The 124,982-nt window shown below is 43.7% G+C and overlaps 6 protein-coding genes and 1 long non-coding RNA gene across 9 annotated transcripts; 6 read left to right on the top strand and 1 right to left on the bottom strand.

The window, feature by feature from the left end:
* Positions 1-1,141: 1,141 nt before the first annotated feature.
* On the bottom strand, positions 1,142-26,984 carry gpsm2 (G protein signaling modulator 2). 3 transcript variants are annotated; one of them, XM_080779227.1, is made up of 16 exons: positions 26,763-26,984; positions 25,788-25,826; positions 20,598-20,950; positions 16,458-16,679; positions 15,673-15,808; positions 14,843-14,982; positions 14,218-14,341; positions 13,501-13,616; positions 11,841-11,996; positions 10,488-10,596; positions 9,881-10,007; positions 8,703-8,782; positions 7,553-7,744; positions 6,027-6,189; positions 4,303-4,511; positions 1,142-2,663 (listed from the first exon to the last, which is right to left on the bottom strand). In XM_080779227.1, the coding sequence occupies exons 3-16, from the start codon at positions 20,660-20,662 to the stop codon at positions 2,487-2,489; spliced, it is 2,016 nt and encodes a 671-aa protein (XP_080635353.1). In that variant the 5' UTR covers positions 20,663-20,950; positions 25,788-25,826; positions 26,763-26,984; the 3' UTR covers positions 1,142-2,486. The 3 variants fall into 3 exon arrangements, with proteins under 3 accessions (XP_080635353.1, XP_080635354.1, XP_080635352.1); XM_080779228.1 differs by lacking the exon at positions 20,598-20,950; XM_080779226.1 differs by lacking the exons at positions 20,598-20,950; positions 25,788-25,826; positions 26,763-26,984 and adding an exon at positions 17,678-17,872.
* A 2,035-nt stretch (positions 26,985-29,019) lies between these two features.
* On the top strand, positions 29,020-56,680 carry aknad1 (AKNA domain containing 1; the record flags this gene model as incomplete). The annotated part of the gene is made up of 21 exons (XM_080779019.1): positions 29,020-29,248; positions 30,236-31,446; positions 32,375-32,449; positions 32,533-32,638; positions 33,067-33,188; positions 33,326-33,385; positions 33,592-33,725; positions 34,324-34,498; positions 35,466-35,599; positions 40,918-41,094; positions 41,604-41,760; positions 42,796-42,893; positions 43,437-43,708; positions 44,158-44,287; positions 44,680-44,853; positions 53,053-53,156; positions 53,260-53,409; positions 53,516-53,605; positions 54,224-54,344; positions 55,160-55,340; positions 56,223-56,680. 21 exons carry the CDS (start codon positions 29,020-29,022, stop codon positions 56,391-56,393), a joined length of 4,071 nt encoding a protein of 1,356 aa, XP_080635145.1. The 3' UTR covers positions 56,394-56,680.
* Positions 36,110-39,961, top strand: LOC308325349 (kinase D-interacting substrate of 220 kDa B-like; the record flags this gene model as incomplete). Its single annotated transcript, XM_080777834.1, has 1 exon — positions 36,110-39,961. The coding sequence occupies exon 1, from the start codon at positions 36,176-36,178 to the stop codon at positions 39,959-39,961; it is 3,786 nt and encodes a 1,261-aa protein (XP_080633960.1). The 5' UTR covers positions 36,110-36,175.
* A 3,617-nt stretch (positions 56,681-60,297) lies between the features above and the next one.
* Positions 60,298-98,394, top strand: fndc7a (fibronectin type III domain containing 7a; the record flags this gene model as incomplete). The annotated part of the gene is made up of 14 exons (XM_080779020.1): positions 60,298-60,351; positions 60,450-60,521; positions 65,577-65,874; positions 66,728-66,988; positions 68,889-69,146; positions 69,623-69,880; positions 71,030-71,284; positions 71,643-71,900; positions 74,929-75,210; positions 75,801-76,055; positions 76,532-76,789; positions 92,975-93,083; positions 95,393-95,582; positions 98,371-98,394. The coding sequence occupies 14 exons, from the start codon at positions 60,298-60,300 to the stop codon at positions 98,392-98,394; spliced, it is 2,832 nt and encodes a 943-aa protein (XP_080635146.1).
* A 171-nt stretch (positions 98,395-98,565) lies between these two features.
* On the top strand, positions 98,566-99,714 carry LOC308326213 (ceramide synthase 2-like; the record flags this gene model as incomplete). The annotated part of the gene is made up of 1 exon (XM_080779021.1): positions 98,566-99,714. One exon carries the CDS (start codon positions 98,566-98,568, stop codon positions 99,712-99,714), a length of 1,149 nt encoding a protein of 382 aa, XP_080635147.1.
* A 5,711-nt stretch (positions 99,715-105,425) lies between these two features.
* Positions 105,426-112,967, top strand: LOC308326214 (fibronectin type III domain-containing protein 7-like; the record flags this gene model as incomplete). The annotated part of the gene is made up of 12 exons (XM_080779022.1): positions 105,426-105,618; positions 105,712-105,981; positions 106,581-106,841; positions 108,354-108,614; positions 108,761-109,018; positions 109,110-109,379; positions 110,272-110,532; positions 110,881-110,945; positions 111,063-111,138; positions 111,872-112,126; positions 112,457-112,512; positions 112,875-112,967. The coding sequence occupies 12 exons, from the start codon at positions 105,426-105,428 to the stop codon at positions 112,965-112,967; spliced, it is 2,319 nt and encodes a 772-aa protein (XP_080635148.1).
* Positions 112,968-114,607: 1,640 nt separating this feature from the next.
* Positions 114,608-115,801, top strand: LOC308325134. The gene is made up of 3 exons (XR_013965005.1): positions 114,608-114,791; positions 114,913-115,170; positions 115,541-115,801. It is a non-coding gene; the product is annotated as an uncharacterized lncRNA (long non-coding RNA).
* Positions 115,802-124,982: the final 9,181 nt, after the last annotated feature.

Below are 124,982 nucleotides of genomic sequence, written 5' to 3' on the forward strand. Positions count from 1 at the left end.
GGGACCATTATGACTGGCCCACCAATGAAAATCAAAAAAAAAGAAGAAAAAAAAATCTGGAAAATGAAATAAAAATAAATAAATCTGAATGAAGTTATCTTTAATTACATTATTATAAGTAATACTATTAGAGTGGACAATTGGACAGGCAGGAAGGCAGACAGCTACTCATAGACAGGCAGACAGACAGCTACTCATGGACAATTAGGCAGCCAGGCAGATACTCATAGACAGGCAGACAGACAGCTACTCATGGACAAATAGGCAGGCAGGCAGACAGCTACTCAGACAGGCAGACAGACAGCTACTCATGGACAATTGGACAGGCAGGCAGGCAGACAGACAGCTACTCATAGACAGGCAGGCAGACAGCTACTCATAGACAGGCAGACAGTAAGACAGCTACTCATTGACAGACAGACAAATAACTACTCATGGACAGACAGACAGACAGGCAGGCAGGCAAAGAGCTACTCATGTTATGTTATTATGTTATTATAACAGCTACTCATGTTATGTGCAATAATTTGTGCAGTTATGGAAACAGCTCTTTGTGTTTATGCAAGAAAATGTAACACATATATTTATTTACATATTGTGTGCATGCACATTGTACTTTGATACATTTTGCGAAAATAAAGCAATTGAAAGAGAGAAGTTATCAAGTATCATTAATGTCGTAATTTTATCTACTGGCCCCTGGCCCCTTGCCATTTTTGTAATGTGGCCCACAGGTAAATCTATTTGAGTATCCCTGGTCTAGAGTTCCTCAGACGAACCATCCATTGCCACACATCCAGTGGCAGTGTCCTGCTGGTCTCATTATCCTGGCTGCTATGTTCTGGCTCACCCTTGGCATTCCATCATACAGATTCTTGTTGGTATTGGCAATGTGTGTATTCTTGAAGTGTCATTGAACAAGGTACTGAACCCCCAAATGCTCCAGTGGGGCTGCTCTGTCAACAGTATAAGAAGACTCTGGTTGGTTGGGTGTCCCATCTAGGCTGGAATCGGGGGCAAGAGGGGTGAATTTCTCAGATCATACAGTAAACTTTGTAATGCTGTAAAGAGGTAAAATGCTTGATAAATACACATTAAAAACTACGACACACAAAGAGAAAGAGACAGGGCAACATTTTGTACACTAAATAAAAGAGGCTTTATTCCTGCATTTTCAATCAAAAAGGCATATAGTACAAAAGAGTACTGGGGTATGTACACTGGTGAAATACTTTATCTTATCAAACGGGTTTGTGTGAAAGAGCCTTTTAGAATGAATTGACCCGACTTAGGCCACTTCTAAATCAAACTGAAACCTCACGTACAATAAGTACATAGAACGAGTGCTGTACCTTTTCTCCTATCTACACTATCTCGTAACAAACCATCACAAGAAAAACCACATTGATACAGACAGACACAGGACGGCAATTTACAGAGGCATAAAACAAGTCATTACAAAAAAAGAAAAGTACAAACGTTAACTGCAGTCATGTATCTAAAGATACATTTTGGGGTGTTTCTGAAATTATAGGAATCGATATTCATAAAAATAAAAATAAACAACCAACAAAAAAACAAGTGTAGTGTCGTCCCTGATAGTATATACAACTACTCCTGATGATATGTGTCCGTAGTGATGTGCAAATCCAGTTTGTCGCTGAAACAAAAGATTCAATCCATTGAACCAAACCAAAGTTCATTTCCAAATGAGTGCTGTGCTTTTTCCCTAATAGATATTATGCTGTGCTTTTTCCCTAATAGATATTATACTGTGCTTTTTCCCTAATAGATAGTATACTACATAACGCTGGCAGTGCTTTGTCGTCTACAAGGACAAATAAAGAGAGAGTTGAAGTTCCCTTCTGCTTCCTACCTCTGACAGCTGTGATGCAACGCATTGTGAGTATAGAGCCCGACTTGATGGTCAGATTTTTGGAGGCCACTAGACCGCCGATTACCGAAGTTCTGATCCATATTTTGTCAAGAAAATATGTAACCACATGACGTGACACATTGTGAACTTGTCGACTGGCTATTTTCAACCGTTTTTCTTTAAACGTTTTGAAAATGTCCGCCTAAGATGACATGCCCAAAATAGGGACATGCCAGTTTTGAAAGTGGTTTTAGAAAATAGGCGCACATCTGCTTGCATAACTGCTGTTAATGACGAAATCCATTGAAGTTAAATGACGCCCGATATATCGGCCGAGCCGATATACTGTACGTACGGACGTATGTACTATGTACAGTACGTACGGGTCGGGCTCTACTACTTTAGCGCTTGTTGTTGTGAGATCTGCCATTTTCAGCGAGCGCTGTTGCCGTACGGGGTATAGTAGCCATTGCTGTGGAGAAGGAAGACAATGATGAACGTCCTCCAACACCTCCTCCAACAGATTAAAACCCCCGTCTCAGGGTCCGCGTGCGTGCGGGGCGCTGTGCCCGCTGTCGGTGGCCTCTCTCTCTGGGCAGCGCTGCAGCACTCAGTTTGGGCCGGGGGGGCTGGCGGAGGAGGAGGCGGAGGGCAGTGCGACGCGCTGCTCGTCCATCCGCTTGGCCTGCGAGCGCATGATGAGGCTGAAGAAGTCCTCGTCCGGGACGGTGGGCCCGCGGGCCGCGGGAGGAGGGGGGGCACAGCGCTGGTCATCCAGACGAGACCCCTGGCCGGGAAGAGGGAGGATAGAATTAGGTTAAAATGAACCATTGAAGAGTGGGGATAGAGTTAGGTTAAAATGAACCATTGAAGAGTGGGGATAGAGTTAGGTTAAAATGAACCATTGAAGAGTGGGGATAGAGTTAGGTTAAAATGAACCATTGCCGTTCAAATTATTTAAAACCCATCAAGACCTGAGGCCGATTTCTAAATGACAAAATGTCTTCTAAATCCTATGATTGCTATATCAGTGGTTCGCAAACAAAAAACACCACAAATTATTATTTTTAAATTAAATTAAATTAATTACAATTTTGGTCAAAACATCAGTAATTGTTTGTCTAGGTCGGACTCCACATCAGACCACAAATCTGGCATCTTTATTTCTTAGTCATAGAGGTGGCATGTCTAAAATGTTAAAGCCCTCTCTCTGTACTGTATCTGTGCAGCAGATTAGTTCCACACCACCACCCAGTGTTCTGACATCACTGGGAGGTGCCTGACCAACAGGAAGAAAGTAGAACCAGCTTATTTTGATACTCAACTTCCTCCAACTTTTCTTCTCAACGCACTTCAAAGGCACAACCCTCTCTCTCTCTGTCAAGCTTCAGAGCTATTTTCGAGAGTGCGGATTTATTGTCCCTTTGATGAGCGCGTTTGTTTAGAATTGGCACCCCAGCTTTGATCTTAAAGTTCCGTGGGTGGAGTACACTCCAGGCCTACTCCAGACTACTTCTACGGTCTAAGGTTCCACGGTCTACACAGCAGTGCTTCTCAAACCTTTTCATGTCAAGGACCCCCAAATTTATATTTATTTAGCCGCGGTCCAATATCTGAAAATAATCTGTAACAGCTACCTCCAGAAGAGAAGATTTATATTAACATTTATATATATATATATATATATACACACAAGCTATCAGCACGCACCGTTAAATGTTTGTTTTAGTCCAGTTGTAGTCAACAAAATCTAGTTGATTTTGATGGCGTCATAAATGGCATATTTTACACTTGGTTGCATGCTGAAAATAGCAGATACAGTATAATATTTTCAGAGCACACCCAATAATAGAATGACTTGTCCTTTAGTTCTACTGGATCTCTCCTCCACAAGACCTTCCCTAACATTTTCGTCTAGTTTGTAATTTGTTGACGATATCGTCTTAGTTTTAGACATCATTGCTTAGTTTTTATTTCGTTTTCACGAGTGGGGGGAAAAAAAGGTAGTCGACGAAGGTTTTTCGCCATGGTTTTAGTCAACGAAATGATCAACACTGGTGTCTTAACCCATTTTGGGCGGGAACACCTTTTGGTGTTTTAAGCATTCTGTTCTACTTTAGCTATTGAAAAATAGCAGATCTACAAGCTCATAGCCAAGCTTGTAGGTCTGCTATTTTTGAAAAGTTGTGAAAATGTGGCGCAAATCCTTGAATATATATTTCAGAGCGAACATTTTTAATTAAAATATTGGCTTCTGGGGGTTCCCTGGAACTATATATTTTCCGGGTCCGTGGCCCAATAGAGATAATTCTGGGGGTTATCTCTGGGTTGAGCAAAGGTTGAGCACCACTGACATAGAAACATGGGTTTTTGAAGCCGTTTTTTTCTTTTATCAACCTCAGTCCAAAATGGGTTAATTGGCTCACCTGGCACTTGACGAGCATGTCGAAGAAGTCGTCGTCGGGCTCTGAGTTGTCTGCGTTGGCCATCAGGTGGTTGAGGACCGCCTGGCTGTTGTGCTGGTTGAGCCTCAGGCCCGGCAGGCTGCCGCCCGGACCCCCCGACGACTCGTCTGCTCTCCGACCGCGAACAGCCGCCGAACTCGCAGCCGACACGTTCGCGGAATCCGACGACGCTGGAGTGAAGACGAGGAGGAGAGAGGAAGACAGGAGGAGGGAAGTAAATGGAAGTCCAAAGGGAGCTTCTCTGACTGATGCATTTGTTAAAATAAGTGTTAAATGTTGTGATGGCAATCAGTGATATAGATCTTTTGTTCAATAACACGGGTCTCCCTGTCTCTCCAGCTCTTTCATAAACAGAAGAATGCAATTTCAGGTCACCTTTTTTATGGACCAGGTCACGACTTTTCAAGTATTTCAACTTACTAATGTTCATAATAAAATACCACAAATTTTTACTACTTAGTCTGTGTCCCATATAGAGACCCGTCCACCAGTGGCATCATCGTTGGCATTTATTTAAAAAAGATTGAATAAAGATATATATTTAGATTTTTATTATCGTGAGAACGATGGCTTCCATTATCGCATTACAACTTTTCAGTAATAGAAAGCCTGCAGTTTCTATTAGATTGGGTTCCCCATCGATGATGTCACTGTTGGACTGGTTTCTGAACTTGCTCTCTCATGAGACACAGACCGAGTAGAAATTGTCTTTTTCTTGGGTATTTTATCATGAACATTAGTGAGGACCAATTATATGAAGGTAGGTTGAAAAGTGGTCCTTTAACGAATTTCATCCAATCAGGAGAGAGAACCCCACAAAGTCCATGTACCACATTTGTTGGATATAATTGACCTTTGAACCCTATTTTCTACTTACTTTTTACAATGTTGGGGTGCAGAAATATCACCGATCTACAATCCCACAACGTGTCGAGGGATTGTGAGCATAGTAGACTGTACTACCACCAGCCAGGTGGGTTGACCTGACTGACCAGCAGGGCCGGATTTACCACTGGGCTATGGTGGGCTATGGTGGGCTGCAGCCCAATTGTAAAGTATTTACAATTGTATTTATTTAGTTTAGTTATTGTATATTTAGTTTTATCATGGTTAATTTGGCAGTCCCCCCCCCAGAATTCGAACACCTGCATGAGGCTTGCCGTGTAAGGGCCTGGGAAGCCTCTAAAATGTATCTAGCCGAGGGGCTTCAACTCCTATAAATCCGGCTAGTGCTGCCAACAAATATTCCATATTCGAATGAATATTCAAATGTAAAAAATAAAATAATAATCGAATATTTTAAATTAAGATTCTAATTTTCTTTTTAAAAAACAATGAAATTGTGTGAGTTCTGGCGAGACTCTGTGCCACGTAAACTAAAACATTATACAAAAATTAGGCTATTAAGATAATTATGAATCATTCATTTGATCTCGCAAGACTCAAGAGAGGGCATTTCTCAGCACCAACCGCGGCCCATACAGGACCGGACCATATAGATAAAGAAAGAAAAAGTCTTACAGCATATTATTCTGCAATATTCATATCATATTCATATTAAAATCATATACATTTGACGTTCAAAATCATCCGAAAATTGTTCGAATACAAGGAATATTCGAATATCATTTTTGGCCAATTCTGGCAGCACTAAATCCGGCACTGTTGACCCAGTGACCACTCACATTTCCTCATGGTTCTGGGCGGTGACTGTGGAGCTGTGGCGTTCAGGGACATCCTGCTGCCCTTGTCCTGGATGGAGCAGCGCTGGTCGTCCATGCGGTTGCTCTGGAAGCGACTGAGCAGGTCGAAGAAGCCCTCGTCTCCCATCATGTCTGGACTGACTCGCTGAGGCAACGAACACACAGGAAAGAAAGAAGGTTTAGAAAGAGGACATAGGATAGGGATGGAATGACACACTGACTGGAACGCACAATTCATTTGATGCCATCCAAGAAGCTGGGTTCACTTCACATAAAAGTATAGTTTTGCAACTGCTTAGCCAACATAATTATTTTTATTTGGTTAATTATTTCCTTTTTTTTGCGGCGCTAACTGCTCCAACAAGTGACTTTGTTTTGTGCGTATGTTTATGTCAAACAATTCTGCCCCCAATTCCCATTTAAGTGAATGGCAAAATAAATTACTATGATTTACAGTTACCGGTATATACTGTTATGATGACCAATATAACAAAAAAAAAGGAGGAGAAAAAAAGACAGAATGTCATAAATAATCTGTGCAGTAAGCATACACGGTTGATCCGACCCAGCCTACTGGGTCTTTCATAAGTCTGTCTGTCTACATGTAGTCATTATGAAAGATTAACACGTCAACGAGTTCTGTTCTGGAATCAATCTATTGAGCGTAAGGTTCACTGCAGAGAACAGCTGCACGCATGCACGTGCACACGCACGCACACACACAGAGAGAGAGGGAGTCTGGTAGCTTGCCAGTCTACGGAAAACAGAGGCTGTAAACCTTCCACCATAAAACGTCTCTGAAGTAGCTCTCCACTTTGTTTACTTGACCATTTTCCTCCAGAAGTAATGCAGTTAGTTATGTCAGAGGAGCACAGCCTTCGTCTTTGTGTCCTCATCTGTGCGAAATGTCTCGCTTGGACACACACAGGTGCTTGTATCAGCTTACATGCAACTTTGTCATCGGCCCCTTGTTATATCCCAGACTTCATTATTTCGCAGACAAAAACGAGCCAATACTGTACTTGGTTTCTCGTATATTTTCTACATCAAATTAACCACTATGTACTTTATATACTTATAGCCTATACTATAAGCTCACAATTTGTCACATCGCAACACATTCATCGATATGAATTGTCATTTGCCACATACTTGTATCGTTAAATAGCACCCATGTCATTTTATATTTGAGATAATAAAGCATTATTTTATACTTTATACTGACATGAACAAGTTTGAGAACCACCGATATCGCAACATACGAATCAGCCTCAGGTTAACGGAATGGGTTAACCACCTGGAGATGGATTGTTACGTCCCTAGACGTTGACCCTCTGTCACTGCCTACCTTGTGGGGTCCCCGTGTGGGGGTCTGTCTGTCGCTGCCTATCTTTTGGGGCCCTTGCGCGGGGGTCTGTGCCTGCCTACCTTGTGGGGTCCCTGTGTGGGGGTCTGTCTGTCGCTGCCTATCTTTTGGGGCCCTTGCGCGGGGGTCTGTGCCTGCCTACCTTGTGGGGTCCCTGTGTGGGGGTCTGGCTGGTGTCCAGGGTGTTGCTGGTGTCCTGGAGGACCTTGGTGGAGCCCCCGGCGGTCTTGTGCTTCTTCCCCCGCAGGCGGTTGACGAAGAACAGCTTGGAGGAGGTCTTGGCCAGGGCGGGCACCGACTGTTTGACCAGAATGTCACCGTTCCACTTCTGGCCCTTCAACACACAGGAACAACGTTATACACACGCTAAACTAAACCAAAAAGGAGAAAAAAGAAGCATATGAGGCAAGGAGCTGATTGGAGGACGCTAGCGTGTGAAATATGAAATAGGGAGAAGATAAATGTTCAGATTATCCATGGTTGTTAAAAAAAAACAAGTACAGGGATTCCTGGCTAATGATGTAAAAAAAAAAAGTCTGGTTTTGCATTCAGAGGTCTGGAAGGAGTGATTTATGACTGAGGCACACTGTGGGAGCCGAGCATGAGCAACAGAATGTGTTGAATGTCAAGTAATATAATATATAATGTAGAATTATTACAATTGTAGCGTTACAACTATAACAATTGCCAAAACAGTACATATAATACAGCTACTAAATATTACTGACTCCTCCTGTAAGGTTAATTATTGTTCCAATAAAGTGGATTCAGTTCTGAAGAGGAGCTGGCTAAACTGTTTTTCTAAATACATAGTTCCAGTCCTTGAATTCCGCACAAAACCTACTACTACTTTCTTTTTCAAGTGAAACTGTGGGGAATTCACTACTATGATTTTCATTTTCGTTTTAGAAAAGCAATGATCCCAGAGAGGCCGTGGTTTACTGTGATTTCAGAGGGTGTCGTGCCTCACAATGCTTCTTAGCCGCTCTAAAACCCACGGTAAAACCTGAGTGGAATATTACGAGAGTGGCAACACTAGCGTTGACTCCCATTGTAAAAATGGAATGTGGAAGTGCTCATTCTATTGGAACTATAGCCCATAGGCACCCACTTTGCGACGAGATCAAACGTGTCGCCAAAGTAAAAATAAAAATATATATTAATACTAGGAGTAATTTATTACACTTCCAAGCCTACGGTAACTAGCCCAACAAACTTTTTATTCAGTTTTGAAAAAAGGTTGTCGACCAACATTTTCCGTCATAGTCGACGAAATCAACACTAATTCTTACATTTATCTTGCTGTCTGGAGTCAGTTTCATCAGCTCCAGATTCTCCATGCTGTGTCTACGACTCGTCCTCGGCCGGGCTCCTGAAACACACAAACACACACATTTGTATTATTATAGGCTACTTGTTGAGGACATCCACATTTTAGGACGGCATTGGAAAATAACTGAAAATGGCCAGAAAAAACGGTATTTCTTAAATTCAAGACCTATTTCTTCTTCACACTTGCTTTTAGTTGATTTTTTATTATCTGTGTTGTTATTCATGTCCTCAGATGCTATACAGATAAAGTTGTATTTATTATTATTATGGAGTAAAATAAATGGTAAATGGTGCATTTATATAGCTAGAGCCTTTATCCAAGGCACTTTACATAAAGGTTGTGCATTACATTCACCCATTCACACACACATTCATACACCGATGGCGGAGGAAACCATGCAAGGCACAAACCTACACACCGGGAGCAATTACGGTTTCAGAGTCTTGCTCAAGGGCACTTCGACATGGGAGCCCGGGATCGAACTGGGAACCTTGCGGTTTCCATGCGGCCACTGCCTCAGGGGTATTACAGTATATTATACATGGAGTATAATATAAAGTAAGGGGGTTGAGTATCGGTAAATGGTAATGTAAAGCGGCAGTTCCCAAACTTTTTTGGCCTTCTGACCTAGCTGACGCACCCCCCAATGTTCTATTCAGCCGAAAAAAGATACATTTATATATATTGTGCATTATTATTACACATTATGAGTGCACATAGCCCAAATGCAGTAACTGCACATCCTTTCAGTTTAATTTCAGGGAGAGAGCATCTCTCACTCGCACGCACGCACGTTACACACAGAGCGGCTGTGGCTCTATACATCTCCGTAAAACGGTGTTTTACCGATTTTGCTTTGTGTTAAATAACACCATAAATAAACCGTCCGCCATTACCCTTTTCATCTCACGCACCCCCCCCCCCCCCCCCCCCCCTAGAGAACGTTCACGCACCACAGTTTGGGAAAGCCTGATAAATAAGCCTGATGATAAAGTATAAAGTAAAGTATAATGTATAAGTAAAGTGTATACGTAAGTGAGTAAGTGTATAAGTGTATAAGTGTATGTTTAATTAAAGTGTAATGTACAATGTAAAGTATAAAGTAATGGGGGGTTAAGAAGGAGCGTGAGTGTGTACCGTTGTTATGGTCCAGGTCTTTGTTCTCTGACAGCGTGGACTGGTTGGTGCTGTAGCTCAGACCCAGAACCATCTGAAGGTCCGACACGTTCATACGAGCTGTGAGCTCCCCGCTCCTGTCTCCAGTCTGCAAGCACACACACACACACACACACACACACACACACACACACACACAGAGACAGATGTTGAGGTTCACTTCAGCTGGCACTGGGATTTATTAGCATTTCCACGATGTTGCTGGGAACAGAGGTTGAACCTTGAGACACTTCTGAACCATGTAATGAGTTCCATCCTGTGGAGTCTACAGTTCGTACATGCTTCTTATGGGCGAGCATCCACTAAAGACGTAAAAGTAGTAGTAGTGCAGTATGTTTTCTGCATCACAAAATAATGTATTCTATATATCAGACCTCTAAGCTTTTGCCTCAGTGATATTCTAAATATTGTACCTGGTGTCCCTATTATATGGGCAAGTCAGTAAAAGGCGAAAAAGCTCACAGCGTGTTGCGATGCGATGAGCTGCGAATGCTCAAATATTTCCGCACGCACGCTACAGTATTAAATCAGGGCTGTAGTGATTAAGCTCTCTGGGCTTAGTACGTACCTCTTTGGAGATCTCCAGGTGCTTCTCTGCAAAGTGCATGGCCTGATCGTGATTCCCCAGCGCTGTGTGAGCGTTGCCCAGACTCCAGCACGCCCGGCCCTCGCCGATCCTGCGAGAACAAACATCCACACCATCCAATTCAGAAATGCTACGGACAGAACAACCACACTGTCCTGCCAGGAGATGGCGTGGGCCGAGTTACTTTCAGAAGATTCTAGGGTAGAGGAGGAGGTAGGCTAAACCCACAACGGTATGATTATGAGCACACTGACACAAGTTGCGCTCTGAGTGGGCTGAATATTTGTAAACAATGATTCAGAGACACTCTCCGGCTCCATGCTACATACTTGCACCTTACTAATACTTACTTACTAATTAATAGTAACTAGAGCGGTGCCCGTGGGGCCTCTACAGCGGTAACTGAATCCAAAGGAAAGTATGCACATCTCTAAAAAACGTTCAGGTGCTGAACAAAAAGATACGTACAGGAGAAGGAGAAGTAGTCCGCACACTGTTTCGTAGCTCCCACGGGAATTTTATTCAATAAAGGATGACTTTGACACCTTATGGGTCTTCGTCACCCCATAAGGGGTCAAAACGTTGTCATCCTTTATTAAATAAAATTGCTGTGGGAGCTACGAAAAAGTGTGCAGACTACTTCTCCTTCTCCTCTACAGCGGTGCCCGTTGGGCACTGGCCTACAGTACTTGGTACGATGCAAGTTGGAAATGCATGCCCCACCCAGATATTATGTCTGTGTCCCTTTTATGCCCATATGGTATATGGAGTTCTTTGTCAGGAATGCCCAAATATGGAGACTATGCAGACGTCAGAATGATGTCAGAACAGGCCAGCTCCATATATGGACCCTGGGCAGGGGCCCTGTCCAGACCCGGGCAGAGGCCTTTTTGGGGCGGTTCTGGACAACTGTGGGTCCGACCGACCGACACAAATTTGAAGTCGGTGGGGCGAACTGCTCTCGAGCTATGTGGATTACACACATACGTACATACAGACAGACAGACAGAGACTTGGTACATTTATAGATAGATAGCAATACTGTCGTAAAATGGTAAATGCTAAATCCTGAGAATCAATGTCAAGCTTGATTCACTACTTCATTGTACGACTGAGTCACTCGGGAGTCACACGCTACAAGCACACATCACATCACATGGTGACGCGTTTTCAGATACACTGGCTATTTTTGGCAGACGACTGAGTATGCATTAAGCATAACTCCAGGAGTTTTCTGTTGTAGAAAATGCTTAGTAAATGCGCCCTGGTCTTCTGTGTACCCGTCATTGAGGTCCTGAGCTATGTACTGTATGATCAAGTGTAGTAGCCTGGTACCTGTCATTGAGGTCCTGGGCTATGATGAGATGTTTGAGGTGGTAGTCGATGGCTCTCTCGTAGTCCTGCAGCAGAGTGTAGGTGTTGCCCAGGCTGTAGCAGGCCTGGGCCTCCACGGCGCGGTCCTTCAGCTGCCTGGCCAGCTGTAAGCACCTCCTGAAAAACACCATCCACACTCCTTCAGAACACAGCGGACCTGACGTTTTGGCCCGATATTCCGATAAGGGGTCTTCAACAGGTCGGTCCGGGACGCCGGCCTGGGGGGGGGTCCTCAGAGTTACTACAGGGGGTCGGACAACTCACAACGAGCTGCGAGGCGTTGTGCGCCATTGCCATAATATACGTAAATTAATCAATGCTACCCATAACGCCATTGCCGTAGCCCAGGGGTTTTCAACTGATCGTGAACCAGGGACCACCACCCTGACTTAGAATCAACCTGGGGACCACTGTTGTGTTGGGTTTGGACATGGGGTAAGGGCTAAGATTAATGCTTTTGTAACACTTGCATCCCTTTTGTATACATTCCACTGTTTCTCAACCAATTGTCCACTGACTAAGACAGTATAATTTCCTAATAATAATGACTCAACCAAACAATCCGCTGCACTTCCCACTCTTGAGATGATAACTCCCTTTTTCTGTTGAATTTCTTGACCTCCAGTCCAGTCAGTAAATGAATACATGGACGGTCATCATAGGTCACCAGGTCATTCAGTTCACTGTTTCTCAACTATAGTGGAAAGACATTTTAAAAACATCAACAAATCCTACATTACTAAATGAATGGTCAGGGACCACATGCAATACTTCCAGGGACCACCAGTGATCCACGGACCATCTGTTGAAAACCCCTGCCGCGTTAGTGTCGGGTTGCTAGCTGTTGTCATAACACAGGATCGCGCATCTTGATCTGTCCTGCCCATACACACCCATTCTATCCGTTTCTTTCAATCGCCTGTGTCTCCTATTCCTTGCCACAGATGGCATTTTTGGTCAAAACAAGGTTTATTCCACGGCACAGAGCAGACTCTGTGTTGCCTTGTATCAGACTCGGTTAGCTCCGTTTGATAAACAGGACGTGACCACACATCGTCCAACTTCCTAGTACAAGATCAACACCGGAAGTCTAGAAATGTAGCTTTTCAAAATAAGAGCTGAACAGGGGAAAATGCTGGCTTGAATTATATCATAATTTGTCAATAAATGCTAGCGCTAAAAGTGTCAATGAAGCTATGAAAATCTATGCAATGAAAGAAGCTACTGTATGAAATCTATGAAAAGGTTTAGTTGCATTGGTGTGGACTGGATTGCTTTCACTACTGAAGGAGATTGGCACAAATTTAGTTCTAAACTTAGCAGAATAGGAAGGAAATATTAATGAAATAAGGCTCTCCTTAATCGCATCATCTTTGCCTGCTGGCCTTCCGGGTGGACGCTGTAATGTGTCCATGAGTTTAACGTCTGAGAAGGGCTGTGTTTGCCACGTCTGTCCAAACTAAGCTCTTTTTTAGGACTGCCAAGGACTGCGTTAGGACTCCAAAGAGAGACTGCTGTTGTTTCAGCTGGCGTTGGAGCAAGAGCCACTAAACTTCATTAACAGCAGATGCATCTCATCGTCTGGGGGGCGTGTGCCTGACAAGCAGGCGCGGCTCCTTACTTGTAATGCTCAGCCGCCACTTCGAATTCCCCCAGGAAGATGAAGGCGTTCCCCAGGTTGCAGTACGCCCGTCTCTCTGCCGAGCGGTCGCCGAACTCCTTGGCTATCTGCAGCCGCTGGGATGTGAAACGGGAAAAATAAAGTTAAAATAGCAGATCTAAAAAGTAGGGCTGTCACGATTATGACATTTTACATGACGATTAATTGTCCCAAATAATTGCGATTAACAATTTAATGTTGTTGAGCAATGGACCATATGAAGGGCTTTGGCTTTTAGGGTAGATATGACACAGGGTAGATATGACAAATAATTTACTTTCTTTCAAAAACCATAATACTTTCCAAAAAAACGTTGTGACGCGTTGTGAGCTTGTAGATCAGCTATTTCAACTGTTTTTGAAAATGTTTGAAAATATCTGAAAAACTTTTCCAACATGGAAACAATTATGACGATTATGCAAAGTAATTGCGATTAGGCGATTATGTAGTAATTGTGACACGCCAGTATCTACAAGCTCACAACATGCAAGCACAGCTGCTATTTCCGCCGCGCGACACCCATGTGTAACCAAGTATAAAATAAATCTGGAATTACTGCTGCACCTGCTGACCTTGACTGGGTTGAGCTTATCACATCTTTCCGTAGACTGAAATAGACCACACAGGCCTTGCAAACATTTTCTTTTTTTAGGCGGGGGAATGGGATTTGCATCAAACCTGTTCATGGGAGGCCACTGCGTTGCGAAAGCGTCCCAGCAGGTAGAATGTGTTGCCGAGGTTGCCGTAGGTTCGACCCTGGGCAGCCCGGTCTCCGAGTTCCTTCACTATGGACAGGTTGGCCCTAAATAAAACAACAACACATGAGACCAAATGGTCAGTCAACAGCTCTGTGACATGGTAGTTCTATCTACTGTATATAAAGTTATAAACCATCAACATTGTTTATTTACTCCCACGTACACACCACCATACAGTGCTACAGTTTGAGGGTCTACAGCCAGAAGTGAGTGAACTTGCAATGGCTTTATAGCCAGATCTTTAATGCTTTTTACCATAGGGTTTTCATTGTATGCAGAAAATAAGATCAGTGGTTAACATAAGCCTAAGAAATAAATTCCACCCGTGAGAAATTATCCCACTTTGTTCGTCAAGATAATCTCCATGAGAAAATCATAAACCTTTGTTCACTAGATTAATGGTAATTTGCTTACATTTATCCAAACCTAATTCTAGGTGGGAGAGCATGGCGGAGGTAACTTTCAGCCAGGCTGGCTAACTAAAAGGACGTCATCATAGCCGTGTAGCACTCTATAACAACACGAGTCACGACACGGTGACTTACTCATAATACTCTGCAGCTTTCTTTAGAGCTTCCATGACTTCCTCTGGAAACTCCCCGGGCTCTGCTCCGCTCCAGCAGATACTCTTGCCCTTAGCATGGTACACGTTTCCAAAATTGTACAGTGCTCTGGCCTGGCCCACCTGATAAGACACAAGACGAGGGACAGGCAGGCGAGGAACAAAATGTCAACTTGATGTCACAGAGCCCTAGACTAGAGCTTCACATAAAGCTAAGAGTTTTATCCCCTTCCCACCATCCCTCAACCTTAGCAGTTAAATGTCATGTCGTTGCTGTTGGGGCAACATCTCCATTATTTCAAGTGTCGTGCAAAGGTAGCGCAGATAGCCGATCTACAAGCTCAGAATGTGTTGCAAATGCGACATCTTGTGAGCTTGTAGATCTGCCATTTACGAGTGTGTCTCTCTGTGGGCTTTTATAAATAGAGCATCACAGTCCTGCCCCCTTTCAGAATGACAAGAAGAAAAACAAAAAAAGATTTGTTGCTGTACGCTTCCCCTTTTTCGCCTTTCTAATTATTTGTTCGGCCATGAGTTGTCACCTGCCGAGTTGGCTTTGACTGAGGCTTAAAAAGGTCTTTAAATACCGGTACATACTTTTTGAAACGTCTATGGAAAAATAAATGTGAAATTCTCTTCTGGTGCGCTCGAAGGGGACAGGACTGCGACGCTCTATAGGGTTTTTATTTTATAAATGTTTTAGCAACAGCTTGTGACCAAATAATAACTACATTGTATCCATTGGAACACAGTTTTCCTGAAAATGAACAGCTTTGGTTGGACACAAGGTTTCCACCAGGTGAGGTTCCTCACCTTGTCACTCATGTCCATGGCTATGTCTAAGTGCCTCTGGCAGCAGACCACAGCTTCTTCAAAGCGGCCCAGCACCTTCAGTGTGTTGCCAAGATTACCACTGGCCTTAGCTTCACCAAGCAGGTCCCCTATGGTCCTGTGTGGAGTTATTAAAAAAAACACAACAAAGTAGGGTTGTATCAATGCAGCACGAGACAGATTATCAATACTTAATATATGACGATTTAAATCAGTAAAGTGAAAACAGCTGAGTGCATAATAAGCTAATAACCTAGTTTTGCAGTCGCTTGTTCACTGCAAGCAATTATTTTTCCCGTTTTTTGCATCTGGTGGAATGGACTTCTGGGAGTCACAAGGCCAGGTCATACGCCTGCCCTTGTGACCTAAACTGAAACATAAAGCCTGGAAATAGCCAGTATATAAGCTCACTGTTCACCTAGGTCCTTTTTTGTGAAGAATGCCTTGGTCTGTGTTTGTGCCGCATTTTGTCAACAGTCATAATGTCCGTAATCTCTTTTTGTAAAAAAAAAGAAAAAAGAAAATCATGAACCCGATATCACGATTCATATCAAATCATGAGCTAGGCTAATCCTGCTAATCCTTGGAGTCAACTTCGGGCTGCTTTGTTGCTAGCAGGCCGTGGCTCGCAGCTCAGCAGACTTCCATACCTGTTGGCTCCCATTGTACATCGTTGCAGCCGGATTCCCTACAATAAACTAGTTCGCGTTGTCAGTTTATATGCTACTGTATATACAGTAGATGTGCGCTCCTTTGTGGGTACTGACCTGGTCAGAGTGAGGTCGTGGTGGTGGAACTCCAGCGCCTTGGCGTAGTCGTGCAGGTGGAAGTAGGCGTTGCCCAGCTGGCTGTAGATGGCGCTCAGCACCTGCAGGTCCTCCGTGCCCACCTGGATGGCGGCCTCGAAGAAGGACACGCCCGCCCGGTAGTCGCCCACCTTGCAGAGGCGCTCGCCCTCCAGGGCCAACTCCAGACAGGACGCCTCCATCCTGAAGCACAGCAGCACAGACCCAACATTAACACAAACCGTCTCCCACCTAGACCCGTCACAATTACAATTCGCAATTTATTTGAGATAATAGTCATCGTTTTTTGCACAATCGCCATGATCATTACCGTAATAACCGCAGATCTACAAGCACCAGTGTTTCCCCTAACCAGAAGCTGCGTGGAGGGGACCTTTCACACATACAGTACATGCTCCTGCAGTGCTCGACTGTGCGTGCATGCATGCATGCGTCTTTTGCGATAATTTGCCTTTTCCTGACCTATTTGCGGCCGCCTACTAAACATCATGCTGTGGTGGCTGGTCATGATTGCGTGGTGGCCCGCCACACAATAATGCATATAGGGGAAACACACTGAGCTCAAAACGTGTCGAAATGAGACACATTTTGAGCTTGTAGAGCGGCTAATTCCACCTGACTTGTGCAACTTTCGTTTGCAAAGCCTAAAAGCCAAAAATAAATACATTTTGTATTAAAAAATAATATTCTAATGTTCAACATCAAACACGTCAATTGCAATAATTTGTATGACAATCGTCAACTTAAAGGTTATCATGACAGCCTCATCTCCCACTCATATGTCAAGTAGCCTACAGACACAACTCCAGGCCCTGGTTGAGCATTTAGAACCCAAATTAACTGATTTTGGGATCCGACACATTTTGGATAGACGGCTGTATTGACCTATATCTGATCAAAAAGATACAAACATCTATACGAATCCATTTGAAAAACCTTTCCCATTTAAATAAATAAATAGCCTATCTACGTTAGTACGTTGTGAGCTTGTAGATCTGCAATGTTTTTTTTTTAAGTTTGACCATTCTTATCCATAATGACATGCCCAAAAGGGTTAGAATTTAGAATTTAGAGTCAGCAGCGTAACTGCCAATACTGATGTCATCGAAACCATCAAATAATAATGGCTGATATATTAGTCTGGCCTTAGTTACAGAGAATAAGAATAAGCTCATGCTCACTCGCTTGTCGAGAGGTTCCAAGGTTCCAAAATGCTTAAATCAAGGCTGAAGGGCTGAAGAAGTTGTGTTATCATCGAAAGTCCTTTAACCGAGAGAAGAATCCGACTGTTTTCCACCCAAACCCGAGGAACCGAATGATCTCTCTAATCTCTATCAAAGGAAAGCTTTTCAGCAAGGAATTCTGTTTAGCCACTTCCTTCCACCACCAACAATGAGAACAATGGTGCTGCTTTATCACAGTTTGTTTGTTATGGGTCGGGAGGCAGTGCGCTTCCTTCCTTCACGGGGCCAACGGCAGTGTGGTTGGGGGCTGTTGTTGCACAGACAGCAGCACCAGCGTTCAGCCTCTTTAATTGTGTTTTATTCAATAACACAGGTTTGCTGAGCAATTTGCTAACTCGATCCTCTAGCAGGATAAACCATTAACATTTTTCAGCTGTTGTTCCTAATTTGGTCATGTCATTTATAGGTGAAAAGTCTTAAAAAGCGTATGCTTATGTTATGTGCTTAGTTCATAGTTCATAGTTTGTATGCCGGTGTCATGCTGCTCGTGTGGCAAAAATAGCCAGTCTACAAGTTCACGTGAGTATGACAGGTTGTGAGCTTATTTCACCATCGCATGACAAAGTATATCATTAATAGTATAGTATAATATTCAGGATTAATATAAATTAATACTTCACCCCCGAAATCACCTTTTTTACCCCGTGCCTCGAGTCCCCCATTTTATTATGCATTCCTTCAGTGGATGAAGAATCCAAAAACAAAGAAAATACTTCAGAAACAAAAATTCTGAGTGAGTAATTGAATAATTTTCCCAAAAAAAAGTAATTTTCTGGGTTAAGTATTTCTCTAAATGGTTAATAGTATGTGAAATGAGGTTACACTGTGTTGGGGGTGGATAACATACCAGAGGGATTGTCTGATCCAGATCAAGCAGAATTGTTTTGCACACACAGCAACAATTGCTACAGTGTCTGCAAACTGATGTCGAAATGAAATCGCCTACTATTTTGTAACATTTGAGAATAGTTTCAAATCCTGCTGTGTCCTTTCATTTTGTTCACTATAACTTTCCCTCCCGTCCCGTGCACAGTGCACTGCACACCCAGTGTTTTGCAGTGACACATCGCAGAGACTGACAAAGGCTAATCCAGGCTGTTTTGCACAGGCTAATGGATTTTAAAAGCCAACTACGTTGTTATACAGACAATGACAAGGAGACACCCTGCAACCTCAACCACGCAGCTCGTTTCTTCATTCAGCGAAGCCTGTAATTTTGCAGGAAAACAACAGAATAGCTGGATGATCATTCTAAACTAGGCTGTGTGGACTTAAACTTAGAACAGCCTTCTTTTTTTGTTTATTACACAAGCAGCAACACGCCAGCACTCTGGGCTTCGGCAATTAACCAGCCTACCTGAAACAGCACCAGAGGCACATGGTGCATCTGAGAAGAGGCTTCTACAGTTAGTTAGTTAGATTATTTCGGTCATTTAAAAAAGAACAATATAGTTGTTGAGCATACAGCTTAGTTAGGCGACTATATTACAGCACATAAAGCAAAGCAAAGTTACTATGTTTACCCAGGGTAACTGGACTAAGCTCAAGAACTTGTTTACAGCCAGGCCCTACTCATAGAACATTTCATGGTAGGGGTTCAATGCCTTGCTCAAGGGCACTTCAGCGGTGGTAATTTTAACGTGCCGGTCCGGGGATACGAACTAGCGACCTTCCGGTATCAAGACCGCTCTGCAAACCGTTCGGCCACCGCTGCCCAAATTAAAGTTAATAGTTAATAAAGAAAATTCCAGGCACAGCCCCAGATCTGTCTCAGTCCGAGGCACTGACAGCTCAACTCTGAATGAAACTAGTTGAATGGAGATATTTGTTTGGCATTCATCTAAAATGAGTGGATCGTTTTTGTTCTGTGTAAAATATGTTTTTGGGGGAATTAACTGCACGATACAAAAGCCCCTGGTATTTAAAGACCTCGAATCATAGTATGAAGGTGAAGGCTGTGATATTACCATAGAGTAGACTGTAAAAATTAAAGGATATTACATGATATGCCCCGTTGGGGAACTCAAGGGAACTCTCACAAGTCAGCGTTTTATCGGCTAATCTACTCGTCTCTGCCTTGGAGAGCTCTCCTCCGAACCGGTTAGCGGTCACCTGAGATTACTGTAGCAGTGTGTGTGGACTGACCAGACAGGGGACACCGCACAGATTATAGAGGTGGACGGGCCATGTTAAGGAGATTAATTAGATAGGTCAGATACAAGTGGGCTGGTGGGACTGAGAAAGAAACTGAACACACCCGTGTGAACTAAAACAAAAGCCCTGCGTCAAATGAATGTTTCAGATGGCTGGTTAAATATTGATGCTGGCTGCTTGCGGTTTGCCAGGTCACACCTGTTGGCAGACAGACAGTGCTACCGTTTGAAACCACTCACCTGTTTGCCGTTAGACAACAAACGCACAGAAGTCATAAAACGGAACTCTTACTCACTCCGACCCCTGTAATTTAACTTGATCCCTGAGCCCGGATTACTCAGAAACGATAGCTTTAATTTCCTCAATGACACTAAGGAACCTGGAAAATATGATGTCATGCTTGTGCAAGAAACGTAAAGGGAAATTCTTCCTTCCAAAGCATTTAATAACAGTTAACCACTTAAGCCCTATTTTATACATAGGGGTATGGGCAAAGACAGCCGATCTGCAACCTCCCAAAACGTTGCATCGCTACGTGTTGTGAGCTTATAGATCGGCTATTCATTTATTTTATTTTTTTATGTGTGACAACTTTTAAAATGGTTAATGAAAAGGGAACACAATTGGAAAGGGTTCTAAATGTGCTTGTCTATCTTCTACTTAATACAAACTATAGTCTAGTTGAGAGATACGAGATGCCTACCTGTAGCGGACATGATAAGAAGACTCCTCTGCTCGCATGCTAACCCATGAGCCACTGTCTTCCATTGAAGTGCATAATATGAGGGAGAATCCCGGTATATATCCAGACAAAACACGTGCGTTTGAGAACTTCTTCTTTAGTCAAAACAAGGAATGTGTGCCACAGGCTGCCAACCCAAAAGCACGGAAAAACAAAATGAACAAATCCACTGTTGGATTTCAGACCCCTGGCTGGTACACAGTGCTGCAGGGCTCCGGACTGGAGCGTCACACACACACAGGCTGCGTTCCGTTCGTTTACTTTACGGGTTTTGCGTCACTGCCTCGCCGCGCTCTCCTCTCTCTGTGGCCCTTCTGTGAAGAGAACACAAGATGCTGTGTGTGAAGCCTCACTGTGGCCACGCGACGCCATGGCAACCACCAACCAAACAGCAGCGTGCCGGGCAAGCAGGGAGTGAGACTGTGAGAGGGTGGGTGATGCAAAACAAAAAAAAAGGGTGGGTGGGTGTGTCGAGGGTGGAGTGGAGGAGGAGGGGGTTTCTATCATATATGCAAGCTGTCAATCTATTCTAGACTCTTAGATTCTAGAGGCAGTGGCACGCATTACAGGCTCACACAGGTGTGATGAAATGAATGAGAGCTAAATGCTTTGGGATGTACTACGGTATGCAATGCATGTACGTTGATCTATAGCTAGCAGAGAGACACAGGGAACGGGGGTGGATGGATCTATTCCAGAGGGCATGAATGAATTACTAGAGCAGGGCTGTCCCCTCAGAGTGGATCAATCAATTAACCCGTTGGTCGCAGGGGAACAAGACATTGCTAGATGTAGGGCTGCAACAATCAATTCATTTTCCAATAATTGAGAAGCACATTTTTGAGGGTTATTTTTATAATCGACTATACCAATTATTCTGATTAACCACTTATTAGACACTTATTAACCACCCTTTTTTATACTTTGAATGTCTGCAAAAATACCAAAGCTATCCAATCTACAAGCTCACGACGCGTCACATCGTGACACATGTGAGCTAAATGAGCTTGTAGATCTGCTGTTTTCGGTATTTCGAATTGCTATCATTTATTTATGAAATCGATAGCATTAGATCATTCGTTTTTTATGATTTTTTTTATTGTACTCTTGTCAACACTAACTATAACCCCTAATTGTGATTGAGTAAATCAACATCACAATATTCAGTTATCAACAACTCAACATGAAAAGCTTGGTCTCTGCATGATTGTATGCAACAAACAGTATTTTACAGATTTGTTGATTAAATCAACTACAATTCCTACGACTATTAGTTTGACTAACAATTAATTTAGTCAAAGACAGCCCTACAAATTACCAACAATCAATGGGTCTATTATTCTGTAAAAGATTCATGAGGCAGAAGGGTGCTGATGGTGAAAGGTGAAGAGTGAAGACGATGTCCAGACACCACTTTGAAGAGCATAACAGAACTCACAGAGAGTACATGGGAAATGTTCCAGCAAAGCCAGGGACAGAGATAAGCAAAGATAGCCTTCACACACCAAAGACGACTGTTGGCCCTTTCCCACATGAGGTCATAGTGAACACGCCCACTTGCTCCCCTATTCTCTAGTACGTTGGTGACGTCATTTGCCAAGAAGAACAGATCTACAAGCTAATGGAAAGTGCACAGGCCACAACTAATCTCTAAAAAAACCATTTCAGAAGTTCTATGGAATTGAAGACATTATGCAGGACAGGTTAAGCATTTGGATTTTGTGATCACCAAATCATTACTGTGGAACGCCCTACCCCTATCAATTAAAAATGCAGAGTTTCAAGTCCAAGTTAAAAACTCATTTATTTAGGTTACATTTTATCTTGTAAACGTTTACTTTTAGTTTGACTATCACTGTTGTCAATTTATGTTTCTGCTCTTACTCTTTGTTGTGTTTGCTCCTTTGTGCCTGTTTTAACTTGATTGTTTATATTGTTGTTTTTACTGTACAGCACTTTGTAACTTTGTTTTGAAAAGTGCTCTATAAATAAAATTTACTTACATACTTATTCATGTTCTAAATCCAGAAATCTGCTTATAATAAACAACACCAGCCACTTCTCATAGTAGGCAGCCAAAGTGGGTTTTACTATTGTTTTGCTTAGATTTCTGCCCACAGCCCACATTATTAAAAAAAGACATACATCTGTGGTTGCAGTGCGCCACAGTGTGTATGTAAGCTTTTCACAGGCCTTGACGCTAGCCTCAGGGGGAGTATGTCGTTCTTCCAGAAATTTGAGTTTGAAATCTAGAATTAGTGATAAAGGTCACGTCACCATATCAGCTATAGCAGGGGTTCCCAAACTTTTCAGGTCGAGACACAAGAGATTATGGACGCAAACTAGTAAAAGTAGCAGATATACAAGCACACAACGCGTCGCTCTGCACCGCATTGCTGGCTTATAGATCGGCTATTTTCACTACTTAATTATATTTTTATGGAATTCCTTCCTAGGAATTCCTTAGTTTTTTTTTTTTTAAATCACACCCGTGTGAACTGAGTGGTGCAACTCCCCACTATTTTTATTTAGCAAGCTTTCGGTCTACTGACCTTCTTCAGACCTGAAGAAGGTCAGTAGACCGAAAGCTTGCTAAATAAATACATTGATTTCTGTTATTAGTTTAGTTTTTAGCGGATGAGTGGTGGTTCTTTTTACATTTTTGTCATAGTTGTTAAGTTGTAAAATTCATTAAAAAAAGGAAATAAAATTATATAGAAAAGGAAATGGGATTTTTACTCGAGTTGTGACCCCCAAATGGGTCCCGAGTCCCGACCCACTGCTTGGGAACCAGTGAGCTAGAGTACGACATCAAAAGAAAACGATATCAGATCAGCGTGCCAGCGTGTTCTAGGACTCTTCATGAAGGCAGACACTGTTCTGCTTAACAATCACCATGAACTTCTGCTTTACCAGGCAGAAAACTGATCAGGCGCGTGCGTCTTTCTCATAAGACATTACCAAAAGGTCAATGTTGAATAAATATACTGTTTATACGGCCTTGTGAGAAGAATAACCCTGATACGCTACGCTGTTATGCAACTACCGACGCCTGAACTCGATGACTGCGTTTGCTAGAAAACAATAACAGTTGCACTACCGACTCCGAGCATCCATCCCACCCTAGAAAGAACATCATATTCTTTCTCATTATGGCAAAGATCCAAACCACTGAATAGGCTTTGTGGTTTGCCTTGGACATTCCTCTGAGATTAACAGAGGATTTTGTTGATTTTTAACCTAAAAATCCTATAATTTTACTGTGAGGAGGACTTGTGAAAAATCTGTCTTACAGTAACAACACTTCTTAGAGTCTGACTCTGATTGATGTAATAAAATGGAGCACAAGCTACGGTGAACTTGAGTGAAGTGAACAGAATGCAGGAATGCACCTACAGGGAAGTATGAGTATGCCCAGGTCAAACACTACACAACCACTGAATGCTGAATATATATTTGGTCAACAGTGTCTGACACTTTTCTGACTGTAACTTTCCACTGAGTGAGTCTGTTTCAGAGGTTTCATTATCAACACCTCACACCTGACATACAGCCATTAGTCACGATTGCAAATCAACTGCAACCACTAGCCAAATGCTAGTAAATTCTGACTGTCACTCAGCCACCTTGTAATATAACCAAAAACAAATCTATGGAATTTATCAGCCACTGTGGCTCACTGCTGTCACCGGTCGATGAAAAGTTAGTTTTCTGGTTTCCTGCTCTGGCGTACACCTATTTTATATGTTGTTGTACTGTATAACCACTTCAAAGTTAAAACCATACTGTATAGTAGGAAATAGGAATAGTGAAAATAGCAGATCTGCAAGCTCACAACGAGTCGCAGACTAGTGCGTCATGTTTAGCTTGTACATAACATTAACTTTTTTCTTTCATTTTAGTCTATAATGACTTGAGTAATGAGTTGACATACATGTCCAAAATAGGGATGCCAGGTTGAAGTGGTTGACTCAAATTAAAAATAAAAACACTCTGATAAAAACAGAAAATAAATAATCCAAGTGCCCTGATGAAGGCCACTTTTGGGCCGAAAGCCCGAAACGTATTGGCCAGGACACCTGTTATTAATTCTTCACGAACACTTTTCTCAAATTATTTTAGAAATAAAATATGTTTTTGTTGTTGTTCAGCCTGTTACTCCTGCTGCTGCTAGCTAGGTGTCGGTGAATGTGAACTGTCATGATCCAAAGTGAAGCCCAAGGCTAGAACTAGATGTTCCCTGCATATGTTTATAATTAACAATCAACGTCTGCCAGTGTTCATGCAGCCTTTTCCAGTATTGTGTGCCAAATGGGTGTGTGAGTACGACAGCCCTCCAGTATGTATGAAGCAGTGGTTTAAAAGGATAAGTGATCCATGGCTAAGGCCAATGTGAAGGAAACTAAGTGCTGTCTTTAAGGCAGTGATACTTATTTCATTTCGAGGATTCCCAGTTTTCAATGCATTATTATGCCATGGAGTCATGGACCCCCCATAACTCTGAGAGTGTACGAATGGAACCAAATGGACCCTTAATTAAGGCTTGCACACACTCCAGTTTTTAGGTTAAGTGGCTAACCGTTCACCCCAGCACATCTTTCTGTTTTTACTAAACACAGGGGTGGTTAGGTTATCACCTAAAAACTGGAGTGTGCGTCCCGCTTTAGTTACCAATAGTTTAGCTGGCGACCCTCTGGAGCCACCCCAAGGACCCCTGGAGGTCCCTGCACCCCACTTTGAGAACGACTGCTTTAAAGGGCACTCATTGCCAGTAGTGAGATGGCAAACTGAGGGCAGAGAGGGAGAAGAATGTGCAACACAGCAGTTCTCAATCCGGAATCACATCGGGGACACTGTCTGGAGATTATGTGGTGTACCGGCACGCCCCAACTAAGGCGCTGTCTTTTTATAAAGATAGCTCTGTGGGAGGTAATGAGTGGCTACTTCATTGACAAACATGGCATGATGTCACCTCAAACACACCAGCGGTTTTCTTTGTATTTATAGCCCATTGATGTATTATAGTAGTGCAGCCTCCAAAAGCAAACATGGAAAACAGTGCAACCATTAGGACAGACAGACAGAAAGCAGCAGCAGCAGCCCCCCCAACAAAACAAAAGCAACAGCTGACTGTACCAAAATAATACTGACCGGTAACTCTTCAGTACAGGGACAGGGAATCTTGGTAACCTGCAATCAGAAGAAGAATCTCTTTTATTGGCCAAGTACAGTACAGATTGATTTGGCCGGTACTTATTTTCTTTTTTTGGCCGGTACTTCGAAGTTCAAACTAAAAGTAACATGATGCATCACACAACAATACTTTGATTAACTTGAAACCTAAGTTTCTGCATTACTTGGCTACCAGTCAAATAATAATAAAGGCACACTTAGTTGCATTTAATACTGTCTAATAATTGTGTTGTTTCGCTTTATTCAGGACAGGGATCCCCCAGCTCAGGGGTCATAGGGGTGGGGGGGTCCAGGAGGTCCCCAGCTCAATTATTGCACCATTAAAGCACCATTATTACATGTATGTAAAATAAATTCAACCAGAGAACGTACAAGAATAGCCAATTATTATACAGACAGAAAATGAATTCTGGACCAAATGACAGATCTTCATACCAAATAATTTCTAACAATGCAAAAATAGCCTAGAATCTCTGCTGCCTGTGTATGTCCTTGGCTTATACATGTATATGCAACAAGTAATAGGGAATGAGGACTTAAGCTACTTGATATTAATCAACCTGTATCAATATCAGGCTCAACTGCCAAGCAAAAAAAACAGACATTATTATTATGATATAAGTTAACACACCTCTAATTGATAATCACGATTTCATCCTGAAGTGAACTATTTACTGTACATAGTGTACTACTGACAAGGAGGACATGATGTCAAAATTATTCTAAACTCTTATTATTTAAAATAAAGTATCTCTTGTTTTGCTGAGCTCATCGTAAACGAACAACAGTCAGTCAGTGAACTGTCACATCCAGTACTGTGTCAGTGGGCGGACGGATGTAGCCCACAGGCTAACGTCCCAATAATACAAAGTAAACCCACCACCACACCAGGCTGTCCCGAGGCTGGCTAGCTGGTGGTTGCTGCTAACTTACGTTAGACGATCCAGTTCGAACAATGGAGGATTCTCTAATCTCTTCTTTTATATTCCTTCTTCTTCTCTTCGGGGAAACAATCCTGTTTTTGTTGTTCAACAACGACTTGTACAGCGGATAATATTGTCACGTTCTAGCCAGCCACACACTACACTGGCCATAACTATCCATTTTGGATCATCATAATGAAACTTTAGTTTTTTTCTTTCCTAAACTCCGACCGACACGGACCGAGGAGGAGATTTGAAGACTGTAGCAGTAGTAGTGAATGTTTTTACGCTAGAGACCAATCAGAAGAGCGGATTCAAAGATAGCCTTGCCCACACAACGGCCATTGGACCGAGAGATTTGAATAGGCTGGAGGGCGTGACGTCACGTCATTCTGCAGCGTGCACGTGTGCGTGTGTGTGTGCGTGTGTGTGTGCGTGTGTGTGTGTGTGCGTGTGTGCGTGTGTGTGTGTGTGTGTGTGTGTGTGTGTGTGTGTGTGTGTGTGTGTGTGTGTGTGTGTGTGTGTGTGTGTGTGTGTGTGTGCGCGTGGCCGCGTGTGTGTGTGTCACCTCTGTTGAAACTTGAATGTTGAAATTACAAAATACAGAATACACCTGTCACTGACAGCCAAATATAAAATACATAGTTTGGGGGAGCAACAATATACCATAATCTGACTGGTTGGAGTTTGGGGGGAGGGGGGAGGGACATAGGCCTACTGTATACCTTGCACAGTCAGTGACTGTGCAATAGTAGTAATAGTAACAGTAACTGTCAGTCACTGGAACAGTTACTATTCTTTTAGTCTTTTAGTGTTTGTTTGTGCATCTTGCAGTCAGAACTGACTCTTCCTGATGGAGGCTTAAATTCATCTTGGTTACCCAGCAACAAGCTCCTCCCCCGTGGCCCAGGGTCCAACAGCAGACGCTCAGCGTTGCACTGTATACATTATTAATAAACACAGAACACTATAGCCTGACTGCCCGTGTATCTCTATGTAGCGTAACACAGTCTAGAATGGGGTAATTGCAGAGTTATATCTGAAGCAAGAGAAGAGTTACAAGTATTTTAAACGCAGGCTGGCGGCAAAGATGCTGAAGCAGCTGTGAATGACAAAGGGTAAGTTACTTTACTACGTAGTATTCACTTATGACAGGCTAATAAGACTTTACTGTATGCCTTAATACATTATACTTGCCCTCTATAACAACTATAATTACAATTTTAAAACACCTTAAATATTATTTTTTTCTTAGAAATGGTTCATCTTTCACTCAGTAGGTAAAACTCCTGTCGCAAGTTTATGACATCATTTGCCCATGCATGTGTGGTCCAGCCCTATGGATTGTGCTAATAAAATGTGTCTATTAAAAAGTATATAAAATTTGTTTTGATATCAACCATAGGAAGTACCCCGGTATTACGGTTGTTTTTATTAGCACATGCATTCCATACATTCCATAGGGCTGGAGCACACATGGACATATGACATCATCAACTTGCGACAGCTGGAGCTGCCCCTATTGAGTGAAAAACATAGTATTTCTAAGATAAATATTTAAGGTGTTTTTCACTTCTAATTTTAGTTACATAGGGAATATGTACAATCATGTATTAAGGCATATAACTTATCTTATTAGCCAGGGATCCTTTAAAAGGGACAGTACAGAGTCAGGTCCAATCTGCACACAGCGTACAGTAAATTACAGCAGTACACGCAGTATTGTTCATGATCTGATCATCTGCACGCACACATGCCTTTAGTTCCAGAAATGCAGATGAGCTAGTTTGTCAACTCTACACTGTAGTACACACATGTGCATGGCAGTGATGATGATGACACATAACACAAAGGAAAATGGCAGAAAAAGACTCACTCTCTACTACATAAACGTTCAACGAAGACTCTTTGGACAGAGACTAAGAAAATAGTTTATATTTTTATTTTAACATGCTCATCATAAAGGGCTCTATACTGTGATGAAACACACGAACGGACGCACGCACAACAAAACTCTCAGGTGAGCTACCGCACTAAACATGATCACATCATGCAAATGCCAACAACACCCACACAATGCATTGATTGTTGAATAATTGAAGGCTTTAACACATTTTGATCCAATGTTGTCTGTTCCGCAAGCCTGCGTTGCTAAGGAATGAACAGGAGCCGCAAGACAGTACGTCGCAGGCCAGAGGACTGAGAGTCCTCTGCCACACACACACACACACACACACACATAGTGTCTCACACACACTTCAGTGTCCATGGAGGGACAGGAGGACGTCTCCTCGTCGGATGGCGGTGAGGAACAGGACGGGTCGTCGTCCTCACGCCGTTCTGCCGTGCTGTGGGAGCGCTGCATCCGGCAGAGCATCATGGTGGACCTGAGCGAGGATGAGAGCTTCCACCTGAGCGATCTGGAGAGATCCTTCGCAGTGCACGTGTCGTCCCCGCAGGCAGAGTCTGCCGCCGAGGGCAGCGTCCATCTCGCCGGTAAGAACCACAGGTGTGCTGCGTGTTCTATATAGCATTGTTGGCCAAAACAGTGGACCAGGACCCTTCTGTGGGTCACGGGACCATTACGTACATTTGAATAGGTCCCTTTATTTTTTGTTTTTTTCAAGACTTTTTCAAAAAGTATTGCCAAAAAAAGCTACAGATTTCATGAAATAATACCAAAACAGTAATTTCTTGAATAAATAAAAGAAAAATCTAACAAAATGTTTGAGTTGTAATGAAAATACTCCAATCTACAAGCTCATAACGCGGCATGAGCTTGTAGATCTGCTATTTTCACTAGTTTGGGTCCCGGACCATTTCTATTTTGGGTCACTGTTCCAAAGCAGATGTCATCTGGATTGAGAAACCCTATACTGCGTTATGTAGCCTATATAACCTTATACAATGACCCCAGCACTTCTTACTGATCCATTGTATCCATTCCTATATGAGTTAGCAGTTCTTTCTCGTTGTTAGTGGTGGTGGAGGCTGGGGCACTGGGGCAGGTAAACTACACCTACTGTGAAAACAACAGTGTATATATGTCATCCAACCATATGATTTGGCATCTCTTAACATTGGACTTTTGTTTTGCTTTGTACCATAAAATAGTTGATTTGTAGGTTGTTGTATAGGTATTCTTGTTGTGTGGGACGTCTTGTACATTGTAAAATGTATGAATGTTTTATTATGTGTGTGTGCGGCGTGCGCACACACACACCCACACACACACACACACACACACGGGAAATGCTCCCACTCACTCTCACACACATAGAAATAAGCTCTAAATCATTATTGTGTTTTATCCTTTTGAGAGAATATCTTTATTATAAATGGGCTTTTTCAAGATCAATCTATCGAAATAAGCAGCGACAAACAAATCTATGTCTGCATGGGAAGGTCCAACGTTCAAATACATGTGTAAGTGACACGCAGCAATTATGCCATTACATTGTTTACATTCTCTTTCACTTGCAGAGAATGAGGAGCTGTCAGCTACAGAGGGCTCTTCAGACTGCAGCAGCAGCGCCAGCAGTCCGAGCGAGAGGGTGGTGGAGGGTAAGACCAAGAGCAGTGTGACGCGCGTGTCCCCCCAGAGACACAACACGATGATGGATGACGCACCCTGGTCCCGGGCCTACGAGGACTCGGGGCAAAATACCAGCGACGAAGATCACGAGGACCTGCCCTATGACGGTGAGCCCCGTAGCCCCGAGTCGAACCACAGCATCAGCAGCACGGAGAGGACCTCGAGTTCTGAAAGAAGAGGAACTCTTCAGGCGAGCCCCGGTTCTCCTGATCCGCCTGAATTGACTGCTGCAGGTGAAGGCGTTAATAACGTCGCGCGGAGTTGCTCTCCCGTGGAGGTCAGTGTTATAGAACCATGTCTGCCGACGGAAGGTCGATGCAGTAGCCCGGCTGAGGAATCCCAGAAACCAGACATGACCCAGCTGCTGTTCCGTCACTTCTCCCAGGAGGACTTGCTGGGCTCGGGCAGGCTGATTGAAGCGGAAACCATGCCGGACGTGTCTCTCCTGGAGAGCATGGATGAGACTTTACTTAGCAGGACCCTAAGAGGAGGATGCACCACCGCAGAAATCCATAGAAACGTGGGTGATTCAGACCCGTCTTGCAAAAGAATTGAGAGCACAACAATTGGTAACAGTGAACATGATGTCTGTGAAGGAAATGGACACAGGGCTGGTGACGAAAGCAGCACCACTTCAGAAGTATCAACTCGTTTGAGGCAGGAGGTTGAAGGATCGTTCGTTAATGCCACCTCTTCTGCCACTGACAGTAGTGCCTCAAACTGTGAGATTGAAAGCGGCGGTTCCGAGCTATCCAGGACAGAACAGGACAATGAAGATGACACAGGCCAGAAAGTGAACCTAGTGCGGACCAGGTCTTTCAGTGAGCTGAAGTATGGCCAAGGTCAAGTGCATTTCCCCCTCCCTGACTTCTCCAAGGTTGCCCCTAAGGTCAAAATCCCCAAAACTCCTTGCAGTCCATCCAGACCCGTTGCCCAGTCCCCCAGCATTATGCATAGAACCCAGTCGTCACCAGGAATACTTGAGGTGATCAGCAGAGTACTGGAGGACTCAATTCAGCCCTCGGAGAAGCCCTATGTCTTTAAAGAGGAGAGCAGACAGACAGGCACTACTACGCCAGCACTTGTGGATCACCTTCAGGTGATACTCCTGGAACTCTTTTGACCTCTTTTATGTACCAGAGGCAGAGCAGTGTAAATCTTTGATCACATTTTGTTAAAGTGATATTAAACTTCAGTAAAACCTTGCGTTTTGTAACTACCTTTAACGTGGCCATGATAGTATGTCCATTCCATACAGTATATTGCCGACCATCTTCTATCTTCATCTGTTGCTTCTGTACTTTGTGGATTTTATTGTCTGGAGAAACAGGTCTGAAAACTACAATTTTGCACATAATGCAAACAAAGAATAAAGAATTACATTATATTATATCCTATCTCTTGCCTACTGGTGGTGGCACTCACGTTAAATTACACCATACATGGGCAACTGGCGGCCCGGGGGCTTCACTTAATGCAGCCCTCAGATTAATATCAGAATACTGATAAATTATGTTATTGATTTCAGCTGTTACAATTCCAAACATGCAAACATGACCCGCTTTAATTACTTACAGTCTAAATTAACAGCTTGCTGAGTAGTATTACAAATAATGCGATGCGACACGTTTTGAACTTGTAGATCAGCTATTTTTGCTACGACATGCATGCAATGAGGCCCCTCTGGAGAGAGTGTGGAACTATAATGGCCCGGCCTCCATCGTCAAAGTTGCCAACCCCTGAATTACACGCTATTACAGCTATTTCACCTTTCCATAAAATTCTGAACCATGATAATTAAACATTATTGTTAGAACCCATGCACTTTGTATGCGTTGATTTATTGACCTGTTTCTGCATACAATGAAAGTGAATGGATCGTTACTTCCAGTTCCTCGATCACAGAGCACAGAAGCAACTGATACAAATATTTGGACTCATGCCGAGGTAGCTAGTATTGCTACAACCCAGGCTTTAAGGAAATGCTTGAACTGCTTTATTATAACCTTTTGTCCTTCCAATTCTAGGCTGAATATGATAAATTACTGACCAAGTATGCCGAGGCAGAGAACCTCATTGATCAGATGCGACTGGGAACCAAAGTAAGGGATAATTTCTCTGACGTGTCTTACCAAACAAGATCTCAGCAAACTAAGCAACATAATTTATGAAACTCTTTTTATAGACTCAGGCTCCCTCAGACCTCCTTGAGATAGAGTACGGTTATCCACAGGACAACCAAGGTAACGGAGGCCATCTTGGATTGATGTCCTATTCCTTTCCTCCTGCAAGTAGGTCTTTGTCATTTGATATTTTGACAGCTACTGTCTCAGCCTCACTAACAATTAAGTAACAAATGACACAGAGGGCTCTTGGTTACCTTGGTGACGAATGGGGACACAGTTCTTGTTCAAATATATCAGCTCCTTCTGGAACACTTTATGTACTTTATATGTCTTTAAATGTTCTGATCAATTGAAAATGTTACAAGTAAACAAGTCTTAGTGCTTTTTTTGGTTTTATCCTCTTAGGAGATTTTGAATTGACCTGTACTCTCCTTGAACTGTACACATTTTACAAAGTGTTAATAACATTTTCCATCCATCCATCCATCAATCAATCAATCAATCAATATGAAAAATGATGATCACGTTAAGCAGTTCGGGACCATTTTATTATCTGTTTTACGAAACATGGTGTTTCATGGTTTTTTTTACAGCCAAGTTTGTCGAGGAGGCTGTGAATGCAATGTATTCTACCCAGCTCGAACCCCAGAGTCCCAGTGATGGGGAGAGATTGACTGATGAGCTAAGAGACGTCATCAGCCACTTCTTGCAGAAGGTTGCCCTTAACCATACTTCTCCGTACGATGGACTGTGCATGCACAAATTGCCGATCCACAAGGCGAGCTTGTAGATCAGCTATTTTAGCTATTTTTGCTATTTAGTCTTTTTAAACTCAGTAAACCTTCCTTTCAGGTGGAAGAATTCAAACTGTGTCTCAACAGCATGTCGATGAGCATCGCAGAGCAGCAAATGGCAAGTAGACCTATACTCGTTTTTTTAAAGTACCGGTTACTTGAGTAATTTAGCAAATAAGCACGTGTTGATTTGAGTTGACAGCATGCTTCCCAACAATGTGGTGCGCTGACCGTGACATGTTATTATTACATATGTCTCAACATCTGTCTGCATCTGTGTGTGGGTGTGTGTGTGTGGCGTGTGCTTGGTTCTTCATTCACCAGATGTTGAGGAGTCTGATGGAGGCCCAGGACCAGTTGCAGAGGAGCTACATCAGTAAGAAGGAGGAGCACAGATCTCTGGAGATGCAGAACTACATGGGCCTGTCCAGGAACACTGGCACCTTTGACCCCGACAGGTCAGACTTCACTCCGACCCTTTCAAGTCCCTGCATCGTGTGCTGTGTTTGTTTCGTTTGTCTGTTTAGCCTTTCTTTGAATGTAGCGTTTTAATGTTACGTAGCTGAGTGGACAGAGGGGCTGTCTGGTGGCCAGAAGGTCAATTATTAATTATTTGTTCACATTCAAGTTTTTATTTTTTGAGGGGTGCTGCCGCTAACCCCTCCAATGCATGGCTTTTGAAATTACGCCATATGGCAGGAGTTTGTTTAGGGCAATAATTGAGGATGTGTGAGACGTCATGTGGCCAATCTTGTGACTGGTTTCGTTTTATTTCATACAATAACACACACTGCATTCATGTCTCGTAACATAATAGTGGCAGTGAATCTGCAATCATGTGGCAGCCTCAGTGGGCCGCAGTGCGTGTGTGCATGCGCAAGTCCTTTTAGGTTCGCTTGTGTATGTGCATGCATCTCCTCATGTCGGGTGTGTGTCTTCATGTATGGATGTGTGTGTGTGTGTGTGTGTGTGTGTGTGTGTGTGTGTGTGTGTGTGTGTGTGTGTGTGTGTGTGTGTGTGTGTGTTTGTGTGTGCGTGCGTGTGTGCATTGTGCAGGCTTGTAGAGGGGGATATTTTCAGGCTAGGGATGCACCTGGAAGACATAAAGGAGACGATAGACAGGAATCTGTGTGAGCAACTGTCCCCTCCCCTGCACTCATCCACCCCATCCACACCCCTGTCACTGAGCACAGGCCTAATCACACCCTCCCTTACACCAACCCAGCATGAGGTAACTCACTCACTCACTCACTCACTCACTCAGTCACTCAGTCACTTAGTCACTCAGTCACTCAGTCACTCACTCAGTCACTCACTCTCTTTCATGTATCTCACGTAGGCAGATGATCTCTGACGATTTGCCCTTTCATTAATTTGCCCTTTCTGGATCTCAACGTATTTGTTTTGCCCCTTTGACCAACCTGTAGTTGCTAGTGCATGCAGTGATAACCTCCCTGGCTGTCCTCCCTCCCACAAACACGGCCAATTATGTTTGTTGGAACTCCTGGCCAAGCCAAATTCTCCAACCCCATAATTTCCGCAGTTGTGGGCACCAGGAACTTTGCTCCTGCGCCACCCGAGAGCGCCTCTTTCATTTCCTCTTTCTGTTTCTCATCCTCATAACAACTACTGCATGTTTTTTGTCAGTGGCGCTAGGGTGCTTGAGCACCCGTGAAGAAATAGGAACGCAAATTAGTCCCCCTGAGCTTCCCTCCCCCATGGCTGTCCTTCTGTCACGTTGTCACACCTTTACTGGGGTGGTGGGTGTTGCCTGTTCCCTTTTACCTCAGTTCGGGCATTAAAATGCTAATCTGGTGGCTTTTGTTTAATCTGGTACGAAAACAAAAACAACTTTTTCTCCCGCTGGGGCGGGAGGGGGCACCCGTGACAGTTATACAAACTCTTCGCCTCTGTTTGTTGTCACCCCTGACCCTGACTCAACTGCGCATGAACCCTAGTCCAAAAGAAGTGTCCCAATTTGTAACTGCATCCCTGCCTTGCTTCCTGTGTGTGTGTGTGTGTGTGTGTGTGTGTGTGTGTGTGTGTGTGTGTGTGTGTGTGTGTGTGTGTGTGTGTGTGTGTGTGTGTGTGCGCGCGCGCGAGCGCGTGTGTGGGTGTGGGTGTGAGATGACCGCAAATTATCTGGCTCTCATGTTCCGCACGGTTCAAACACATGTTTTTCCACTCTGGGTTCTGAGATGGTGATGAAGAGGAAGGAGGGTGGTGAAGAGGAAGAGGCAGCAGAGACCAGGGAGGACCTGGAAGGAGACCAATCAGAGCAAAGCAGTGAGATCATAACCACAGACTCTGGCCAGAGCAGCAGCCACCCACGGTAACGCACTGATCTTTGTCTTTTTTAATTTAATTAAAGTTTTATAGTTGTCTCCCTCCCCTCTTTTATGATGTTGATGCCCTGTAAGGCTTACAAGAATCACACTTGTGTGAAGTGAGCGGTGCCTGGTAATGTTTAACTGCTGTAAACAAATATTTAAAGTCCATAGACTTGCGCTGACATTGTGCATTTCCATATGCGGGCATGTGACATCAGAGACAACAGAAGCCGTGGCCTAACAACACCGATTCAGGGCTGTGTAACAGCAGCTCGGGGGGGGGCATACAGTACACACAGAAGGTAACTCTGATGGCCGTTCAAAGTTCTGGATGTATTTTTCCCCTGAACTGGAACTCAGATATAGCGGCGTCAAGTGGTCCAACCTGGACAGGTGGAGGACTTCAGTGAATATCTCTGCACTTTAAAAAACAAGTGGCAACTATGCAGCTGGTCAGCAAGCAGCCACCCACCCCCCTGAAGATGACCACGCTGAAGATGACTTCTCTGGCCGCCGTGAGAGCCCACCTGGACGACAAAGCGGTGGACAGCAGGACCGACAACGGACAGACTCTCCTGATGGTGGCGGCGGACCAGGGCCACCTGGAGATCGTCCAGGAGCTCATTAGGAGGGGCGCCAACACCAACCTGGAGGACGTGGACTGCTGGACGGCGCTGATCTCGGCGGCCAAGGAGGGACACGTGGAGGTGCTGAAGACACTGCTGGACAACAACGCCAACCTGGAGCACAGGGACATGGGAGGCTGGACTGCCGTCATGTGGGCGGCCTATAAGGGCCGCGTGGCCGCGGTGCAGCTGCTGTTGGAGGGAGGAGCCAACCCCAATATCTTTGGCCAGCACAGTGTCTACCCCATTATCTGGGCGGCCGGTCGAGGCCACAGCAGGATCGTCCACCTCCTGCTGCAGCACGGAGCCAAGGTCAACTGCTCGGACAAGTACGGCACCACCCCCTTGATCTGGGCGGCCAGGAAGGGCCACTACGACTGTGTCACGCACCTGTTGGCCAACGGAGCCTACGTGGACCAGGTGGGAGCCAACGGGATGACCGCCCTGATCATGGCGGTGAAGGGCGGCTTCACCGAGGTGGTCAAGGAGCTGCTGAAGGCCAACCCCAATGTCAACATCACGGACAAGGATGGAAACACGGCACTGGCTATTGCCGCCAAGGAGGGACACGGCAAGATCGTCCATGACCTTCTGGACGCTGGCACCTACATCAACATCCCAGACAGAAATGGGGACACAGTGCTGATCAGAGCGGTGAGGAAAGGTCACGTGGAGATAGTCCGAGCCCTGTTGAACAGATATGCCGATATTAACGTCAGAGACAAGGATGGAAAGACTGCCCTCTACTGGGCTGTTGAGAAAGGCAACGCGGCCATGGTGAGGGACATCCTGCAGTGCAACCCAGACACCGAGAGTTGCACCAAGGATGGAGAAACGCCCCTTATCAAAGCCACCAGGATGAAGAACATAGAGGTAGTGGAGCTGCTGCTGGATAAAGGAGCCAAGGTGTCCGCCGTGGACAAGAAAGGAGACACCGCCCTCCACATAGCCATCCGGGGAAGCTGCAAGCTGGCTGAGCTGCTTCTGAGGAACCCCAACGATGGCCGCCTGCTGTACCTTCCCAACAAGGCTGGAGAGACACCGTACAACATCGACTGCAGCCACCAGAGGAGCATCCTCACACAGATATTTGGAGCCAAGCACCTGTCTCCCTCCGAGTCAGATAGGGACATGTTGGATTATGACCTGTACAGTAGTGCCCTTGCAGACATCCTGAGTGAGCCCACCATGCAGCCCCCCATCTGTGTGGGTCTGTATGCCCAGTGGGGCAGCGGCAAGTCCTTCCTGCTGCAGAAACTGGAGGATGAGATGAAGACGTTTGCGGTGCAGCAGTTCCAACCATTGTTCCAGTTCTCCTGGCTGGTGGTCTTCCTCTCACTGCTGCTGTGCGGCTCTGTGGCACTGGCGCTGGGCTTTGCCATGGCCCCTCATCTGGCCATCACTGTCTCTCTCAGCCTCCTGGCACTGCTCTACGTCTTCCTTGTGCTGGTGTACTTTGGAAGCCGCCGTGAGAGCTGGAGGTGGGCCTGGGTCATAAGCACCCGTCTGGCCCACCAGTTGGGCTACCTGGAACTGCTGCTCAAACTCGCTTTTGTCAATCCCCCTGAGCTGCCCGAACAGACCACCCGTGCCCTACCTGTCAGGTTTGTGTTCACAGACTACAGCCGCTTGTCCGGCATGGGAGGGGACACCTCCATGGCGGAGTTGATCGCCACCCTCTCAGATGCCTGCGAGAGGGAGTTTGGCTTCATGGCCACCCGGCTCTTCAGGGTTTTCAAGAACGGCGAGATCCAAGGTAACAAATGGAAGAAGACATGTTGTGTCCCATCCTTTGTGCCGTTTGCAATGACCTTGGGCTGCCTCATCACTGCAGTGGCCCTGCTGGCTATCTTCAAATTGGATCCGATGAACGACATTGTGAACGTAGTGCTAATAGCCATGGCCACTGTGGTGGGACTGGCTTTGTTGCTCAGCTGCAGGACCTGGTGGCGGATAGCATACTCTGTCCTCAACCCCCAGAAGAAACGTCTACGCAGTGCTGCCAACAACTTGCACAAACTGAAGAGCGAAGGATTCATGAAGGTACTGAAGCATGAGGTTGAGCTGATGTCCAAGATGGCCAAGACCATTGACAGCTTCACGCATAACCAGACGCGTATGGCGGTCATCATCGACGGCCTGGACACCTGTGAACCACACCGAGTGCTACAAATGCTGGACACGCTGAGGGTGTTGTTCTTCAGAGGTCCCTTCATCTCCATCTTTGCCAGCGACCCTCACATCATCATCAAGGCCATCAACCAGAACCTCAACAGCGTGCTGAGGGACTCCAAAATCAACGGCTACGACTACATGAGGACCTTTGTCCACTTGCCCGTCTACATCGGCACACGTGGCCTCAGCATGGCCAAGAAGCTCTGCATGGCAGCCCCCTCCAACGGAGACCCCGGAGCAGCTGAGGGGGGGCATGGGGACACGGACAGGAATAAAACCATGCGAGAGCGGACCAAGCTCGGAAGCAAAACGTCCCTCACACACCGGCAGCGTCACATCACCAGGCAGATGTCCTTTGACCTGACCAAGCTGTTGGTCACTGATGACTGGTTCAGTGACATAAGCCCGCAGAAGATGAGGAGGCTTCTCAGCATCATCTCTGTCACTGGACGTCTGCTGCGAGCCAATCAGGTTGTCTTTAACTGGGAATGCCTGGCATTGTGGATCAACCTGACAGAAGAGTGGCCCTACAGGACATCATGGCTCATCCTATTCCTGGAGGAGACCAGTGGAGTATCTGACCAGGTCACACTGAAGACCATCTATGAGAGAATCTCCAAGAACATCCCTACCAGCAAGGACGTGGAGCCCTTGCTGGAGATCGATGGTGACCACCGAAGTTTTGAAGTGTTCCTGTCCTCCAGGACGCCTGTCCTCACCACCCGGGACGTGGAGAAGTTCCTTCCCTGCACCGTCAACCTGGACCCCAAACTCAGGGAGATCATTGCAGACGTGCGTGCGGCCAGGGAGCAGATCACCACAGTAGGCATGCCCTATCCCATGCTGGCCCCGCAGGAGAATGTGTCTTGCTCCCCATTGGGCTATCGCCAGAACTCTTCCGCTTGCTCACCAACAGGCTCCTTTTCCAGCACGCTAGCCCCCCAGCAGCACAGCACCAACTTCGGTGGCACCCAGCACCCCTTCTACAACCAGCCCTATTTCCCCGAACACGTGTATCACCTGCCACGGCATTACTCCCACCATGTCCCCATGTCCAACTTCCCTCATTACATTACATCACAGGGCCAGCCTAGGGCCCCGGTGTCACTTCTCTGCTTCCTGAACACAGATGCGGTTTGTGAGCATCTCAAGCAGCTGGACGGCATCGACCCTAACATGCTGCCTCGGTACATGTCCACTATCAAGAAGGCCAACATGAATGGCAGAGTGCTGTCCCAGTGCAACCTGGATGAACTGAAGAATGAGATGAAAATGAACTTTGGAGACTGGCAGCTCTTCAGGACAATGGTGATGGAGCTGCGGCACGCTGAGAGCCAGGCTCTGCTTCAGGATGAGTCAAGACCTGCCAGTGAGCAAGGCAGCCATGGAGAGGCTGGCAGATACTCCAGGGCTGCCCAGCATGACAGAGGCCCCTTCAGCATCAACCTCAGCTTTGAGGAGCTCAAAGGAGCTGTTCCGGCCTCCGAGACAGAACAGCAATCCACACCGGCCGGTGACAAACAACAGAATGCCTACAGGGAGCAAAATACTCTTCTGACCTAGCTCGATCAGTGGCCAGGGAAAAAGGTCTGTCCAGCCCCACCCAGGGTCCAAGCCTTGATGACACTACAAATTTGACGTTGGGTTGTGGATGCCCTGCATGGACCCCATCAGTGAAGGTGATGGGCTCTATTCACACAGAATAACTCGTCTTACTTCCGGGCCGCTTCCCTACTTGCTTCACAGGTGTTACCGATGATGCTAATTAAGGCTCTGATCCATTTAGTGTGCAGTGGTTCTCAAACCTTTTCATTTCAAGGACCCCATAACTATTTGGTTCCATTTGTACACTTGCAGAGTTACACAACCGTACAGGCCCATTTGGAACCCACTCAAGGACACAGTGAGCCAACACACACAATAGCAGCACCCTGACTGACCAGAATGGAACAGAGCCTATCAGCGGTAACACCTTTGACAAGGAAGTAGGGAATGGGCCAAAGTTCTTTCCAAAATGGTGTGTGTGCATAGAGCCCATTGTATGGTTCCTAGTTCGACACTTAACCCCCCTAGCTGCTCCAGATGAGCGGATTGGTGCCATGCATGCAGGTTTCCTCTGAATGTGAAGCGCTTTTTGGATAAAAGTGACATAAATGCACCATTTACTATTTTGTTCTATCATTTGAAGAGGCTTAGAAGCAGGATAACAGCATCTCATCCAGGACCCCAGGATATTTGGGTGACATCATTATAGGCTATGAATGTAAAAACAGCAAGAATTGCAGAACTACAAGCTCACAATGCATGCCTCGCGTTGCATTGGAAATCGAGTATACAGTGCTTGTGCTTGCAAGCTTGTGCATGTACTGTCTGTTTTTGTTGCTCGAATGACAGGCCACGTTCCCTAGCCCTTCCTGAGGGCGCGTCGTGTTTCAGGTACAGTGTTGGTGTCAGATTCCCCAGGGGACAACAGCAAACGGTCTGTGTCAGTATATGTGTCTGTCTTCTCTCTTACTCAGACACGTAGAAGATTCCGCAGAGGGACCGGTGGACCTCAGTATAGGTGAGGAGGACGAGGATGAGGAAGAAGGGAGGAGCACAGTCTCGACCGAGAGAATATTCACCGACGATGACATCGTATCATATTTGACCGGATCGAAGTCACCCTCGACAGAGAGGCGGTGGACCCCTGAAAGGTCAGTGTTATAGTACATACGTTTAACTCTTAACCTCTGGACTGGTTTCTCTATAATGGATCACCATTGAATAATGAAGAGCCAGTGCAGACTTAATCTGTCCTGTAATCCTACCACAGCGTAAGTGAGATACTGTATAGAGATGGGTGCCTCAGTCAGTCTGGAAAACAGCGTTATGTTATGCTGCAAGGATGGGGCTCTGTCTTGCAATGCTGTTGACAAACTGTCCACTCACTAGCTGTTAACACACTCAAGAACAGCTCTTAATAAATGCTTGAGTCAATGTTTGCATATACTGTAGTCATCTGTACATGGAGGGAATATGGCATACTTAAATTATTTGTAGGTCAGGCGCTGTGTCAAAAACGATTGGGGGAAAAAGGCTTTCCTGCATATAGTTTAAAAAATAAACTCGCATTGGAAATCAAGCTTACAGTGTGATTGATTGATTGGTTGCTTTGCCGACAATTTATTTTCAGAACACAAAGTTGTTGATGTTTTGTTTGCAGTATCAGCACCCAGTGCAGCGCTGTCCTCCAGAGGCCAGACAGTGAATGTGATCTGGGTGCCAGTGTGAATCTGGCAGTGGCTGTCTCCTATTCCTCTGACACTTTGAAAGTCCACAGCCTCTCGGAACCCACTCTGACCACTGCATCCACATCACAGGTCAGTCCACAGCCTCTCGGAACCCACTCTGACCACTGCATCCATATCACAGTGTATACGTATACAGTATGAGTACCTGTCTATTGTGGAATGTTATGCTGCATACAGTACATGCAGTTTCATTAGACTGGCCTACTTGGACCCCATATACTGTTGTTGTTGTTGTGTGGAAACTGATCCTTGTTTTGCAACCGCTTTTCTATGTTCCACTTCCTGCAGTATTGTATAACATCATTGTTTGTATTTCTTTGTAACAGCTATTGTTTATTCACTTTCGATTAGTGTCACATAAGTGTGGAAAATAACCTATTTTTGTACTGAACAGAGTCTTGCGTCATCACTGTCATTGTATTGTGATTTGGTATTGTTGTTAATTAGGTTTGCTATTTGTATTTTCAGCACGCAACTTTGTGTATGGCATTTTTGTGGTCTTAGAATTATAACTGTACCTCTACTCTTTTGCAAACCGTTATTGATTGAAGTATTCAATCATCAGTTCACCGCGCCTGACAGCAAGGTGTTCATGTAAAAAGTAACGTATGTGGATGACGTAACCAATTTAAGTTTATAGTACTGTATATATTAACTATATATGTCAGATGTTTCAAAAACCTGATTAGGGTCTGCTTATAGCGCAGTAGTTGAAGGTGGAGAGCTGGGGTGCCAAACAGAACGGTCAAGCACTGTGCATAGGTTGCGCGCTCTGCTCGTAGGCCAAGTTGTGTGCAAAGCGCAATTAAGTTGACAGCTCGATTCTAGTTAAGTGTATGTACTCAACACAATGTTTAGGTACTTACTACTTTTACAATTCTTTATACTTTTACGGTACTTCTACTCCACTACTACATCTCAGAGACTAATATTGTACTTTTACTACACTGCAATTATTTGAAATTTTGAGTTACTAGTTACTTCGTGGATTTTGTGGATTATTACGAAACATACATTCAGCCCTATTTTCACTTTGGCTATTTGAAAATAGCCGATCTACAAGCATCTTAATAATCTGACGTTTCTCTGTTTTCCGGGATGCAGATGGACCTGAGCCCAGCAGAGACAGACAGTGGATTTGGAAGCACTTATTTGAGTCAACCTGCTTCAGGATCATACCAGCCACAACTACTCACCGACAGGTGGGTTAGCCGTAGGAAAAATAAACTACTGCTTTTTACTGTATCATCTTGTGCCTCTCTAGCAGTTAGAGCATAATACGCCTTTCATGTGGAAGGTTGTGGGTTGTGGGCTCTGCCTGGGGTCAACATCAGCAAGGGAATGCGATCGCAACAGGTGCGCTCCAAGATTTCCTATGCACTTGTGCAAATGGCGAATGAAGTCGATTCTATTCTAATCTATTCTATGATGCCACATCAAATGGGTTCAGACTCAGAGCTGAGCAAAAGTCTCCTGCAAGCAGGAGCGTCTGAAGCCTGTCCCGGACAGGAGTCTCTGGACGTGAACACAGATGTTGTGCTGTATCATTTCAATGTCAACGTGAGAGGTTCATTGCACCAGCTAGCAGCCATATTTCAAAATTAGTCTTTATTAGTCTTTAGTTACCAAGTTGAGTCTTTCACCAAATAGGTGGTTCAATATAGCTTGTGAGGTGGCACAGTGGCACATTTCTAATTGCTTTTTGAGTGCTCTGCAAGTAAGTTATGTGTAACCTTCTTCTACAGTGTGCAGCCCCACAGTGCTGGGCTAAGCGGCGGGTCCGACAGTGAGGGCTCCTGGTCCAACCTCCAGACAGCCATCCATCCGGCCCCGTCTCCAGGACCAGAACAGCGCCGAGGCAGCTTGCCGGCAGCGTCCTGCCCAGCCACCCCGACAGGCAGCCTGCTGGCAGCGTCCCGCCCAGCCACCCCCACAGGCCAGCGGAGGAGGGCCAGCTGTCACTCTGCTGTCCAAACAACACAGCTGTGGGTGGAGAGCACCGCCGCGGAGCTCCGGGGTAAGGATGAGACCCGGGTTTCTGTTTGTGGAAGAGAACAATGACGCAAAAAAAGGTATAGCACAGTGTGAATGAACTATAGGTCTCGCATTAAGCCCTATATACTGTACTTCGTATGATGAATCGCGGAAATAGTCGATCCACAAGCTCAAGCTTGTTGATCGGCTATATTTTAGCTATAAAAAAAAAAAGAAAGAAACATCTGTGTGTGTGTCTGTGTTTGTCCGGAGCTAATCTCACCAACCACACCGACCGATCAGCTGCAGATGTATTGTGCTCACTGTCAGTATAGGCCACAGAAGTGGGTTTTTTTTCCACTATATATATTTGATACTTTTTGCAATATTTAACATTTAAACTTGTGTAATGGAAGTCAATGTGGCTGTGATCATGGTCCAAATAGGGATGACAAGGTTAATGTGGTTACATAACAGATTGTTACCTCTCAGGTACAGACCTCCATCTGCCCGCCCATTTCCCTCAGCACTTAGAGAACAGCCAATCAGAGCCCAGACTCGGTGTCGCCATGCAGTCACCACAGAGAGACAGCGACCTACACACATGTTCATGTGTCAACAGGTCAGTGTACAGTACGTACAACAAGATGGCACAGAGCTTTAATTTTCACTATGTTAACTTTTCACATATACCTACCTATACTGCATGACTTTAATGTGTACTCAGTACACAGGTGTACAGTCTACTGTACTGATTTCCCTCTGTGTGTGTCTGTGTTGTTTCCAGCAGTGTTAATTTTGTTGAATAAAACTGACGAACAAATGTTCGCCGACTAGCTTTTCTCACTGACAAAAACAAAACAAAAGCTATGATGACAAAAACTATGGCTAAATACTGACAATTATTTTTTGTCAAGAGATAAAAACTAGACTAAAATGTTAGGGAGGGAGAAGAGATGGACTATGACTATAACTAAATAAAGATTTTCTGTCAAAATGTACACGGGTTTCAAGTGAGGCGATCCTAGCCCTGCAGTCAGAGGTTTCGAGACTGAAGAGGGACCTGGAAGATGGCCTCATTCAGCTGCCTCATCTGACCCAGAGGATGGACTACCTCACCTCCAAGTACAGGCACGACCGCAGGCCCAAAACCAAGTCCAAGAGCCACCACAGACCAACTTCCAACAGGTGAAGAGCCTGGTCCTGTTGGGTGGGTGGGTGGATATGGTACTGTAGGTAGATAGATACAGTAGGTATAAGTAAGTAGCCATGGGAACCAATGGTTACCCTAAATTTGACTGAGGGACTGCCATTTTTTTGAATTTTCGTTTTTTCATGTCATATGAAAGCAGGGAATCATAGCTTCAAATTGACATATTGGTTGTTCAGTTTGGCCCACCAGGTTTGGAGATATGACGCGAGGACAGCGGGGGAAGTCCAAGCCAGCCCGGGCGTGCTACGCTGTGAAGGCGACAGCGGGAGGCGGTAGCTGGCGGGGAAATGTTAGCTGGGATAGAGTAATGTCTTGCAGAAAACAGCGAGTTGATAAAACAGGCTTGTAAGGTTCACTTCTGTGGTGGCAGTCTCTCAGTCAAATCTGGTCACAATTAGGTCAGGAGTGTGAGGTGGCTTACAATTTACAATTACAATTTAGGCATTTAGCGTAACGTTAATCCAGAGCGATTTACAGTAAGCAAGATGGTAATACATCATAATTATAGCCCCCTCCGGTAGATATATACGTCACAAGGCGTTCTTTGTATGTACAGACATTTATTTAGCGTATGCTAAATGCCGTGAGAACTGAATAAAAACATAAAAGACAATAACATTCAGTACAATATTCTCATAGAGAACAATAATAAAGAAACAATACAGGTTACAATAAACAAACACAAATGTAACAAATATACCTCATTGGCCGCATCCACTTTGGGGGGAATAAACGGGGGAAATCTTTCAGTATCAGTACATTGGCTTTGACTGATATCATGGGCTGGAAAACAGCAGATCTACATGTGGCAGCAGCAATGCATTTTAGCTGTTGCACGCTGAAGCTCTCTCTCAGAATGAACTGGCTCTGCCCTGCTCTGCTAATTATGAGGATCCAAAACACCCTTGCTCAATCAGCAGATCAGGCTTCCACTGCTCAGAGGTTTAAGTGACCTTAGTCAATCAATCAAACATAAATTACCCCAAAACACATTGAAAACAAAGTAGAAACACATAGAAACATGAAATTGACATGAAACAAAAAACATTATGAACTTCTTAACTTATGTACTTTTTTATAAATGAACTTTTAATTCTGTAGGCAGCTTTTAATCTTGATGACAGCTACACTCCCACCGAAATCACCTGGATTTCTTTAATTAACTTTTACATTTTTATAATCATAATCATCCTTGAAGTGTCATGTAGTGTGTTATGAACACTAGTGTATGGAGTGCATGAGAGGTAGAGGTTGCTTAGTCTGCTTCGTCAGCTTCAAGCAGGGTAACCGTCTTATGGATAGGCCTCTCCAAGTAGACTGGCTTGTTGAGTCTCTTTCCTTGGCCATCCAGTGCTGAACTTCCAATCAGCAATTGTAGCTTCCTCACACATCCATCTTCACCAGGGTGCACATCCGTGACCTTGGCTAGTTTCCACTCATTTCGTGGTGCAGTGTCGTCTTTCACAATCACTATATCGTTGATCTTTGCATTTCTGCGGGTCTTGTGCCATTTCTGCCTCTGTTGCAGGTTCAACAGGTACTCTTTCTTCCACCTAGACCAAAACTCGTTGGCTAGATATTGCACTCTTCGCCATCTTTTGCGTAGATAAATGTCTTCCTTCACAAAGTCTCCTGGTGGAGGCAAGACTATTGAAGACTTCATCGTCAGGATGTGGTTAGGCGTAAGAGGCTGTGGCCCAGCCGGGTCACTGAGTAAGTGTGCTGTTAAAGGCCTGCTGTTGATGATTGCCATGACTTCGTACAGGTAAGTTCGCAAGGATGAACTGTCAAGTCTTTGGGGTGCCTTATCCAGGATGGATGTCAACACACTCCTTATTGTTCTGATTTGCCTTTCCCAGGCTCCACCCATATGGCTCGCAGATGGAGGGTTCATGACAAACTCACAGCCTAGTTGCTTTAAGGATTCTTGATCCATGTTCTTCACAGCTTCCAGAAACTCACGTCTTGCACCAACAAAGTTAGTACCTTGGTCTGATTTCAGTTGACGGACGTTTCCACGTAGGGCGATGAAGGAACGGAGTGCATTAATAAATGCATCGGTCGTCATGTCATCAAGGAGTTCAATGTGCACAGCACGAGAGCAAAGACAGGTGAACAGCAGCCCATAGCGCTTCAGCTCCTTCCTTCCATCCTTGACATGGAACGGCCCAAAGCAGTCCATACCACAATAGGTAAATGGAGGAGTTGCTTCCATTCGCTCACGGGGTAAATCCGCCATCTTTTGTTCCTCTGTACACCTCCTGAACTTCCTACACTTGACACACTTATAGATGTAAGAGGACACAGCTTGACTACATCCAAGGATCCAGATGCCATTTGATCTCAACTCATTCATTGTTATGCCTCGTCCTTGGTGTTCCACCCTTTGATGGTAGTGGTCGATCAGTAACATTGATACGTGGCTGGTCTTCGGCAAGATGACTGGATGCTTGATGTGCGGATGCAAATCAGCATGTTCTAGTCGTCCTCCCACCCTGAGGATACCTTGTTCGTCCATGAAGGGATTCAGACGGTGCAGTCTGCAGGTCTTATCCGTGCCGATCTCTGTCTTGAAGACTCTGGATTTCTTCAGAGAAGGTTGCTCTTTGGACAATACCTATGATGGTAAGTTCAGCATCCTTTCTCTCTTCGAGACTTGTGGCTTCATTGGTTCTTGACGTCAAACCTTTAAGCTCCTTGACACGACGCATGAGTCTTGCAATGGCTTTGACTAAACTTGTCCAGCTGGAGAACTTCAGGAAACGATCAGGCAGTGAAACGTCTGTTGCCAAGGTCTTATGTACGATGGTCTTACGAACTTCTGGGTCTTCAACTGCTATGTCTCCCACCTTAACATCTCTGCTGGGAAGCTCGTCACACCAGAGGAAATCTGGACCAGTAAACCAGTTGGAAGCAATGAGGTCCTTTGCCTTGAGGCCTCTTGACACGTGGTCTGCTGGATTTTCTTCAGAGCGTACATGTCTCCATTGACTTGGATTGGTACTTTCTTTGATTCGTGTAATGCGGTTTGCCACGAAAACATGAAATCGCCTGGCGTTATTGTTGACGTAACCCAGGACGACCTTTGAGTCGGTCCAGAAGAACTCCTGGACATCTTCTATATCCAACTCCTTTCTGAGCAGGTCACTTGTACGAACAGCAACAACCGCTGCTGACAGCTCAAGTCGTGGGATTGTGGTGATCTTCGTAGGTGCCACTCTGGACTTGCCCATGACTAGAGAACAATGGATTTGGCCTGATGCACTGACTGCTCTTAGGTAAGTGCATTCTCCATACCCTGTGACACTTGCGTCGGAGAAGTGATGGAGTTCATACTTCTTGACTTCTTTGAAACTTGCTGGCAGGTAACATCGCTGTATCTTGACATCAGCTAAGTTCTGCAGGTCCAAGAGCCAGGACTCCCATTTTGGACGTAGTTCTTCAGAGAGTGGCTCATCCCATCCAATCTTGTCTCTGCACATCTGTTGCAGTATTTGCTTCCCAACTAGGATGAAGGGTGCTACAAAGCCAAGTGGATCAAAGATGGACGCTACTGTCGACAGTACTCCTCTTCTAGACAGCGGGTGTTCATTTACTACCACTCTGAACTGAAACTGGTCTGAAACAAGACACCATCGTACACCTAGGGCTCTTTCAAGCTGCGGCTCACCCAAGGCTAGATCTAGATGTCTTACTGTTTCAGCACATTCTTCTTTAGGGATGGATGCAAGCACCTCCTGACTGTTGGAAATGAACTTGTGGATTCGCAGCTTGCCTGCGCTGCAGATCTGCCTTGCTTCACTGACCAACTGTATTGCTTCATCTGCAGTTGCCAGACTTATCAGACCGTCATCCACATAAAAGTTCCTTTCGATGAAAGCGATGGATGCTTCACTGAAGCGGCCTTGTCCTTGTGCAGCAACGTACTTGAGGCCATAGTTTGCACAGCCTGGCGACGAGGCTGCTCCGAACAGGTGCACTCTCATCCTATATACTGATGGTTCTGATTGAAAGTCTCCATCATCCCACCAGAGAAATCTCAGATAGTCTTGGTCTTCTGCTCTTACGTGGAATTGATGGAACATGCGTTCAATATCGCACATTATTGCTACTGGACCCTTGCGGAACCTACAGAGGACACCTACTAGTGAATTTGTCAGTTCTGGTCCGGTGAGCAGATGATCATTCAACGACATGCCCTGGAACTTCGCAGAGCAGTCGAACACAACCCTTATCTTTCCGGGTTTCTGAGGGTGATAAACCCCATGGTGAGGGATGTACCAGACAGGACCTTTGTTCATTTCTTCAGCTGGAACCTTTTCAGCATCTCCACGCGTGATTGTTCCACTCATGAAGTCAATGTAGTCTTTATGGTACTGCTTGTCTTTCTCGAATCTCCTTTTCAGACACTTGAGGCGGTGATTTGCACACACTCTATTGTCTGGTAGACTTGGTCTGTCTTCCTTAAACGGCAACGGCATTTCACAGTGACCGTTGGCCTTGATCTTGATTCCATCCTCCATCGTTGCGATGAAGCGCAGATCCTCTTGGGAAAAATGAGCATCCTCTGCAGTTCTCTCATTGAAGTCTGATTCAAGCACCCGTATCACGTCTGGTGGAGTGACAACTTCTCTGACTTGTGTTCGGCAGATGTATCGGACTTCACTTGTTTGATTAGCATGCGAGTGAAGATTTGGTGTCACTTCTTTGACAACAATCCTGTGGCTGCTTCCAATTACATCGCCATAGTCGACACAGGGATTGACACAGCCGACTATACTCCAGCCGAGGTCTGTTCTTTGGGCAAAAGGCTCATTGTCTTTGCCTGACACCACTTCTCTGGGTAGCAGGGCATGGGAACAATTATAGCCAATAAGCAGACCAATGTCGCAATCGATTAATGGTGCGATCTCTTCAGCAAGGTACTCCAGGTGAGACCATGCTCTGGCAGTCTTGGGTGTAGGAATATGACCGAGATTGGCAGGAATGAACTCTCTTGTATAGGTGACTGGGAGAGGGATTTTCTTAGATGAGTAAAACCCCCTGTCTTGTAGCCCAGTTAACTTCTGACTTGGAATGATCGTGTTCTTGGATGACAATGTAGACAGCTTTAGCTGCACCGGAACCTTCTGTGTGTCCAGAGTGTCAGCTTTCTCTTGCAAGATGAAGGTGGTATCACTTTGGTTGTCCAGAAGTGCATATACAAGAACTTCATTCTCTGGTCTACTTGTGGTGGATAACCATACTGGAACAACTGTGGAAGTGCAAGCATTGCTCCTATCCTGCACTACACGGTGTGATGTTGCTTCACTTGCCGTTTCATCTGTATTGTCCTTTGACCTTTCTTTGTCCTTTGAGTGCTTCTCACTCTCCTTTTGTTTGTCATCCTTCTGTGGTTTCTTTCCGTCGTCTTTGGTACGGTCTTCGTGTAAACAGGTAGGGTGCTTCCTTTTACATGTGTCACAGACACTCTTGTTGTCACAATTTTTAGACTGGTGACCTGATTTCATGCATCCAAAGCATAATCTGTTGGTCTGCACGAACTTGACTCGTTCTGCGACTGAATTGGCCATGAACTTTCGACATGTGTGAATGCCATGGTTTGACTTCTCACAAAAGACACACTCTTTAGCATCTGGTTTATCTTCAGATGTGCTTGTAGTTGCTAGTACCTTTGCACCAATACTTCGTGTCTTGGTGTCTTTGTCCTTTGGTGGTGTCCTTGACTTCTCGACATCACTCAACTTCAGAGCGTAAAGAGAGGTCACTGGATTACAGGCTATCTTGGCTTCCTTTGTGACAAATTTTACAAATTTCCCGAAGCTAGGGAATTCCTGCCACTCTTCCAGATTCTCAACGACCTTTCTGTTCCAACTGGCTGTCAGCCAATCAGGAAGCTTGGTAAGTATTCGTTGGTTTTCAGCACAGTCATTTAAGACTTCTAGGCCTTTAATCTGTGACATCGCTGATTGACAGCCTTGCAGGAAGTCTGCGAACTCTCTCAGTTCCATGCTGTCTCTGGGTCCTATCTTCGGCCACGCGGTAAGTTTATCTCTGAAGGCTTTGGCTATCACAAATGAGCTTCCATATCTCTCTTCAAGTATGTCCCATGCTGAATGATAGGCTGCTTCTGTGCCTAACAGAAAATAACCTTCTATGGCTTTCTTTGCCGGTCCGCCGACGTACTTGCGAAGATAGTATACTTTTTCATTTACTGGAATGTTCTTTCTGCCTATCAATGTTTGAAATGACATCTTCCAGTCTTTGTACCTTAGTGGGTCTCCACTGAAAACTGACGGCTCTGGTACAGGGAGTCGGCTTGCATTGATAGACTCGGCAATTGCTCTGGCGATTGCTGTAGCGCTATCCTCTTGCTGAGCACTAGCAGCAGGTTGGCTTGTGACTGCTTGTGTCATCTGCTGGGCATTAGTAGCAGGCTGGCCCCTTGTGGTTGCTTGGGTTATCATAGCCGATTGTGCTTGTGAGACATGTTGTGGTGATGCCACATATTGCACAGGCAGACGCTTTGACTTAAGTGTGGGTTTCAGTTTCATAGATTTGCTGTCTTCAAGCAACTCCGATATGTCGTCATCTGAGCCCACTTCTTGTTCATACACTTGTAGACGTGCCTTTGCAGCATTCATCTTTTTGACTGCATCTAAGCGCTCTAACTGCCTGCGCTTCTCTTCTAAAGCACTTTGCCTTGCAGCATTTTCCACTTCTTGCTGTGCAAGCCTTTGCCTGTTCTCAGCGTCAATGGTTGCAAGCCTTTGCCTGTTCTCAGCGTCAATGGTTGCAAGCCTTTGCCTGTTCTCAGCTTCAAGGGTTTCAAGCTGTTGCTTCTCATAGTCCATTACATTTAGGACATCTAAAGTGGCTTGATTTGCAGCTAGATCTGCTGCAGCTTCTTGTTTCTTTGCAGCGGACAGGTTTGAGTGCCTTGATCTTGTGGTTGGTCTACTTGTAGACACTGAAAGTTGGCTGGCACTGAATGTGAACTTCGAGCTAGACTCACTCAAAGCATCTTGATTTCTGTCCTTAAAAGCACGCGTCAGGATCTCTGACACCGCTACACAAGTGTCGACACGACGGCGGGTCTGGCTTTCAGGGGTAATGTGTCGGCGTAAGTCAACATAAGCTTGTGTTACATCTTTCTCAGCACAGCTGACCTTGGTCATAACGCTTTCCAATATGTCATTGGATAGAGCTTCATTGAATGCTTTCTTAGCCTCCTTGGCAAGAGCTTTCCATTTTTCATAGGAAGTTGTGAAGTGATGCTGAATATTTCTTATTTTGTCATCTTCAAGGTTTTGACCTTTTTCAGTAAGCTTTCGGGTTCTCCGGCTTCTTCGCGGTTTATCTGCATCATCTTCACTCTCTTCTGACACATTGTCGGCCCCTTTTAGTACCTCAATTCCCGATTGTGTGTTAGTGTCTAAAGGTGCATTATCAGTACTGGTAGACTGGTGCACTAACGCATCAACTGTAATGGTAACGTTTAAATCTGTTTTACTGGCTTCGTGCTCAGACATCTTTAGAATTGTTTAAATTGACTGTAAGCTATCCTAAATTAGTAGCTTTTAGCCTTTATAGCTTAAACAAAAACAAAAAACAACAGTTAAATTAACTGGCTTAACCTAAAATAATACTACGGTTTTGGAATGTAACACTTGCAAATTAACTTGGATTTTAGTTTGACACAGCTACAATAATAGAAATAGTCATCAAGGATCATAAGTAAGCTAAGAACCTAACATCCGTCTAACAGTAGAATGAATCACAGTGGCTTTGATGTGAAATAATAGCGTCATGTGCATTCCCGCGGACATGTATTTCACATGATGTACAAACTACACCCCCTAGACATCACGCTAGTATGTCGACGCAGGGACATACTAGCATACTAGGGAACTCCTTGCAACAAAACAGTTTTAAGGTAAACGGTAAACCGCACCAATGCAACTCCTTGCAACTGCCATTGGGGATAATTGTTGCAAGTGGTTGCAAGTTGCACGTTGCAAGGAGTTGCATGGCGATCATTAGTGCGGTTTGGGCTTTACCCCCAACCCAACCCTTGCTGCTGTGAGCCAAGCAGGTAGTACTAGGTAGTATAGGTACTAGGTAGTTTGGTAGGTACGTACATGGTGCCCTGATGCTGTTGCTGTGTGTTTTAGTCTGAGAAAGACATCAGTAAGCAGGTCTGAGAGAGACAGTGGGAGCTGCCCCAGTCCGGTCAAGATAGAAGACTGGATCTCCACAGACATCAGCAAAAGCAAAGGTACACCCACCACCATTATATAACTAACTAAAGTATGGAAATCTGATTAAATGTAAAGCCTGCTCACTCTGTACTCAACTCATTTTGATCCTTTGCTTCCCAGGTACAGACAGTGGAGGTGACACGGATACCTCTGCTGTCCTGCTGCAATTCCACAGCTCGCCAGTAGGGAGCAGGAGAGACAGCTTCGGTCTTTACTCAGCTTTCGAGTTTCCTGGGAAAACTCAGAGAAACAAGACGCTCTGTGACAGAGGTCCGAGCCATGCTCATGCCCTGCTCTATCCCAATTCAACGTGTAACAAATCTGTCCAAATTACACCACAGCTGAGATAATGTATTATCATGACTGTCCCCTCCAGGGCCAGAGGAAAACCACTCAGCCTTGGGCGTCACCCACTCGACTTTAAAGACAGGGAAGCAGGGTTTCGTAAACGCCGCTCCCAGAACAAGTAAGCAACTGTTTCTTAGTTCGCAGGCGTTGAATTGAAATTGAAAATTCCAATTCTTAAGATTATTGTGCCAGTTTAACCACTTTCAACCTTGAGTCCCTATTTTGGGCATGTCATATTAAATTGTCAAAGAAAGAAAGAAACTTTTGAACATTGTAGGCCCTATAGTGAATCTACAACATAATTTTGCCTTGAGATTTTGACTTGCCCACTGGTGTGCCTTTCTTTGGTACAAAGAGTTTGGAACCCACTGAAAACCTGCCAGTTTATGCAACCTTATAGACCTTTAACTCTTGACACTGTCAAATGAAATCAAATGGACCCTTGCAGGTCCATTTGGTTTCATTTTACACTCTCAAGAGTTCAATTAATTATAAACATCTGCATAACTTAATTTACACAATTAGAGAATGTAGAAGAATTGTTATTTTGATCAACGTTTGCCTGTTATCTCTCCTATGGTACCAGTGCCACATCAATAAAACATGGAATTGTGGGCAAAATCTTATCCAACAATATCAAAATATTCTTTAGTTTGGGTCTGAGAGTAATAATGGACATTGACATGAAAAAGGTTGAAAGCGCTGCTCTACCGTATGTTTCTGTGTGTGGCAGCAGCAGCAGGGGACATGGAGAGGGTTTCCACTCATGGCTGGTTCTCCGCTGTCGCCACCGCTCCCTCTTCCCAGAAGCCCCTGCTTCAGGTCAACTATGGCTCCTCCTGCAGCCTGCCTGCCAGGTGACTGCACTCATTTTCCCACTCAACAGTCAACACACACCCAGACTTCGTGAGACAACCTCATTGTTATCAACACTGACTCATAGAAATCAATTGAAAATGGGCGTCTCCTGATAAAAATTCACTTTCTTTCAATTCTTTGTTCACCAGGGGTTATTATCTTACACCGGGGCTCCCCGCCAGGGAATGTTCCCTTTTTAATCAATGAAGGGTGGCTCCACTGCCCACGTTGCGTTGCGTGACTGCATTAGAATTCCCCCGGTTCGTTCTTTGACGCACGCGACGGAGACTCAACGCGCCCGGTGGAGCCCCGCCATTATATATATTTTGTTTTTTTCACTCAAAGCATAAAAAGAGAGCTAAATAAAAACTATGATGAATGATGCAAAAATATAGTTTTTCCACCACCATATTATGTCATACATACATTCATTCATCCTACCTGTTTTCATCTTCTACAAATCAAGGCTTTCCTCTACGTGAAAGACTAAATCAAAACACTTTCAAACATTGTATAGTGAATCTACAAGATAATTTTGCCTCGTTATCAGCCAAGAAATGTGTTCGCTACACGGGTACTGTTGCCTTGAGATTTTGACTTGCCCGGCCACTGGTGTGCCTTTCTTTGGTACAAAAAGTTTGGAAACATCCTACCTACAAATCAAGGCTTTCCTAGTCTACGTGAAAGACTAATAATCAAAACCAAACTGGTAAAATTCCTAAAACTAAAACTATGCAAAACAATATAACTGAAACTGATGACCATTTCAAAACTATAACTGGTGCTCACACCAACTGTCATCATCCAACATCAGTTACAAGGTGCGGGAGCCGCCGTCGCAGTGCGGGCCCCACTCCCACTCCCACCAGAGGAAGAGATCCACCCAGTCAGACACAGCACTGCTGCCCAGCAACGTCTACTTCCAGCGGACACCTCCGCCGGCCTCGGCCCCTTTGAAGACAGGCAGCAGGACCAGAAGACACAGAGGTAGCAAGGTGAGATGTTCTGTGACAGAGTGGCAGGGACCTGCACAAAGGGGGCTTTGATTCAGCCCCTGCCCTTTTACCCGACTGTAAAACAACTGCCCTTTCCAGACCACGAATGTATAGCATTTACTATGGTGGTGGAAGAAATGCAACTTGCCACTCATTTCCATGCCATACCAGAAGGCAGCATTCAGGAGAATTGCTTTTTTCCCGAAGTCTCCTGAACTTGAACACAGTATTTTGCATTGAACGAATTTGTTTAGAAATCCATGTCGTACACCACATCTCCACTATAGCTAAAGAGTCCCGAAAATAGCTGATCTACAAGCTCTTGTGAGCTTGTAGATTTTAGGCATGTGTGCAACATGACAACATGACCACTGTTTAAAGTATATTGTGCAGTGACAACTAAAGTCTCTGTAATGTTGTACTATTACTAAAAAATGGTCTAAAATAAAGGGATTTAACATCATTAAAAAGCTAGGCTGTTGCCTGAGTCCAGTGCATTCTGCCAACTTCCGGTCCAGGACTTTGTCACACTTCGCCTCCACTTCGCCAATAGTAGAAGTCTATGTAGAAGAGCCACCATTGTACTGGCAATGTCAGCAGTGCCGGATTTATAGAAGTTGAGGCCCCTGAGCTACAGTAATGTTTTAGGCCCCCTGGGCCCTCACGGCCATGCGGCCAGCCATTGTCGGCGTTCATTTTGACCCTGGCACACTCTCATCCATTCTCATCTTGTGTTTCCGTGTGTGTTGAAAGGTTACAATTTGTCTTATAACATATGTTATAAGACTTATGCCTCACAATGTGATATAAGCACTATTTAAGCATTTATAACATGATCAAAATGAGACAATTTGTCTTTGTGTGTTTACCGCTATGTCCAAGGAGGAGGAGATGAACAGGACCCTGGACCGCGCCATCGAGGCCGCGCGCCACATGAAAAGGACCACGGACCACATGTCCAAGAGCCTGTCTGCTGACCTGGCCAAGGCTCAGCTCTGCAGAAAGCTGCACAGCATGTCGCCACTAGGGGGCAGACACCACAACACCTTATAACCAACACCCAGAGTAGAGATGTTCTTACCCAGCTGATATCATCAAGCATGATGAAGTCCCAATCAAACAACAAAAGGACTGTTTTATATAGTTTTTAAAACTGTCTATCAAACGAAAAAGGGAAAGTTATTATTCCATTTTCAAATTAATATAAAGAGATGTGTTTTATTTATGATTACATTATTTATTGTCATTGTTGTTTAATGTGTATAGATCATTTCACACTTGATGTTCCTGCAGTGTTTATGGATATCAGTAGCTGACAGGAGTCAGGACCCAAACTGTTCCCTAGCATTGCAATTACACTGACAAAGTAAAGTATATGAATTATTTGAAAACAAATTTGATTGATTGAATACTTTAACAGTTTGCAAAAAAGCACATGAGGAGTACAGTTCATACAAATACAATGCTAAAGGATTGAAGAAAGCACTTGTTTTCATTGGGGTCCTGTGTATTCAATTCATTGAAACATTTAGTGACAGACAAATGTACTTAGTTACTTTACACCATTGCCACTGAGGACTTTAGATAGGGGTCCCAGAGAATACGGTCCGTGGCCTAATGCAAAACACTGGGGGTTCTTTAAATTAAAAACGTTTCAGAATCACTGCACTAGGGGTCACCAGCATAGCACTGTGCTCAACACCGGCTCAGCATACTATACATTCAATACATCAGCAGCAGGTGCATTCTATTCTTTAGGATGATTACAATATAATAATGCCCCTGGTGGTAAGTGCACCTGTCACCCTAACCAACCGCTACTTGGCCACCAACTCATCCAACACACACACACGCACACATCAATCAACCACAGGGCAAAGGAGATTTAGTTAGATCAGTTAAAAACTAGGCCATCTATATAGCCAATATTACATTACAGGAAAATCCCTGTTGGTCCATTCTGAGTGCCGAGTATCACCTTTTGTCCTCTTGGCCAATTTGCACATTTGACGCCTCTCATGCCCACCCCCCGCCCCCTGCCCTGCCGGCCCTGTGGGTGTTCGTAACAAAACCCCCGCTGCTCGTTGAGTTTCTATCGGGTGCCATTGTGGCCCCCTGTCACCGTCCCTGTGACATCCCGCTGGTGGTGCCTCGCTCCCTGTGTTCTGGGGTGTTGGGTTGCGGCTGTTGTACTGCCAGCAGTGCTCAAACAAGGAGATGTTTCCAAGAGAACATTCCTGAACGCTTTCAGTCTGAAATTGTTGTTGGAGGAACAGGTGAAGGAACTATAGATGTTCACTCTTCACGTATAGCTCTGGGCTGATTAGAGGGACCGCACACACACACACACAGCACGGCACCTATACAGCTACTGTAGGCCAGTGGTTCCCAAAGTGGGGTCCGGGGACACCCAGGGGTACCTGAGGAAGTTCCAGGGGGTCCCCAGCTAAATGATAGTTTGGAACCAAATGGACCCTTATGGGTCTGTAACTCTGAGAGTGTACACACCAATTGTACACTCTCAGAGTACAATTAACATTGATTTTACAATATAAATTGGGGGTCCCAGAGATAGAAATGCCATTAAATGGGTGTCTGTAGATTAATATGCATGTCAACCTGGGGGTCCTTGAAATTTAGTCACTGCTAGAGCCGTAAAAACCTTCTCCTTTGGGGGTCCCTGGCGTATATATTTTCTAATGGGGGTCCGCTGGCTAATAATTAGTGTCAATTTGGAGGTCCCTGACGTGAAAAAGTTTGGGGACCTGCACTGCTGTATAGGCTACCAGGTCCTTTCAGACAACGAATGCACTCCCCCCTTTCTGCCTCTCTCTCTCTCTCTCTCTCTCTCTCTCTCTCTCCCTCCCTCCCTCCCCTGAAATATCCTATCGCGGTCCTGTAGGCCTACCCATTAACCACTTATAAGCTCTCATACAATGATTCAGCAAAGATAGCTGTGAGCTTGTAGAGTTTAACTTTAGCCTGTAATGATGACAAGCCCGAAATAAGGATGCCAGGTTGAAAGTGGTCGAATGAAGTCATCAATGACGAGCTGAGGTTTGTGCATAACTTCTCGCTGGATCGATGGAGCTTTCTCATTTGAGTCCAAATTCTTTATAAAGGCTGTTTCAACATAACTACCCTATAGTATACCCTTAACAACAGAAATCCCACAAATGTATTTGTAAAACCATTGGGCTATGTAAGTACATTAATAGCCTTTATCCCTGAACGTGAATGAAACCCATTTTAAACCCATTAACCCATCAATTTAGCATAAACATCTTTGAGAGCCACTGATCTCAAGCGTGCACTGTGGGCCTCCCCTCAGACAAAGCTTGGAAGAAGACAACGGGACAAACATGCAACATTCCCCCCAAAGCACCGAACTGTCTCTTTAACCAAATCACACACGTGTATGCTATTCTACGGGATCTCCTTTTGATAACTAATGTAATGCAATATATATTGTTTCTCTTCCATTCACTGAGCCTTCACTGAAACTATGCAGAGCCACCCCTGGGCAGCCGTCTTCCACAAAACATCTCATCTACATGACTGTTTAGGAACGAAAATATTTGTGAAAATGTGACTTGTAAACGTATAGGGTTATTTGACACTGTACTTAAACTTAAATGACTATATCAGCGTCAATGTCTATTCACGGATTCAAGCCTTTTCTTTTACATGTTGTAAACAGACCAGGTTACTGTTAATGGTTTTTTCTTAGAATGCCGCAAAATAATGTAACGTTGACAAGCCACCCAGCCAGGCACTCAGCCAGGCAGCCACACACATAGCTCTGTAAGGAGCACCACTCAATGACAATATAACTTAACATGGCAGAAGACCGGTGGTTATTGTAAGTAAGTTTGGGTAATTTATTTTGTAGGGGTAATTTATTTTAGTTCTAAACATCATAACTTCCACAAGGAACTATACACATTGTTTTTAATACTTTGAATTATTAAAGCAGCACTATGTAGTTTGGGGTATCAGTGGCCAGTTTGGACACAAATAACATGGCAGCCAACGTCTTTGCCTTCGGAAATGGCAAGCCTCGCCATCTCTGGTTTACTTCCCGTATCTGCATGCGGGCGCCTTTTAAGGAGATGGGAAGCAGGTTGGAGTCTGCTCATTTCAATGGAAGAGTGAACGTGAACACAGCTTCTCAATTTGTGTTGTGGGACATATATGCTATAGTTGTTAAAAGATGCCACTTTAACATACAAACTGCAAGAAGATGCCTTAGCAGAGACTAACACTATTGAACATTTCTAATAAAAAAATAAGACAAAAACAAATCAGCTCAGCCATGAGCCAGCAGTTATAAAACCAAGCTGGTTGGTGAGGTCTTAACCACGATCCCACATTGATACACACTGCGAAGGTGTGAACTGACTGTCATATAATCTTAGCTGTGGGCTTTGGGATTTTCGTCAACTCCTCTCTCTGTGTGTGTGTGTGTGTGTGTGTGTGTGTGTGTGTGTGTGTGTGTGTGTGTGTGTGTGTGTGTGTGTGTGTGTGTGTGTGTGTGTGTGTGTGTGTGTGTGTGTGTGTGTGTACAAGTACATGAGCAAGAGCCTATTGTAATATGAAGTTCTCTGGAGGGGGACCCGGCCATCACCTCACCACATTTGACAAGAGGTCAAAGCGGAAGTGCTAATAGCCTACAGCTGTGTGATTCCAACTGAAAGAATCCAACCCAGCCTCAAAAAGGCTTATTTAACCAATTTCTTTGACCTATTTTGGGCATGTCATATAAGCTTAAATAGTATAGGCCTATAGTTAGTTTGTTATACAACTACATTAAATCTGCACTATAAAAAGAACATTTGTATTGGTTTTTAATGCATGTAAGGTTCGATAAAAACTATGTGCAAGGGGATTTATAAAACATTTCCAAAATACTGGGGGACGACTGAGAGCTTGCTGACGAGCAGCTTCACCAGCTGGTATGGGAGCTGCACAGCCGAGCGCATCATGTCGGCTGCCCATCTTGGAGGAGCAGGTAGACCCAGCGCTGCCTCATATCAAGAAGTCCCTGAGGATTATCAGGGACCCCATGCACAGACCCCCATAACCGTCTTCTCATACTGTTGCCCTCAGGAAGAGGTTCCTGAAGCATCAGGGTGCGGCGGTGGCTCAGGGGTAGAGTGGCCGGATGTTAAACGCAAGGTTGTCAGTTCGAACCCGGGCTCCCCCAGAGTTAGTGTCGAAGTGTCCTTGAGCAAGACACTGAACCCCTGATTGCTCCTGATGTGCTGGTTGGTGCCTTGCATGGTTTCCGCCGCCATGTGTGTGTGAATGGGTGAATGTAATGCACAATCTATGTAAAGCGCCTTGGATGAAGGCACTATATAAATCCACCATTTACCATCAAAGCCAGCACAAGCACACTGAAGGACAGTTTTCTCCCCCAGGCTGTAACATGTACTGCTAAACAAGAAATTAACAATGAACCTTTCCATGATTGTACGGCCTTGTATACTGATCTGAGTTATTTAAAAACTTTTTAAACCTTTTAGATAAGTTTAGTATTGTTATTTTTTTTACTGTTTCTGAGGGGCCCAGCTCCCATAGCATTAGTGTAGATTTTAGTCACAAACATTAATTTCCCATTGACAATAAATGGAGAATTTGTCATATGTGGACGAGCAAATCGGCTATCCTACACAAAGCAAAGATAAGAGCGCCCCTCACTTCACATGGGTGTGATTTTTATTTATGTGTATTGTGGAGCACAATGCATGTACAGTACTTGTACATCTGTGTGACAATAAACCTCTTAAATCTTACTGAAAAGTACTGAAAATAGATCTACTATAGGCTATTCAGTGGATATTAATCATCATGTGACAGCACAAGTATAGGGCTTAAGCTCAAGTGGTTAGGGGGCCTATAGTGGCTCAAAACCTATAAAAGATGTTTCATGTGGATGGGTTTAGTGCCATTTGACTGCTGAAGAGGACCCTTTGCTCTTCTGTCTCTGGTCTTCAAACCGCACCCGGCAATTAACCGGAAGCGGAAGTCTGTTAATTGAGGTCGTCAAGGACAGCCTGACAGTAAAATCCTTAATTGAACTCTAATTAAGTACAAAAACTATAATGAACCCCGTTGTAGTCAATTTTGGTTCCATTTATACACTCAGAGTTACAAATGCCAGAGACAAGGAACTTGGCCTGTTTTCTTTATCGCTTTTATGTAGATTATGCGGTTGACATGCACTGACACTTTGCACGTGAATCGCACTTACAACGCACTGACTTTTGTCTTTTAACTGTAACTAATGTCCTTAAGAATATTATATAGTGTGTGACACCTACAACTGTGTGTGCACAATTGTTGTTTTGTTTTTATTTAATGTTGTGTATTTGTATTGAGAGAGGCCAATTCCAGTTGTGTTTTGTGTTCAAACTATATTAATAGTAGTTACTGAGTCACGCCACCAGGGGGAGATCGCCCTATGGTGAGCATGGTTTGTGTGGTATATGGACCACGGAGGCTTCCGTTCTTCAGACAGATTTGCATCCTGCTTTGACGAACGCAACATAAATCTATCTCAGGTACATGTGTAAAATATGTTATGTGGGAAGGAGGATGACTGAGTTAAGCAGTCACACCTGGCCTGAGTCAAACTAGAACTGGACTCAGAGCTGGGTGTGGTTGCGCACCTGTTGTGCATGGACTTGATCAAGGCACAACAGGATAAATCAGTCATCTCCTCAAACACTCAGGAGATAGCCTCTGTCCGGACAGTGGAGAGATCGCCTCTCCCATGTGTAAGGTGATATTATTGTGTATAATTCCCTGCACATGAAGGACTAAAAAGACAGATTCAAGGAAGCTGCCCTGTGTTGTATGTCCTTCCTTGCCCTGGGTAGTGACTACCCAGTGTTTGTGGAGATGACTGATTTATCCTGTTGTGCCTTGATCAAGTCCATGCACAACAGGTGCGCAGCCACACCCAGAGTCCAGTTCTAGTTTGACTCAGGCCAGGTGTGACTGCTTAACTCTCCCACATATGTTTTTTTTGGACCTTGTAAAAAATCAAGGAATTCAATTTCTGATGTTAGGAGAACTCCTTTGTACGTTGTGTAGCAAAGGCTTCAATATCTGATGTGAGGGGAACCTCTTTACTTTTTTTTTGCATGGTCTGGCCAACCATCCATTGTGAGCCCTGGCCTCTGGCTGGTAATGATTCATGTTTAGTCATCAGTGTCAGAATGTCCACTGGGCTTCGTCCTGTACAGCAACACAGCATCTAACGTTACATTACTGTAGATCTATGTATTCATGTGCCCTTGGTCCTTCCTGAAAGGAACTAAAGCTTATTCCTTATGGAAAACTTTAGGTGCAATAAATGGGGGCACAGGTGTTTACACAGTCCTTATGAGCATTGTAAAGCTTCCCCCCCTGTGCGTGCGAGCATGCGTGCGTGCACGTACAGGGGCACGTGCATGTTAGATTCTTTTTAAGGTCAATGCATACATTCAAGACAAGACAATACATAAATAGACACCACATTTTAAACACCAACAACAGACAATATAAACAACAAATACTACAATTCTATTCAAGGTATGTCTACTTGTAACTTTAGTAGGGTTTTTAAAGAAGAGCAATGTCCCTTAATTCTATGCTCATGGAACGCACGTGTGGTATAGGGTGGGTGACTTGTCACAATGCACAACGCGTCACGGTCTATATGACTTGGAGAACTGAACTGCGGCCGAAGTGTGCGCTCACAACTTACCGGCTCAAATGCATATAGAAACGCAATCTTTCCCGCCTGCATCTTACTCAGGTCTTTCCACCACTTACACAGCTCTGGCTAGGCCAGCCTGGCGTCGATAGGCCTCTTTCTATGTATCATTGATTATTTATTGGAAAAAGCAACAGCTTTTACACTAGACACGTTGCGAAATATGATTACAAAAGTGCATGAAGAATGGAACATGTTTGTACCTTGTTAACATACCTATATCTACAGTATTGTGCTGCCAGGCAAAGTGCTGTACAGAGTGTGATTATATAAGGACGGGATGGTCTGAGGTAGTTGCAGTGCCTTTTCAACTTGAATTTGATCAAATTTCTCGTCTTGGTTCTAACAATACATGTTTGTGTGACGGGGGGCCTCTGGGACACAACCGACCCATCGCTTATACAGGTGTGAGGGGGGCGACCATTCTCCAGTCACTGACTTTGAAACATAGGCTATGGTACCTTTGTTAGTTCTACCTAAACAACTGACTTTATTCTGTCGAATAGCATTCACTTCCCTGTGCACAGAATATATAAGGGTTACGGTTTTCGTACGGATGTTTCACACACGTTCAACAAGTATGTGCTTATGTAACTTTACAGTTGTCCATTGTCAAGTCGTGATGTAAATTCCATATTCAGGGGTATTTATTTTATTATTAGTTACTAAGGTGTGGTGAAAGTGAGCCAGGCTAGGGATAATAGGCTACACTTGGGTAAGAATGCAAGCATTAAGGTTGCAATTGATATAGCGTTGATGCCGGTAAAAGATACAGCTTACACATCCAACCCAACACATAATATAATGCGGGCTTACTGTACATACTAATTGCAGAGGCATTTTTGGTGATGTGATATATCTATTTGTATTTCTTCAAGTGGAGGCTATAGAATGAATGTATAAATGATTGAGTTAAAAGTAGTTTCAGCTATTTTCAATGGAGAAATAAAATATCAATGTGGGCACACCCTGCAGGCAGGGCATATAAAAGGTTGCTTCACTTCCAGACATAATAGAAATAGGTCATGCCAACAGTGGTATCAAGTAATGTCTTTTATTATGAGATGTGACGCTGCACATTTCTCCACTGAGATGCTGGTATAGCCTATAGGTTGTTTTAAGCTTATTCATTTATACTCTGTCGGGCGGTGAGGAGAACAAGTTATAGCCTTTAGTGGGAAAACAACCCTGGCTCAAAGGCTGGATTATATCAGGGGAATTCATTCTGTTTTGACCGGACAGGTGACTTTTGTGCATGTCATATGGATGGCTATGGGCAGGCCCCCACAAGGGTCCCCACTGTACACAGAACCATCCTATTAGCGAGGCAGTTTGTATAATGTCCTCTTTTAGCAGGACAAAACTTCTGCTAAAACAACCCTTTTTTAACTTCAAGGATCTGTATCTTTGTCCAGATGGCGTGAGGTCGACTGTTTATCCATAAAAACATAGAGCAAGCAGACACAAAGTTGTTACAATGGCAACAACTAAAATGTAAAAAAATATAATTAAGTTACTGTATGTTATTATTTACGAGCGGTAAAGCCAAATGCTTAATTTGTAATCCATGAACCTGCCTAGGGCCTAACTGCACCAATCAGTTCTGTACAGGTGAGACAAATTCATCCTCTTGCTCTGATTGGCTACTCAAATGCCCCCGGTGGGAGCCCCCCCTCTGTGGGGGAGGAGTTAAGCCTCTGGCCGCTTCTGGTATTCGCTGTAACAATAAAGGACCTGTCGATTCCCTTGAGGGAGAGGGAAAAAAAGTTTAATTTAAGCCTGAGCTGCTACCCTGAAGACATAGTTAACATAAACCTAGCCTCCAGGCAGCAGCTCTCCAGAAACAGAAAAAAAGATGCTACCAACACATTTAAATATGATAAAATTCCTGCTTTTACTGGGCTTGACACAGGTAAGCTGATAATTAATAAATGTATTCACTGTAACATTCTTTCTTTTCTTAAATCTTTAAAAACATGTTGTTTATATTGTTTGTAAGAAGTATAGTGGAAAGATATATGTATATATAAATGTATTATTATTATTATTAATAATAATTTACACATTTCCTATTGTCGGTATAGACAGTACTGAAAGAGGGCAGAATATAAACTTTGGTGATAATACACAGCCTCTTTTGAGTATCATTGCTTTCAACAAGTGCATGTGGCATGCCCAACCGTAGCTCAATAGGCAAATTCATTCCGACCTGAAAGAAATACCTGCACTGACCAGTGCTGAAATCTGTGTTGAGTGAGGCTAATGTGCCGCCTGCTGCCTCTTCATGCACAGAGAACATGATACCAGGGGATAATTTGCCCCAGGATATAATGTGAAATACCTACAGCCTGCATGCTGCCACACACTGGAATTACCGTATGTCCTTGTCTGGAAAACACCCCCCGGCCCCCCCCCCCCTTTTTTTTGTCCAATATTTGACTGCTTTCATTTGTTTTCTCTTTCCCCTGCAGATATACTGCTCAAGTATATCGGACTACCACTACTTTGATGGGCCCGCGGTGTACACGGTGACATCTAAGAGCATGACGGTGCAGTGGACCAAGTACGAGGCAGCCAGCTCCTACAAGGTCACGGCGACGCCCAAGAACTCTCCCGAAGCCAGCCAGGTGTTCGCTCTGTTCGGCGGCACCACGGTGATGGGCTCCGTCACCCACCTGGTCCCCGACACGGTGTACACCGTGCAGGTGGAGGCCATGGACGACTCCCTGAACGCCCTGAGCACTAGTGTCCAGATCGAGCACACCACAGGTCAGGACAGAGCTGACGCACCATTTCCTTATTAATCGGTTTGGTCTTGTTGATCCAAGGCTTTGTTAGTCTGTGGCCAGTTGTTAACATGTTTCTATAAACCCTAGATGTAATTATATAATTATGACTTGACTTTCAATAACCAGTATATCCATTGGATTGTGCTACTTTTTTTTTTTATCAGTCAACAAATTCGATCAAATCAATTCGATCAAATCAACTAATCGATCATCAGTCAACAAATTCCCATCAGTCAACAAATTCCCTTGTTGACCAAGAATTTCTTTACTTTGAAAAGCATGTTTAAAAACAATACAGTACAAAAATACAGTATAAGGACAAGGTCCTTAATATTAATGGCCCCGGGAGCGTTTCTTTTGTGGGATTAATTTAATTATTATAAGGCAACAATTAAAGCAATATGTTTGGAAATTTTTTATTCGCCACCTCTCAAATTGTGTACAGACAACTAGAAAATGCAAAGGAGAGTCGGTAGCAACTCTGCTGATGAATACTTAATTTATAGTCCGTTGTACGACGGTGTCACAATACTGAAATATTCCATTCACAAACACACAAGTAGGTAGAGGTGTGGAATTCTTCATCAGTCAATACATGCAGTCACAACATATTTTCTTTAGAAACTTCTGTGTCACTCTCCTGTCTCCTTGACATTAAATGCAATTAAATATATACAGTAAATGGTACAGGCTATAATCGATTGTGTCACGTTGATGCATCGATGCAGAATCGTGCACGGCCAAATAACGATGCATTGTTGAATCGACACCACTATACATCGGTCTTTATAGAAGAACCAGTCGATTGATCTGTCTCTGCTCTCTCCATATAGCTCCCGAGATCCCCACCATCGAGAAGGTCTATTCCAAGCAGAGCGAGAGCATCACCGTGGAGTTCACCGAGGAGTCGGGGGCGACCGGCTACATCCTGAGGGCGGAGAACGACGCGCTGGGCTTCTTCTCCGAGACCGCCGTGTCCGGCTCCCCGAGCACCGTGGAGCAGCTCCGGCCCTACACGGACTACACCCTCAGCGTCATGTCGGTCAACGCCGGCGGGCGCAGCCAGCCGTCGTACACCGTCGATGCCAGGACAGGTAAAGATGCTCAGCATTTTTCACTTCAAGCACATCCAGTTTGATATAAGCCATGGATCCCCCTTTTGATGGCACCCCAGTCTACAGTTATTCTAACTCTCAGAGTGTATACAAATGGAACCATTACTGACCCGTAAGGGTCCATTTAGAGCTCCTGGTCCAACATTGATACTAAAGTTCAGGGTGTCCAAACTTTTTTCAAAGGGGGCCATATTAGAAAATATTAAAACACCCAAAGGCCAACTATACATCTCCTAACATAATGTACCGTCGGACTATAACAAAGTCACATATACATATGCATCGCATTTAAACGATTCTATTTAACTATCGTCATCAATATTTAATATCAATGGTTTTTTTCAGCCATATGTCACATTACCAAAAAAACGAATACAAGGAACAAGGAACACTGGCAAATTATACTCTGGGAAATAGGGTAGCCGTTCATAATACAATTCAGGTATGAAGCTGTGGGCCAAAAATTCATCCCAGGGCCGCATTTGGCCCGCGGGCCGCACCCTTATACTAAAGTAAAGACTGCATTTCTTTGGTCACACTTCTGCACTCAAGGCTCTTCTATAAGTCAGTGGTTCTGGTTCTGGTTTCATGTCAGGGACCCTCAAATGAATGTGCAGACCCATTTGGTGCCAGGGACCTCTCCCAAACAAGATTTGCTTTGTTGAAATGAAAGCAGCAGATATACAAGCTGTGCTCGGCTATTTTCAAATGGACGATGTATATACTGTACGGTTAAAGTGATTTTGATGCTATAAAGATTAACGTTGCTGGGGATGACCTGGAACCCCCTCAAGGGCCCCACTTTGAGAGCCACTGGCCCAGTAAGTTACAGTAACATACACTGTACAAGAACATAGCTCCATCGCTGCGCCTTTCCAGTGTGCGGCTTGTACAGTAGGGCCTCTGAATGAAGCACTTCATGGGCGCAAACAATGGATATGAGGAAAACAACAAAGCTTTCAATCTGCGATGCAGAAGAAAGAATAAACACAATGGACCTCTCCCATCGTTTACAGCGGCTCAGACGATGAAAGATTAAAATGGTTTACTTAAGATGGCAATCTGTTTATGGCTGAGGCGGCAGTGTCCCTGTTGTTGTTGCCAGGGGGACAATAGCCTCCTGCGTAACTCCACCGGTCACACCGGAGTGTCATTTGACCATACCATTGTCACCAGTGTTGACTTTTAGTAGCGAAACAGGCTCGGTTGGAAACTGTATCCATCTCTCTGCGCTTTGCCATTCTCTGATTATGAAAGGGAAAACCATGAGAACTGGGTTGTCTCCTCTCCCGAAGGAGAAGTCGATGTAATGCAATCTCTTTCAAAAAAATAAAATCCATCATCATTTCACACTTGTTTAAAAAAAATAACAAAAAATGGAGAGGGGAGGGGGGGTCGATTATGGAAGGCAGAGAAGTGGATGTCTGTCAATTTAGAAAATGATTTGGCAAATCTTTCCATCACCCGCGGCATCTCCACAACAGCCACCTATACTGCAGTGATCCTCAACCTCCAGTTTGATTTAAATAAATGCATTATAGACCAGATAATGGCCAGATGGAACCACATGACTGATGACTAATAGATCATTTTAGTCCTTCTCAAGGACACCTGGGGGGTGCCAGCACCCCCTTTTTCCCGGGACCCAAACTAGTCAAAATAGCAGATCTACAAGGGCACAACGCCGCGTCACTTCGCATGGCGTTGCAAGCTTGTAGATCGGCTATTTTCTCTACTTCCTAATTATTATTATTATTTATTCATGGAATTTCTTAGATTTGTTTGCAAATGTATAAATTATGTAATTTTTAATCGAGTCGTGACCTGCACAAAAATGTATTCATTGCTCTCTTCTCGGTCTGCCTCCGTAACACCGTAGTGGTGGTGGCTCCGCGCGTGGTCACGTCCTCCCCGAGCAACGCCTCCATCGTGGTGAGCTGGTCGCCCGTGGATCACGCAGTCCAGTACACGCTCAACATCGTCCATGTCGGCACGGACAACCGCACCGTCCTCAACACCACGGAGCTGACCGTTCTGGTGGAGGAGCTGGAGGCCGGCGAGGTGTACTGCATCAAGCTCACGGCCTGGGACGCCGAGGGACGCACCGGAGACGACGTCACCGTGTGCCAGATCACACGTAAGCATGGCCTGCACGTTATGAGCTATATGGGTTTAGTTGTACGTTTTGTACATTGTAGCAAAGGCTTCGAGTTCTGATGTGGGGGGGGGGGGGTAACCCCTTTACTTGTACCTTTTGGAGCAAAGGTTTCTATCTGATGTCAGGGGAACCCCTTTACTTGTACCTTTTGGAGCAAAGGTTTCTATCTGATGTCAGGGGAACCCCTTTACTTGTACCTTTTGGAGCAAAGGCTTCTATCTGATGTGAGGGGAACCCCTTTACTTGTACCTTTTGGAGCAAAGGCTTCTATCTGATGTGAGGGGAACCCTCCTTGCCTCCCCCTCCCTTCTCTTCTTCCCTTTCTTTTTTATGCCACTATCGGAACTAATGTGCACAAAAACTAATTTCACCCACTTTGTTTTACTTGTGTAGCCTAACTGTGAAGTGACAATGAAGCTGATTCTAATTCTGATTCTGATTCATCCATGGTCCAGGTCCTCCACAGCCCGTTGGTCTGGAGGTCTTCTGGTCGTACGGCCCGGGCCGGGGTCATGAGATGTCCTTGTCCTGGAACACCTCCAATGGTGCCGACAGCTACGATGCCTTTTCCAACATCGGCGAGAACTGCTCCACCACAGAGACTTCCTGCATCATCTCCCATCTGGAGTGCGGACAGGTCCATTCTATCTCCGTGACCGCCGAGAACGAGGCCGGACCCAGTATCTCCTCTGAACCGAGGGACGTCGAGACATGTGAGTGCATTTCACTTTAGCGCACACTAAAGTGCATTTCACTTTAGCGCACACTAGGCAGCTTTAAACTAGAGTACAGTATACACTATAAAATGATATAGTAATTATCAAACGTTTTAATTTAAAGTAAGGACCCCTGGTTTGGTATGCATCCACTTAACTCTGAGGCTGTACAAATGGAACCAGATAGACCCGTAAGGGTTCATTTGGTTCTGTTTGTACATGCACACTCAATAGGTACAGACTAGTAAAGGGTCCCTTTGGCTCCTAACTATCAGTCATTTAGCTAGGGACCCCCTGGAACCCCCTCAAGAACCTCTAGGGGTCCCCGCCCGGACCCCATATACTCCATATAGGCACAAGCTCAGTTGAGAAGCTCTCAAACACACAATTACCATACAGTTAGAAAATAAATGTTATCTTGTTGCACCACATACAACAATGGCCAAATATGGGATGACATATTTTGAGAGGCCAGAATTATCTAAAATGTATTTATGGAAATGAATTTCCAGGGTGAAAAATCTCTCTCTTATATTTTCTTTCGTATGTGAAATGAATCTCAGTATAGACAGTTAAATCCTTACGGCTATCTCTTGCGCCACTAATAAGTAGCCGAACTACAAACTCACAACGTGTCAATGTAGATCGGCTATTGAACTATTTAAAAATGTGTTTCAAAATAGTTTAAAAAAAAAAGGCAAATAAGTTTAGGTATGGCACAAGATATATATCCCTTTGCATACTAGTGTACAGTACACTGCATATTATACATTTAACAGTGTACAAATGTAACTGATTATGTTGGATTTGTACACTCTTTGGAGTTAAATTATACTATACTATAGCTAATACTAGCTGCGGCAGTGGTGGCCGAACGGTTTGCGGAGCAGTCTTGATACCGGAAGGTCGCCAGTTCGAATCCCCACCGCTGAAGTGCTCTTGAGCAAGGCATTGAACCCCTACCATGAAATGTTCTATGAGCAGTGTGTGGCTGTAAACAAGAATCTCGAGCTTAGTCCACTTCCCTGGGAAAACAAAGAACTTTGCTTTGGATTCTACTGTAGAATTTATATGCTGCATGGATAGTATATTTCATGCCCCAAATCCCAATGTACTTATAGCTGCTTCTGAACCCCTCTCTTTCAGTCCCTTGCCCGGTGGTGGTCATCTGGGTGCAGGAGAACGAGACCGGCAGCTGCCACGTGGCGTGGAGCAACGTGTCGCTGGCCGACTTCTACGTGGCGTTCATCAAGCGTGACGACGGCGCCGAGTACCACTGCAACACCACCCGCGAGTCCTGCCAGTTCCCCTGCCTCTGCGGCTACACCTTCCTCACCACCATCTTCGCCTACAACGAGGCCGGCTCCAGCCCCCAGGGGAAAGTGCTCAACTACACCACCGGTAAGACATCTGTGTACAGTATACGCACGCACGCACGCACGCACGCACGCAAATAGCAGATCTACACATACAAGCTCACAACGCGTTTTGAGATGCGACTTTAAACATGATTTTTACAATAATAAAAGAGAGTGGTTTTGGATATACGTAGTTTCCACATGAACGTGACGATATCAAACATACCCGACAATACAACACATAGTTGTAAAATGAAATGCATGTATTTAAGTCAGTCTGACCAAAAGCAGGGATAAAAAATAAATAAAAATAGACGCGGGATGGATGTCAAAAGCAGAGACATGGATTCTCTGAAGCGTATAATCTCATCTCCCCCCCCCCCCCCCCTGCATGCCTGCAGTTCCCTGCTGTCCCGAGGACGTGGTGGTCATGCTGGCGTCCACCGAGACGCTGGAGATCACGTGGCAGCCGGTGCGTGGCGCCGAGCTGTACGAGACCACGGCGGCACAGACCGACGACGTCATCCACTGCAACGACACGGCGCCGGTGTGCGCGCTGTCCGACCTGCAATGCAACACCCTCTACTCCGTGGTGGTCACGCCCTGCAGCGAGCTGCGGGGCTGCAACCTCACCTGTACACCGCACACACAGGAGACAGGTACAAACAGCCTCACCTGTACACCGCACACACAGGAGACAGGTACAAACAGCCTCACCTGTACACCGCACACACAGGAGACAGGTACAAACAGCCTCACCTGTACACCACACACACAGGAGACAGGTACAAACCGCCTCACCTGTACACCACACACACACACACACACACACACACACAGGAGACAGGTAGGTCAACCTCACCTGTACACCACACACACAGGAGACAGGTAGGTCAACCTCACCTGTACACCGCACACACAGGAGACAGTAAGACGCGCGAACGCGGGAAGCGAACGCAGATCGTTAATTGCAATAACAATTAGAATAAATTACGAATTAGTGAGAACTGTGTAGTACTGTGAAATTAGTGATGTCACCATGACTCATGCGTTCGTGTGTCTGTGCCCTTTGTGCCCATATATGGAGCTGAGTGATTTGTTGATGCAACACACTCCATATTTGGACGTAGCTCCATATATGGGCACAAAAGGGCCAGGTCCACAACAAACAAATCACTCAGCTCCATATATGGGCACAAAAGGGGCAAGGTCCACATATACAGTAAGTGATGCAACACACTCCATATTTGGATAGCGGGACAGACACACGGACGGACGGACGGACACACGGACAGACATGATCTGCTAGGTCTCATAGTAAGTGCTCAGTGCATTCGCAACAAACAGCCTCACCTGTACACCGCACACACAGGAGACAGGTACAAACAGCCTCACCTGCACACCGCACACACAGGAGACAGGTACAAACCGCCTCACCTGTACACCACACACACACACACACACACACACACACACACACACACACACACACACAGGAGACAGGTAGGTCAACCTCACCTGTACACCACACACACAGGAGACAGGTAGGTCAACCTCATCTGTACACCACACACACACACACACACACACACACACACACACACACACACACACACAGGAGACAGGTACAAACATGTACACCACACACACACAGGAGACAGGTACTTCAACCTCACCTGTACACCACCCCCACACACACACACACACACAATTTACAATTTACAATTTAGGCATTTAGCAGACGCTCTTAATCCAGAGCGACTTACATTAAGCAAGAACAAAAAAGCATGGGAATACATCACATAAAGACATTTATCATGAAACATGCGTAAGCTAAGAAAGTAACAGTGGAATATCTATAATGAAGCTATACATATAAGCTATACATCTATACTACTATGCTACACATCTGTACTATGATGTGCTATGACTACATACAATGCACTTATGCTGTCTACATAACATGCTATAAGTCTGTATCAAATGCTATCTAAGTCTACAGAATTGCTATCTAAGGGGGTGGGGTAAGTGCTATGGGCCATGATGGAGTCTGAAAAGGTGGGTTTTCAGACTACGGCGGAAGATTGGGAGTGATGCTGCAGTTCTGACTGCAATGGGAAGTGCATTCCACAGTTTTGGAGCCAGAAGGGAGAAGAGTTTGGGACGTGTGGAGTGTTGTCCCGGCGTTTTTAGTGAGGGTACTTCCAGCTTCCCTGCGTTGGCTGATCTGAGTGAGCGGGAGGGTTTGTAGGGTTCGATCATACTTGCAAGATATGGGGGAGCCATACCTTTGGTTGCTTTAAATGCCAGCATCAGAGTTTTGTATTCTGTGCGGGCAGCGACCGGGAGCCAGTGGAGGGAGCGGAGCAGGGGGGAGACATGTGAGAATTTTGGCTGGTTGAAGACCAAGCGAGCTGCAGCATTTTGGATCAGCTAGAGAGGCTTAAGTGCACATCTGGTAGGCCAGTAAGGAGGGAGTTACAATAGTCAAGTTTTGACAAGACTGTTGTCTGGATTAGGAGCTGGGCTGATTCCTGGGTGAGGAACGGTCTAATTCGTCGTATGTTATAGAGTGTGAACCTACAGGATCGAGTGACAGCTGTGATGTGAGTTTTGAACGAGAGCTGACTGTCCAGGACAACACCAAGATTCCTGGCTGTTGGGACAGACGTTACCAGGGCGTTGTCTACGGAGATAGTTAGCTCCCGCATAGGGCAGGACTTAGCTGGGAAGAAGAGAAGCTCAGTCTTGTCTGGGTTCAGTTTGAGGTGGTTGGAGGACATCCACTGTGAGATGTCAGCCAGGCATGCGGTGATGCGCTCTTCCACCTGAGTGGCAGAGGGGGGGAACACACACACACACACACACACACACACACACACACAGGAGACAGGTACTTCAATAATTTATTTATTTTTTACCTTTATTTAACCGGTAAAAAAGTGTCAACTGGTCTGGCCAAGCGCGAAGAGGCAAATAATGTTGCACAGCTCTGCCAGTAATACACATGGACAACATTTAGGACAGACAAATAACATTTTTAAGCACAGTACCCAGTGCCCACTAACTACCCAGGAAACTCAAGGAAAGAACAGGAAGCTCTAATAAAAATGTTTGCTACTAAACTAATATAAGACTATAGAGCAACAACCTCACCTGAGGTACAACCTCACCTGTACACCACACTCACAGGAGACAGGTACAAACCACCTCACCTGTGTACCGCACAGGCGCGCACACAGGAGACCGGTACGAATGTTCATCTATATTATTATTCTTTATTTACCCAGGGAAGTAGCTGAGCACAGGTGCTCATTTTCAGCAACGCCCAATACATACGGTATACCTGCCTCCGCTCCCCACCATGATGGTGGTGGACCACAATGGTGGCTCTGCACCATGTGGGCGACCGGGCCTTCTGCTACACAGCCCGATGTCTGTGGAATTCCCTCCTCTTGCACTTGAGAGCACCACAGACAGCATATCTGCACATAACACACATAACACTGCCTGCCACAACTTGAACATTATATAGTAGATGTGTCAGTGTGCGTCCATGCACGTGCACGTGCCTGTCTGTGCTTGTGTGCGTGTGTAAGAATGAACTGCCGCAATACAGCATTTCTGACCCAATTATGTCTGCAGTTTGACAAGAACGTCACGTTCCGCGTGTTTGTGCTTCTGCAGCTCCATGCGCTCCGGAGATCATAAACGTCACCCAGACCAACCCGTTCTCGCACCGGACGGACCTGACCACCGTCAGGGTCCTCTTCACCAACCCCAACTCTGCGCCGACCAACTACACCGTCACCGCCACAGGACGCACCGACTCGCACTCCTGCCACGTCTCGCAGTCCACCTCCTGCGAGCTGACGGAGCTGCCCTGCGGCACAAAGTACGAGGTCATGGCGGTGGCGGTCACAGGCGTGGGCCACAGTCTGCCCAGTTTCACTCTGCCCTTAGAAACAGGTAACGAGGACGCCAGTATATCGCCGTGCTGTGCAGTGACATCGTGCATGTTTGCATCCATTTATTGTGTAGTTAATGCAGCTTTATTTATTTTCTCATTCACTGACATGACATGAGACTTATTGATGCGCTTCCTTTAAGCTCAGAAGTCTGTCCAATCATCCAATGGGATATAATCCCATAACTAAGAACCCAGACTGCAGTAACAGAAATAATAAAAGAATAGAATAGAAGTGGACAGTAATGTGTAATGGTCACACGTTAAAACGCAGGGTGAAGTTCCCATGCTCACTTTGATTGGTTAAATACTTTATTAAAAAAGCAAAGAAGAGCAGTTACCTAACCCTAACCCTAATACAAATACAATGCTAAAAGGATTGAACCCAAGAAAGCACCATATACCGGTAGCTTGTTTCCATTGAGGTCCTGTGTATTCAATTCATTGAAATATTAAGTGACAGACAAATATACAATACTAGTGTCACCAGCAGTGACAGACCCCATAAGGGAATTACTTGGGAAAAGTATTCATCAAAGTACATCAATTTGTCATTTGTACTCTCTGGTAACACTGTGTTCCGCCCCACAAGGCCCCTGCTGTCCCTCGGACGTCAACGTGGAGCAGATCACCCAGGCCATGACCAATGTCACGTGGTCGCCGAGCGACGGCGCTCGCTCCTACGTCACGTCCCTGACGTCCCGGCGAGGACATGCCAAGTGCCACACGCTGGAGACGCACTGCATGATGGGATGCATCACGTGCGGCACCAACTACAGTGTGAGCTTGGAGGCCATCAGCAGCACCGGACACAAGTCACAGTGCAACTACCAGGGCTTCCCGTCCAGTACGTTTTTATCTGTTTTGTGTCCCCGATCTATATATATATATATATATATATATATATATATATTTACACAGTTACATAAACATGCACACGTTTCTTTTTTATATATAAAAAATATATATTGAGCGATAAGGGAGAACATACTTGCGAAGGCAAGTTGTTTCCATTCTTTGTTTTTTTGCAATACATGCAATGTTCTAAATGTCTACCTCTACCTCTGCAGTTGTATTAACATTACATACTCTATCATACAGATAAAATACAATTCTACTCACCAAAAAAAAGTTCGGGATTGCAGTTTTATTTGAATATAAACTTAAACAACAAACTCTGATGAAATATTTCTTCACCCTGTGTTAGACTGCATGCATTTTGTCTGCATTAATCATGTATAATGCAACTGGGATTATAGGGAATACTTGCAATAAACGTATATATAAGTATATATTTAACTCTCCTCTCCGTATACGTTTCAGGTGCTTGTTGTCCGACAGGCATAAAGCTCTATAAGATGGACAACACGTCCCTGAGGATATACTGGCGCTCGTCTGGCCGCATGGAGACCCAGAACTACACGGTGGACCTGTCCGGCACAGGAGCCAACTACACCTGCAGCGGCAACAGCTTCTGCGACCTGGGAGAGGTGACGTGCGGCGACGTTTACACCGTGGTGGTGGCGCCGGTGGGACAGAACGGCAACACGGTCAGCTTCTGCCCGCGCAGGATGTATTCTGGTGAGTCAAATTAGAAAGAAAATACCTTCTATGTGAAAACCGTAAGTATAGACAGGCTATTTGCAACCTTAGGCTAAACAACACAAGAATCCCAAAGGTCATCGGTAGATATAAAGGACTGGAAAGAAGTCAGAGGATTTGTAACCTATGTAATGAAGCCAGAATTGGAGATGAGTATCATGTTTTGTTGGAATGTATATACGAATACTGCAGGCATTATGAATTTCAGGCAAAAATACCTGCCGATTTATTTTTTTACCCACCCTTCTATGTTTAAATTATTTGCATTACTAAAATCTGAAAAACAAAAAGGAATCTATAAATTGGGTGCTTTTCTGAAAAATGTTCTTCCACTGTACAAATAGGGAAAGCCTTCCGATATGTCTATGTATATCGTGTAATCTGTAATGTATTGTATACTTTCGATTGTATACTTTTATGAATCTGTGCTCCAAACCATGTGATCATGGTCGTGAGTTAAATGAATGATGATGATGATGATGATGATGATGAGCGATGAAAGCTGCTGTGTTGTGGTAGTGTGCTCTGTTTAGGCCTGTGGTTTTCAACCCTTTTTTTAACATCAAGGTCCATTATTTATTCTGCATTTTAGTTTTTGTCAATATAACATAAATCAATACCAAAAAAAATCTCAATTTATTCCTATCATATTCACAGTGTCCTGCTCAGGAGGAAATATTGGAATGGGTAAGTTGTCTCGTAACACAGAAGTGCACATTTTATGATTTGTTGTCTTTTTACTTTCCATATAGTTTCCAATCTAATTTGTTCCCTTCTCTTATGTCCATCAGTGATCTTTCAAGGAAAACCAAGTGTGGATTAAATACGGTGAGTTATTTGTTCCTTCTAACGCCAGATATGACACCGATGCGTGTCACAACCCACACACACACACACACACACACACACACACACACACACTCACACGACACGCACACGTTGAGGTTCTGTTGCGTAATATGCTGTCATCCGTACACCACTGTGCCGACTGTGATTTCAAAGTCATGTACGGTATTGTTGCACCATTCATGGGTGTCCTGTAACAGCGTCATGAGTGTCCATGGATTTGACCGAGACTATAGGATGATGGAAACAATAGAGAGTTGAATGTCTGGGTAGAAGAACAGAGAGAATGCAGACAGACGGGCATTCTGAGAGGCTGGTCTCTCTCTCTCTCTCTCTCTCTCTCTCTGTACCTCTGGGACCTCTCAGGTCAACACAATGTATGGATCATGACAGACCATGAATGAAGATGGACAGGTTCTGCAGGACCATAACTGTCTGACACAACTTATCGTATAGTTGTTGAGCACACAGTAAACAACATCCTGAGTATTAATCTAACATGTATGCGTCCATGTTCACATTATTTAATTAACTTAACACAGTATTTTGCAGTGGAGTCTATACGATAGATGCGTGGACCATTTTGACCCATGAGATAATCTGACAAACCTGTTCTGTTTTTTAGTTGTTGTTTTTTTGGTCCTGCAGTACTATTTAGTGGGAAGAGACAGGAAAAAAGCAGGTGATGTGATCTTTCATGAGCCAATTAAATTCTGCCTCAGTCAGGACTTTATGAGCCTGAACTGTAGTGTAGTAGCTGGTTAAGGGGGAACCAGCTAGGAGGGCACCCTAAAATCCGTTCTATTCCATTTTATTATACATTTTAACCACACAGAAGTAGGTTTTTTTTCTCTCTCTTTTTTAAATTTGATTTTTTATTGATTTTTAATCAAACATACATGTAAACGGAGACTATGACAAATTTGACAATACATACAACAAAAACCAAACAAAGCAAGACAATATACGTACAATACACACAAGGGGAGATATCTGCCTCTCTTCTCTATTGATGATCATAAGTAGCCTACCTCTAACAGGTGCATCTGCTTCTACAGATTAAACAGATTTAATTGAATTTAAACAAAGTCAGGTCTTATGGCAGAGACATGAGTAATTACGATCGTTTTTTTAATGAACATCCATTACTGAACTTATTTTCATACTACTGTATGAACTTTATTTTGAAACTATGAAGCAATGTGGCTCTCATTCTCATTTGTGAGTGAAAGCTATCAGTCCAATTATTTTTGTCTTCCAGAAACTACGTGCAGAAGGGATGGGTCCGTTAACAGGAACAGAGAAGATAGGACAACATATACAGTAGCCTGCTGAAAATAAAACAATTTGCTTTATAGGAATGCCTCAGCTCCAGATTGTAGTTAATAAACTGTGAATTGACAATAAGTTATACTGTGCAACAGCTGTGCAACTATAAATTCCTAATGAAACAAAGAGTGGAAATTATGTTACTGCTCTACAGTTACAGTATACTATAAAGTTAATGAATACAATAAGCTTGTATGAGGAACAGATCATGTATTCACTTGTAACAATTCTCCTTTTCTGTATCCACTGCATCTGAATAACCAGTATTACCAGAAGTCGCCTTTTTTATATATATATATATATATTTTTTACGCATTTGAACTCCAATACCCCAGGTCACGTTACTTAGAATATATTTTTCTGAATGAGTCCAAAACTAGATTTTTTTTCTGTCATTCAATGCCAGAATGGTGTGGCAAAAACGCTACACAATAATAGGCCTATACGCCCTGCGGCCAATCAAACAAAGAATTACAAGCAGAATCATTCCTATAATTGACCATTCAAAGACCAAAGAAAATCAAAGAATCACTATAGGAATTCCCCCAAGTAGGGAACCTCCATAGGGCATGTTATGTGTATATATGTATGTATTTAGGTTACAGTGGTGTAACCTAAAAGTAGGTCAGAGAGTAAAAGTGGAGCAATATAAGTAACCAACATGTTTGCGTGCGGCATGCCCTGTGGATGATACGTCTGATCAGATTGCTGGAGACAGGTTCAATGTTACCTGATGTCAGTGATGTGCATTCAATGGATTCATGCATGTCTCCCTAGTCGACTGATGACAATAAAGTCAGCCATTTCTTTCCATTACAACAAATGTGTGCTGACAGTTTATGTTGTGTGGTTGTGGGGGGGGGGGGGGGGGGTATGTTTCATATCGTCGCTGTTGGGAGGAAACCACCCAACTCCATAAATCAATGCTATTGAACACACTTTACGTCTGTGTGTTGATTATAAAAATGTGGAACCAATGAAAAGTATATTGGTGCTTCGGACAAAACCCATTGGACCCTCAAACTGTCTGCTACAGTAACTCCACCACCTTTCTCCCTCTCATGCAAGTAATTGACAATATATAAAGTCACATTACCAACTTTGATGAGGCAGTATTGCATTTAATTGTTTTAAAAATATAAGGTTTTCTTAAAATAAATGACATTTTGGAGTGGTTTCTTCCAGACAGCAGAGATATGTGACCTGAAGTCTAACATGAACCTTCACTGAACACTTTTAGCTTGCTAACATTTAAACACAGCTGTATGAGGCAATCTGTCATATGTCAAGCTAACGTGACGAGTTGTATACACCAACGTCACATATTTGCAATTAATTTCTATGTACTTACAGAAAGTCAGCATGCCATGCTATATATGGGTGTAGCTGCATTGTGTGTGTGTGTGTGTGTGTGTGTGTGTGTGTGTGTGTGTGTGTGTGTGTGTGTGTGTGTGTGATCCCAACACGACCTGCAGGGGTCAATAGGTCGTATTCTAAACTCGACTCCCTAACCAAACTTAAAACTAAACCAAAAGAATGGCTGAACTCAAGTGATCATATAACCCAGGGGTGGGCACTGGGCAGGATTATAAAATATAAGGATATCTTTCCAAAGGGCCATACTGACTTCGATAACGTTATGTGAGTGATACACTGCTGTTCAAAAAAAGAAACTCTATTATAAAGTAGTTTAAATCCAATAGTCCAGTGTGCCCCCCCCCCCCTCTGTCACAAATGTAACATTTGAGTACGGTGTACCAATGGAATATATAATGCAGGTATGTACTGTAATGGTACATATTAATTACTAATTATTAATTGGAGGGTTTTCTTTTGTTTGTTTTTAGGACTGGCAAACGCCTAATTTCTCTTTTGGGTCACGAGCTAAAAGGTTTGGGAATCATATAGGAATCGATCCAATTTCTTCTCTCTCCAGTTTCTACGTAGCTCACCTTCTTTATTCGGTTTAGCTATGTGTCTGAAGTTGAACAGTTGAACGGTTTCTACTCCTATAGGAGTAGGATGGTAAATCCTTTTGGAGTTTTTAATCTTGGTATCATAATCTGAGGGACCGTAAATTTGAGCCCATTATTCCGTTATTGAACAATTGTATTTTTTTTGTTAAATCTTAACTTGTTGGCATTCTTTCTGCGTGTTAAAAGTGGATATGTGCTTGACACTGTCGATTGCAGAACTCATAAGCTATAAATATCCCGCTAAGTGAAAATGTTAAAGATTTACTGATTATTATTTATTTGTATTACTGATTAGCTTTGTTCACCGATTTCCAAAATAAACATACCCGTGTTTATTGTTCATGAGAATGCCAAATTATACTGTTTTTTTCACCACGTTATTTAAATTGTTTAGAATGGTCTGTTGCCCCGTCTTCACATATTAGATTAAACACGCCGTAACACACCCTAACCCTAAATAAACTATTTGCAAATATCATCCATCCCGAAATTCATTAACAATTTAAAAAATAAATAACAAACAAACAAATCAAATCAACAAATACAAAAAGGTTGCACAACCAAAGTTGATGCAAAATTATTTGGGTTAATACGCCTCATGATGACTTCATCAGGGCTAATAATAATGGAACGCCTTGGTGTCAAGCAATTATCGCGTCTCCACTCTTCTGCGTTACGTCCACTAAATTGCTTCCTGGTTGCATGGTGCCCGCTTTCCAATTCAGAACACTGCAGGTGATGACCTGTGAGACAATCAAGGGCATGACTGATGGATATATTTCTGTAAAATATATGTATAGAGACTAACAAGGACTGTATAATTACTGTAGACTGATAAGGACTTCGATAGCTCGAGCTGCTGTGCTCCGGAGGACTCCGGTGCTAATACCGGAGCCGTCTAAATACTTATTTGGAAAGTACTCTAATTACAATATCTACCGGAGCTTAGACAGAATACTTTCCAAGTGAAATGTAATTTGTGGATAATGTTACTTTAAGAGTATAACCTGTTAAATACCAAAATGTTACCTTAGATGAATGCAAAGATTAAAAGAGGTTCCACCGGAAAGAAAGTAATGTCCAGAGCTGATGTGGTTTTAGTCATTTCATTTGTTTGATCGAGAGAGACAAGAAATTAGATTGAACATGCAGCAATAATTATTATTTACAATTAGATCGGACCGGTCCGGAGGTCCCTCCGTACCGGTCCTAAATGGTTCTCTCCCCCTGCCCCAAGATGGGCAAGGATATATATACAGTTACAAAATGGGGTAGCCAGTACGTGGCACACTGACAGTCGTGGTAACAAATCAATATGGGATATGTAGTCTAAGAATGATTTGTAGTTACTTAACTATATTCCGGAACGACACAGAGGCTTGAAGCTCTGGCTGGCTGGCGTTGCTAAGGCAACAATCTAGGTTACGAAGGTCAAATTCCTGTACCGTTCCTAAATCAAAACAAAGCTTACAGTATGGGGTTTTTTACCAGCTAGGGTTGGCAGGGCACAATTACAGTGAACTATGCCGATTTATCATATCGAGGAGCACATGACCTCTCCACCACCAAACAACAAATCAAAATTATCGATCAACTCCATCCCAATTGGTGGCGGAAGGGTCATGGGACACGATAATATCAAATCTCAGGGGAAAAACTTACTTATTACTATGGGCCGAAATGGAACAGAATGTCAACAGGAACAATAAAAATAAAAACACAATTGACTGGGTTAGGCACATAATCCTTATTTAGATGGTACGGTGGGCAAGAGAGAGAGATTATTTTTCTCTCTTGATGATGTCTTCGGGGTTCGATACCCAGCAACCGGGGCAGCCTCCAGGCCGGCAACAGTGTTCGTTAGAGCTCGTCTTCGGGGTCCCCTCGGGACCCAGCAACAAATGTTCATTCTCACAATCAGCTCGTGGTCGGAACTGCTGCGAGAGTTCTTTGGACAGTCAATCAGCTCATGGTCAGAGCGAACTGTCTGCTTTAGTTCTTCTTTGCTCGTGGTCGGAGCCTATTCTTCGCCCCTCCCCCCCCCTGTATAGGTGACCCGACATGAACTTAGTTTCTCAATGTACAGAAAACTGGCTGGGTGTCCTATCAGTATCATAGTTCTTGGAGAGGGGAAATAGGGTATTCTGATGATGAGGCGCTCCTGCGCGATGTCGCAACAATGTCTTTGGGGATGTCCCTTCGTACCATAAAAATGTCAAATATAGAATCAAGTGGATTCTGGTGAGATTTAATGCCTAATTCAATCAACATGATGGTAAAACCAAAATAATAAAATTTTCCTATATTAAACAATTTAAAATGAAAGTGGTGAACTGTTTTAAGGGAGGAATATTCCAAATTAGGAGAAATATGATTCAACTATGCAATTTAAAATAATCCAAATATGATGAGATCGGAAAATGAATCATAATGGAATGAAATTTAGATTGTCCAAAAATGGGATAATTCAGTTTAAACAATTTATGTAATGGGCTTTCAGATCTTATTATGAAATGGAATGGCTAAAACCTTTTTTATATATTTTTTATAAAACAAATGAAATCAAAAGTAATGTAATATTTGCAATTACTTAATTGGAGATGATTAAACATGGCTTGGTAAGCAGCAATTAGCAAACAGACTACAACATGAAAACATGAAAACAAAAAATGTCTGGTGAAATGTGAGTGGAATAACTTTGTTCCATCTGGAAAACTATGAGTTATTGTTCTGGGGTATTGGGCCTAATCTAATCTGTTCTGAGCGGGGAATCGCGGATCAAGTGTAAAACCTTTGGCAAGAATGGAATTTCGAAGTCCGCAACCATCAAACGTCAGACTCAATCTCCCCCGTATTTGTGGATTTTGAAATTCTGTGTGCTTGCCTCCTTGACCACTGATTCCCCCACAGAAGTCCGTATCTGGAGATCAAAGAGAAAAAACAAACAAGATCTCTGGTGAGTGAAATGAAACCAAATTATATATCTATTCATATTCAGTCTTAACCTGCCACAATCTATATCATCGAATTTTATTGGAGGGAGAGTATGTCTAGAACAACAGGTGTTGATCTTAATACGTATTTCGAGCGAGTAGCAGGATACTTAATATTGAATAAAATGATTCCAATCAAAAATAGTAACCATAGTTATCATGAAAAGGGATAGAGGGAGAAAAAGTATGCATATTTCAGATTCAACTTCAACAGACATGTGGAGATTAATTGGCCCTAATCAACGGATAAATTAGAGACTTGTTCCACATGGTACAGACAGTTAGAGAGAGTTGTCTTCTTTTTATAGTACACAAAGAGCCAAGGATCGAGAGAGACTATGATCCCTACACGGTTGGTCGGTAGACCCCTACATTTTTACTGCGGTTGATCTGTGGACCCCTATGCGGTTGATCAACCTATGTCTGTCCTTCCTTAAGTCTTGTGGGTTCAAAAAAACAGGTTCAGAGAGAGAGAGAGTAAGACAGAGGGGGGCTGTTGACCGTTTAACTAAAACACACATGTTACATAAAGAGATATTCCTTAACTGATCTAACCAACTGCAAAAGATGGCTGCCGTATCGCTAAATCAGCTTGCTGTATCTCCCCACATTACTATATGACCACGTGTGCTCCTGCTGGGACGACTACTCCCAGGGGATACTCCTGCACACAACTGAATCACTTCACAACCGGGACGCCCGAGACGTCAAAAGTCTTAGAACGGTGAGATTCACCAGAGCAGACTGTGAATTCTGGGTCGTTAATCCAGAACTAACCGTCGTATTATCTCCTCAGAGCCCCCCACGCGAACATTCGCGGAAGTCTCCAGGGAAAGTACATTGTCATGATACCATGATGTCAAAAGGGGAATGCCAAATTATAATAATATGATGACATGAAGGATGGAGGCTAGCCAATTTTTAGCATAGAGCAGACGTTCCACAATGGAAACCTCATATCAAGTTAAATTGGCCGTCACACTCTTCATGTTTTACCGGATATGCTCTAATCTGTTCATGCTCAACAACTGCTCTCTATCCTCGTGTCGACTCAAGGAAGAGAAGCGTTCTTGAAAAGGCCGTAAAATGATAAATTTATTGCTTTCTACTCACACACTTCAAAAAAGCTATGTTCTAGTAAAAATGCGGGCAAGATATCAGAAATGCGACCTCTATTATGAACATAATAGAAAACAATACTAACTAATTTAATTCTAATATTCCAAACACTCAGACACACATACGCAGACGTTCCACAATGGAAACCTCATAACACACACGCGCTCACACAGAGACATGCAGACAGAGACAGGAAGAATGTAAAAACCCGTATCTGGCATCGCTGCCCGACACACCGCACTACACACACTCAGGGACTGGGAGGGTGGGGTGGTGGGGGGGGAAACACACAGAGAGGAGGAATACAGAGAGTGAGACAGAGGCTGAGAGGAGAAGGCGTTCGCCCCCCCCTCCCCTTTCACACAGACAGAGCACTCCTCACGCATTCCACAGATAAGAACCCTCAAACTTCTGATAGTGGCCGAAATGAAAAAGAAATAAGACTTTTTGTGGTAAAAAGAATTCAAATAAATAGAATGAACGCCTGCAGGTATCAGGGACTCCTCTGGCGATCTCCTACTTTTTTGTAACTTTAAAACAATGTGATGAGACATGAACCAGAGTTAAGCCCTAGACATGAATTACAGATCAAATTATTAACAGATTAAACAAAATTGATGACTGGAGGATTTACTTAACTTTATGGAAAGAGCAGAAGACAGGGTCGCTTCGACCAGGCAGTGCAGAGCAGATCCTTTGATGTCGTGGAGGCGAAAGGCCAGACGTGGCTTCTCGTATCCACAGACTTGAAGCTGGCATGTCTCCAAAAGGACATTATCCAAGATCTTAGATCGAACAAATGACGACGACCAGACCCCGGTCCGAGTGGAACTTTATTGATAAATAATTGTGAGGGTTTGTCCCCCAAAATAGACAATGTAATTAATTAATGTCTAATAGCCTTATGGGCTCTTAATAAATCGTGGCGACTCCGGTGGAGGAGACGCTATCTAAAAATAGACCGCATGGTGCAGCTTTTTTGTTTGTCAGAGCAGCTATCATAAATTAGACTTAAACTCTTTAAAAAAGAACGGATCGAGGACCAATTGATGGATATATTTCTGTAAAATATATGTATAGAGACTAACAAGGACTGTATAATTACTGTAGACTGATAAGGACTTCGATAGCTCGAGCTGCTGTGCTCCGGAGGACTCCGGTGCTAATACCGGAGCCGTCTAAATACTTATTTGGAAAGTACTCTAATTACAATATCTACCGGAGCTTAGACAGAATACTTTCCAAGTGAAATGTAATTTGTGGATAATGTTACTTTAAGAGTATAACCTGTTAAATACCAAAATGTTACCTTAGATGAATGCAAAGATTAAAAGAGGTTCCACCGGAAAGAAAGTAATGTCCAGAGCTGATGTGGTTTTTAGTCATTTCATTTGTTTGATCGGGAGAGACAAGAAATTAGATTGAACATGCAGCAATAATTATTATTTACAATTAGATCGGACCGGTCCCGAGGTCCCTCGGGACCTGTCCTAAATGGTTCTCTCCCCCTCGCCCCAAGATGGACGAGAGTATTTATACCGTGTTACTCAAAATGGTGTACAGAGTATACGTGGCACTGACTGCAATGGAAATGATTCAATATGGGATATGTAGTCTAAGAATGATTTGTAGTTACTTAACTATATTCCGGGACGACACAGAGGCTTGTCATGAGAGACAGCTCTGCTGCTGGCGTTGCCATGACAACAATCTACTTTTCTAGAAGGTCAAATTCCTGTACCGTTCCTAAATCATAACAAAGCTTACAGTATGGGTTTTTTTTACAGCTAGGGTTGGCAGGGCCACAATTATAGTGAACTATGCCGATTTATCATATCGAGGAGCACATGACCTCTCCTCCACCAACAACAAATCAAAATTATCGATCAATGACACCACCTTATCTTCAGCACATAATCCACCTCCACACCCTTAGATCAGCTTGCTAACAGGAAGTCTGGTCCTACCTTCCCTAGAAGACCTGTCGCCAGTGCCAGATGGGAAATATTTATGCACTATATGTAGCACTATGGAGGCTTAAAATTATCATAATTCTAACCCTTTAAGACCTGACGCCGATTCTACAAATCCCGTCTAAATCAGTAGTTTAGTAGCCTACTTTGAAAGCCTTTTTTAAAAAGTTCCAAAATAGCAGATAAACTAGCTCGCAGTTAGCGCGCGGCACAAAGGGACACTCTGTGAGCTTGTATCTGCTGACTGTTGATAGGTCTCAGTCAGTAAGGCATGACTGTCCATCTAAAACTTTAACTTTTGATACAGTATATCACCCTCGCGCTCCATTCCTTGTATGACTTCATGTTTCCTCTTTTTTTTTATATCGATTTTAGATGTTTTTTCAATATGATGAATATGTATATTGGTGACTTAATTGTTCACCTGCAGAATGCTACACAGACTACACATAGGCAGACATAGGCAGTCAACACAAATGCAACTCCTTGCAACTGCCATTTGGGATAATGGTTGGTTGCAAGTAGGCTATAGTTGCATGTTGCAATTGTGCGACTATTGGGGTGATGGCATGCATGATTGGTTTCAAAAGCGATAGGTTTGTTACTGCATGTACGCTCACCGCTGTTCTAGTGACCACATTGAATTCAGATGATGTTTCAGATCATCTGACAACTGTAGTTAGTTATAGGTGCTGTTTGCAATACAAACTGTGAAATTCCAATACGTTTCACCCGTGTGACTGACTGTGAATTAATTAATTATGCGACTGTGTGAGGGACTCCCCCTTTCTTCTACCATGAATTTCATTTGTAAAAATGTTAGATTTCCTTCCTGGGGGGGGGGGGGGGCATGTTATGTGTAATAATATATGTATTTGGGTTACAGTGGTGGTCGTGTTCCTAAATGTAGGTCACAGTAAAGGTGGAGCAACAGGTGCAGTAACCAATGTTTGCGTGCATGCCCCCTGGATGATACGGAACTGTATATGATCATATTGCCAAGGATAGATTCAATGTTACCATGCAGCTGCATTCATCAGATGCATGGCTCCTAGCCAATTGATGACAACAATAAAGTGAGCCATATTTCTTCCATTACAACACTGTATCCTGCGAATTATGTCCTGTGGGTGTGTATCGGGCCTATACACACTGGGGGGGGGGGGGGGGGGTGGAGTGCGGGTACATTGACAAAGATGAATTCTATGACAACTTACAACGTTGGCAGACAACTCTTAGCAAGATCAGAGTAAATGCATACTGTAAATAGAGTGCAAACATAATTAAATGCTACAAAACTGTCTATGGGAGCTGAGGTATTCCTATAAGAAAAGGAGAGACAGCGAGCTCCATCCTCGACTGCGACGAGTAGTCTCGACCTTTGACCTTTGTCATAACCTGCCTCGACGTACGGAGCGTTCGCCTCGACCTGCGCGTGATTGGTTGATGTTTCAGCAGGATATGTCCTATCTTCACTGTTTCTGTTGTATCAGACACTAAAAACTCACCTTTTTTGCAAGCCTATGAAAACGTTTGATGTGGCTGCATGCATGGTGGCTTTCCCATTAGTTTATAGGCACGCATTTGCATTTTTCCAACGCGTATATACAGTAGCTGTTCAGTCCGTCATCACTTTCCCAGGCCTGTGCGTGCCCCGTCCCTCCCCAAGCCTGGCTGGTTTAGAAAAGCTGGCCTATATCCAGTCACTCTGTTCGAGTGTCAAACTGAAACGGTGTTGTGGGATTTAGTGACAAATGATCCGCACTGTACTGTACAGTACATAGCCTGCGAGTTGGTTCAGTCAGCATACACTCGAGAGGTTAACACGCCATGTGGGTGTATACAGTGTTCTGCATGTCCCATATGTCATACGTTGACTTTAAGCTCACCTAAGTCTGTGCTCTTTCTGCGTTCCTTGTTCCTTCTGCATATGCGCTGTTTGTTCCCACTGCCATAAAATGTGCTGAGCAGGAAGAAAAATGCAACAGAGACTGAATGCCAAGATAAAAATATATCCACATTTCAAATTATATCATAACATTTTGGTTCATTCTATTCGTGAGTTATCTGACTGATACAGGCAACATAGCATTTACAAGAAACAAAAATGCGATCAGTTCAGACCAAATCATTGGACTTATTGCTTGTATTTCAATTACAGCTGGTGGGTGCTGTATAATTGTATAGCTGCCGTGCTGACATCAATTCTCTGGATATTGAAATGATTTACGACTGATTTATCTAGAGGGAGAGTGAGAGCCATTGCTTTACTTTAAAAATAAAGTCCATAGTGGGAAAATAAGTTTGTTCATGGGTGACCATAGTATCTACACGGCCTAACTTCTGTTAGGTTCAAATGTGTATAAAACAGAAATCAAAAGATTATGGGGCCTCAATCAGTTACCGATATGTCCCCATAGTAATGCCTTCTAGTTTCTATTAGATAGTAGTATTGTAGGACTATATAACAGTTTGTCAGATTATCACATGGCCGGCTCACAATGGTCCATCAGTCATTTTACAGACGCCACAGCGAAATCCTTTGTTAATTTAACTTAAATAAACATGTAAACATGGACTCTTATGGTAATTTGTGTCAGACACAACAAATGTTCCTGCAGAACCTCTCCATCTTCATCCATGGCTGTCATGATCCTTATACATTCTGTTCCTACATGCAAATCCACACCTGAGACTAAAGTCCTAGACTAGAGGTAGAGAGTCTGACTGCATTCTCTGTTCTTAACTTCTTCTATACCCAGAACTCTATTGTTACCATCATCCTATAGAAACAGACATATTTATGGCTGTTATGAACACTCACAACGCCGTTACAGGATACCCATGAATAGTGCAACGATACTGTACATAACTTTGATAACATAAACAACACCGTGGTGTACAGGGGACTACAGTACAATATTTGACTCAGGTGGTGGTTGGGACATGCTGGTTATTGGGAAATCTGGGACAACTCACGAACGGCCAGTCCAGTGTGCGTGCATGCGTGCGTGCGTGCGTGCGTGCGTGCGTGCGTGCGTGTGTGTGTGTGTCTGTTGTTAAAAACAATGGCATTATGGCGAACAATTACCACACTTTAATCGATAGATCACTGATTGATTGATATATGAGAGGCGAATGAATTAGCAGAAACTAAATAGAAACTGACTAGAAATTGGAATTCCTTTATTAAGATTATTCTTTGGTAAAGTTGGATTGGATTCATGGGTCAACAGGGGTATACAACACAATTTGGTTTACAACGCAATTTGAAAACTGGGATATGACAACAATCAATTAATACATACATGAAATTACATTTAATGGTCTCTATAATAGGCTATTAAGTGTCTTTTAATCCTTGCTTCTTGCAAGAGGTTAGAAGCATGCTGGACCGCGGAGTGGATATTCTTTAGACTTTATTGTACCCAAGGGGAAATTCATACCAAAACACCTTATCTTGCATAGTTAGTAACAGTAATGTTTATAAAACGGGAGAAAAACTAGTTTTAGTCTCAGGTAGACTACTGCAGTACAGTTATGGTAATCTGACCCAGCTAATATGGCAGCCACAATGATGTACTGTATATGGCCCCATGCAGGCCAATGCGGCATCTGTATTTACTGTATGTCAATGATGACAAACAGCACTGCGGCCAGGCTTTTCCCAAAGCGAGCCAGTGGCAGTGGGGCATGGTCTAGGCGCCGCCTGTGAGCGGGGCAACCGAGATTGGCTCTGCATGCAAACTTATATCCGCAAACTTATATAAACTCCGGCAAGTCAGCCTGGTACAGTAATTAGGACATGGTAATTACGGGTGTGTTCTTAAGTGACACACTATCCTGTTGTTCTTTCTGTTACAGTGAGGCTGGGTCCTGACAAAGGGTCACACGCTGAGAGAGAGAGAGAGAGAGAGAGAGAGAGAGAGAGCTTGTTCATACATTGTGAGTTTCAGTGCGGAAAGCAAAGGTCTGTAGTCTCCTTACACACCAGGAGCGATTGACAGACAATCCTTCTGCTCGTGCTCGTGGAGATATACTTAGCAACACATGTCGCTTGCAGCATCCGTCCCAGGCATAGCAGACAGGCAGACAGACATGGTAACAAAAACTAGCCCTGGCCCAGTTTGTTCAGTTGTGATGACCACCAGCTCTCATCAAATTAGAAAAGTTTCTTCATTGCAACAGGTCTTTGCTGATGTGTTTTCCGACGTGTCATGCCTTACATAGTGCCATCTAGCATTGCCAATTAAAAATGTCAATCATGCACCTTTGCTATACCTTCAGGAAGGAGATATGGTGTACCAGCAGCATACAATAAGGTCAGACTAAAGAGGTCCTTTGTCCACTAGTCGACCTTAATCAGGAGTTGTAGTATCCACGGGGTAATCTAAGCGGTGGATATTGCTCTTGTCTTCATGTCTTTATGTACTTGTAAATTGTCTTGTTCTTTGTGTTATGTAAAATGTGTGTATATATGTTCTGCATACTTGGCTGCTGGGTCGCAAGACAAATTTCAGTGTGAACTGACAATAAAGTACTAGGCTATATCATATCATATCATATCACCTTATGTTTATTGGACTACATTTTAAGTGCCTTGCTGGTATTTGACTTTTTCCTTTCTTCTCTATTCTCTCATTCTTGTTAAGTCCTATTTATACGGCGGTTTTAGGTGATGAAAATTGGAGTATGAATAGGCCTTCATTTACTCTTCCTATGCAGATCCCACTGACTTTTTATCATGCTTTCTTCTTTTATTGTTGTTGTAATTTTGTTGTGAAACATTGTAGTAACTCTGCAACACTTTATTGGTCAACCTTTTGTGTTTTTAAATGTGCTTTATACATAAAATTGACTCGACTTGCAAAGTTGAGCAAAGACAATTTCACCCATACTGTTCACACCTGTAATCATGTGATGTGACAATAAAGATGATTCTAATGTGCAAGTCTGATGGGTCACTCTGCTATATGGTCCTGCGTGGACTATCACAAAGATAACCAGGTGTCTAAATGTGAGAAAATAAACATTCAAATTTCAAGGACCCCTCTAAGTTTTATATGCTATATGCATTACTTAATTAGGCCACGGACACCTGTAACGAACCACTTGCACTGCCTTGCATTTAAAATATAGAACTATGCGTAATTTCCCATAAGAATAAGGCCCAGCAGATGGCCCAATTAACATATTGCCAACAAAAACCAGCCAATGGATTTCCAAAGATAGGCTACTATAATGCACTGGACGTTTGCCTAATTTTATATTGCCATATTTGGGTCGTTTAACTGTTTTCAAACTGTACAGTGTTTTGCTTGAAAGCTTTGCATTTGAATTCGTCTTTTATAGTCTCTGCTTTTGTGAAGCTTTTATTTTGAAACTGAGAAACAGGAAGCAGGAAGCAGCACTCTATGCCATACTTTTAGCGTGTCTTCTGAAAAGTTGAGAGGAGCAAACTTCAAGAATGAATGAAAACAAAGCATGTCCATGTTCAAAGCAGGTACATTTCAACTTTGGTAAAGAGAAATACATAATACAAATAACTGTATTTGTTTGTTAAAGAGAGATTAACTACAATTACATTCCATTATTGTTGGTTTAAGAAGCTACAGTAAAATATATGTTCTTTGTGAATAAGATCTATTTCATGTTGCAGCTATAGTACTCATTGTCATTGGTTTAAAAATGCTGAGCATTGTAATTCACAGTTTCAAATGTTTCTTTATTTGTCACTTTGTATTCATACAGGTATACAGTATTTAGACTATTTCAGTATGGTTTTGCTATTGTGTTAGCCAGCAGCCATTTTTGTAATATTATCGTATTATTATTAATATTATCACTCCAAGAGTGTTCAAATGCATGGAACCAAATGGATTTCCATTGTTATTCCATTTGTACACCCTAAAACTATCAATCCTTTAGCTGGGGACCCCCAGGAATCCCATCAAGCCTGGACGTCCCCGGATCCCAGGGAGCTGACAGTCGGACTTAAAAGGCTCTACAACTCACAGGCGCACCTGCAGCAAATCAGGTAATAAGAGCAAGGTATAATTACTATAGGATGTATATTGTATTAGTGACCTAATCATGTTCGGTTGCAGTGAGGAAAAGTGTTACTTGGTGACGGCTTGGTGACGGTTTATATTTCCTCCATTTCCATGTTGCCCTATGGTGGACATGTCTGCCATTGGTCATACAAAATTAGATGAAATTGCTATTACCAGAAACACATAAAGAGACATCCCTGAATGATGATAACAGGCCTGTAACTCTGAGCAAATAAAACATTTGAGAACCTGCACTAGTACTCGTTGGACTCCTAGTATAGTAAATATAAGTATATCAGACATATTCTGAAAAAAACATGGAGACTGACATTCAGTAATTGCGTGTTATGATCAAAATAAGAAAATCTAAAATGTACCATGGACAAGACCAGGTCTTTGCCACGGACATGTTTGTCTGTATACGGACATATTGATATATTTCTTCCTTTTTTTGAGGGGCGCTATAGCCCCTATATTCAGCTATTAGTGTAGATTTTCGTCTTACACAAACATTAAATTCCCATTGACAATGAATGGAGAATGTACGTCATATGTATCTGAGCAAATAGACGTTACGTCATGATGTACGATGATAAGAGCGCCCCTCACTTCAGGTGTGATTTTTTTGAAACGCACAAACTATTTGCATCTTAATCCATGTCCTAGCACCGTCCTAGACTAATATGTATACTGCTGTATATAATGCATAATGCATATATATATAATACAGCGGCTGCTTTGCTCACGCACGTTTATATCTTATCTCAGTACTAATATATATATATATATATATATATATATATATATATATATATAGTGTGTGAAAATAGCTAAGAGACCCTTCGGCTGTACAGTTTCTACCAAAAGCTTGTAAATAGCTAAGAAACCTTTCGCTTGTACCGTTTGTAGCAAAAGTAAATATCTAAAGCCCAAACCACACCAAAGGGTCGGGTTGGGACAACACGGTTTTTAAGGTAAACCACAACAATGCAACTCATTGTGTTGCAAGGAGTTGCATTGGTGTGGTTTGCCTTAAAAACCGTTTTGTCCCAACACGACCCTTTGGTGTGGTTTGGGCTTAAGACCCACACAGAAGAAAACCCTTTACCTGTACTTTTTGTGGTAAAAGCGCTCAAACTCTATTTATTTTCCTGCCTGGATCTCCTTACCCTCTCTTCTTCCCTTTCTTAGTTTGTGACACAATGGAGACTGGTTTTGAGTCATCCTCGCTTGGCGTTCCAGCCTCATGTCACCCTGTTATGTAATCAGGCGGTCACAGAGGCCCTTTTCTGTACCTGTGCCTGGAGGGAAGCAGGGTAAAAGATGGTGATGGAGTTGGGTGTGTGATGCCCTCCTGTTCAGCTGAGATTGCAGTGCCAGTCAGTGCGTGTAATGGCTTTATTGTTTTGTTCTGTGAGGTTGGGTGTGTGTCTTCATGTGGGACTGGAGAGACCAATTATCTTGGCAACGGTGTTGGTTGCGAACGCAGTGAGCACTTACTATGAGACCTAGCAGATCATGTCTGTCTGTCTGTGTGTCTGTCTGTCTGTCTGTGTGTCTGTCCCGCTATCCAAATATGGAGTGTGTTGCATCAGCAATCACTCAGCTCCATATATGGGCACAAAAGGGGCCAGGTCCACTCAGCTCCATATATGGGCACAAAAGGGGCACCATATAAGGAGTCCCCAAAGCAGCTATACGTCCAAAACCCAAATATGTACGAGCTGCGTTTGCTTCCCGCGTTTGCTTCCCGCGTTTGCTCGTCTTACTCGTAGTAAGTGCTCACTGCGTTCGCAAAAACCCATTCAGGAAGGGAAGCATTATGTTATACTTTAGCTATTGAAAAATAGCAGATCTACAAGCTCATAGCGTGGAACAGAGTTACACTACGCCGCACTATGAACTTGAAGATCTGCTATTTAAAAGGTTGAGCACCACTGACATAGAAACATAGGTTACTCAGAAAGAATCGGCCTCGGGTCTAAATGGGTTAAGACATTCCAAGGTGTATGCATGCGTTCAGATTTATTTGTAACATGCATTTACCATCGTTTTCTGCCCGAGAACCTCATTTTACACTCATTCGAGGGTTTATATGAATCGCATACGGTATATTAATGTAGTAATTACCAGGTTGAGAGTGAGTGTAATTGTTACTGGCAGTCTTAGTTCAATGTACTGTCAAAGTGTCGGTCACCACCCATATGCCATTACCCCAGGAAGGTTAAAAGATGTTCATAGTTATTTCCAAACATTGTACATTACTATATCTCTAACATCATTTTCTGTCCAGTTTCCTGAAGCTGTACACCACCATGCCAGTGGCTAAGCTGGCAGGGTTCCTGGACATGACGGAGCAGGAGTTCCGCATCCAGCTCCTGGTCTTCAAACATAAGATGAAGAACCTGGTGTGGACCAGTGGCATCTCCGCATTAGACGGAGAGTTCCAATCGGCCTCCGAGGTCGACTTTTACATTGACAAGGTGAGCAGTGAGTCAGTGTTGTTTTCGTCGACTAATACTATGACGAAAAATGTTTTCCGACTACCTTTTTCCACTGAGGAAAACTAAATGAAAACTAAGCTACGATGTCTAGACTAAAATGTTCGGAAGGGACTTGTGGAAAAGAGATCCAGTATAAATAATTTTACAATTAGTTGCATGCTGAAAATAGCCGATCTACAAGCTCACATCAAGGCTGAGACTAAATCAACTGTAGATTTAGTTGACTAAAATCTTATGATATTTAAAACATTCCAGGTGACTAAAATGTGACTAAAACTAAATGAAAACTATTCAAGAGACTATGACTAAAACTAAAATCTAAATCTGCTGCCAAAAACAACACTAGTTTACTCAGAACTCAAAATTGATAAGACATGGGGCACCATGTAAATGGTAGCTTCGGTACTGTTAACTACCTTGTGGTATTTAATTGGTGGATATTGCTCAGCTAGTGTGGCACGGTAAATATTGATTGCGAACGCAGTGATTGCGAATGCAGTGAGCACTTACTATGAGACCTAGCAGATCATGTCTGTGTGTGTGTCTGTCCTGCTATCCAAATATGGAGTGTGTTGCATCAGCAATCACTCAGCTCCATATATGGGCACAAAAGGGGCCAGGTCCACTCAGCTCCATATATGGGCACAAAAGGGGCCAGGTCCACATATACAGTAACAGCGGGACAGACAGACAGACAGACATGATCTGCAGGGTCTCAGCTGCGTTCGCTTCCCGCGTTTGCGCGTCTTACTGGTTATTATGCCTGTGAGTTTGGCCCGGTTAGTAACGGATAACATGTTGAAGCAGCATGTGGAATAGTACAGTATATAGGATGTGCTGAATAGGGCATAGCAGTGGTGCCCCTGTTGTGGTGTCACCAATATAAAACTAATGGCATGTATTCTTCCCATAGAGATTCACGGAAATATTATTTATACACATTATTTTAAGTCTGGAACCAAGCCATCCAGGCTCCTGGTGAATCATGACCATAACACATTAATTAATTAATTAATTTGATTATGTGCCGACATATTTAATACAATTTAGTTAGCCAGGGTTGAAATACGGACTGAAATCGATGAATTACGTACAGAGATCTCTTGCTGTGGCTGATGGTCTTTCATTTGCACAGAATGCACATCATTGCAGTCATCCGAAATTCGGCCACCATTGTTTTCCTCGCCCCCCCTAGTGGCTAGAACGTCTGGGAACTCAGATTAGGACACCATGGGTTTTGCCAAAGCCTTGATATGATGTGACAAGCTTGGACTGGAATTGAGAACGGGTTTCACATTATCATTGGATAGGATAGGATAGAATAACACTTTATTAATCCCCCACGGGTGAAACTCAGGGTGTTCCAGAGCAAAGAGCAAACACTGCACAATAAACACAGCAATACACCATACAAAAGATATGGCAATGAAATGCACTTGCTCAGAAAACACACCCAGACGCACCCACACACACATATACACGATCCATCTCCTTCCTGCTTTATCCGGGGTCGGGTTGCGGAGTCAGCCGTTCCAGCATTGAATCCCAGACTTCTCTTTCCCGGGCCCGGACCACATCAGCCAGTTCTGACTGGGAAATCCTCCATCTCCGTCTGTGCATGGGCAGCTTGTTATGTCAATTCAACCTTTGTCAAGTCCCCTGGTTGTGCCCCTCCTCGCACCCATTGGTCGCCGTTTCATGGTTGGACTAAAATCCATCCACTACCATTGAAATATGGTGTTTTACAGTTGCTTTGTATTGATATTCTGTGAAAACAGCATGGTTGTGACTCGGTCATTTCTCAACCGTTTCGGACTGGCTGTAGTGGGGCTGCATCAGGAGGGCGTTAATTGGGCCACCAAGTATAGTAGAAGACACAGATATACTGCAGAGCTCTAAGAATGCATGTAGAGCTCTGTGATCACCAGAGACCGTTCGGGATAACAGACTAGTAGACTACAAGCATTTGAAGAGCTTCAAAGTCAGCTGCACCTGTGACTGACGAAGACCACAGAAGCAGGGAGCAATAGAGTGTCGCCTTTCATAGCCCGGAAGAGAATTTCCCATTAATTTCCCCCATAGACTTTTCAGAAATTATTTATTTAAGTACCTTTATTGCCATGATTTGTCAGGAGCCGAGTTGGCTTTGTCCAAGGCTTAAACTAAATATTTTGGGCCAAACAAATAATTAGAAAGAAGAAAAAAGGACAGGGTACCGTACAACACCTTTTCTTTCTTTTTTTCCCTTACCGGTATAATGGCGTTGCGGTCTGGAATCCTTGTATCTCCAAAACTATTTCATAAAATGGAAAAGATTTCCTGATGGATCCAATGTGCTTAAATATTCATAAAACCGACAGACAGACTGGAACACTCACCTCCCAACAATTTTCAGATGGGCTATTTTCACTACTTTTGCACAACCCTGCCTTACGACGAAGTAGGCCAAATGTATTCATGGATAAAGTAGACGTATGGAGAAACAAGGTTTCTACCAGTGAAGATAAACAGTATAATATAATAAGTAATACGGTAGGCTATATCCTATATTGGCTATAGTCGTGGGCGGCGCTGTGCGGGCCCGGCCAGCGGACCACCACCATCACTATCACTCAGACTATAACCCTCATGTCACTATGACAAGGACTGACTATATGGGCATGGCCATATATGGGCATATATACTAATGACATCAGGGTTCTCCATATAAGCCTGTGTGAGGGCTGGAAACTCAAAGTGACCCGAACTCTAGATGTGACTTCTCCAGGCTGACTGTCTTCCCTTTGAGTGAGTGAGCCTCCAATCAACCACTGCAGCAGTGGGATAAAGTGTGACGGTGGTTTTTAGGAGAAGAGGACGGATTGCATCTGATCTGATCGGAAACATCAACAGGTCATCAGAACATCACGCAAAACATCGTGCAGGAGAGGAGAGACATCCTACGTGCAGAACCACATAGAGGATGTTGTCAAGTCTCAGTGAGTTGTTCTGGCAGGACTGGATATGGTTTCCTACTGGGTTTGGCTGGGCTGATCTGCAGGACCATGATGGTAAGGTGTTTCCTAAAGCAGGAGACCTGTGGGCCACCATCCCCGTCGCTCTGTCTTTCCTGGTCATCAGACAGATATTTGAGAGCGTGGTTGCTCTTCCACTTGCTAAACTACTTGGGGTGAAGGACAACCAGCGTGTCAGATTAATCGCAAATCCCACACTGGAGTCCTCATTCTTGAATTTATCGAAACATCAATCAAAGAGCTGTTTGGAGAGTCTAAGCAAGCAGACAGGCTGGTCAGTACGACAGATCCAGAGATGGTTCAGGAGTCGGAGAAACCTGGACCGACCAAGCAAACTCATGAAGTTCCGTGAAGCCAGTTGGAGATTTACATTTTACCTTGTTGCTTTCTTTGCTGGCCTGGCAGTACTTATTGATAAACCATGGTTCCACGATATAAAGATGATGTGGCAAGACTTTCCTAAAATGCCGCTGATTACTTCCCAGTACTGGTATTACATGCTTGAACTGGGATTTTACATGTCACTGGTGTTAAGTGTGGCGACGGATGTGAAACGCAAAGATTTCAAGGAACAGATAGTTCACCACGTAGCCACCATTCTCCTCATCAGCTTCTCCTGGTTGGTGAACTACATCCGGATAGGGACTTTAATCATGCTGCTGCACGATGCGTCAGACTATCTGATGGAGTCTGCCAAGATGTTCAACTACGCAGGCCGTCGGAAAACCGCAGAGTTGCTCTTCGCCTTGTTCGCAGTCGTGTTCATCACCACGCGCCTCGTGTTCCTCCCATTCTGGATCATGCACACGACGTGGGTTTATCCCCTGACGCTGTACCCGCCCTTCTTCGGTTTGTACTTCTTCAACGGCCTGTTGGTTGTGCTGCTGTTTCTGCACATGTTCTGGGCTGTCCTGATCCTGCGCATGGCCGTCAAGTTACTTCCAGGCAACGATAATGCTGAAGACGTGCGGAGTGACAAAGACGAGACGGAGTCTGAAGATGAGGATACGACGGAAACCTCCAAAAAAGGCCACGTGCATAGCGAGATAGAAAGATGGGCTGATCGTCCCCTGCGGAGAGAGAGGTGTCAGGAATGAAAACAGAACCCTCACATGTGGCCTGAAGGTGGCCAAAGGTTCTAGACTGACCTACAGTATGTAAAGACTACAGTAGGAGACAGCCCACATGCATGCATGTGCGCACGCACACGCACACGCACAGGTCTTCTTTCCCCCGTAGGTCACAGATTAAAACGAGGGGGAGGGACTGAGAGACTGTTATGAAGCCATGCTATAACTGTGTATAAATATTCATATTTAAGTGCCTTAGCTGGCATGACTTCCCGTCCCAGGTTCTCATTCTCTCCTCCTATTGGTCTCTAGTGAGACTAATACACTTTCCCGTTCTCTGTTCTTGGTTATCAATAGTGCAGTTAAGTGTTTGTCTTTTTTATTTTTATTTTATTTTATTGTATAGTTTTTGATTACTTTTGAATATTATTTGCAGTATTGAAAAGGTAATCTGGGGACCCCCCTGGGTTGAGAACCACTGCCACTGTCTCCTTTCTGCACAAAGGAGCAGTGCTCTGCTCTGAGCATTCCCAATCTGTCCTAAGGGAGATGTCAGCCGCCCTCCTGAGAAAACCCATTCTGTCCGGCCGCTTGTATGCACCATGTTGTTCTTTGTACCCAAACACAATAACTACAACAATGAATTATAGTCGCCCGTGAGCATGCGCGCACTCTCACTCGCAACTCTCTCTCTCCCTCTCTTGGGGGTCAGGGTTGTGGTGGGGTGGGGAGCGGTCAAACTCTCCCCGTATTGTATCAAAAACAATAGAATTGTTCTGTTTGTCAAGAACAGAACAATTGTAATCGATGCAAAATATATTGCATATATTACTTACTAAATAAAAAGTCACCCAGCCACAGTAAGGCCGTATGTGGCTTGGCAATGTTTTGGAATGCTAGGTTCATGTGATCATGACCATTGTTTTAGTTTTTTTACGCTGATTAAAGAGCATTATACTGTAAGTTCAAATGATGTGTCTAAAATCTTAAAATAGTAAAAAGATATACTTATTTGAACGTTCAAACTCAAATCAAGGAGCTGACAAAAAGGCCATAAAAGATCTGTGCTGTCTCACACCTCTCAAAGCAGCAGTTTCAAGACTAATTATTAAGTATTTTGTGATCCTAAAACTGCTGTTTGTTATATTGAGCGGATTCTGCGACATTTAAACTTGTGTAATATGAAATTAAAATAAAGAAAAACCAATAAACACAAAACAAACTCTTGATTTGCGCAATTAAAAATGTGCCTTCTGCAAACATGAAGGACCCGAGACTGAGACACTGAGACACTGAGACACGCTATGGGGTACCTTCTGTAATAATTTACAAACTGAGCACTATAGGGCCATTATGATTTTTCTCAGTTCTCGAATATTGTACATTTCTCTATGGTGATGGTTATCCTCCAAGAAGGGGAGGGATGTGGTGTCCAGCCACTTGTATTGCATAGGGTACCAGGATGTTAGAGACAGGTGGTTCATTATGTGATTAAGTGGTGGTGATTACATGAAATGTGACTGGGATTTGATTCATTGAAGTGAACCAGTAAAGACTACAAGGCAGCCCTGTGTCCGGTGTGTTTTAATACTTAAATGTGAATATACAACACTACATACACCATTTAAATCAATAGTATGATTCCCCCTTCCCCCCCAGAACTTTGCCAAAATTCTGAACATATTTGCATGGAACAATGGCCAGCTAAATGGAAACGCCGTCTCTTCAGGGGCTATTGATCCCTATGGGTCTGGGGAACTGAGCACAAGCTATTTGACACCAAGGAGGATGCGTTTCACACAGAGACACTTTGCATACCATAGGAGCTCTCACAATGGCATCGACTGCTATACCTCATCTAGCTTAGAGACAAACAGAATCATCTGGCGAGGCGGCGGAGAGGGGAGGCAGAGGTGTGGACCTATTGTCTCGCCTTGTCATGCAGTATAACACAGTATCACGTTCACTTACATAACACATGTTCCGGGATACAGTGTTGGATACTGTAAAAGGTTTCTATGCAGGAAATCCCTGTAGTCATTTAGAAATGATAAAATGATTGTCGCCCAGAGTAATAGAGAAGTACTCAGTTACTGTAAGTTATTGACTTCCTTGTGGGGTTTCATAATGAATTTATAGAGGAAATTTACCTGGATGTATTTACGTGATGTAATGGGTATTATTTCTTTCTTTCTTCTTCTTAGTGTAAAAATAAGTTTTAATATTATGTACCTTTCCTGTACACAAGATGTATCTATAAAGCACAACCTTGAACCTTTAGTTCAAGGTTTGCAAAAATAGTTTGCAAAAAGAACAGTGATTATGATTATAGAATGATGCTAAAAGGAACACAAAAAGCCCTGAGGGCTTGTTTTAATTGTGGTCCTATAGTATTGTATACGGTCAGTTGTAACAAGGGAGTGACAGGACGATAGCAGCTGAAAGACAGAGAAAGAATCAAATGGCTTGTTGTCCAGTGTGCTTCTAGCCTTCTACCTAGGTCATGATGACCCTGATTACAGTTGAAAATAAAAAAGAGAGAAGCTTTCCATTCATTGTATAAGCCGTATACTTGTATTCACTTTCATTTAATTCTCGCTGAGGCACACATGCAGGAACAATGGAAGCATTAACCAGGTGTGAATACCAGGAAATACTTCTTATTTTCCCGTCATCCTGCAGCCTCTCCCATGACTTTCCAGTCATCCAGCCTCTCTAGAGGCTAAAGCGACTTTGGGTACATAGAAAAGCGCTAAATAAATCTCCATCCATCCATCCATCCATCTTCAACCGCTTATCCGTCTAAATAAATCTGAGCTATCATTATTATTATTATACTAGAGGCAAATATCTGGCAGTGTTTGTTTCAACATGAAATGGCTTAGCGTTTTTCATTAATTAAATTAAATCAAATTAAATAATTGATCCCAGTTCACTTTAAAACAAAGATGCCATCTTGAGTAGTCATATCCTTTGATGAAAATAAAAAAGAGGAAAAAAATGAATCTGGTCACGGGGGAAAAAAACATATTGTATAGATGATATCGATATAGTGATGTGCTCGTATATTTTGGGGGCTAAAACTAGTGTCAGCTTTGTGTAAATATGTAATAATTATCATTAACATTTTAGCCCAACATTTAATGTCCTGGGTAAATGAGTAGTTAATATTTAATTACAGAGCTGTAACAAAGCTGTAACGAAGTGAGGAGCGCCTCTCATAATTGGACCCACATAACGTCACAAGAGGACGCCACATGACGTCATTTGCCATTGACTTGGCCCGAATGTTTTTACGGAACAAAATTCAGGTCATAAAAAGTCCATAGACTTGACCAGTGACCACAGTGACCAGTGACACAAAGCCAGACGTTGGAGAAGCGCCCCGCAACATTGAATCAATCCAAAAGGATGTCATTTAATGTGTTGCAAGAGAAGGAATAATACCTCACAACAAGGGGAAGTCATTTGCACATTTTCCCCACAAAAATACAAAAAAATATTAATTTAAAGAGGAATCAAAAAATAATAAATAAATAAATTCATGATTCTGTAATTCATTGTTTTAAATGATGATGTCTGCATTATCATTAAATAAATCTTAAAAAAAAGAGGAATTAATGTGATTCACTAAATTCTAGAACTCATGCCTTCGTATTTCAATCCAAGAGGACGTTATCCAAAATGTAACAGTACACCTACATTCGGTAATACATTACTGTGAGTGGGGTGGGGCTGCAGGTGGGGGGGGGGGGGGGGGTGTTGAGGGGTGAGGACTGACTGACAGTATACCTGCAGAACACCCCCCCCCCCCCCCTTTTCCCCTCCCCCCACCCACACACACACACACACACACACACACACACACAGACACCCAGCCACTCATCCACCACACTCCAGGCTATATGGAGTACTATGTTTCTGTTTGTTTCTCATGATGACATAAAGCCCATGGGCGTTGGGGAATGTACGTGTCCTCCTTTGGGACGCGCTGATTGGCTCACGGGGTGGCTGGTCAGCAAGCGCGCAGCCTCTAAAAGTATCAGAAGAGCTGTCGGTACCCAGCATCTATTCATGGATCTAACTTATTGAACGCCTGACAGTTATCATGGACAAGCAATGGATAATATGTATCGCTGTTATACTTTTGTCTGTGACACAGGTAAACATATTGGATTTACATTTTTTTTGTTTTATTTGTATTTTCTTTTTTTGTGCTGTATTTTCTTTTCCAATAGTTATTTTACTAAGAAATAACATTGCATCTTTGTTTGCACTAAGTCGTATGGGATATTTTCTCACTTACAAACATTGCTTTCCCTCCCCCCCCAGATTCAGTATGTCTTAGGTGGGTGGGCCGCAGCCGGTGAGTGTGTTTTTGTTTTGGTTTGGATGTATAGCATTAGTCACTGTTAAGTTTTACTGAAAACTATTTCCCACAAATATTATACCAATGTATAATTTGTAGCTACAAATGCTAAAAATCAAAATCAAAAGACTGAATGGTAAATACAATTTAACAAAAGTAGAAGTTACATCTTCTATGGCATGTGTTTTTGCCAAAGGGAATGGAGCACTTATTTGGATGGATTATCTTGGTAGCGCACATTTCATAGCTTGGAGGAGTGGGTGGTACTCTTGAGTGGTCGCTGCCAATATGGCTCTGCCATCACCCGGAGGGGCACCATGCAGTTAAGCAAAGACAAAGGCCTCTAAAAGTAACTGAGAGTGTATACATCTTGAGATGTAACCACAGTTGGATACTGAGACCTTTGTGTGGACCCCCCAGAAGAGACCATGGACAAATACATTCAACATGGAGCTGCAGACTCTTGCAGAACCTTGGTTTCTGATCTGGACCTTGGAATTTCTTCCATTGCCTAAATAATGTCTCAGTTGTGGATTTACAATAAGAGCACAAACCACAACGTATTTAAGCCATTCTCGACAGGAACCCGTTTTGGTGTAGCTGTAGCAGATCTACAAGCTCATAGAAAATCACGAAAATGTGGCGCAAATCTTTGGATATATATTCTTACAGAGCAAACATTTTTAACTCAAATCATTACTTCTGGGGGTTCCCTGGAACAACATATCAGATGGGGGTCGGTGGCCAATTACATTTGGGGGTCCATGACATACACTGACATAGAAACATAGGTATTTCAGAAAACTGTCAGAATTTAGAAGACATTTTTCAAATAAATATAGGTTAAAGCTCAATTTCGAGGACATATCTTTTATGACTTGTGCACTCTGTGGCATACTTAATAATTTACTTATTTCTCTTTCCCAGGCTGTGATATTACTTCAATAACATCTCCCTCAGCATCATCGTTGCAAGTTGTATGGGATACTACCCCTGGTGCAACAACTTATTTATTGGAACTCCGAGTTGTGGGCTCAACAAGCTTCGCTCCAGTTATGGTGGATGGTATAACCAATACCAATAAACTGGTCAGAGGGCTGCGGCCAGGACGTATATATGAAGTAACACTAAAGGCTTTGACGTTTGTGACACAAACGTGTGTAAGCACGGAGACGTCATGGACAGGTACACACACAAAGAAATGTTGCTTTCAAAATTAACATTGAAAATAATATGTAAGAGAAAGATAAGTGGCTGCACAACTGATTAACTAAATCCTTGGTATCATTTTCCTACAGTACCGGCCGCGTCCCAATTCACCCTTTCTGAAGCCATTTCCAGTAGCTCCATAAAGTTTGAATGGTCCAACATGACGGGAGCGGATGAGTACTTTTTGGTTTTGAACCAATTCCGGGTCCAAACAGCGGCCTTCAACCAGAGCTTCACAACCACCAGTGGACAGGTGGATGGTCTGGATCCATCCACAACCTACACATGCGTAGTTTACTCTTCCAACAGTGCTGGCATTGGGGCCAAGAGTGGATCTAAGACAATCACAACATGTAAGTCAGCATGACAAGTCTAGAAATGACACTTCCAAAACGGCGGGGACTTGTAAATGTACAGATTTAACGGCCCATATTCTTCCCCCACAGTGGTACAGCCACCAACAGGTGTGGAACTTACGGCAACGTCAAAAAGCACCGCCACAGTCACGTGGAATGATAGGATCAATGTCCTGTTGTATGAAGTGACCCTCAGTGACAACGACGACGCCAGCATCGCCCCGATCGTCAGAAGAACCGCATCTACAACTATAGACCTCACTGATCTGCAGCCTTGCTCCAATTACGTAGTTGGAGTGTCATCAGTCAACAACTTCCTGGTGGCTGGCGAGCCTAATAACATCTCACACGTAACCCGCAGTGAGTATTTATCACCTGATTATATCAGCATGGTTTCTCCAAACTACATTCAAGCTGGTTGCACTTTAAGATTTTCAGTCAATGCAACATGTTTTATACTGCACCAAGTGCCTTATGTACTGGTGAATCAACCTGTCAATTTGTCAACCACATTGCTGCAGTGCCAAGGACCCTGTTGTATGTTATGCTTTAGCTATTGAAAAATAGCAGATCTACAAGCTCATAGCGTGCCACCGAGTGGCGCTCTACGAGCTTGTAGGTCTGCTATTTTTGAAAAATCATAAAAGTGCGGCACAAATCTTTGAATATATATTCTTAAAGAGCAAACTTTTTTTTATTTCGACGTCAGGCCTAAATGGGTGAAGCTTCAGGAATCAGGAGTAGTTAATACGGGACATGCCATCTCCCTACTCTCTTCATTTTCCTACCATTTTTGAGTGGTGCTATAGCGCCAGTCCTATGCGGAGCTTTGTGTGCATATATGTATGCGTGTATGTGTACGTACGTGTCCGTGCTGCAACACCTAAAAGTGGCCAGTAGAACACACAATTTATTTTTATTAAGCTCTTGTTCATGTTCTTTCTTTCTCTCACACACAGCCATAAACAAAGTCACTTCGATCTCAGTGACCTACGACTGCACGACAAGCATAGTGACGGTGACCTGGGGAGCGGTGCATGGGGCCGACTCCTACAAGGCCTTGGTCATCGACGGCACGGACGCAGAACTCAACTGCACCTCCAACTCCACCAGTTGTGCCATCAGCAGTCTGAAGTGTGGTGAGAAGTACCGGGTCCACGTCACAGCCATCTCCGACGACTGCAGGAGCGTCTCTAACATCACCACCCTCTTCGACACAGGTGTGTGTGTGTGTGTGTGTGTGTGTGTGTGTGTGTGTGTGCACACGCACGTGCATGTGTGTGTGTTTGTTTGTTTGTTCTGGGGGTACACAATCACATGGACCGGGCAACATGGCAGTGTCACTTCCACTTACTTTACATTCATGCTTTGTTCTCAGTGTTGAGATATCTGTACATCTCTATACCTCACAGACATGCACGGGCACGCTGCGTCCGATTTCACCGCGGGTGTCACGCGTCGCTATACTGTAAAGCTCCCGTGAAAAATGGCCCTCGTCAAGCCAGTCCTATGGGAGCTGGCTCGGGTTCCTTCGGTGGTGTCCTGTGTTGTTTTCCCATCCTTAGCAGAGGAACACACCCTGTCATTAGCAACCAGGAGCTGATCTAGAGTTCTTTACAGGTCATTGAAGTGACGGTGTCGTGAAAGGTCAGCCGTAGCTTTCAGCCTGGAAAGTGAAAAGGACACAGTCTCTCAGTCTGTGTGTGCTTACGACAGACGTTTATGTTTTAAGTAGACAAAGAGACCAACCACAAAAGGAGACAGTTTCTTTGTAGGCTGTATTAGATCACTCACGACGGACCAATGGGTTTCAGTGGTGAAAACAGTCTGGGTTGGTTTGGTCCTCATACTGGGATTTGTATTGACTGGATACTTTACAGCCTGAGAGACATGTAGCCTTTTTTTGTCATCAGTGGATTTTGTACATAATCTTTGGTTCATATGTATTGTATCATGTTCTTTTCATTTTATGCTATTACCTTCGAGGGGTTCATACATAAAATAAAATAAAATAGCCCTACGCAGTGATATTAGTCTGGCCATGCAACCAAACACAATATATCATTGCCATAGACTGACACCACGGCGCGTATTCAGGGTGTAAAGCTGTGACTCCGCCCACCCCCGGGGGAAGTTGTGAATTGCTCTCGTTCACTGCAATGCAATTTGCGGCATTTCCAAAATAATATTGCGCAGAGTAGCGATTATCAAACGTATTTGCAATGCCATACGTTGAAAGATCTGTTGCCCGTGGACAAGGCACGCTACCTCCGCAAGTTAGATATTATCGGCATAGATGTTTGTCCGTATGTGATTAAGGATTGGACCAAGTTGCATTGGCAGCCATAGAAAATTCTTACCCCGGGCTAAAACCGGATGTGACATTTGTGGGCGTTCCTGTCTAGCGTGGTGTCAGTCTATAAATAGATTAACATTTAATCTCGACAGGGTGTATAATGTATTATTGAATCCATACAAACGCATGCTGTGCAGATACTGTAGATACAGTAGATAATTTTGTTAATATAGTATAAAGTATAAGTATCTGTGTGTGCCTTGTGGTGCAGGATGCATAATTTGATTGTCCAGGCTGTGAGTTATCGTTCTCCAGTGCAACTTCCATGCATCCCTGTGAATTTTACTAAAAGAAAAACGTCCTTGGTGAACAGCCAACATAACACACAACATCCAACCGTGTAGTGTATAATTTGTCTCTTCCCTGTTGTTCATAGTTCCCTGTGCACCTGATGGCCTCACGGCAGAACGAGAATGTTCCAGTAATGTGGTGGTCTTCGGCTGGCAGGCCACCAACAACACCATCTACTACGTGGCCAGATCTGTGAGCAGCAGTAATGTGGTAGTCGAATGCAGGACCACCGAAACGGCATGCTTCTTCACCGACACCTACTGTGGTCTGTCCTACAATTACACTGTGTACTCCAAAAGTTCAGAGTGTGACAGTGAAGTCAGTCCCCCTAAAATAGTATATGCCTGTGAGTATGAATTTAAAGGTTTGGTGATCAAATACAAAGCTCACTTGTTGTGAGCTCTGCTCTCAAACTTGATTGAATATTCAGATGAAAGCTGAATACACATAACATTTGTGTTGTTCCTCCCCTTCTCTCTCTCTCATCTCCAGCTCCATGTAGACCAGCAAATGTGATATCATCAACAGACTGCGAGTCTAGCAACCTGACCACAAGCTGGGATGTCGCAGCCGGTGCTGAAAGCTACCTGGTGGAGGTTTATGGGAACAACGGAGACGCAAATACCTGTAACACCACCGGCAACACCTGCATTACGGAAGGCGTCCCATGTGGCGAACACCTCAGCGTGTGGGTCACTGCCACTGCCGGTGAATGTTCCAACAGGGTGCTGGGAGAAGCGGCTGTGACTGGTAGGCACTGGGAAATAATGACTTCTACTTTGCAAACTTGTTTTCTGCTATATTACGATGATGATAAATACGTCCCTTCTCCCCCTTCCAGCACCCTGTAGCCCTGTGAACGTGTCCGTAGCAGTGGGCTCACTGGGCTGCGACCAAAACTCTGCAATGTTTAACTGGACAACAAGCAACGGAGCAGTGTTCTACATCGCCCTGGCTCAGCATGTCAACGGCATGGTGCGCAGCTGCAATTCATTATCAACAAATTGTATCGTCGAGGGCCTTGACTGTGGGCAAAGTTACAATGGCACTGTCGTCGCGACTAACATGAAGTGCAACAGCACCATCACTACGCTGGTGCCGTTTACAACAGGTAGGAGAAGGAAGATAAGATTATAAACTGTCTTGCTATCATACTATGTCAAAACATCATCTAAAAACATGTACGAGTTCTTTACATTCTTTCTCCATCCAGCTTTATCCATCCGACATGCATACCCATTCATACTCAATCCATTTCAAAGTTTCACATTATTGCACCAAAGAAGAGCATATGCAAAGTCAACTTCATTGAACAACCTTCATAGTCACAAACTAAAATGTTGGCATAGGAGTGTTGGATTGATTGTGACATGAGACAATGTCATTAAATGGCTATGTCTGTTTTTACTCATTGGAATATCTGAGACGTGACCTTGACAAGATTTGCTACAATGCGATAGCAAAACAATTGGCATATATTGCCATTATACATTTATTCACTAGTAAGAGACCACACCTAATTAAGTTTGACAGTTTATTAAAACAAAATGAGATGAATAAACGGGACGAGGAACCCAAGGTTAGGGCAAGACTCGGGGTGGGGGGGGTGTAGTCTCAGGAGCTCATAGCCGATCTACAAGAGCAGGACTCACGACACATGTTTGGTCAGTTGTGAAGCAGAACAAACAAGCCGGCCAAGAGATCACAGGTGTATTTACACTGTGGTGATTGCAGCAAGGATTGGCTGTGGTGAGTGGAGGCAGGTGTAGTGGATACGGGTGATTGTGAATGGGGAGTGGCTAATGAGTGGTAGATAGTAGCCTCGGTCCCAGGCTTACTCATCTGCCAAGAGAAAAGGGGTAGATAGTGAGGCGATGAGAACGGGCTGTGGCCAGGATAAGCAGATGGTGCGGTCTCTACTCCTGGACCTACGTTGACCACAACTACATTTAAAGTAGTTCAACGTCACATAACTATGCCTATTCTTCCTGCCTCTTTTCCAGGACCCTGCGCTCCAAGCAATGTTCAAGCGGTCGCAAACTGCACGTCCAATCACGTAGATATAAGCTGGGAGCACCTACAGCCCACAGGCAACTACACTGCAGTCATACAGGACCACAACAGCCCTCAGCTCAACTGCACCTCCGACACACTCAACACGTGTGAAATCCTCTCAGTGCCCTGCGGGAAGACGTATAACGTCACGGTCACCTACCGTGATGGAGTGTGCTCCCCCGCCTCAGCACCCATCAACCTGAACTCAGGTACTGGAGCCGGCTTGCATCGTAAACAAAATACAGTTTGGTCACGATTTTGAATAGTTTCAATATCATTCAGAGACATTTCACATAATGTTTTTCAAAAGGATATCACTATTTATACCATGCTAAGGAACGTGTGAATGAATACATGCATGCATCTCACAATGGAAAATGTACGTAAAAGACAAACGAGACTGTAATTGTGATTGATTGCAGACTGTATGTTGAAATTCACAAGTATAATTAATTTGCAGCTATGAGTACTGCACTTGAGGGAGGATGTAGTTGACCCTAAATGCTGAAAGCACTTCAAATAACATAACCGGCAATTTCGTCTTCTTTGTGTCCCAGTTCCGTGTGCCCCGGTGAGTGTCAGTGCCAGTCTGGCGTGTCCCAACTCAGCCAATGTGACCTGGGTAGGAAGCCCCAGTGCCACATCTTACAATGTGACAGCAGTGGGTACGGACGGACATATCCATTACTGCATCACCAACGTTACCAGCTGTCACGTACCCAACGTGCACTGTGGCCAGAACTATACCATCACAGTGACGCCATATGCCGACGCGTGTGCTGGGAATCCCAGCCTTCCTCATCACTTCACTGCAGGTACACAGGGATACACACAAGACTTTACAATATGCACCCCATCCATTTATCTGAACAGTCTCAACAACAAATTTGATTAGTCTAAGTATAAGGTTTGCTCAACAATGATACCTAATACCATTTATTTGATCAGTTCTATGAAACGTTAAATAGAATAATCCTACTCTCCTCTTCTTCCCTCCATCTCTCCAGGTCCCTGCGCCCCCAGTAATGTTCATGTTTCTACAGAATGTGGGGGTAGCACAGTGTCCTGGTCCCCTGTACCAGGAGCAGAATCATACATAGCAACAGCAACAGCACACAATGGACACGAACACACCTGTAACTCAAGCGTTGCAACCACCTGCTCTTTCACTGATCTGCACTGTGGTGAAAACTACTCTGTCAGTGTTGTAGCTGTTGACAGAGGTTGTCACAGTGAACCGAGTCCAGCTGTGGTACGGAAAACAGGTGAGAAGATGTACACAAGAGACACTTTATTTTTGCTTTTGAAACAAAGTCACCTGAATGGCTTAAAATCTAGATATGGATGCACAAAGGCAATGTGTTCTCACTCAAACAAACACATTGCTTTGTTTTAGAATACCTTGCTCTGTTTCCCCTTAATCATTTGGAGATTCTTGTCATGTTTTTCTTCATGATATTTGTGAAAGAGCCCCCCCCCCCTTTCATGTTACTTCATCATATTATTCCTGTGTAATGTTTAACTCTGTATTCCATCGTCTCTTTGCAGTTCCATGTGTTCCCACCAGCGTCTCGGTAGCTCCTGACTGTATCAGCAACACTGCTGTTGTGTCCTGGTCTGCCAGCAAGGGGACAGTACAGTACTCTGTGTCTGCCTGGAGTAGTCAAGGCAATGTCACCTGCCAGTCCTCTGGTCTCAACTGTACTGTTAACATCACCTGTGGCTCCAACTACACTGTAGACGTGAAGGCTATTAATGGAAACTGTTCTAGTGACCCGACTCAGCCCCTGCCATTCAGCTCAGGTAAGACAACATGGATAACGCAATACACACCAAAGACAAAACAAACTGTAATGCTGCTTTTGACCGCTAGAGTATAATCGTGCTGTCTGTTTAAATGGACAAATAGGTTAAAAGTTAGGTAGAGGGAGTCTTCTCCCCACTTCTAGGTAGGGATAATTGACTTAATTGCTGAATTAATTAATCTAATCATGGAAAATGTGTGTAAAATACAAATTACGTTTCTAAAATGATGTGATTTTTGATCCTTTAGGATGGCATGTTGTTCCCTGCATATAATGTAAAAAAGAAAAGAAATCAGCAACATTGTGTTTGACTTTTCTCTCTTCCCAGTCCCGTGTGCCCCGGTGAATGTTAGTTCCAGTCTGGCGTGTCCCAACTCAGCCAATGTGACCTGGCAAAGAAGTCCCAGTGCTACATCTTACAATGTGACGGCAGTGGGTCAGGATGGACACATACATGGCTGCTCCACCAACAGTACCATCTGTCAGATACCCAACATGCACTGTGGCCAGAGCTATGCCGTCACAGTGACACCATATGCCGGCTCATGTCCTGGGTTTCCCAGCGCTCCTCATAACGTCACTGCAGGTACACAGAGAGAACAAGCTATGTACTAATCTGAACAGTCTCCAACAGACTCATTTGATTAGACTAAATAAGATTTGCTCAACATACTTTGATCAGTTCAATGAAAACATGACATAGAATAATTTTTCTTCCTCTCCACTTCTTCCCTCCATCTCTCCAGGTCCCTGCCCCCCCGGTAATGTTCATGTTTCTACAGAATGTGGAGGTAGCACCGTGTCCTGGTCCCCTGTCCCAGGAGCAGATATGTACATAGCAACAGCAGCAGCACACAATGGACACGAACACACCTGTAACTCAAGCGTTGCGACCTCCTGCTCTTTCACTGATCTGCACTGTGGTGAAAACTACACTGTCAGTGTTGTAGCTGTTGACAGAGGTTGTCACAGTGAACCAAGTTCAGCTGTTGAACTGAAAACAGGTGAGAAGAAGCTCATAATTCTATCCTGTTTTTGACCTGATACATAATTATTTCGCTGAGAGAGTAAACTCAATTAGATTGTATGCCGTATCTTAAAATCTAGGTATGGATTATGTGAATTGACTGAAGGAAGGAACATGTTAGGGGGCACGGTGGCACAGTCGGTAGTGCTGTTGCCTCACAGCTAGAAGGTCCTGGGTGGTTCTCTCCTCCGCGTCCTCAGTGCCCATACCCAAGGCGGGGTTGGCGAAAGGGCCTTTCCGTGTGGAGTTTGCATGTTCTCCCCGTGTCCCCTAGGTACCCTCACAAAAACAGTGCAGTAATCCTGGTCTCTAAACTACCTCCCCCTGGCCAGCCGGGGCGCCTGATGGATGGGAAAGGAACTGGTCGGAAATAACGTGTTCCTTCCACACGTTACGTCCGGCCTTCCCCCCTGTCAGGTGAAAAGAAGCAGCTTGGACTCCTCATGCATAGAGAGAAGCATGAGGTTAGTCCGCTGCCCCCCAGGTTGGCAGAGGAAGTGTAGCGCCCAGGATTACATTAGATAATTGACACTGGGTGAAAAAATGGGTTGCAAAATCGTGGGATAAAACATTTAAAAGAAAGAAAAGGGAAGGAACATGTTTGCCACCCCATATGTATTGTATCCCCCCCCCCACCCTACACATAACGACATAAGTGACAGCTTGCCCCACTTCCTCTACTGATGATTAAGAGATTTAAATCATGTTACACTTGAATTCGTAAAATGATGTCCAACATCCATTTTGGTAAGTTTAGTTGAACGTATTATTTCTGTCAAATGTTTAACTCTGTATCCGTCCTTTGCAGTTCCATGTGTTCCCACCAACATCTTGGTAGCTCCTGACTGTATCAGCAACACTGCTGTTGTGTCCTGGTCTGCCAGCAATGGGGCAGTACAGTACTCTGTGTCTGCCTGGAGTAGTCATGGCAATGTCACCTGCATGTCCTCTGGTCTCGACTGTACTCTTAACATCACCTGTGGCTCCAGCTACACTGTAGCAGTGAAGGCTATTAATGGAAACTGCTCCAGTGACCAGAGTCAGTCCCTGACATTCAGCTCGGGTATGAATATTTTGTATATCCACAAACAACAATGACATTGCAATGCTGCTTTTGACATCTTGGGTTTAATCATGCTCTCTTCGGGAAGATTTGAGTCGAATGCATGTGGGTATGGACCAGATTAATGACTTGTTTTATTTACTGAATGAATGAATCCTATCCCATGAACGAACATTCAAGTAATAAATAAATGCATTTGTGCATTTGCGTGATTGTGTTGATCAGAGATTGTCACTGTATTTCTTAAATCATGTAAAAAAAAAACATTTCCTCCACATACAGTTTATTTTTATTTATATATGTGTCTCTTCTCAGTTCCGTGTGCCCCAGTGAATGTTAGCGCCAGTCTGGCGTGTCCCAACTCAGCCAATGTGACCTGGGCAGGAAGCTCCAGTGCCATATCTTACAACGTGACGGCAGTGGGTCAGGATGGACACATACATGACTGCTCCACCAACAGTACCGGCTGTCAGATACCCAACATGCACTGTGGCCAGAACTATACCATCACAGTGACACCATATACTGACTCATGTGCTGGGAATCCCAGCACTCATCATGACTTCATTGCAGGTATTCAGAGAGAACAAGATTTAAAATCTAAAAACTATGGATCTGAACAGTCTTCAACAGACTTTTGGAACATTGTATTTAATCCGTTTTTTCTCTCCACTTCTTCCCTCCATCTCTCCAGGTCCCTGCCCCCCCAGTAATGTTCATGTTTCTACAGAATGTGGGGTTAGCACAGTGTCCTGGTCCAATGTTTCAGGAGCAGATATGTACATAGCAACAGCAGCAGCACATGATGGACACGAACACACCTGTAACTCAAACGTTGCAACCTCCTGCTCTTTCACTGATCTACACTGTGGTGAAAACTACTCTGTCAGTGTTGTAGCTGTTGACAGAGGTTGTCACACAGAACCAAGTTCAGCTGTGGAACTAAAAACAGGTTAGAAGATGTTCACCACAAAACACTGCAGTGCTGCTTTTTACCTGTTGGGTCGTTTTAATTAGGTGTCGATTACATTTTATTAAATGGCTTCAAATCTAGATATAGATGAATGCATGAAATTAAATGATTAAGTGGAGGAAGGCAAAAATAAATTAACTACCAAACAATGTAAATTCATTTAAAATTATGTTTCCACTCAGAAAACACATTGCCATGTTTCCCCTTAATAATTTGCAGGTTCAAATCTTAATTTACAATTGTCTTAATGGTAGTCTGGAGCCCTGCTACATTCATTTTTATTTTCTTGTTACTTCATTATTAATGTTGCTGTACAATGTTTAACTCTGTATCCGTCTTCTCTTTGCAGTGCCATGTGTTCCTACCAATGTCTCAGTAGCACCTGACTGTATCAGGAACACTGCTGTTGTGTCCTGGTCTGCCAGCAAGGGGGCAGTACAGTACTCTGTTTCTGCCTGGAGTAGTCAAGGCCATGCCTCGAATACCACCTGCATGTCCTCTGATCTCAACTGTACTCTTACAAACATCACCTGTGGCTCCAACTACACTGTAGATGTAAAGGCTATTGATGGAAACTGCTCCAGTGACCCGAGTCAGACCCTGACATTCAGCTCAGGTAAGACATGGAGAACATATACTGTATGTATGCACAACAAAGGCCAAAGGCAACGTAATGCTGCTTTTGGATCGTCTTCACTTAAGAAAGATTTAAGTTGAATCAATGGAAGTGAATGAATGAATGAATAATTATGTTACATTTCAGCAATGATAAATTCAGATCCTTCCTTCTTAGGATATCATCTTAAAGTGTACATTTTATCCTCAATAACAACACTTCCCCCACCTATCTCTCTCCCCAGCCCCGTGTGCCCCAGTGAATGTTAGTGCCAGTCTGGTTTGTTCCAACTCAGCCAATGTGACCTGGCAAAGAAGTCCCAGTGCCACATCTTACAATGTGACAGCAGTGGGTCAGGATGGACACATACATGGCTGCTCCACCAACAGTACCAGCTGTCAGATACCCAACATGCACTGTGGCCAGAACTATACCATCACAGTGACACCATATGCTGACTCATGTGCTGGGAATCCCAGCATTCCTCTTCACTTCATTGCAGGTATTCAGAGAGAACAAGATTTAAAATCTAAAAGCTATGCAACTGAACAGTCTTCAACAGACTTTTGGAACATTGTATTTAATCCGTTTTTTCTCTCCACTTCTTCCCTCCATCTCTCCAGGTCCCTGCCCCCCCAGTAATGTTCATGTTTCTACAGAATGTGGCGTTAGCACAGTGTCCTGGTCCAATGTTTCAGGAGCAGATATGTACATAGCAACAGCAGCAGCACATGATGGACACGAACACACCTGTAACTCAAACGTTGCAACCTCCTGCTCTTTCACTGATCTACACTGTGGTGAAAACTACTCTGTCAGTGTTGTAGCTGTTGACAGAGGTTGTCACACAGAACCAAGTTCAGCTGTGGAACTAAAAACAGGTTAGAAGATGTTCACCACAAAACACTGCAGTGCTGCTTTTTACCTGTTGGGTCGTTTTAATTAGGTGTCGATTAGATTTTATTAAATGGCTTCAAATCTAGATATAGATGAATGCATGCAATTAAATGATTAAGTGGAGGAAGGAAAAAATAAATTAACTACCACACAATGAAAATTCATTTAAAATTATGTTTCCACTCAGAAAACAATCTTTTATTTTATAACACATTGCCATGTTTCCCTTTAATAATTTGCAGGTTCAAATCTTAATTTACAATTGTCTTAATGGTAGTCTGGAGCCCTGCTACATTCATTTTTATTTTCTTGTTACTTCATTATTACTGTTGCTGTACAATGTTTAACTCTGTATCCGTCCTCTCTTTGCAGTGCCATGTGTTCCTACCAATGTCTCAGTAGCACCTGACTGTATCAGGAACACTGCTGTTGTGTCCTGGTCTGCCAGCAAGGGGGCAGTACAGTACTCTGTTTCTGCCTGGAGTAGTCAAGGCCATGCCTCGAATACCACCTGCATGTCCTCTGATCTCAACTGTACTCTTACAAACATCACCTGTGGCTCCAACTACACTGTAGATGTAAAGGCTATTGATGGAAACTGCTCCAGTGACCCGAGTCAGACCCTGACATTCAGCTCAGGTAAGACATGGAGAACATATACTGTATGTATGCACAACAAAGGCCAAAGGCAACGTAATGCTGCTTTTGGATCGTCTTCACTTAAGAAAGATTTAAGTCGAATCAATGGAAGTGAATGAATGAATGAATAATTATGTTACATTTCAGCAATGATAAATTCAGATCCTTCCTTCTTAGGATATCATCTTAAAGTGTACATTTTATCCTCAATAACAACACTTCCCCCACCTATCTCTCTCCCCAGCCCCGTGTGCCCCAGTGAGTGTTAGTGCCAGTCTGGTTTGTTCCAACTCAGCCAATGTGACCTGGCAAAGAAGTCCCAGTGCCACATCTTACAATGTGACAGCAGTGGGTCAGGATGGACACATACATGGCTGCTCCACCAACAGTACCAGCTGTCAGATACCCAACATGCACTGTGGCCAGAACTATACCATCACAGTGACACCATATGCTGACTCATGTGCTGGGAATCCCAGCATTCCTCTTCACTTCAGTGCAGGTACACAGGGAGAACAAAATATGTACTAACTAGAAAGGTGCAATTTTGGGAAATTGAAAGTGTGGTTGCATTGACACAAGTTACGAGGAATCCACTGGGAACTGAATTCTGTCTTACCATTATATATTTAATACATAATATAATATTATATATTGCGATATCATGTGAAGCATGACAACAGTGACAACAGTCAGTGTGTGAAACATGAAAAAGAATCTCGGACCGAGAACAATAGTGTGTTGCCTATAGCAACCACACTAATGCGACTAAAGACTATGTACTAATATGAACAGTCTCCAACAGACTAATTTGATAGACTAATTAAGATGCTCAGCATACGTTTTGTACTTTTGTTTGATCAATTGAAGCACAAATTAAAGAGAATAATCATTCTTTCTCTGCACTTCTTCCCTCCATCTCTCCAGGTCCCTGCGCCCCCAGTAATGTTTCTGTTTCTGCATCATGTGGGGCTAGCACAGTGTCCTGGTCCCCTGTTTCAGGGGCCAACATGCACATAGCAACAGCAACGGACACGAATGATGGACACGAACACACCTGTAACTCAAGCACTGCAAACACCTGCTCTTTCACTGATTTACACTGTGGTGGAAACTACTCTGTCAGTGTTGTAGCTGTTGACAGAGATTGTCACAGTGAACCAAGTTCAGCTGTGGAACTGAAATCAGGTGAGAAGATGTTCACGAAAAACACTAATGCTGCTTTTGACCTGTTAGGTTTATTCATGTTCTCTTCCGAAAGATTTATTTGGAATGAATGGATTCGAACCTAGGTTGGACTTAGTGACTTGATTGCTAAATGAATAAACAAATACTATAGTAGAACATTTGACTTGAAAACGTTTCTGAAAGTGTGTGATTTCCTTTCGAAATTCATTTAATTCCTTGAACATCATTATGATATAACAACATGTCAACATTGTGTTTTGCCTTTGTCTCTTCTCAGTTCCGTGTGCCCCAGTGAATGTTAATGCCAGTCTGGCGTGTCCCAACTCAGCCAATGTGACCTGGGTAGGAAGCTCCAGTGCCACATCTTACAATGTGACAGCAGTGGGTCAGGATGGACACATACATGGCTGCTCCACCAACAGTACCGGCTGTCAGATACCCAACATGCACTGTGGCCAGAACTATACCATCACAGTGACACCATATGCTGACTCATGTGCTGGGAATCCCAGCATTCCTCTTCACTTCATTGCAGGTATTCAGAGAGAACAAGATTTAAAATCTAAAAGCTATGCAACTGAACAGTCTTCAACAGACTTTTGGAACATTGTATTTAATCAGTTTTTTCTCTCCACTTCTTCCCTCCATCTCTCCAGGTCCCTGCCCCCCCAGTAATGTTCATGTTTCTACAGAATGTGGGGTTAGCACAGTGTCCTGGTCCAATGTTTCAGGAGCAGATATGTACATAGCAACAGCAGCAGCACATGATGGACACGAACACACCTGTAACTCAAACGTTGCAACCTCCTGCTCTTTCACTGATCTACACTGTGGTGAAAACTACACTGTCAGTGTTGTAGCTGTTGACAGAGGTTGTCACACAGAACCAAGTTCAGCTGTGGAACTAAAAACAGGTTAGAAGATGTTCACCACAAAACACTGCAGTGCTGCTTTTTACCTGTTGGGTCGTTTTAATTAGGTGTCGATTAAATTGTATTAAATGGCTTCAAATCTAGATATAGATGAATGCATGAAATTAAATGATTAAGTGGAGGAAGGCAAAAATAAATTAACTACCACACAATGTAAATTAATTTAAAATTATGTTTCCACTCAGAAAACAATCTTTTATTTTATAACACATTGCCATGTTTCCCCTTAATAATTTGCAGGTTCAAATCTTAATTTACAATTGTCTTAATGGTAGTCTGGAGCCCTGCTACATTCATTTTTATTTTCTTGTTACTTCATTATTAATGTTGCTGTACAATGTTTAACTCTGTATCCGTCTTCTCTTTGCAGTGCCATGTGTTCCTACCAATGTCTCAGTAGCACCTGACTGTATCAGGAACACTGCTGTTGTGTCCTGGTCTGCCAGCAAGGGGGCAGTACAGTACTCTGTTTCTGCCTGGAGTAGTCAAGGCCATGCCTCGAATACCACCTGCATGTCCTCTGATCTCAACTGTACTCTTACAAACATCACCTGTGGCTCCAACTACACTGTAGATGTAAAGGCTATTGATGGAAACTGCTCCAGTGACCCGAGTCAGACCCTGACATTCAGCTCAGGTAAGACATGGAGAACATATACTGTATGTATGCACAACAAAGGCCAAAGGCAACGTAATGCTGCTTTTGGATCGTCTTCACTTAAGAAAGATTTAAGTCGAATCAATGGAAGTGAATGAATGAATGAATAATTATGTTACATTTCAGCAATGATAAATTCAGATCCTTCCTTCTTAGGATATCATCTTAAAGTGTACATTTTATCCTCAATAACAACACTTCCCCCACCTATCTCTCTCCCCAGCCCCGTGTGCCCCAGTGAGTGTTAGTGCCAGTCTGGTTTGTTCCAACTCAGCCAATGTGACCTGGCAAAGAAGTCCCAGTGCCACATCTTACAATGTGACAGCAGTGGGTCAGGATGGACACATACATGGCTGCTCCACCAACAGTACCAGCTGTCAGATACCCAACATGCACTGTGGCCAGAACTATACCATCACAGTGACACCATATGCTGACTCATGTGCTGGGAATCCCAGCATTCCTCTTCACTTCAGTGCAGGTACACAGGGAGAACAAAATATGTACTAACTAGAAAGGTGCAATTTTGGGAAATTGAAAGTGTGGTTGCATTGACACAAGTTACGAGGAATCCACTGGGAACTGAATTCTGTCTTACCATTATATATTTAATACATAATATAATATTATATATTGCGATATCATGTGAAGCATGACAACAGTGACAACAGTCAGTTTGTGAAACATGAAAAAGAATCTCGGACCGAGAACAATAGTGTGTTGCCTATAGCAACCACACTAATGCGACTAAAGACTATGTACTAATATGAACAGTCTCCAACAGACTAATTTGATAGACTAATTAAGATGCTCAGCATACGTTTTGTACTTTTGTTTGATCAATTGAAGCACAAATTAAAGAGAATAATCATTCTTTCTCTGCACTTCTTCCCTCCATCTCTCCAGGTCCCTGCGCCCCCAGTAATGTTTCTGTTTCTGCATCATGTGGGGCTAGCACAGTGTCCTGGTCCCCTGTTTCAGGGGCCAACATGCACATAGCAACAGCAACGGACACGAATGATGGACACGAACACACCTGTAACTCAAGCACAGCAAACACCTGCTCTTTCACTGATTTACACTGTGGTGGAAACTACTCTGTCAGTGTTGTAGCTGTTGACAGAGATTGTCACAGTGAACCAAGTTCAGCTGTGGAACTGAAATCAGGTGAGAAGATGTTCACGAAAAACACTAATGCTGCTTTTGACCTGTTAGGTTTATTCATGTTCTCTTCCGAAAGATTTATTTGGAATGAATGGATTCGAACCTAGGTTGGACTTAGTGACTTGATTGCTAAATGAATAAACAAATACATATTATAGTAGAACATTTGACTTGAAAACGTTTCTGAAAGTGTGTGATTTCCTTTCGAAATTCATTTAATTCCTTGAACATCATTATGATATAACAACATGTCAACATTGTGTTTTGCCTTTGTCTCTTCTCAGTTCCGTGTGCCCCAGTGAATGTTAATGCCAGTCTGGCGTGTCCCAACTCAGCCAATGTGACCTGGGTAGGAAGCTCCAGTGCCACATCTTACAATGTGACAGCAGTGGGTCAGGATGGACACATACATGGCTGCTCCACCAACAGTACCGGCTGTCAGATACCCAACATGCACTGTGGCCAGAACTATACCATCACAGTGACACCATATGCTGACTCATGTGCTGGGAATCCCAGCATTCCTCTTCACTTCATTGCAGGTATTCAGAGAGAACAAGATTTAAAATCTAAAAGCTATGCAACTGAACAGTCTTCAACAGACTTTTGGAACATTGTATTTAATCAGTTTTTTCTCTCCACTTCTTCCCTCCATCTCTCCAGGTCCCTGCCCCCCCAGTAATGTTCATGTTTCTACAGAATGCGGGGTTAGCACAGTGTCCTGGTCCAATGTTTCAGGAGCAGATATGTACATAGCAACAGCAGCAGCACATGATGGACACGAACACACCTGTAACTCAAACGTTGCAACCTCCTGCTCTTTCACTGATCTACACTGTGGTGAAAACTACACTGTCGGTGTTGTAGCTGTTGACAGAGGTTGTCACACAGAACCAAGTTCAGCTGTGGAACTAAAAACAGGTTAGAAGATGTTCACCACAAAACACTGCAGTGCTGCTTTTTACCTGTTGGGTCGTTTTAATTAGGTGTTGATTAAATTGTATTAAATGGCTTCAAATCTAGATATAGATGAATGCATGAAATTAAATGATTAAGTGGAGGAAGGCAAAAATAAATTAACTACCACACAATGTAAATTAATTTAAAATTATGTTTCCACTCAGAAAACAATCTTTTATTTTATAACACATTGCCATGTTTCCCCTTAATAATTTGCAGGTTCAAATCTTAATTTACAATTGTCTTAATGGTAGTCTGGAGCCCTGCTACATTCATTTTTATTTTCTTGTTACTTCATTATTAATGTTGCTGTACAATGTTTAACTCTGTATCCGTCTTCTCTTTGCAGTGCCATGTGTTCCTACCAATGTCTCAGTAGCACCTGACTGTATCAGGAACACTGCTGTTGTGTCCTGGTCTGCCAGCAAGGGGGCAGTACAGTACTCTGTTTCTGCCTGGAGTAGTCAAGGCCATGCCTCGAATACCACCTGCATGTCCTCTGATCTCAACTGTACTCTTACAAACATCACCTGTGGCTCCAACTACACTGTAGATGTAAAGGCTATTGATGGAAACTGCTCCAGTGACCCGAGTCAGACCCTGACATTCAGCTCAGGTAAGACATGGAGAACATATACTGTATGTATGCACAACAAAGGCCAAAGGCAACGTAATGCTGCTTTTGGATCGTCTTCACTTAAGAAAGATTTAAGTCGAATCAATGGAAGTGAATGAATGAATGAATAATTATGTTACATTTCAGCAATGATAAATTCAGATCCTTCCTTCTTAGGATATCATCTTAAAGTGTACATTTTATCCTCAATAACAACACTTCCCCCACCTATCTCTCTCCCCAGCCCCGTGTGCCCCAGTGAGTGTTAGTGCCAGTCTGGTTTGTTCCAACTCAGCCAATGTGACCTGGCAAAGAAGTCCCAGTGCCACATCTTACAATGTGACAGCAGTGGGTCAGGATGGACACATACATGGCTGCTCCACCAACAGTACCAGCTGTCAGATACCCAACATGCACTGTGGCCAGAACTATACCATCACAGTGACACCATATGCTGACTCATGTGCTGGGAATCCCAGCATTCCTCTTCACTTCAGTGCAGGTACACAGGGAGAACAAAATATGTACTAACTAGAAAGGTGCAATTTTGGGAAATTGAAAGTGTGGTTGCATTGACACAAGTTACGAGGAATCCACTGGGAACTGAATTCTGTCTTACCATTATATATTTAATACATAATATAATATTATATATTGCGATATCATGTGAAGCATGACAACAGTGACAACAGTCAGTTTGTGAAACATGAAAAAGAATCTCGGACCGAGAACAATAGTGTGTTGCCTATAGCAACCACACTAATGCGACTAAAGACTATGTACTAATATGAACAGTCTCCAACAGACTAATTTGATAGACTAATTAAGATGCTCAGCATACGTTTTGTACTTTTGTTTGATCAATTGAAGCACAAATTAAAGAGAATAATCATTCTTTCTCTGCACTTCTTCCCTCCATCTCTCCAGGTCCCTGCGCCCCCAGTAATGTTTCTGTTTCTGCATCATGTGGGGCTAGCACAGTGTCCTGGTCCCCTGTTTCAGGGGCCAACATGCACATAGCAACAGCAACGGACACGAATGATGGACACGAACACACCTGTAACTCAAGCACAGCAAACACCTGCTCTTTCACTGATTTACACTGTGGTGGAAACTACTCTGTCAGTGTTGTAGCTGTTGACAGAGATTGTCACAGTGAACCAAGTTCAGCTGTGGAACTGAAATCAGGTGAGAAGATGTTCACGAAAAACACTAATGCTGCTTTTGACCTGTTAGGTTTATTCATGTTCTCTTCCGAAAGATTTATTTGGAATGAATGGATTCGAACCTAGGTTGGACTTAGTGACTTGATTGCTAAATGAATAAACAAATACATATTATAGTAGAACATTTGACTTGAAAACGTTTCTGAAAGTGTGTGATTTCCTTTCGAAATTCATTTAATTCCTTGAACATCATTATGATATAACAACATGTCAACATTGTGTTTTGCCTTTGTCTCTTCTCAGTTCCGTGTGCCCCAGTGAATGTTAATGCCAGTCTGGCGTGTCCCAACTCAGCCAATGTGACCTGGGTAGGAAGCTCCAGTGCCACATCTTACAATGTGACAGCAGTGGGTCAGGATGGACACATACATGGCTGCTCCACCAACAGTACCGGCTGTCAGATACCCAACATGCACTGTGGCCAGAACTATACCATCACAGTGACACCATATGCTGACTCATGTGCTGGGAATCCCAGCATTCCTCTTCACTTCATTGCAGGTATTCAGAGAGAACAAGATTTAAAATCTAAAAGCTATGCAACTGAACAGTCTTCAACAGACTTTTGGAACATTGTATTTAATCAGTTTTTTCTCTCCACTTCTTCCCTCCATCTCTCCAGGTCCCTGCCCCCCCAGTAATGTTCATGTTTCTACAGAATGCGGGGTTAGCACAGTGTCCTGGTCCAATGTTTCAGGAGCAGATATGTACATAGCAACAGCAGCAGCACATGATGGACACGAACACACCTGTAACTCAAACGTTGCAACCTCCTGCTCTTTCACTGATCTACACTGTGGTGAAAACTACACTGTCGGTGTTGTAGCTGTTGACAGAGGTTGTCACACAGAACCAAGTTCAGCTGTGGAACTAAAAACAGGTTAGAAGATGTTCA

This window comes from Protomyctophum bolini (assembly GCF_963924005.1).
Source record: "Protomyctophum bolini genome assembly, chromosome: 12".
NCBI classification, from domain to species: domain Eukaryota; kingdom Metazoa; phylum Chordata; class Actinopteri; order Myctophiformes; family Myctophidae; genus Protomyctophum; species Protomyctophum bolini.

What these genes read in the sequence shown, in the direction of transcription:
- gpsm2 (XM_080779226.1), bottom strand. Translation starts at nt 17,751, where the DNA reads ATGATAACACAACTTCTTCAGCCCTTCAGCCTTGATTTAAGCATTTTG. An exon ending in TGGAACCTCTCGACAAGCGA is followed by an intron (nt 16,680 to 17,677) that starts GTGAGCATGAGC and finishes GCTGTGCTTCAG; the next exon opens with GATGGAGGCGTCCTGTCTGG. An exon ending in GCCCAGGACCTCAATGACAG is followed by an intron (nt 10,597 to 11,840) that starts GTACCAGGCTAC and finishes TTGTTCTCGCAG; the next exon opens with GATCGGCGAGGGCCGGGCGT.